At 50.1% G+C, this 139,560-nt stretch overlaps 5 protein-coding genes across 10 annotated transcripts; 3 read left to right on the top strand and 2 right to left on the bottom strand.

Annotated features, from left to right (window-relative positions):
* Positions 1-44,593: 44,593 nt before the first annotated feature.
* On the top strand, positions 44,594-77,969 carry LOC309597710 (discoidin domain-containing receptor 2-like; the record flags this gene model as incomplete). The annotated part of the gene is made up of 16 exons (XM_082327361.1): positions 44,594-44,657; positions 49,467-49,569; positions 51,848-52,076; positions 55,845-55,992; positions 56,202-56,307; positions 59,042-59,228; positions 62,563-62,809; positions 63,837-63,929; positions 64,444-64,601; positions 64,823-65,018; positions 66,228-66,472; positions 69,071-69,192; positions 69,569-69,766; positions 72,515-72,749; positions 74,164-74,313; positions 75,552-77,969. 16 exons carry the CDS (start codon positions 44,594-44,596, stop codon positions 75,690-75,692), a joined length of 2,622 nt encoding a protein of 873 aa, XP_082183487.1. The 3' UTR covers positions 75,693-77,969.
* A 2,314-nt stretch (positions 77,970-80,283) lies between these two features.
* CIMIP2A (ciliary microtubule inner protein 2A) lies at positions 80,284-94,549 on the top strand (the record flags this gene model as incomplete). Its single annotated transcript, XM_082327876.1, has 7 exons — positions 80,284-80,336; positions 83,421-83,614; positions 87,237-87,541; positions 88,524-88,641; positions 89,828-89,922; positions 92,021-92,138; positions 94,461-94,549. The coding sequence occupies 7 exons, from the start codon at positions 80,284-80,286 to the stop codon at positions 94,547-94,549; spliced, it is 972 nt and encodes a 323-aa protein (XP_082184002.1).
* On the bottom strand, positions 94,537-96,735 carry LOC309597808 (tubulin beta-4B chain). Its single transcript, XM_082327664.1, has 4 exons — positions 96,623-96,735; positions 96,418-96,526; positions 96,230-96,340; positions 94,537-95,749 (listed from the first exon to the last, which is right to left on the bottom strand). The coding sequence occupies exons 1-4, from the start codon at positions 96,677-96,679 to the stop codon at positions 94,689-94,691; spliced, it is 1,338 nt and encodes a 445-aa protein (XP_082183790.1). The 5' UTR covers positions 96,680-96,735; the 3' UTR covers positions 94,537-94,688.
* An 8,634-nt stretch (positions 96,736-105,369) lies between these two features.
* On the bottom strand, positions 105,370-118,455 carry LOC309597690 (ectonucleoside triphosphate diphosphohydrolase 2-like). 2 transcript variants are annotated; one of them, XM_082327338.1, is made up of 9 exons: positions 118,309-118,455; positions 115,944-116,061; positions 114,101-114,251; positions 113,176-113,335; positions 111,629-111,856; positions 110,244-110,516; positions 109,272-109,355; positions 108,032-108,163; positions 105,370-106,979 (listed from the first exon to the last, which is right to left on the bottom strand). In XM_082327338.1, the coding sequence occupies exons 1-9, from the start codon at positions 118,420-118,422 to the stop codon at positions 106,749-106,751; spliced, it is 1,491 nt and encodes a 496-aa protein (XP_082183464.1). In that variant the 5' UTR covers positions 118,423-118,455; the 3' UTR covers positions 105,370-106,748. The 2 variants fall into 2 exon arrangements, with proteins under 2 accessions (XP_082183464.1, XP_082183465.1); XM_082327339.1 differs by lacking the exon at positions 110,244-110,516.
* Positions 118,456-122,168: 3,713 nt separating this feature from the next.
* NELFB (negative elongation factor complex member B) lies at positions 122,169-135,017 on the top strand. 5 transcript variants are annotated; one of them, XM_082327504.1, is made up of 13 exons: positions 122,169-122,369; positions 122,585-122,748; positions 122,941-123,040; positions 123,817-124,047; positions 126,132-126,317; positions 127,708-127,820; positions 128,474-128,576; positions 129,554-129,649; positions 131,008-131,150; positions 132,123-132,229; positions 133,189-133,330; positions 134,135-134,243; positions 134,499-135,017. In XM_082327504.1, exons 1-13 carry the CDS (start codon positions 122,268-122,270, stop codon positions 134,634-134,636), a joined length of 1,734 nt encoding a protein of 577 aa, XP_082183630.1. In that variant the 5' UTR covers positions 122,169-122,267; the 3' UTR covers positions 134,637-135,017. The 5 variants fall into 5 exon arrangements, 4 of the variants coding, with proteins under 4 accessions (XP_082183630.1, XP_082183628.1, XP_082183627.1 ...); XM_082327502.1 differs by lacking the exons at positions 134,135-134,243; positions 134,499-135,017 and adding an exon at positions 133,602-134,124; XM_082327501.1 differs by lacking the exons at positions 134,135-134,243; positions 134,499-135,017 and adding an exon at positions 133,599-134,124.
* Positions 135,018-139,560: the final 4,543 nt, after the last annotated feature.

The following is a 139,560-nucleotide window of genomic DNA, read 5'->3' as shown; positions in this document are numbered from 1 at the left end:
GTGCCCAGCTTTCCTGGGGGCCAGGCTCAGGTCAGAGGAGCCATGAGCTGCATTCCCAGCACATGTGGTGCTGTCAGGCCTTGACAGAGCAGCTGTGCCACCTCCAGGAGCACCTCCCCATACAGAAGATGCACCAATTAGCGCCAGCTCTGAAGGCATTAATTAGTCTTCCCCATATCAGCCTCACCTGACAGCTCCCCACACCCAGCAGCCTTCCCTGCATGGGAAGAATTTCCTAAGCATGCTCAGGAACCCTATTTAAGCTCAGCTGGAGCCATCAGTCTCTGTGGGAGCTGTGTTGGAGGGGTGTTGGTATCCAGCTCAGCTCCATATATGCCTGGCTATGGGCTCTGCTGATCCAAGACCTCAGCCTGTGGCCTGATGTTGCATCTTGTCCCCTCACTGTGGACCTGCTTGGCCGTTGCTGGACCTGGCCCTGATCTGTGGCTTGTCTTCCTGGCTTCACACCGGACCCATCTCATCACCATGGTGTTGCTGGATCTGGACTTTTGGGTTGCTCTGGACTCTTGGTTGAGCCTGGCCACCATCTCAGACCTGCCCCAGTCTTCCATGCAGGTACTGTGGGATGGACCCTGCTGGACCTGGGGCCCCACTTGCTCCCTCCTTCCTGAGGGAGCAGCCCTGTTCCTGCTGCCCCCTGATATGGGGGCACCTTGGTGTGGGGGGCCAGGAAAGGCCAGCAGGCCAAGTGTGCAGCTGGTGGGGAACACCGAAGGAGACCTTGTGGCCAAGGCACCAATGGCCTTCCCCCCTTGGGTGCCTAAAGCTGGAGTGGAAGGTCACATCCCTCCCTTTGGTGCCAGTTGTGTCCAGGGCATGACCCATGTTGGCAGAACCCCCCGATGGCACCAGGAGAGCCCGCTGAGCTGGGGGACATGTGCTTCCCAACCCCTGCACGCCCTTCCCTGCCAAAGCAGCTTTGCTTTGGGTTGCAGGACAAATTACTGGGGCTGCCCAGGGAAGGGAGCAGCCTGGGGTGACGCAGCATGTGAGCAATCTAGCCGGCGAAGGTGTCACCCGTGGTGTACCCCGGGGTGGGTGTGTGCCCCAGCATGCTGCTGCAGACCTGCCCCTGGCTGCCTGGCCCGTACTCCATCCCAATGTCGGCTCTTTTGCATGCTGGTGTTGGAGATGCCCCTGCCGAGCTGTGTGTGGCTCCTGACAGATAACCCCCCGCTGCGCTTTGTGCCCAAGCATGGGCTGAAGCCGCTCCCTCCCACCCAGCCCCAGGGGCCATCGGACACCTGCGTGTCCCTGCCACATCAGCTGGCACTGGGGGGGTCATGCCTGTGGGTGCTCAGGTCGGATGCCACGTGCGGGAACCCTGACGCCTGGACAAAGCGCGGGCTGGTGAGATATGGAAACAGCAAACTCCTCCCTGCTGGGATCGGCAGTGACGCACACGATGCCTTTGCTGGTGTCTGTCCCGGTGCCCGTGGGTGTTGCCCAAGTCCCTGCTCAGCTGCTGGGCTCCATCGCTTTGCAGCCAGCCTTTGGGGCTGGGGCAGTGTCGCTGCTCCACTTGGTGCCTGCAGCCCCAGTTGCCTGTAGGAGCATCATCAGGGACAACCTCCCAGCCAGGGTCTCCCATTTTCCAGTTGCAGGAAGATCCTTAGTGGTTCCTGTGAAAGGGCCAAAAAGTGGAGACCAGTTGATGCTCAAATTGCTCCTACACGTGAGTTGGGAGGTTTTTCTTTTATACAGCCAGTGATAATGAACTGCTTTCACCAGGCTTGTGGGCTTGGAGCACTCCAGGCAGGAGCGCCGGGGCTGCGGTTCTTGGGGCACCCCTGTACCAGGGACATGGCTGCCTCCTCCGGGAGCTCCGGGGCTGTGGGAGCGTGAACAGGATTTGCCCTGTGTTTCTCCATGGACGTGACCCAGCTCCAGCCAGAGGAAGGTGGGCGCACGCACGCGTTCTGCATGAGCTCTGGCGAACTTTAGCTGCCTCCAGGAAAAGAGGTTTTGCCGTGGTTTAACTCCAGCCAGCAACCAAGCACCACGCAGCCGCTCGCTCACCCTCTGCCCCCCAGTGGGACTGGGGAGAGAATCAGAAGAGCAAAAGCAAGACAACTTATGGGTTGAGATAAGAATAGTTTAATAATTAAAATATAATAATAAAATTGTAATGAAAAGGAAAACAATGGGAGAGAGAAACAAAACCCAGGAAAAACAAGCGATGCAACAGCTCACCACCTACTGACCGATGCCCATCCCATCCCTGAGCAGTGATTGCTGTCCCCCGGCCAGCTCCCCCCAGTTTATATACTGGGCATGAGGCCATACGGTATGGAATAGCCTTTAGGCCAGTCTGGGTCAGCCCCCCTGGTTGTGCCCCCTCCCAGCTTCTTGTGCACCGGGCAGAGCATGGGAAGCTGAAAAGTCCTTGACCAGTGCGAGCACTGCTTAGCAACAACTACAACATCAGTGTGTTATCACATTATTCTCATGGTAAACCCAAAACACAGCCCTAAGCCAGCTACTAGGAAGAAAATTAACTCTATCCCAGCTGAAACCAAGACAGGTTTGTATTTAACTGTTCCTAAAAAGGAGCTAACCCAAGCTGCCTCCATTAATCAAAGCGAGCCTGTCTAAAGCCGCCTGCGGAGGCGGGTGCTGGCGGATGGGGTCAGCCTGGCTGCCAGGCCGAGTCCTCCCTGGGATTTCTTTCCGCTGTGGGAAGATGCTGCAGCGATGGCACAGTGCTGGACCAGCGCTGCTCTGCTACGCACCGCAGCATCGTGCCAGCCTTGCTGGGCTTGCCCGGTCCCCGAGTGCTGCTGGGGCTGCTCCTGCTGCAGTGTGCCAACCCAGCGGGACCTTGTCCTCGCTGGCCGGTGCCTCTGGCCACGATGGCTCTACCAAGAACTGCAGAGGGTGTGTGACATTGGCCTGGGGCACCTGAACAGTGTTTGCAGAGAGATGCAAATCGGGGTACCGCTTACAGGGGGTGCGAGAGCGACAGTAAGCCCATCTTCACATACACTGATAATGTGCCCTTACACACAGGAGGAGGAAAAGCTACTGATGATCCCTAGAAGGTTAAGTGCGTTGTTGTGCTTTTTCCCCAAGTCCTGCAGTCTTCGCTAAAGAGATGAGCTGCAAGCAGGAAAGCCAATTTTAACATCAGTGACGGCAGGGGAAGATCATGGGCTGCGGTAGGGGAGAAAAGAGCAAGGACGGCTCAGGTAAGTTAGAGATTTCCCAATAGCTGTGAATGATGCAATTCATCCGAGGGTGCAGCGGGAACTGTCTGCAACGGCTTTTCAGACCACGCGGAGATGGGGTGAGCCCCTGAAAGGTGGAGGGAGGACAAGCACGCCAGCATTTTCCGAGTTAAGTTGTGACTATAGGGTCTAATTTCCTCCTCTGACAGGATATTCAAAGAATAGTTGTTAATAGTGACTGGGATGAACTGGAAGGAGTCTTCCAGAGCTGGGGAAATTCAATATTCCCCAACCGGTGAGGAGGAGAGAGGCGGGAGCTTGCCTGCCCGTTGAATTTGGAGGGGTTGGGGAGCTGGGAGGTGTGCAAGCATTGCAGAAGACAGGCTTGGGATGAAAAGCATGAATTGGAGGAAAGGTCTGAGAGAAGGTGCTGCAGAGGAGGGTGGGAGTGAGCAAACGCACGTTCCGGCATGGGGAGGGCGAAGGGCTGGAAGGAAAACAAGCCTGGGGGGGATCGCAGCGCTCACGCTCCGCACAAGGAATAATACCACAGGGTTGCGAGAAAGGCAAACATCCCATTAAAATGTATAAATAGGTGTGTTGCATATACGAGGGATGAAGTAATGCGGGGCCACGCGCAGTGCCTCGCCGGAGCGCTGTGGCCATATTTGGGCACCCTCCTGGGGAGGGAGCCCTCGGCGCTGTGCCGCACCAGCCATCTCGCCCCCAAAAGGGAGCCCCGGGAGGGGAGCGAGCGAGGGGGGTTTGTGCAGCCTGGAGAAAGTTTCAGGTGAAGCACGATAAGAGGTTTCAAATATGCAAAAGGCTGGCAGAAAGGAGACAGCAGTGCTTGGTTCACCCCGTCCTCCCTGGGCAGGGCACGGAGGTGGCTCCAGAGAGCGGGATTTAGGCTCAACTTCAGGAAAATTGCTGTAGCTGCAGCGGCGAAGCACCAAAATGGGTTGATTAGAGTCACTGCCACTGAACCTGGGGACGAAGGAGGAAGGTTTAGCCGGAGCCGCAGGACTCTGCCTCAGTGGTCTCCCAAGTTTGCTTGTCTTCTGTCCCCCCTCGGGCCTGTCAAGGGTTCCGCTGTAACTTTCTCCTGCCCGGCACACAGCTGGTCTTACTTGCAGCGCTTAGTCTTCACAGAGATCACACCAATTTAACATTAGTCCTCTGTAATGGGTTTGTTTCAGTTACTAAAATACCTGGATTTAGGTGCAAAGTTTCAGGCACCTGCATCTGAAAACTGTCAGCCTGGGGAAGCACGGTGAGATCAGCAAGATCCAACTGGATTGATTTCCCAAGTGGGATGAGTTAGAAGGACAACAGAATCAGCCAGCATTGAAACTAGGGTATGCAGAAGAGTTAATCGTATAACGAAACTAATCTAGGATCCCATTTACTTCCCCTTGACACTTTTCCCTTATGGATTCAGTTTATTAATAGTTATTAGATATGATTTTAGGCTCTACATCTAGAGCTACCTCAAAGGACTTGTAGCCTTCTCCAGGAAGGACCTGCAGAAGGGGCAGACCTCCGCAGCGTGGTTCGATGCTCTCTGGTTACAGAGGCAGAGCAGGTCGGTGGCTCCCTGTGTCACTGTGCAGGAGTGGGACTCAGCATCGGCTCCTGCTCCTCCTCCGGCCGTGGGGATCACTGCAAAGAGCCACTCATGGCTCCGTGCAGGATACACATGCTCCGGGATCTTCTGTGGATGCTATTTTGAGTTTACCGACACGGCGCTTCCTGTGCTGTTTTATCAATCGATCCCTCGGGCTGGGATTCAGCTGCTCTAATTTCAGCACCCTGAGAAAGGCTGAGTAAGTCTGCCTGGGATTTCCCCATCCCTGCCTCCTGGGAAGAGCCTGCCCAGGAACCCAGGCCTGGGAAAAGGCCACTTGGAAAACCTTCCCTGAGCCACAGCTCGTGCTGCAGGCTCCCTGGGCAGGGCTGGACCCCTGGGGCCATGCGGTGCCCACGCAGCCCCCAGGTTATTCCAGCCCGTTGCAGCTCTGTACTCCTTGAGGCAACAGCTTCAGCTCTCAGCGTGCTGCTGATGGAAGCCACCACCACCGCATCCCACCCCCGCCTACCCTGCCACGATACCCAGCCATCCTCGCCTGACGTCTTCTGCCTAGGACACCGTGAGTTCCTCCAGGTCAAACTCATGCTAAGCAGCAGTTGTGGGCCAAGCCCTGCTTCGTCTGCTGCTGCAGCCATGGAAGCAATCGCTCTGCTGCCCTGAGCTATCTGGGTGCATCTTGACCTGCATTTGGCTATTATTGCTGATGGTACATGTCCCTGCTGGGGCTTTACCCTGGGGATGTGCCTGCAGGGACCACCGTGTTGTCCCCAGCTCCCAGCCTCGCTGCTCCCAGCCTCGCTGCTCCAGCCCGGGGCACCTCACCAGATCCCCACGGCTTTTCTTTTTGTTGACTTTAGGCATCAGCTCCAGCTTCCCCAGAGGGGCTTAAATCATCCAGTCCTAAGGAGCCCATCCTTCACCAGATCCTGGCACATGACCCCCGTGAAATGTGTGTACAATTTTGGTGGCCAGCAAGTGATATGTGAAAGAAAAGGTAAAGCATTAACTGCAGCCAAAACCTCCATTTTCACTTGTACCTTTGCCCCTCTCCTGCTCCTATAATGTGCTGTGCTATCCAAATGCTCTCACTCAAACTAGACCCATGTGGTACCTCGCCTGTTCTTCCAAGGAAAAAAAAAAAAAAGAAGTCTTCAAAATGCTGGAGAAAGATGTTCTCTGAACTTATGGTTTCCTCCTAAACTCTCTGAGCCACCCAACACAAAAGCTGTGTGCAGTTACAAAAGGTGTTGCAGGCATGACTCTCCAAAATCGGGCAATCTGGTGCTGTGCTCCCACCCAGCCCTCCCAAGCTTCCACGTTTTCACAACATGGCTCTCAGTTCCCCGGTAGCTTTTCCAAGGCCGCAACCGAAGAGGTATGTACCCCTGTTAGCTAGCACAGCTTGGCATTACTATCGCATGCTCTTGCTGATATATCACAGCAAACCGCCAAGTTCTTCCTGAGATGACTTCATATATTCCCCTGTGGGATCAAGGTTTCTGAGTCACAGGCTTGCTTCGCCTTCGATGAGGTCCTGCCATCTCTCTGGGTGCTGCGGGGGCCTTGGAAAGTCAGTTCTGAGATTCTGCTTTGAGCATAAGCTGGTCTTTGGCTTCAAGGTTGTTGCTTCTCTCTCCAACGTGAAAAAGGGCTTGTGTGCCTTGGGTTTGCTCCAACTATTTCAGATGATGTAATAAGCATTTCTGCCCCTCCCTGCAGACTTCTTTAGCACAAACGGCACTGCAATTCTTGGATGGCTTGAGGTCAGAACACGGTACTGAATGCTGCAGAGCACCTTGGCCTGACGCGACCCAGTGTCCTCAGCTCCATCGGTGCTACGGCCTCTGTCATCTTCAGCTGCAAAGCCACTCCGTGCTGGTTCTGTTACTCCCATGACCCATGCCAAGGCCTTTCAGGTTGCACCTTTATGCTAAAGATCCAGCACCTCCACCTCTGAATGCTGCTCCTGATGCATCCAAGGCTCAGTTTTTGGCTTTGGGGATCCATTGGTATAACACACCGAAGTCTCTGGGTTAGAGGGGGATGATGAAATTCAATTCTTTGGATCCAGCTCAACAGAAATTGTCTTTCTTCTCCTTGCACCTGGTGGGCAGAAGATCTGCTTCTTGCAGTGCTGATTCATCTTAGTTCTTCTCACTTGAGGAGGATCCAGTGACCTGCTTGGACAAGCTCACCTGGGAGTTATAAATATATCCCTGTGTAATACTCACATGACAATAAGCTAATGGGAAATGATGATTGCCAATAAGAACAGGATTTGTCCCTACAGGTAGAGCCCCCTCTTCCTGGGGCTCGTTTTGAGGCTGGGTTATTACTTGCCGCCCTGCAGCTGGGTGCTGGACAATGCTAGTGAGGTGGATTAGGTGCATGAGAGGTGCAAGATGTGGAACTTCACTGAGAAACCTCTACGTGATTAACACAAGGTGATGCCGTTGGCGCCAGAGCTGGAGTCAACTCCTGGACAGGCTGCGTTCCTGTCCATCGGGAGCTGCCCGTTAACTGCACCGAGGTAAACACAGCTCATATGATGGGACAGCTGGAAGAAACTAAATTGATCTGTCTCTCTCCTTGGATATGATCCTGGCTGAAATAAATGGGACAGTTGAATGTAATACTGAATATTGGATTTTTGGCCTTTAACGTTGAGTGTTCACTCAATAACCAGGTGTATTTGGTGTCCAGTTTGGGCAGCTGCCTGTGGCACTTTCCACTCCGAACTGAGCTGAGCCGGGCTGAAATCCACAGCCTGGGAGTGGGAGGATTTGTTACTGGTCCCAGCCTGACTCATTCGCGTGCTGGGACCGGGGCGGGTCCGAGGGCTCAGACACCACAGAGCAAAGCAGCAGCAATCCACATGAATTATTTTCTTATCGCGTGCTTCTTCTAAGCCACTTATGTGATTTAGGTGCTGTCTGATGATATATTGCACCAGTGGTGGGAGGCAGATGCCCGGCAGGGAGTGCAGCCAGGACGCTGCCACTGAGCACCGCTATAGCCATCGGAGTTAAGGACAAGCCGTTTTACCCCTCTCTGACCAGCTTCCATGAGAGATGGTGACTAAAGACGCTGCTTGAGCCGGTTCCTTACATCTTAGGAGTTGCCTTGCCATGAGTTGCCAATGATTAGGTGTTTTTGGAAATGGCAATTTGTCTCCTAGCCCTCTGGACTTTGCCTTGTAGGGGGGGAAAAAGATGACCAAAGATCACCAAAGTTCCGTCTTTATGCCTCATCTGAGTCTCAGGTTTAAGTACTCATCTGGGCAGCGTAGGAGGCTGCCCCGAGGCAGGTGTTTTTCAGCAGCGAGTGTCTTGAGGTGAGCCACTGGCTCCAGCACTTGGTTTAAATGGGGATTAGGGATGATTGCAAAACCGACAAGCAGTGTTGGCACGTAGAATTAATGACCCATCACCTTGGAGGTGCTGGGTGGCACAGACCTAGAAATGGGACTCCATGTATTGTAGCCACTCTGTTAGCAGCTACGTTTTGCTGCTGCCCAAGACTTAGTTTCTGGAGGAATAAGCCTGATGCCCGGGAGCGTTCGCATCAGGACAGCGGTGACGTGATGGTGATTTCCAGTGCACAAAGCACAGAAGTTTGATGCCTTGTGACTTAAAGCCAACACCATTTTGTTCTTCCAAGAAGCAGAAAGCAAGCAATGTTAGGCAGCCCAAAGGGCAAGAGATGTCAAAGAATATTTTTAATATTTGATTTTTTGCCCTTTGCTGCTGCTTTGTGGTGGCTAAAGGCTGCCTGAGAAGTCTTTGGACTTATATTTGATTTTATATTAGCCATCCAGAGCTGGTTGTCAAAGACATTTTGCAGGAATTCATCTCTCATTCCCACCTGCTCATTGCAAGTGTCAGGTGCCCCACGGCGACGAACATACATGAAGTTTGCAGCTAACCCTTCTAACTTCATGACAAAGATCCCAGGGAGAGCTGGAGACCTCTCCAGCAGGTTTGTGGGCACTCAGCCCTTTCAGGCTCTGTTTAGTCATCATAAGGCACAAAGAATTTGAATGTGAGTGTTGGTTTTTTCCTTTTCTGGGCATATCTGAGATTGAGCTTGCCAGTGCAAGTGCTGAGGTTGCTCGTTTTCTGGGGCATAGTGCTGTGATTGCACAGGGTCGTAACAGAAACCGGGGTCTCCCACCTCCATCCCTCCAGCTCAAGGCCAGAGATACCGGTAGATGGGTTGGGAAGGCAGGGGAGGACGGTGAGAGCATGGCTGTCCTCAGACCCCGTTTCTGTTCTTTATAGCAGATGATAGGTGAATTTTGGTGAAGGATACACTCTCAAAAACACCGAAATGTCTTGAGGCAAAGTCTTGTGATAGACAGCTGTAATAAAGGAGAAGAGACCCGGGGAGGAGAAAATTTGGAGCGTGCTCTTACACTCCTCTTAGCAGTGAGTGGGCAGATCCGTGGTGCTGGGGGTAGAGACATTCCAGAGCGGCTGTGAGTCAGCCGCGCTCCTCCCATCACAACTTCACTCATCAAAGCAAGTATTTATAGCACAGGTAGGAGTAGGGAGAGAAATCAAAGAAGAGCTTCCCAGAAAGACGCATAAATCACTCCAAGAGTTCAGCTCTGGGGTTCTGCATTTTTTGCTTTAATGAGAATGAATAAAAGTGCTGTTGTTATTAGTAATATTTCTTAATATTATTTCATCAGTCTGCTTTTTGAATTAAAACCATCTTTGAGCAAAGAGATATTTCCATAGAGTTCTCCCAGCTTTCAGAGCTACCCCAGCAGGCTGCTAAGGACATGCTGTCTTATACCAGAGAAAATATTTTCTCCAGCACAGATCTGCTGAAAAACAATTCAGAAAGTCTGCCCAGGCCGATGTTTGCTGTCCGAACTGTCGGGAGACCTCCAGGCCTTCCAACAAAGCGAAGCAGGAAAGCCAGGAAGGTGCTGTACCCAGCCCAGGTGAGAAAATATTTGCCACGTCAGGAGAAAGACCTAGTCAAGCGGTGGCTGCTCTTCTTTGCTGGCATCATCCTCATGCAGGTCTTAACTGAGGATCCTGAGCAAGAGAGACTGGCTCGGGGAAAAAGCCTTAGAGAGCAGCCGCTCTGTGCACCAGCATCACTGACGGCTGCACGGCTCGGGGCTGCAGGGAACGGCTCCAGAGAAGACGGAGCTATTTCAGAGGCCCCGGCAATTATTTTCTCATCAGCTTACGGGCACCAGCCTCTCAGGCAAACCACAGCAGATGTGCCACGACAAGCAAGGAGACATCCGCACGCCTTCTGCAGGCAATGCTTGACCAGTTTCTCCCGTGCAGAGCAGTAAACTGTGTGTGAGAAGCTGTTTTCCCATTCCTGCTCTTGGACATCAGCTGCTGGAGCACCGTCGGCAGCAGAGGTGGCCTGTGAACTCCTGCACCCCTTCGAGGGGACACGAGGACTCTGGATGGTGACACGGGGCCAGTGGTGGCCAGAAGAAGCACCGAAGAAAGGCCAGGGCTGCAGCAAGAGCTGTGCAGTTTTTACTGCTGATTCGTTTGTGACTGTGATTAGGGATCGGGGTTTCCAAGAGCTGTAACAAAAGGCTGCAGGAATTAGATTTACACTCCTGGGTCGGGTTTGTACTGTGCTAACCTATCTGTCACTGTTGCATAACTTTTTTCAGTGCCTCCGTTTGCATGTTGTTATTTACTGCCAGTTCTCACAAATTACTGGAAGGTTGCTCAGCTCTCGAAGCGATGAGAGTGCAAAGACCCTGTGTGCTTTTCTCCCTCTGTAACACTGTAGGAATAAAACTGCTAAGATCAGACTTTCACAACGTATTTCATCCGAGATTTTAAAATTAAGGTTTGCTGCTCTGCTGCATGCTGAAAAGTGCTGACCATCCTGGGGAAATAAAACTGTCCAACCAGCAAGAATAGCGGGGTCAGAGCCGCAGCAGGACCCAGGCACCGACACGCTGGTGCCCAGCATGGGGAGAGGGTTCACAGACCTGGGTCAGCCGCTACGGCTCCGGCTGGGGAGATGGGGCACAACGTGAACCACAGGACCAGGATAAGGTATCTTCTTGGGAAAACGCTGGGAATTCCCTAAAGGAAACCACGGGACATGCTGGGAAAGAGAGTTGGTCGGGGGGAGGTTGAACTAGACATCACCAGTGACCCCTTCTAACCAACACTTCTACCATTTCTGTGTTTATCGGGGGGTTACTGGGAGTTTAGCAGTGCTTTCTGGTTCTGTGCATGAAATATGGGATTGGCCACTGGTCCAGAGCAGTATGCTTGTAGGTTTTTTGAACAGAGTGAGTGTGATGGTGTCTGGGGGCTACACAGCAAGGTGCAGCTCGGCGCGGGGCTGCTGCCTCCCAGACACGAGCAGGCTGCATGAGTTAGGAGTAAAAAAATCTGGCTCAGGACCTGCTTCTGCTCCTTGTCCAGCCATGGGGCTTATTGCAAAGAGCCGCTCATGGCTCCTTGCTGGAAACGCAGAGTCCGGGATGTGCAGTGGACGATCTTTTGAGCTTATTGAATTTCCTGGGCTGATTTATCAGCCAGCCCCTGAGGCTGGGATTCAGCTGCCCTAATTTCGGCATCCTGAGGAAAGTCTGAGTAAGTCTGCCCGGGATTTCCCCAGCCCAGCACCCTGGGAAGAGCTTGCCTGGGGAAAGGCCACCTGGAAAACCTTCTCCAAGCCATGCCCATGCTCTGGACTCAGGTATCTCATGTATCAGGGCTCCTGCCCGTGAAGGTCAGTCCCAAAAGGCCACGCTATGCCTTTGCAGCCCCCAGCTTTGCCCTTCAGGTCTCCAGTCCCACCTTCCATTCTGCAGAACAACTTCAAACTTTTGCCGGGTTGCTCAGGGCTGCATTCAGCCCAACTTTTAAAATCTCCAAGCATGGAGATTTCACCAGCTCCTTGGCCAGCCTCTTACGCTTGCCTGGGACTTAATTCAGATCTTTTCCATGCCACATGATGACAGACGGCTGGTGTGTCTCACATAGCTGTTCACTGAGCAACGCGTCTCAGAAAGCAGGTCTTTTCATGGCAACAGCAATTAGTTCCTCAGGCCGTGATAAGAGCAGAACTCAAATGTTTCGTAATGACCTAAAGCAGCCGCACGTGACCCAGGGATGGAAGGAAGCTGGATCGCACATGCGGTGATTGCAGAAGAGGTGTGGAAAAGCCAAGCGCAGCACTGCAGGCCAAAACAGAGAAGAGCAGGGAGCTGCAGCCTACGGCAATTACAAAGAGACCTGCTTATCTCAAAAAAAATGTAGCTGAAAAAGCTGAATCACTAACAGAATTTAGCCGCTTAATTTCTACTGAAAAAAAAAGAGCAACCTGTCTGCATGCAGCCAGGGAACTGTCTGGAGTAAGGAGCAGCTGGGACATGACTTCTGTGAGGGGTGGCCCAGGACGAGCCCTTCAGAGGGGCTCCACATCCCTTGTGTAGGCAGGGGAAGGCATGAAATCACAAGGAATAACCGAACGGGGAGTTTTGTAACATTTGGAATTGTAAAGATTGTTGAAAATAAAAAGATCTTTCAACAGTGGTGTCGGTGTTGAAATCTTTCAGAGTTGATGGTAAACTCGGTGAGCAAGGACATCCCCAAAGCCCAGCATACCCAAAGCATCACGAGAGGGCAGCAGAGACAGGAGCGGAGCAGGACCCAGAAGGCAGGGCCCTGCAGGGGCTCGGACACCCAGACACGACACCGCAATGGCGCGTACACAAGAAATCGCTGAGGATGCTGTCAGTACCTTGCAGAGAGCCGATGGGGTGGGAAAACAGAATCTATCAAAACCAACCAGCGTGCTGGGGCACAACCCAGCAAGATGTATACAGAGATATCTTCAATATAAAAAAAACATCACCGAGTCTTACAGGTGAGAAGTTTTATTGTTCTATACGGCGTGGGACAGCGAGCTGAGGTATGTGGTAATGCAGATGTAACAGAGGCCACCATGAGCCAACATCTGAGCCAGACATTGACAGCCTAAACCAATGCAACCACTGAAAATTCATGTCAGACCTGGTGGCTCGAATGAGCTAACTACAAAAAGGGCCATTACAATCAGTCTGTTGCATGAAGTCTAGCGTTTCACATTATGGTCAGCCCCTACTCCTATCTATCTGTTACGTTCCTGTTTGCTGCAACACGTGCTTCTGGCACGATGTGAGATGGACAGGACCAGCTCCGGCCGAGGACAGGGGTGAAGGACAGTGCTAGGAGCGCACGTCCCAGCTCTGCAGCATGGTGCTGCGAGCGCTATTGCACGGCTGCCCCTCGCCCAGCCCTGTTGCAGCTACTCCCAGGCCTGTGCATCACCAGGGCAGTGTAGAGGTACGTGCACCAGCTCCAGCTGAGCTCACAGGGGACGAGGCAGCCTGGCAGGACGGCTTTGGGAGCCCGGTGGTGCCCCAGAGGGATAACGCGTCTGCACTACACCGCAGTCGGCAGAGCAGCATATCCAGACAGGCTCTGTAGCTGGGACATGCCAGGACCCAGTCCTGCACTTGCATTTCCAGCCCCGCACAGGGCTTGTGGCTCCTGCTAGTAGCTGCCTTGTCTGCGGGGGGAGCCCCTCGCACCCCAGCTCTATTGCCCCAGAGGCCTCCATCCTCACCTGAAGTCCCTGGGCCAGAGCCTGTGTCTCACTCCTTCCTCTCCCAGAGCTCCCAGTTCCCTGCTCTGCCCGCTCCAGAGCCTTCCAGGTCCATGCTACAGCCCCAGCCCCTTCTTTCCTCATACCACTCCTCCCTCCAGCCTCTTTCCTTATCCAAGTCTCCTTGGGCTGTCTGAGCCCACCCTTCCTGCTGCCCCAGGGTCCCCCAGCCCTGCTGCTGGGCACAGAGTCCTTTTCTCCGGGACACATCCATGTGGTAAAATCTCTTGGCAAACAGCATCCAGATGTGTACTGGGAGCAGCCCCTGGGACATTCCCACTGTGTTGCCGGTCTGGGACCGGTCCCTGGGGAGCGTGACAGATGCGCTGCCCCGAACCCAGGCCAGGGACTGTTCTGGCAGTTTGTTGTCACACATGATCACGTTCCTGTACCCAGCAGTGTCCCCAGGTGCTATAGATGTGTCCTACGGGACCAGGCGCACTGTGAGGTGCAGCACTCCAAAGATGCTCCTAAAGGGGAACCTCTTGCCCTATTTCCCTGATCCTACAAGGTGAACACCTGACCCCCATCCCCATGCCCACCCAGAGCGGACACAGAACTGCTCAATATTTTTTCCAAGGGAGCTGTGAGAAGGCTGTTCATAACCTCACTAGCAGAGAAAGCTAGCTTTCGACTAGCTTTCTCCGAAAAGAAAAGCTAGCTTTTCGACTTTTTTGTTCTGCGGCAGCTTTTCGACTCTCCACCAAATGTAGGAGCCAGCACCACTTCCCCTCGCTGTGACACAAGAGGCACCGATGCTGCTCCCTGCGGAGGCCTGCCATGGGAATTATAAACACAGCTGCTTTCATTAGGCGCATTATTCACCCCCTGGCTCACTCTAACTTGGACTGATGGTGGCTCAGAAGCGTAATGGAGAAAATATTAAAATAGTTTTTCATTGCTCTGCCTCACCTAGATATTACGTGCTGCACTACTCCATTGCACAACTTGGATGTCTCAAAAAGGAGAGCCTGAAAAGACTACTGTAAATAAGACTTAGACAAAAGAAGACAAAAGTTGGGGGAAATTATAAGAAATCAATAAATCAATGAGCAATCTAGTGAAGACATACTCGGGTCTGTACCTCTCCTTGCCTCGCAGCATTAGAGAGCCACTCAACAGAGCTCAAAGCCATGAAATTGAAAACTGGTTTGTGTTCACTCACACAGAAAAAAGGAGTGAAAATTCTTTATGGGAGACAGAAGATTTGATTATAAGGACCACAGGATTACCCTAACACCCAGCATTTCTGCTTCCTGGGGCAAAGCAATGTTCTTCGCTGTTATTTCCTTTTAAACAATATCTTCAAAAAGTCCATCTACTTTACACCCAGAGCTCCGTCCAGCCGGTCGCTAGTCTAATGTTGTTGGCTATGTTTTCACCTGGTGTATTGAAAATCTCCTCTGAGCACACCCTTTCCCTCTTAACCAGTGTTTTCCTTCCTTTCCTTTCTCCTGCTCGGAAGAGTTTCCCGCTCGCCTTTGCTTTCTTTGGCTTGTTCGTGGCCATGTGTCCGGACGGCCCCAGGGAAGGGCCCATCTTCATTGACATAGTCGTAAAAAGGAGCTGAAACGACGTCAAGTTTGTTAAAGAGAGGCACGTGTGGGAGAGGCCGGTGTAACTGAGCCTCCCTGCGTCCTCAGAGGCCACACACCAGCCGGTGGCCCAACAATGCCGAGTGCCATCGTGGCCACACAGCATGGGCACCGGCTCTGGGAGGGTGCCAGGGGTGGCGGGGAGGGACCCGCTGGCACCACGGCGGTGATGGGACCCTAGGGGACATGGTGGGGACCTGGGGTAGGCGGCAGTGACTGGGGAGCATGGGATGCACAGTGGTGGCCCAGGAACATGGAGGTACATGGGGGAACAGGGGGACATGGCAGGGCCCTGAGGTACATGAGGTAACCTGGGAACGTGGCAGGGCCATGAGGTACAACAGGGGACATGGCGCGGCCCTGAGGCACGTGGGGTCGCCTGGGAACATGGTGGGGCCCTGAGGCACACGGGGACATGACTCAAGCCCAGGGCACACAGGGACACGGCCCGGCCCTGAGGCACACGGGGACATGGGGGGCACGGCCCTGAGGCACACGGGGGACACGGGGACACGGTGGGGCCCCGAGGCACACAGGGACACGGTAGGAGGGTGAGGCACACAGGGACACGGCTCAGCCTGGAGGTACCTGTGGGACACTGGGACATGACTCAGCCCCGGGCACACAGGGACACGGTGGGGCCCCGAGGCACACGGGGACGCGGCAGGGCCCCAGGCACACGGACGGCACGGCCGGCCCCCGCCCGGCGCCGGCAGAGTCGCGGCTCCTGCCCTCGGCGCCGCGTTGCCATAGCGACGCCGCCCGGCGGGCCCGCGGCGGCGGCGGCGGCGGCCTCCCCGCAGCGCGGCCGGGCGCGCCGCGCCCCGCCATCCCCGGCCCCGCCGCCCCGGCGAGCTGTCGCTTTAAGAGCGGCGAAGCCGCGGCCGCCCCCGCCCTCGCCCGCCCGGCGGCCGGAAGGGGGCCGTGATGCAGCGCGCCCGCCCGCCCGCGCCCGCTGCCGCCGCTCGGTCTCTCAGGTAAGCGCGGCCGCTCGCTCGGCCCCACCCCGCCCGCTGCCGCCGCCGCCACCGGGGGAGGCGCTGCCCGGGGCGGCGGCCCCGCCCCGCCGGGTGCCCGCGGGCCCGGCCGGCGGCGCGGCGGAGCCGGGGGCGGCGGGGCCGCCGCGGTTGTGCCCTGTGCTGGGGCCGCCGCGGGCGGGCGCAGGTGCGGGAGGGGCTGCGGGCCGCTCCCGGGCGCCTTTCGGTGAAACCCCGCGGGGCTTGCGGCCTCCGGCGACCGGCGCCCCCGGGCTCAGCGGGGTCCGCGGGGCCCAGGCGTCGCTCGCCCCTGGGGCCGGGCCGGCCCCCGGCTCCTGCAGCCCGCGGGGGGCGGGGGCCGCTCGGTGAAGGCGGGACAGGGTTGAGGAGTCCCCACCAAAGCGGGGCTCCCGTTCGGCGCTTGGCTGCGCTTATCGCCGCGAGTTTCAGCACCTGGGGCTGCTCACTCGTGTGTGTGACAGCCCGTGGCTTGGTGAAATGCTGCTCTGGGCAGTTGGGCGTTATAAGGCGGTAACATGCAGCGAGAGACCTTTGTAATTAATGCTGCCAGCAGCGCTTATGGGGTTTACTTTCTTTGTTAGGCCTTTTTGCCTGCCATCGCCAGGAGCCGGCTCCAGCACCGTTCCCGCTCCAGCTTCTCCGCAGGCAGAAGGTGAGGCTGGGTTTTGCCTCTCCGCGCCGTGCGGGTCATCCCTGCCCGCTGCCCGGCTCCTCTGGCCTGCTGGCACCACCGTCCCTGCGGCCAAGCACCGACCCAGCGCGGGGGCCGTGGCCGCTGCGAATGTACCGGGCCTTTTTGTTGGTCTTTTTTCTTTCCTGCAGCTGGATCAGCTATCGGGCAGGCTCTTTGTGGCCCTACCAGCAGCTGTTGGGGCTGGTGAGGCAGGAATAAGCGGGCAGGAGGGAGTAAAGTGTGCTGCTGTGGTGTGGAACGACGGTGTTAGTTGTGCTCAGGTCCTGAGATCCGGTTTTTTCTCGCAAGCTTGGGAGTCAGGCACTCGTGCTGGCTGCTGGTTTCATTCACTTGGGGTTTTTTCCCTTTATGAAAGGAAGAGCTTCCCGTTTTTTTCTTTCGCAGAGAAACTTTTTTCTGAAGTTTTCCCTCTGTGGGAAAACTTTGCTTTTAAACTTTTATTTTGGCTTTTTCTGGTTGATATTCAGTATTTTGGGGTTTTTTTGTTTGCTGGTGCTTTTCCTGTTCTTCCTCTTTGCACTGGGTGCGCTGGGTGTTTCTTCGGCTGGTCTGGCTTCAAAATGTTCTTTAATTGGCGGGGGGGGGAGGGGGGGGGAGATAAAATATGAGAATCTGTGACTATTTCATGTCCAGTTCTCTAGTGGGATCTTTTAAGCCAAAGGGGAAGAGGAAAAAAAAGAAAAAGGTGATAAAGTGGAGCTCAGGGTGCTTTGCTTTGTTGGAGGCAGAAAGGGAAAAATGTTACAAGGGAGTGACTGAGATTTTTTCACTTACATTTCTCTTCTTTTGAGGTTGAAAAATAAACCAACATTTTGAAACACTTCAGTTTCAAATGCCAAGCTCTTCTTTTTTTCTTCAACTGACTCCATTTAAAAAAAAAAAAAAAAGTTCTTTTAAAAAAACGTAGCAGCGATTCTCTAGTTGTGGAGCCAGAAGTAGTGGTGTGTGTGGGCAGGGAGGCCTTGCTGCTCTTCCATCGGCCTTTCCTGCCTTCTCTCTGTGGACCGTAAAATTAGAAAGGCTCCGATGTGCGTTTAGTCTGATTGTCTGGGTAATGTGGGCTGTCAAAATCAAGAGTAGCTCTTTGTGAATTAGCCGCCATGCCGCTCGTGGCTTGCTCAGCCTGTGGGTTCTGGCCTCTGGTGTATAATTCAGGAAAGTAATTGTATTTTAAGAAGACTGAAATCTATTACCCCGGTGTGTGCTTGTCTCCTGGGCAGATGTCAGGGTGTGTGAGCTTTCTTTTGCTGCTAGCAAATGATCTGTGCCCTTCTGATGGTTGTAGGCTGCAGTTTGAAAGTTGCAGCATCTTAAATTTTCAGGAGCCGGCGGTGCGAGACCCTGAGGCTCTCTGTCCTGTTCCTCCCCTGGGAATTGCCCAGGTGAGCTGCCTCCTCCCCCAGAGCCGGCTCCTTACCTGTCCCAGGAGCCTTCAGCTTTTTCATTCAATTCACTGTCTGGGAAGAGTTTATTTGTTGCATCTTTCCTGAATTTGGTTTTTGTGCACAGTGACAAGCCTGGCCGTGGGGAGCACAGGTCTGTGGTGAGGGAGGGAGAGCCAAGAACAACTAGAACTGGGTATAATTGAAAACTGTCAACTTTGCAGCGAAGGAGGATGTTCAAGCATGTGGCTGTCTACTGAGGCTTGAGGTGGCTCCTTGGCTAACACTGAGTGGAGATTTGGATCTTCCAGTTCTAAATAGTCATTGAGGAGAAAGTGTCAGAAAGTCTCCTGAGCGTCCAAATGCTGGGGAGTTCTCTTGGCTGGAGTCCGAAGGTGAAATGGCAGCAGGACTGGGTGATTTTTCTTTAGAGATGCTACTTGCTGCTGCAGTTCTGCACCATCTGATGTGGTTGCTGTTGTACTGAAGATGTCCTAGAGGGACTTCAAAATAAATGAAACGTTCAAGAACCGGTGTCTTGGAGTGCTCTGCTTGTTCCAGGTTTCCTGCCCTTCCCTTTGAGGTGGCTCTTTCCTGGGGAGTTTGGCTGCAGTGAGGGTCCGTGCCCTGGAGGGACCAGCAGTGTCCCAGGAGAAGGCTTTTGGGTAACAGTAGTAGCCTAGAGCCCCTGCTGATGGGAGACGGGTGCGGAGGGCAGCGTGCCCACCCAGGTGATGCGCTCGGGAAGCAGCGAAGCTGCGCTCTGAAACTCCCCCTGTGGCAAGCCAGGCCCACCGGGGTGCTGTCGGCTGGGCTGAGACAGCATGGCGCAGTTAGGGGCATGGGAGAGGCCTGGGCACCTGGGAGGAGAGAGTAATTTGGGAAAGAGGCAGGTCTAACAGGGAGCAAATGCCCACCGCAGTGGTAAACAGCACAGACAGAATAGCTGCTTCTGCCTGGCACACCCTGGCTGGATCAACTTTAGGCAATTTCTCTGCGAGCCCATGGGTCTTGACATCGACTTGGGCTGTTTTATCTGCTGGTGTTTGCCAGGCATTGCCTGAGCTGCTCTTAAGCTGCAGCTGTTTTTGCAGGTTCCCAGTTACTGCACAGTTGTTCTTACTGTGTTTATTTTAGTGGTTATAAACTGATTTTTCAAAAGGAGCTGGAACTTGAGCCGGAAAGTCTCCTTTTTCTTCTTCCCCTTCATGATTTGGTTGAGAAGCTGCACCATAGGAGGCAGCAGTTGAGCCCTTCAGTATTGCACCCCCCCTTTATGCTTTGCATTTTCTGAGATGTGGTTTCCCAGGGGTTCGGGGGTGGTTGTCCTGTACCTTGGTTTTAGTAGCTGACATATGTTTGGGGGGGTGTCTGCTCTTAATCTTGTAAAATTAGGAACTTGGCTAGGGAGTAGAAAGCTTGAAGGAGACTTTTTTTCTCATAACATTTTGTTTAGCCTGAATGTTTGGAGTCAGAGCTATGTGTTTCTGTTTCTTAAAGACACAGAGAGCAAAAAGCTTCTTTAGGGCAGGATTTCAAATTGCTGTGAGGTTCAGAGTCACATTTGGAGCTAGAAGGTGCCACTGTTGACCAAAAGAATTTCACCATGGCTCTATCATCCTGCATTGTACAGGGCAAAGTCCTTCACGGCGATTCGCATAATGGTTTCAAGAACTAGGGGTTGAGGTGTAGGTAATTTTAAAAAGTAACAAGTAGCTTTAGTAAAGAGACAAATTGAGGGAGAACCCAGTGCGGCTAACTTGATCCTCTGCTCTCATGGTAATAAATGTGTGTTGCTTTTCCACTCTGATCTCTGCTTCCTTCTGTTTGTTTTGTAACAGTTACTTTTGCAAGTTGAACTGAAAATAGGTGCTGGAAGTGGTGAATAATCACTTCACTGGGAATAATCCATGGCTGGGAAGAGCCAAGGGTTCAGTCCTCCTGATCTCTTTTGTTAGAGACAGGCTAGCTTTTTTTTTCTTTTTTTTCCTCCCTTCTGTATGCTGCGTTGAACACTGAACAGCAATTTCTATGCAAGGATTTTAAGGAGAGTCTTTCAAATTACTTGAATGACCAACTAGCGGCAGCTAAGAAAGGGTTGCCTGGGAGATGCTGTTGAAAGCAGCTAATGCATGAGGTGACAGCTTTCATGGCAGAAAAGGAAGAAAGGCAGGATTGTGATCCGATCTTCCCTGGCTCCCCTTTGGGCTGCAAGAGCGGTCGTCCTTCTGAAAGCTCAGGGGATGCAGATGCGACTGAGTTTGTGGGCACAAGAGTCGTGCTGCTTGTTCTACTCACCGCAGTGCTCCTTCTAAAGAAACAAGGTGCAGCTGGCGCTGCAAAGACGAACTGATTGTGTAACCTGGGAATCAAACGCTGCACTTCGTTTCCTACGCTCTTTGCAGCGCTCGTGCTTCCCCAAGGTTTTCACCGGGAAGGAGGAGATGTTGCCTTGTGGGGATGTAGCATGGGGAGGAGGGTAGGGCTTCTGGATGCTCCTGCAGCATTACCAGGAATTTAGGTAAAATTCTGTTACATCACTTTAAGCAATCTCAGGGTAAAGCTGGCTTTTTGTTTGTTCCCTTACTCCTTTTCAGAGCTCCCACTGTCCCGGTTATTCCTCTCTTTGGGTGCGTGTCTAGGGTCCACGTGATAATTGTGGGGAAATGCTGAAATACTTATCCAGAAATGAAGAAAATATTCTGTCTTGCACGTTCAGGTCACCACCGTTGCATGTTTAATGGACTGCTTTTCTGGATGCTACTCAACTTGCAGCTCTGAGTTTGTTCTTGCACTCTTCCAGCGCCTGCTTAAAATGAGTTTGCATGAAAATGTGAGTGCTTTCGGGCTGTGGAGAATGAAAACGTGATGCTCCAGTTAGGTGTTGGCAAACTGTCCTGCTGTCTGGAGTTGTGTGGGAGGAGAAGTGGTTTCTTGGTTGTGTGACCCCAATGGGGAGAAGAGCAGCTGGGGTTTAACAAACTGGTTAAAATTATATGGGCCCCCAAATTCTCCAGAGACATCTCTCCTTTCCTAGAAGCTTCCTTTAACAAGCTGATTTCTCAGACTGATTACTTGCAGATGAGATCATGCAGTGTGTTTTGCAGGGAAAGAATCTGAACTTCGACTGGTGAGCCAGAAACTTTTAACACACAAGTCACATGCCCGGTGTCCTCATGGCACATACAAAACACCAGAGACTGCGAAAGCATCCGCCTTCGGGGTGGCTTTGTGCTCCAATAAGAGCTTTCTGAAGATAAAGAATACCAAGGGATGCTCTCAAGTGCTGGGTCCTGTTGCTTGGACAGCAACAGGAGATAGCGAGGAAGTATTTAATCTTTCCTTAGCTCTGTTTCTCTCTTTAGTGTGTGTGGTGTTGGGATAAGCCCAAGCGAGGGAAGGCTCTCATCTGCCTTAATTCCACAGACGTTTTTCTGCTGGCTTCAGCAAAGGAATTTGTGTAGAATTGATGATATTTTTTTCTGTTAATGCATGAGAACATACTGAGCAGGGAAGACTTGATGCTAATGTTCTGCTGCAGAAGAAAGGTCCCACCAATCTCTGGTCCCTCTCAGAAGGGATGCTCTTCTCCATTTCTCTTGATGGTTAAGGTGTCCTTAATAGAAAGGCCCCTTCTTCCAAAATAATCGCAGCCATAGTTTAAGAAAGTTGAAAATTAAGCAAAGCTGTTCTGAGGTGCTGTTGGGTGGTGTTCCCAGCGTAGGGGAGCAAGCTGAAAAGTTTTGTTGCCAGTAGCTTTAAAGTACAACCCGTTCTCACAGGCAACGTGGAAAGGCACCTTACTGATGCCAGGGCCTCTGTGCCTAAAATGATTTCTTCTTCCAAATCAAGGCGGTTTTAGTTATGCAAAAATAGACTGGGGGGGGGGGGGGGGAGAGTTTTACTAATATTGTTTATGGAAATAGGAGCCACTTGTTCCCAAATGAAAAACTGGAGTCAGACTGGGCAGGGAAAATTTCAAATCCCAAACCTGAAATCTGCCAACATTTTATGCAACTTGAAGACAGGAACGTATAAAGCAAGAAGCGTTAAAACCTCCTGCCGCTCCACATCGATGTTCTTCTGCCTGTAGGGGAGTCTCCTTCTGCGGGTCACTCCGGTGAGCTTTCTGAAACAAAGAGTTGAAAGTAAATCTTACAAGTGAGCACAGACCTGGTGGTATTTTTTTTTTTCCTGTCACTATGCTGCCTGTCATTTATGCATTTCTGCTCCATGGGAGTTTATCAGAAGCTCTTTCCAATGCATAATTTCACACAGGTATTTTATAGAGGTGGAAAGTCAAGGACGCAAAAGTGGAAAACACCTATATGCAGCCTCGTCGAACTTTGTTTGGCACCCTTGTGAGCGTGTAGTACAATGCAAGTTAAAATACCTACTTTCTATGTCATATTATTTTATTCCCTAGATAAAATAGTTGTGAACATAAGTTGCTTTGGTTGCATGCCCTTACTCACTGGCTAATAATCCCAGGATCCTTCTTTTTATGAAAAGGACTGGTAAAACACTTGTTGCTCTGGTGGATTGCTGTGAGGTTGTATGTTCTTTGTAGCAGCTCAACCATTTCATTCTTCACTCTGCTACTGGATGGGATCCTGCTGGGTCCAGGCTGTCCGTCCACCTGGAGACTGGCTGATGATGGCCCCGGGGCCACCGGCTGGGTCGAGCAGTGCATACACATGGGAGGTGGTGATCTGTACCCTGAAGAGTTCTGCTTAAACCTTGTTTTGTCCATGAGGCTTCAAGTACGGAGCTGTTGAAACACCAGCCCACTCAGAACTAATGCTTGCAGAATGCATGAGCAAGGAATTAAACTGGGTGGAGTTGTTCCAAAATTTGGATTTGGGGCCTGTCTGCTCCTAATGCAGCAGCTCTCTGGGTGTTTGCTTGGAAGGGCTCCCAGCATGGATGATGCTCTCCTGACCTGATTTGACTTTCCTTTCTTGATGCTTGGGTACTGTGCCCAAATCTGTCTGCAGAGCTCTGCAGTGCAGAGCTCTGGTGCCTGGTGAACCTGCAACAAGTCAGCTCCTGTCGGGAGATGGTAGGGAGATCAGCTCACATGTGCCGTGGGGGATGGAGAAGAGGACGAGGGGACAAGAGGAGGGACAGACAAACAAAGTAAACAGTTGTGTTTCTTCCCCAGGACTGCTGTATGTCCCGAGTCTGCCAGCTGCAATTTGGAGGCCAGAAGAATAGGGCGGGGTATTTTCTTCCAACCAGATGAATTTATGCAGTGAAAATGAGAAGTCAGTTCAGTTTCTCTGGGAATAGCATTTAAGGTGTAAAAAAAAGTCCCACCCATCAATAACGAAGAGCTGCTGAAGAACGAGCAAATACAGAGACAGAGCCTGCAGAGCACGCTGCGTTTGCAGCCCTTTTTCCTTGAAGGATGAGAATCTGGGCATGGTTTTGTTGCCTGTATCATTTGGTAGTGGTATCAGTCATTCGTGTTGCCTTTATGGAGAGCTAAGCTAGCCAAGCATCAGGTTTTGTTGTCCATCTGTATTACTGCTGTGTTATTTCACTTGTGCTCGTTTGGTTTTGCCTGTCAAAAAGAAAAAAAATAAAAACAAAAAAAACCCCCACCACCAAAAAACCAAACCTGTAGCAGGAATAGCCGGAGTACTAGTATTCTCCAATATGAAAATGTCAGCCTAAATGAGTGCTTTTCACTAAGCTCAGGGCTGTTTCTGCTGTTCCTGACGAGCTGTCATGTCTTCATGCGGGGTAATGTGATCTTCCAGGAATGTTTATCTTCCATTTCTGCATTTATAGCGGAGCTGAGCTGGGGGTGCTTGTGAGAACATGTGCAGCGTGAGCCTCCGATGCCATGTTATTGTTTGGGATGAGGTGTTGGCCATGTGTGCTATGATTCAGCTGCTGAAGAGAACAGATCAGACTAGCAGAGCTAGCCATGCAGTGAGCTCCCTCGCTGTTTCCCTGGACGAGGGTCCCAATGCTGTAAATTAATCTCATGGACTTTGTTTTTAAGTGCATGTGTTTTGCATTTGTCTGGATTGCGATGGATATTATTCAAATAACCCAACTTCCCAAAGTGTCCTTCCTCTTTCTGTCAGTTTGATGCCATCCATCTACATACTTAGCTAGCAGCAATCTTATATTTTCTCTCATGCTTTGGGACAACCTGGATGGGGCTTTATCCTGAGAAAACGAGCTTTGCTGGCCAGTGCCCTGTGCAGATACCAATCCTGGCAGCACCACGGGCAGGCAGCCGGGAGGAACGGCACTCATGGCAGTTTCTCTGGTGGCCAGTGACCCCCTCTCATCTCGGTGCCTGCTGCTGCTTCCCTGTCAGCCTCCAGACAGAGCACCTCGTGTAGACACGCTGCCTTCTTCCCGAGGACTGAACCCACCAGGGATTAGATGTGGCTCAGTCTCTGCTATGGCATTTTTTGGCCTCATCCCAGCACTGGAAGGACACCAAATAGCAGCAGTGCTTCTGAGACCTCCCTAGAGTAAAGACTTACAGTGAGAAATGATGTTTCTAGTTGCTTCTAACGTCTTGAGAGCTATTGGCTGTCTTGCTTTTAACCTGTGTTCTCGGAATTACTGCAAGCTTTTGTACTTGAATGCATAGCCAAAGTTAAATGCCAAAAAGAAATCTCTTATGGTGGGTGTTAATTTGTGCAAGGACAGGCTGACGCAGTGTGCTGACCCTGTTTGAGACCCGTGCAATACATCAAGGCATGGATACTGGTACTCCAGTATCTCTGCCAGTACAGAATTAGCCCTGATCGTGCCAGTGCCAACATCTTTGTTAACCAAGCTTTTAATATAATCTAGACAGAGAAACGTGATGCAGGTCTGTCATAGAACTGTTGGCAGTAATTATGCTGGCTGTTGTCATTCGCCATCGCAGAGTGATGGAAATACTGGTTGGAAAGGACATCTGGAGGTCTTCAGCCTGACCTCCTGCTCGAAGTGGGACTGTCTCCAGCATGTGATTGACTCAGCCATGGCTTTGTCTAGCCAAGTCTTGAAAACGTCCAGGGATGGAGCAGTGTACCATGCCGGATCAGCTTTTGTTTGCTTTTGCTTGAGAGTTGTACCTAGTGAACCACCTTATAGCGGGGGTTATGCGTTTAGGTTTGAATTACCTCATCCTGCAGGTTTAAAAACATTTAAGTGAGCTGTTAGGAAATGTCCCAGTAGGGCTAGTAGTGTAATGTGTAATGTATCTGAATCCTTCTGTCTTTTCCGTGCTAGTATGGGAAATATGAGCAGACCCTAGTGCTGTCTCTGCAGGAAAAGGCAGGGATCCTGTTAGGTGGTTTTCTCATGTTTGCACGGGGTATTACAAGTGAAACAGCGCTTGCAGGATGTGTCCCATTGTTGGAATGAGCACAGGGGTATTTTCCCCTCGGTGTTAGCCGCGGTGTTTGCCCAAATATGAGCTAGGCTTGTCAGGAGGCACAGGGTGAGCCCTGCGAGCATCCCTCACCCTGAGGCTGAGCGTGGGATCGGTGCCGGCCAGCTGCGCGCCCGGGCTGAGGCCACACATACACAAGGCATGCAGTTGTCTTTTATCTACTCCCCTCAGCCCCTCGCAAAGGGAGGAGAGGGTTTTCCCCAGAGTCTGCTGCATTTATTTCAGAAAAAATACCAGGTCATGAGATGAGTGTGCCTGTTGGAGTGTGCATCTAAGTTGCCCATCGCGGTCCTGAGTATTAATGGGAGCAGAACAGCTCTCTACATCTGAGAAGTAAACTTGCCTTCAGAAATGCCACAAGCGTCTGGACGCAGTGGGTGTCCGTGAATGGCACGTAGTCAGGGCAGACCAGAGGCCTGCTGCTGCGTCTGGGCTGGGCTGGATTTCTTCAGACAAAACTGCAGATTGCAACACCCTTACGCTTACTTAGGCCGGGAGGCCTTGCTTGGAAGGGAAATGGCTGAGATGCAAGGAGCTGCTGAGGAGGTGGAAGCTTCCCTAGCCCAGACCTCGTTGCTAGACTCAAATCTGGCTGCATCCCCGGACTCTGCATCCCCTCGTGTAACGGGGAGATTCAGAAATGATGTGCATGGTTCACTGGCACTGAAAATGAGCACTCCTGTGGGCTGGTTGTGATCTTGTTTGGCACTGCCTTCTGCTCTGGAGATTGATGTTGTATTTCTGCTCGAGTGCAAACCAACCGTTGTGTCAGGTGAGCTGGTGGCGTGGAGCGAGCAGCGGTGTCCTCGGGTGGGTTCCGAGTTCTCGCGCGCGCCGTGCGGGGGCCCTTTGGTGTCCTGCCCGTCAGCACTGCGCACCCGAGAGCACGCTCCTGCCTTTTGCTTCTGTAACAAGGCCAGCGGAAAGGGCTGGGAGCGTGGGCTTCTGCAGTCTCCTGGTTGTTTGAAGATGATAGTCCTTGCTGAGGAATCGCAGAAATGTGGTGACTACTGTTGTCAGCTGCTCTCTGCATGCCAGCTTCGGACGAAAGTGCAGAGGTCAGGTTTGGGGTCGTATGGCCGGAGCGTCCTGGAGCAACAGCTGTACGGGACTTCAGGGATGTCAGCTGGAGCCTGGCTTGGGCTGACAGCTCTTGTTTTCCCACCAGTTCTTTCATGCACCGCTTATTTTTGCAGGCATCTGTGCATCGCAGGTGGAGGAGCTGTAACGGCATCACTGCCACAAGCTGAGCTCTGCCCGCTCGGTGGTTCAGCTGGTTCCTGTCCCTTGCTGGGAAAAGCAAATGGCTGGTGCTGAGTCTCACCCTTCCCATGCGCTGTTCCTCCTCACTGAAGCTTATAGCCAGTGCTTATGGTTTGCTTTGGCTTTCTGCTCGTATTCTCCATGTCTTTGGAATAAAATCTCTAGTGAAGGAAGCTTTTCTCTGAGCTGGATTTGGAATTAATGCTCAGACATTGGTCTTCTCAGGTCCCCACAGCCTGTAGTTTTTGAGGTGAGATATGCCAACACAGATTCACCTGGGAAACTTCTGGGAGAGCAGAACAGACTTGGGGAAGTATCACTGCAGGTGAGATAGCAGGGCTTTGTCCCCAGCAGTCCTGGGACCTGTGCAGCTCTGCTTGTCAGAACTCTCCTTACGCTGCCTTCCTTGCCCCAAAATCCTTACAGGGATGGAGGGCAGAAAGAGCTGGCCTGCTGCGGTGGGGGGGAGGAATGTGTGAAGGACAGTGCTCAGGACATTAGATACTATCTAGTGCTTCAAGAAGACAGGTCGCTTGCTCTTGCAGGACACCAGAGGGTACTTGGCTCATCATGCAGCCGAGAGCAAGGCAGAGAGGCTGGAGGCATCCTGCTTGGGCTGGTCCCAGTGTCCAGGGATAGGGAGGGATGTCTGTTTGCAGATAATGGCTTTCTCTGCCCCTTTCTCACAGTTGCGTCAGCAAAGATGGCCAGGGAGAGTGTTTACAAGTGTGTCCTTGCTGAGCACTGCTCTGTGCCAGGAGTTGACTTGTCTGGATGACGTGTTCACTGGGGCTTTGTCATTATGACTGAAGCTAAATTGATCTCGCTCCACTTGTTCTGACCTGGGGGTGTAAGTACTACTTTCCTTCTCTCTACTCTCATCCCCACCTTTGAGGCAGCCCATGATGTAGCAGCTGGGCACTGTGTTGTTTAAAAGACAGGGCAAATGGGAGGCTGCGGCTGTTTGGATCTTTCCTGGTATTAATAAAGCTCTGAGTGAGATTCTGGGGGCTCCATTGCCGCCTCCCCAGCCGTTCGTCATCCCTGGGTGAGGGACCCATGGTGGCAAAGCGGTGCTGAGGCCTCCTCTGCTCCCATGTCCCAGTAGGACAGGGCTTCACCGAGCAGCTGCCTGTGCACCCAGAACCAGGCAGCTTGGCTCAGCTGCAGCACTTTGTTGGGGGCACGAGGATAGATCTGTCCCATGGATGGACCAGAGGCTGCGCTTGTTTTAGTGCTTTAGGAAGTCACTGGGGGGCAAAGGAGACCCCGTACTGCTGTGATGTTTGCCCTCCTGAGGGCTCTTGTCATCTCTCTTCAGGGCAGGAAAGGCTTCCTCGGCATGGGGTGGGGGGTGAGCGCTCCCCTTGTGCCCCGTTGTCTCTGATGCTGCTTGGGAAGGGTCTGTCCCACATCAGGTGTCCGCATATGTCACCGCATGCGCTATCGTGTCATCCCTGAGCCGCCTCCTGTTATCCTGCAGCGCAGCTCTAGTCAGCACCTCGTGCGTAAGGGTGGTTTGTCAGTATTCCTCGGAGGATGTCACACACGCGTCCCAAACTGGCCCTCTCCGCCACGCCAAGCTCTGCCCTGCTTCCCTCTTTTCCCAGGTTTATGGCTGGCAGTGGATTTCTTTGCAGTGGAAGGCCAACAGTAACAGAGCTAGGCTGAGCAGATGTTGGCGCTGGGCTAGGGTGGGAGTGAACGCGCTCTCACTACGGGTGAGGACCGACGTGGGCTGCGGGGTGTGAACAAAGCACTTGTACAGCAGGCTTCTGTGCTGCATCAAAAGTCCCTGGGAAGGTGAAGGCAGGAGCTGGCTTTCACAGCCTCTCACTGAAAGAATAAAAAAGCTTGAACGTGTACAGGTCCAGCCTCCTTAGCGGGGCTGTCCCTGCTCTCCAGCCCCTTTGTCCCTGCTTAGCTGGAGGCTGCTCAGGTGAGGTCCTGCTCCTGTCTGAGGCATTGGTGCTTACTGGGGTCACTGGGCCCTGCTCAGATAAAGGCACACAGAGGCCTAGCCGGGCTAGGCGAGCGATGGAAAGGCAGGGGGTATAAGGACCGTGGAGCAGAGCCGCTGTAGAAGGATGGGTGGTCTGGCAGTATCGCTGGAGCAGCCTGTTGTGCTGCTGCTACAGGAGAGGCCTGCAGAAAAAGCTTTTAGGTGGTATTCTAATTAGCGTTTTCTTTATTCTTACTCGGATATATATTCCTGTATCACTACTGGTAACTGTGGCAGCTTTCTGGCCGCAAGTTGCAGGTCTGGTGCATGTCTCTCTTGACGTTACTTTCTACAATGTGATTATGTAGCTTTTCTTCTGCAGGAGCTTTGTGCTCGGGACAGAGGAGGGATCCGCTCAGATGTCCAAGGCCGTCAGTCTGTCTTTAGCTGTTTGTCTGGTTGTCTTCACCTTAGCACCAACATGCTCATCAGTGTTTGTTCATTTATTTCTCCCAGTGGCACCTGATCATGCAGATGCTCTGGGTCAGCAAAAGGCAACTTCCCAATTTCAGTGCAAACAGCTCACCAGTTCATCACCCATGAATTTCAAGTTTCTGCTGTGCTGCGCAGCATAGCAGGGTATTTTTAAGCACTGGAAGAAAAGAAAACTGGTTTTAAGCCCATTGAAACGCTTTCAAGGCATTATTTTCTATTTTGTGAGACCACCTCTTATCTCTTCTTAGAATGCTTTTGAAATACTTCTGGGATTCACAATACTATATAGACGCCTTAAAACCAGCCAAATTGTCCTGCATTAGGATAAACAAGCTTTTGTGTCTAAATTTGCATATAAATATGTCATATTTAGTATCTGGTAATGGGTCTTCATCTATTAATTGGTCTGATCTTTTCCGAAGCCAAACACAATCTGTTGGAGAAACTATAAAAATTCCAGCCCTGGCCTGAGCTGGTTCTGCTCCCTCGCCGTTTGGAAACCTGCTCGTGCTGCAGAAAGCTGTTCTGTGCAAAACCAAAACAGGGTCTGTTGATGTTATTTCTAGTCCTTTGAGAAGATGACTTACTGGTCACATGTGCTGCTATGAGGTCATTAGGAAGTCTCTCAAATACACAATTTGAGAACCGATGATGCTATCGCAGAAGTATGCTCCCTCTGCGATGTGAGATGCAAAACGCTCTGAAGTACTTTAGTTTGTAATAGCTCTGAGTGGGATCTGTTATTGTGCATATTTGGGCTCATTCCAGTGAAAAAAGGACTGTTTTCTGCTTTGCTTTATCCCTAGATTGATTAGTGAATGTATACCGCAGGATCAAGTTACATCAGCGGGCATCCAGCAGAGCGCCTATTTCTGTGTTGAAGTGCTGAAGGCAACAGTGAGTCTAACTGCAAGATCAGCAGTTTTCTAGCAGTGCTTTGTGCCTCCACGGCACCATCCTTCCCCAGGGAAAGGAGCTCTTCAAATCTGTTTGCAAGTTGGGCCATTGCTCATCCTGGTGCTGTGGGGGAATGGGAAGCTTTCTCTAAACCCTTGATGTTGCTTCTGTGACGTGCATCTGCTTTGATGCTTTTATTGATGTCCCTCCTGGACTCCCTGTTCCTGGATGTCCAGAGGTACCTTCTGCCACCAACTGCCCTGTGTCCTCCAAAGGGCATCCTTTTGATCCCAGCTTACCCCAGAGGCCTGTGATCCAGCTTGGTCCCCGTGCATCATTATGTTGACAGGGCAGGCATCCTTACTTTGGCAGGAGAGTACCTTGTAAGTGTGTTATCTGAATCAGTAACACCCTCTTGGATAGGGCTTCCCAAGCAGGGAGAGGTCTCACGTCTTTCTGCCTCCACCCTACTGCTGGTCGTGTTTTTCTGTCCCAAACCTTAGGGAGCCTTAGGGATTGCCCCATCCCTCTGAGCTGATTAACACACTCAAACATGGAAAAATTACCCAAAGAGGGGGGGAAAAAAGTAAATAGTTTTCTCTTCTCGCTACAGAGGTGGATTGTGTGGCTGAGATGGAGGCAGAGAGGAAGATGGGAGCAAAGTGGCATCTGACTGCACATATGACCCTGTCTACAGCTCACAGCTGTATTTTCCAGTTGGGGCTTCATGTGGGCACAGTGCAGTTCATATCTGCTTCCTTCTTTTCTTTTGAATACCCAAAATACCTGCTGCTTCTGTTGATGCTTTGTTGCGATTCCTGCTTGGGGCCTGGTGTATATGGGAGTCTTTGAAGAATGGGCTGAATTGTTGCCGTCTCCGCTTCTCAGCCTCCTGCTGTGAGCGTCGCTCCTGTACACCACCAGCATCCTCTTCCCACCCCAGCGCTGCTGTCGCAGCCCTGCACTGCTGACCCCAGGAGGACGCTTACCCCTGCCAGGGTGTCCGAATGGGACATCACAGCTCTTCCCTTGTCGAGCAGCTTCCTTGCAGGAGGCAGGCCAGCACCTGCGTTTCCCCAGTGGGCAACTCAGCAAAGTACTTCTGCTCTTCAGTCTCCCTCTGCTGTCGTGGTCCCTGCTAACCGGGGCCCTATACCAGTGACCAGAGGTGACGTTCCTCTCAAACCCCGGTGGCCTTGTCACCCAGGCGAGCATAGCCTCAGCCCGCTGCAGGCTGCCACACTCCAGGGCTCTCCAGAGGCCGCAGCAGTAACTTTGCAGCAGGGCCTGGCCGTGGGCAGGGGTGGCAGCCAGTGCTGGAGGTGGAAGGGCTGTGCAGGGCTGTGCAGCCGAAGAGCGGTTTTGCAGCCCCGTGGCTGTGCCTTACCGGCATGTGTGGGTGGTCTCCCCAGGGTGCCCACAGCCTGCTGGCCCCCGTGGCCATGTTGGTGGCTCCTGTGGCTCCATCTGCTGTGGTCCTGCTTGTCCTGCCACATGGAGCCTTAGCAATGTCACCTGCCTGTGAGGCTCCCTCTGTCACCCTTGGTAATTACCTCCCCCCAAGTGCCACATTCTGGTATTGAGTTTTGTATTTTCCCTCTATTTCTATATTTTTAAGTGAAAAGCAAATGAATGTGATGTCGCACAGCTGTCTGACAGCCGCAATAGTGAACTTCACTCCCGTGGGACCCCAACCTGAGGAAAGCAAACGGGTGAGCTGTTGCGATGAACATGCGTTGAGCCCCAGTGTCACTGCTGGTCTCTCCCTCATCCAGGGAAGACTTTGGAAGTCTAAAGGGCTGAGAAGTGCCCCGCTTTGCTCTTTGGTTGCAATAATCCTGTCGGCTGGAATTGCTGAATAAATGACTAGTTCTGCCTTTGCTTTTTTACCTTTCCCCCATGGACGACACAGGCTGCTGAAGAACGAACGGAGGAGCATGGCGTGGCGATGCCCTTGCCAGGTTTTTTCCTGCGAGCGCAGGCAGCCGTGTTAAACAAGAAGGTGCAAGCTGGCTCTGCGGTGCCGTGCCGGGGCCTGGCTTGCCCCTGGGACTACACGGGCCCTGCTTCCTGAGCAGGAGAGCTGCTTTATGTTGTGGTTTTACTAAATGAATTCAAAGCTTGGCCTTCCTCCAGGCAAAGTCTGGGCCAAGTGCCAGTGGAGCAGCCCCTGGGGAGAGCACTGGAGCAAGGAGGGGCCAACAGCAGGGAAGAGCAGAGGAATCCAAGAAGGCAGATTTGCCTAGAAAACAGCTCTGTTTCCATCTGCTCGGTCAGGAGTTGCTATAGGAACTGGGATGATAGAGGCAGGGCCATCTCCTGGGCCTGTCTGTGTGTGCGGAGGGAGGGAGGAGGGAGGAGTTACTCAAGTTTGAACATATCATGTGTGCTGGTGGAAAGTTGCAAGGAATGTCGAAACTACAGCCTGGCTCAACCTGTGGAGTTCAAAAGAGACATGGCAGTTGTTCCCCAGGCTCAGCAGGCCCTGGGCAAGGCAGGTAGGGTCCCTCCAGCTTAACTCGTCTCTCAGCTTGCGATCAGCTCTCCCCCCCGCGCGTTTCTGGTCTTGGCTAAAGCACAAATGCCTTTGGAGACTTGCGGGAAATGGAGGGGGGTCTGGAGAGGTGGCAGCGCTGGGAGGTGAAGGCTTTCCTTCCTGGGCTGGTAGGGAGATGGTGGCTCTTTGCGTCCTGGTTTTCCTCCCGCAGCTGCCGGAGCGTTCACAGATCGCGGGTATTCCCGCAGCGTTGCATGCCCGGGGCCCTCTGGGACCCGCGGGATCTTTTGTTGGGTGGAAATGTGAAGCCGAATGGTGTCGTTCTCCCAGACAGAAGTGGTTTCTGGGGCTGTGGCTCTCCGGGAAAGCCCATGGTGTTTGAGCTCTCAGGCAGACATGCTTGCCTGAAATGTTTCAAGGCTAAGGCTGAGTCAGATATGCAAAAACCGGGGCTGGCAGCGAGTTGCTTGTGGACGGTGGGAAAGTGGGGGGGGACACGCTCCCAGCCTCCGAGCCCCGGCGGCTCCTGCGCAGCATGAGTTTTGTGTCTGCGTGTCGCCTGCGTTCACTCACCTCTTCTCCTGAGGAGATGCAGACCTCCCTGTCTCCTCCTGATGCACCTACTGTAATTTTTGTCGCTGTGAAACTTTCTCAGACTCACATTTAGCCTAAAACACAGGAGTATGAACATGCAGGAAGCCGCTCCTGAGAATCCTTGTTGTTAGGGTTAACCATGGGGCTCTACAGAAACAGCCCTTCCAGATAAAATCTGATTATTTCCCCAGTAAACCCATTTTTTCAGGTCCTGAGAACTTTCCAAAATAGCCGTGTTTCCACCGGAGCGTTCCAGGGTCGCTCAGTGCTCCGCAGGTATTTATTTAATAGGTTTGGCTGAAATTTCATCTGCGCTTTTTGTGTCACAGAGGATAATCTCTGCTAAAAAAAAAAAAAAAAAAGGTGGGTAGTGTTGTTTTTCTTTTTGAGAAGCAGCACAATAAGCCGCCAAAAACTGAAATGTGATCTCTATACACAGATGCGAAGCTTGCCAAACTGGATTAGATCACAGCCCACCTACTCAGGCACCCATCTTATCTCAGGCAGCGGCTGCTTGGCACATTGCACGAGAAAGCCCAAAAGCTTGAATGCAGACGAATGTGGAATAACCTGCCTGTGTAGGAGATAAGTCTCTGGTCACATTAATTACTGGTTTGCTTATGCCTGGCTGGATGAAAATTTATATCCAGTGTACTCTTTCTTTTATTCTGCTAATGGAATCGCAGATGTTCTTATTATGTAGATCCACTTCCAATATTTTATTGAATTACTCCCACATTGCTCTGTGGCAATATGTCCCAGAAGCTTAATGCGCATGGTATGCCGTGGAATTTCATTTCCTCAGTTTTAATTTGTTGTTTTTTAATTTCAGTTCATTTTCAATATGGAAAAGAGGTAAATGGGATCCTTTTTTTGGTCTAGGCATCGCTATTTTACATATTTCTTTTTTTCCCCTCATGTCTCCTGTTTCTCTTTGCCTCAAACAATCCCAGGGTTTTCCTCCAGCTACCTGCCTTCTGTGTAATTGCTAAATCTTATTACTTCTCTGTGGGCTCCTGTTTTCTGGTCCCCCTTGAGAAAATTTTATCAGAATCAGCCATTCTGGCTTTCCATAGCTGTGAAATGCTGCTAGAGCTTTCTCAGTGTTCTTGTCTTTTCCTTTGTTTGTAAGCAAAACATTTGGTTTGATTGCTTGAAATACATTGTGGTAAGCAAAGATCTTCTCTGAACTATAGTTATGCTAGGTATTTTGCTGGAACATTTAGTTAATTGAAATTTCATCTCTGTACATGAGAAGTTAAATTTTATCTTGTAGAGTTGTACTAGTAAATAGTAAACCCAGCAGAACACGGTTAGACCTGCCTGGAAATCCTCACTGGAGTCTCCAGGCTGTGATGCAGCAATTTCAGCTGATCCGTAAGCGTTGCCACTCACTCATCTTTGCCAGGCACTTCATAAATTAAACTTTAAACCCACTTTGTCTAGTAAACAAAGTTCGCTCAAGAAGAGCGTAACAGTCGCGCGTACCCAGATGTCGCTTTCTCAGTTGTGTGCGCTGGGGCACGTTCTGCTCGGCCTCTGAAGAAATGGTACCCACAACCGGCCTTGACCCCTCCGCTTCGGGCCAGCGTGCCGTGGGGGACAGTAACACCTTCCGCTTGCTGCGTTTTGGTATTTGGAGTTATTTCGTTTTGTGGAATGCAGTACGTGATAATAATTTCTGCTTCTTTCTGATATCGGAAAAGCTTCCTTCAGTTTGGTATCTTTTTGTGGATGCCTGGCATGGCTTTTCACACTTACAAACATTTTTTTTTGTAAGGTCACAGCAGAGCCAGTAGTGCTCCTTGAGCTCCTGGAGCCCATGTTCCAGAGACAGGTGCACTGAATTTTTGTTTTATGAATACGAAGAGACATTTTACAAAACTCATAAAACGTAGCTTTTGGTAGTATCAGCATTTCTGCGGTGGTTTTAAGGAAACTAGTTTGCCAGCTAAATTAGTAGATGTTCCAAAATAGTGTTTCTGGTTTGATTTTCACTGAACCATCTCTTAGAGTTTGGCTTCCACCCTTGTAAAAATCAGCAGCTTCTCAGCTTGGTGCTGGGTGCTACGTGCTGCTGTAGGCGACTTTGCTTCCCCTCTGGTTTTGCAAAGAGTCTGTCCCAGTAATGGTGTTTTATCTTTTAGAAAGAATCCCCTAGGAACTTTTAGCAAAAAAAAGTTGTGGATAAGTAGCTGTTACTGTAAACTAGGTATTCTGGAAGGCAGGCAATTAGTAAGGAAGCTAAAGATGACTGAAAAAGCATAGCAAATATATCTGAGGGCAGTGAGAAATATTTTAATATCTGTATAACACAATAAATTTCATCCGTGGTGTTTATATTGTTGGGAAAGGTGAAAAAACCCAACTGATCGCTAATAACAATACCGAGAAGTAAAACATTTTGTGTGCTTGGGGAGAAGCTGGGTGATGTACTCTCCTTTCTGAGGATATCGAATGCCTTCTGTTGCGCTGGTAAGGAGGGAGGGTGTTAAATGCGAGATAACATTTTAAAGTCTTTGAAACTTGAGCAAGATTGGAACCTGTTTGTTTAAAACAAATTGGCAAAGCAGCTTTCTGAATCCTGGCTGCTGATGTTTAATAAATCTGGGAAGACCGAAGGAGTTCCAGAGGTTTGGGAAAACATAAATGTTGTGGCATAGAGTGGGAGCAGGTAACCAACAGGCAGCTGAGACGAGCCTCCATGCAGAGCGAGATCTGGGGAAGCTGATGCATTAGAAAAATCAATGTCAAATTAAAGAAAGAATATACTCAGTGATCCATGTGCTCTGATGGAAAGCAGATCACGTCCGAAAAGTCTTCAGATTGCGGTTTTTAATGAGATTCCTGTACCGGTTGCCAAAAGTAACTGTGTTGACATCATATACCTGGATCCCGACTAAGTTCCCTGCCGTTGACCTAACGCTGCTGCTCCCGGGAGGCAGAAGGGGCTCTGCTGTGGGAGCAGGAGCGGGTCGGGCTCCCGGGGCAGCTCCTGGGCAGAGCGGTGAAGGCAGGTCCCCCTTGCCCTGGGCAGGCTCTGATCTCCGGCATATCCTTCATGCTCTGCTAGGGTGCCTCACCACTGCTGGTAGCCGGTGGGCTCTGAGCTGAGAAACACCCTCCGGAGCAGTTTTGGTGGTATCTGGTCTTTATTTGCTGTTAATGTAACCAGTCCCTGCCCTCCCGCTGTGCTAAGGTGGCAGTATCTCAGTTTCCATGTCGCCGATCAGTACTATGGTGAATAAGTTGTTTTAGAAAGTGCCACCTGATACCTCTCAAAAATAGTTAGCGGTGGGAATGTGATCCACGCAGTCCCTAAACAGAGGGCCATGGAGTAGTGCTCCAGCCGTGCTCCGGTGTCAGTATGGGCCAAACTCAGTCCTTAGTTTGCCCGTGAAGAAGCTGGTGGGAGTCATAGCAAAATCCGACCGGAGCTGTCCCGCTGCCTGGATGGAGCCTTGGTCTCACGAGTGGTGACCTGGGAGAAGATATTAAGTAACTTAATACTGAAATTTGGCTTCACTGGGGAGGTTGATGGAGCCAGCGTGGTTTAGTCGGGACAAGAGAAGGATTTGGGATACCTAAGAACAGATTATCAAGAAGCCAGAAATAGGCTCTTTACTGAGGTGTGTGGCGGGAGGGTTGACAGTGATCATCGACTGAAATAACAGGAGGCTCTGCCTTGGCATAAGGAAGGGTGAAGCTTTCGCTCTGTGGACAGCCAAGCCGTGGAAGAGGTTGTCCAGAGAGGTGGGGGAGCCTCCATCCTTGGAGGTTTTTAAGACCCAGCTGGACAAAGTCCTGTGCAGGCTGCTCTGAAATTGGTGCTAACCCTGCTTTGAGCAGGAGGTGGGATTAGATGCTCTCCTGAGGATCTCCTCCAGCCCGAATAATTCTGCGACTCAGTAACCTGATCTTCTTCTGAATGCAAGTTTGAGTACAGTTAAGTAAAAGGTTATGGTGGAGCCCCTTGAGAACGGGGAAGGAGGAAGGTGGTTTAGATTGAGTGCTCTTAATACTCCATCTGTCATCTGTGTGGTTAACATGTCATATATATGGTTGCTATGTGAGACTCTCACAGTGGAAGATTGTAGGTCTTGAGAGGACTATTGCTAACTTGTAGTTGATATGTTTTAAGGATAGCTTAAAAAAAAAGTAAGCAACCTCCTCCGGAAACAAAAAAAAAAAAGAGCTGGAGAGAGATGCCGGTGTAAGGAATAGAGTGAAAATGCCGATGTGCCAGGTGCTCTCTGGTGCCCGTTCTGTGCGGGGAGGAAGCTCCGGTAAGGGACAGTGATCACTGCTGCTTGGGCAAGGAGAAAGGAGGTAATTGGAGCTTTTCATTTGCGCACGTCTTCTGTTCTCCTGCCACTTCTGCCCTCCCGGCATCATCTGTCATACAGGAACAGCGGGACTGGAGCCTGGCGGCTGCTCCTCAGTTGAGGACCTGTGTTTTGGAGGGCTTGCTGGAGTGCAGCGAGGCTCCCCCTGCCCCTGGGTTTAGGTTTAGGGTTCCTGGAGGATGGTGTGCGTTCATGTCCCGAGTCGCGACGTGCCTGGCAGGTCTGCCTGGGTCGTGGGAAATACCTCCGGGTTCCTCAGTTGAGATAAGCGCAGAGTACCCTGGCCCTAGGGTTGGTGGGGAAGGGTAGCTGTGTTTTTGGATTAGCTGAGCTAAGAAGCACCCGTTGTTACTACAATGAATTGCATTTCCTTATCTTCGGCTTTGCCTTTCTAATGGTTTCTAATTTTGGTCTGGTTACTTTGATGGATTAAATTACATTTGTTCATTTATCCCGAAGTCTGGTTTTGAGACAAAAGTGCTCTGTGCAGTTTCACAAACCGAGGACACCCCACTCCTGTGGGACTGGCCAACAGGCAATGGGAAAATGCTGGAGGATCTGTGGGTCTCCCAACTCCTTTGCAAAAACACCCGCATGTCTCTGGGCTGTAGGTAAGGCATTCCTTCATGCTTGGTCCATGGGCTGAACCTTCTCCAGTGTTAAATGGCTATGTCATGGGTGACTGGAATGCTGCTGTTCACCTAAAATCTGGTGAGGTGTCACTGTTTTCCTAATAGCCCCATTAGATGTTTGGTTACAACATGGAAAATGAGGTTCAAGCCCTCCTCAGCCTCAGGGCAGTCCTATCACCCACCCCTCAAGAGGGCAACCACAAGGTACACCCAGACCTCAATATTCCCATTCTTCTGCCGCTGCCTCAGACCCAGCTCTGTGGTGTCCCTGTCCCCACCCCATGTGCCACTCCCACATGTTGTGGTCTCCTTCTTGGCCCCATGTGCTCTTTTTGTGTCTCTTGTGGTGTCGGGTCTCCTAATGCCACCTCAAAGATCACACCGGAGCCTATTCCTGTCTCACTTTTCCTATTGCTGTGTCTTAGCTCTCTCATGCATCTTGACTGACCCAACCCTTTCACCTAAAATCTGGTTGCCTTTGTCCAGACATGTTGCTGCTTTGGACATCACTTTGTGGTGTCACTGTTCCTGCCCTACGTCCCCCACCACATTCCTAACGTTGCCATCGGTTTGTGCTCTTTCTGGCCATCTCTGTTGGTGCCCATATCGAAGAACTTCTGTTGCAGCCTCGTGCTTCATGCCAGGATCTTGCTGGGCCTGCCCAGTTACTATCTAATGTGTTGATTTTTGGTGTCACTGTTTGTGCTTGGTTTGTCCCGGTGCCACCCACGTGTCATGCAGAGACCTCTCCCCATGCCAGCTGGTTGGCTGAATCTAGGGATGGCCATAGCGACCACGCTCCATGTTCACCTAAGGGAAAACTTGCTGCCTCCTCGCAGGGCACCCGCACGTGCGGCATGGCTGTCCTGTTACTGGTCCCATCCATTCACCCTCCAGTGGCTCTGCTGGAGCGGCTGGCCGTCTTCTCGGGCCAGCAACCCTGCTCTGCTTTTCCCAATCTTATGGCAGTTGGTTTCATTAGAAGGTATTGCCTTTCCTTAGGATTGTTGTCCTCGTGCACTCTTAGCACGATGCTAGCCGAGTTGCAAAGGTGGAATCTTTGTTAATGGTAAATAGGAATGTATAGGGAGGAGACGACTGGGGCTTAAAAGCCCTCTTAAAAAACCAAAATTGATACCAGCAGCAAGAAGTATTTGAATTGTAAACTAAGCAAAACGTTTTAAGAAGTGATCAGAATCCTTTCTGCTAAGCATTTTCATCAGCGAATTCTGTTTGGTCCAAGCTGGAGCTGCATGGGCTGTGAGTGTGTGCTCCAGGGGAAGACTGCTGGGTTTGGGGTATCTCAGATTAATTCTGAGGCAAAGAGAAATGTTCCACCGTCATTCTGGAGCCAGAAAAATGGAAATCACACTTTCCAGCCTATATTTCTTCAGGCTTCAGATATTGTCCCAATTAGCAGCTTTGCTGTTTCCTCCTTGAATTCCTCTAGGAATGCTAGGAGATACCATCCAGTCCTCCTGACTGTTCCTGAACCTCTTCTGAGGATACTTTGATTTAGGATAGATCCTGTTGTAATACATACAGAGTGCATCATACACACAGCTATGAGCCTTCACCATGACCGTGGAGTGTCTTGGCACGGTGCTGGGCGTCTGTAATGGGATTCCTGCAGCAAACCCTAAGGTCCCACTCCGAGGTAATGATCTGCGAAGGAACCAGTTAAAACAAATGCCTGTTTCAGTTGGGATCTAGAGAGGCTTGCAAACATGCCAGACCTCCGTAATGGATCTCTGGAGGGAGAACAGTACCTGGAGGAGCTCCAAGTCCCACCTTCTTCATGCACGTCACTAAAGAATAGCTCCCTCCTGCGCCCACTGTGCCCAGCGCTTTTGCTTGCAGGCCCCGTGCTGCGCTGGGGACAGCGCTGGGTCACCGCGAGCTGTTTCTCTGCAGAGGGATGGATTGGCTTTTTAGACGTGGTATCTGCTGGGTATGTTGGGAAAAACTGCCCTCTTTTGCATTTCTTAGTGAGTTTTTCAGCAAGTAGATTTTTTTTTTTTCCACTCTCACAATGATTGTAACAGGATTTTATTCTCCTGCAGCCAGCTGTTAGCAATTAGCAACTTGATCCATTCAGTCCTGAGAACAGAGTTTAACACTTTCTTGCCTCTGTGAGGATGTTGCTAATCCTGTTTTTGCTGGTTTCGGGCTTGTGCTGTAGTTTTGGCACTTGCTGTGTATGTGTGGGCAGGTCAGGAAGAAAGTCATGAGTACAGCAAGGGACTGTAATGCAGCTGAAAGAGCTACAAAAAAAAAGTATCAAGTCGTCTACCCAGAAAAAAAATCATTACGAAGATGATTTCCAAGCAGTTTGTACAGAGGCTTGTATTTAGTAGTATATTCCAGTGTGTTCTAGCACTTGGAAGCGTGCAATTTGGGAATCCAGTCTACTACTAGCTGAGATTTCAACTCAGCAGAAATCAGCATCCGTAGTTCTTCAAACAGCGCTTTCTGGCAGTACGAGCTCCTGAGTGGAGCTGAGGCTCCTCTGAATTACGAGACGGGAGTGAAAACCACTCTTGGTGTCCTTGCTCGGGAGGAGAGCAGCTGCTGTGGAGCCCTAGAAGAGAAGTGACAGTTTGCTCCCTGTGTGCAGCACCTCTCCCGGGACTCCCAAACGTGCCCTTCGGTGGTCCAGGACTGGGAACCAAGTGTGGTGGGAAGCGCAAACCCAGCACAGCCTGAACGCGGCTGCGGGGGTCCCTGCGTGGGGCTGAACTGCTGGGAATGGTTCATCGCTGCCACAGACAAAGGTGAGGCTTTGTCTCACCAAGCTGTGGCCGCCTGGGAATGACGAGGCTGGTCCAGGCCAGCCGTTTAGGTTCCCTTTGTCACCAGTGGAGATAGACACGTCCCGAGAGGATTCATCCTCCTCATCTTGGACACTCTTTAGCCAAGGGCCAAATTCAAAGCCAGCTTTCGTAGGCACGGGGCTGTAGACAGGCGAGCTCTAGAGCCAGCTCTGAAGGTTTCCTTTTCTCTCCTGGAGGCCACGCTGGCCTCTATGGCCACATCTTCCAGTTTTGCCTTGCAGTTCCCTTAAGCCACGCTATTTTCGTGTGCCCTGCTGAGCTCCACGTACCCATCAAGTCCTGGGAAGCCCCCGGTTCACAGGGTGCAGCTGCAGGATAGGGTGGGACAGGCAGCCGCCCTCGCCACCCCCGCCCTCGCCTTTCCTCCCGCGCTGGTTGCTGGCTCCGTGGCAGGAGCTGACATGGTGCTCGGGCGTTTGTGTGACTCCTTGTCCACCCTCCACCCCATTCCTTCTTCCCTCCGATTATCTTTTACGTTGATTGCCCCATTCAAGCGGTTAAATGATGTGACTGGCTATGTGGCACTACAATAGGTGTGATTTAGAACATGGCGTGAGCTTTGCATGGAGCAAATGGACACTTAAATAATGGTGTTTGGTCAAATGAGATAGTGTTGCTGTTTGTGTTACATTGTGTGTTGTAACATTGCTATGATACTGGCGGCTGTTGTCATGACTTGCTCGCCCATTATTTTGAGAGGATGAGAGAAACTTAGCACAACTGCTGTGTTGTCAAAAGCCAAAATCCTTACGTGAAGTTTCAGCTTAGTACCTTTGACTTGGGGTGGCAGCCGATCCCAGCTGGGCTGGGGGGGATCTGTGCCGATGGCAGGGGATGGGTGCTCCTTCGTCCCTGGGCTCCTGCCTGCGCATCTGCCTGCCTGCTGTTGATGCTTCTTTGCTGGGCTTTTGCATCAAATGGGAAGCCGAGGCATCTGAACACTTACAGTGATGTCTGGGGTTGCTCTCCTTTCTCTTTTGCTTCAACAGCAGGCTCTGGTCCTCACCTAGTCATGTACGACCGCTATTTCAGTGCGCTCTGGCCACCCTTTCCCTTAATCCTGGCCGCGTTGCAGAGGGAAGCCCCAGGGTGTTTTGGTGGGTGCTAGGCTGTGTCTTTACAGCCTGTCGGTTTGCCAGGCTCTGTTTCTAGGCTCCGAAGGGGGTGATGAGGGCATGGAACGTATGTGGGCTCGTCCTCTGCCATCTGAGGGCTCCGGTACAGCTGGCAGCTTTTAAACTGCCAGCTCAGAAGTCACCTGGGAGGTATCTCCAAGCTGCTGTTCTCCTGCCAGGGTCTCCTCAGCAACGTGCCGCTCTGTTCAGTGGCTGGTCCAGCACGGGGACCCAGCGGAAGGATCTTCGCTAGCCCAGGCTACACCCACATAGTGCAGCTGACCTGGGCAGACACCCGGGCCATGGTCAGGGCACCCCAAGTACCACCAAACAGCTCCCTGCTGTGTTTCCCATCACCTCCTCAAGGAACATGGTTAAAGTTAAAGCCTTAACGTTCACAGCACTTTCCTTTCTCGCGTCCTGTGGGAGCACAGTCTCTTCTAGTGCTGAACTCTCCGCAGTTCCTGCTGCGAGCCCTGCTGTGGGAGCCTTTGGGGCACCCTAGCAAATCACCTGCGCAGAGTAACGTCCACCAGGTCTGTCTTCAAACTCTGCTGCAAAAATGCCTTTACAAAATCTTCCTCCGCATGGCTACAAGAAGTCTCTGCTCCATGGTGCTTGCAGTCTGTCCTGGGATGGTGGGAATTGGTGTGTTTGCATCAGAGATCACCCCCCTCCATTTCAGGGGGGAAAGATGACCTTGGATTCACACACAGCTTGACAGTGCTTGGTCAAAACCTCTCTTCTGATTGCCAGACCCTCCTGCAGAGATATGGGCTGCTTTTTCTCTCCAGCGCTTTCCTTTTGCACGCTCACCACCCAAGATGCCACAAAATCATAGAACCTTGTGGTCACCCTCCTCCCAGCCTTGGCCAGGGTGCTCATGCGGAACACAAGAGGTGGCTGAAGCAGGAATTTTAAGGCTGAAGCCTGGCAATTTTAAGGTTGTTTTGGGGTTTGCTTGCGTTGTCGCATGGCCGGGCACAGCACCGCCAGGCAGCATCCACCGATCATTCATTTCCCCTCCTGCAAGAGCATTTGGCTCTTTTCCCAAGAAGGCCCTTAGTTGTTTTTCAGGCTCAGAGCCATCTTTTCTGATGGAATCCAGCAGGGACAATGGCCAGTAGCAAATCCTTAGGAAAGAGAATAAAAACAGGGCAAGCCTCAGTGATTCTAACCCTGATTTAGCTTCTGGGCGTCTAGCAATCTGCGGCTGGGGGATTTCCTGAGCCAAAGGTTTTACCTTTGGATTTAAGAAGCCATGGTGTGTCTCTCTGTTGTGAATATATCCAACTGTTTTGGTATCCACGGCAACTCACGGCTGAGACTTGTACGGTTTAATTATGTTGGGTGCAAGAAAATACAGCCTTTTGTTACAAATCTCTGAGCTAATGGCATCTGATTCTCTGTCGTTCTTATGTGTGTGTATGCACCAGCATAGTGATGGTCCCTTTTTTATCCTCTCTTCTTTACTAACAAATCCTAACATTCAATTTTGCCTTTTTACTACCACTCTGAGGATTCTTGGGCAAACACCCTCTGGTCCTGTAAACATTTCATTTATTGATTTGTTCTGTTTTCTTTTCGCCTGACATTTCAATATGAGACAGAGCCTCCAACCTGCCTTCTGTAAAGCTGTCTTCCAGGATGGGAACCTCCCGAGGCTCCTTGTAGTGAATGTGGACAGAAAGAATTCACATAACTTCGCTGATTTGACCTCATGTTCCTTTAGGTGTTATCATGGCTTTCCACTGAAATTGCCAGCGTTTAAGCCCTTTGCTATTTTCCTTGTTTCCAAGCAGGAAATTAAGTGTGCTCGCATGTGTGAGTGCACATGCTCTTTTGGCAGCAATGTGGACATGTAGGGAGAGATTATTTTCGCCCTGTTTTAGACATTTATCTTAAGGTTGTGTGACAAGTTCCAGAGTGCCCGCTTGGCTACTTGGAGAAGACAGCTGGAGCAGGTAGCGGTGTGCATTGGGTGGATAAGCCCCACTTGGGGAGCCTGGTTGGACCATCCAGGTTCATTGTACTTGTTAATATAATAAGGAAAGTGAAGAATCGATAGGGGAGAGATTTACTTTGCATTGGACTTGTTTAAGAGCAGTTAAGAGGGTATGTCCACACAGTAGTCATGGCAGCTGAGCTCCTAAAAGCTGAATTACATTAATAGCTTTAGAGATGGTATAGGTAGTCAGGCGATCATTAGTTCTTCACTAAGCCTCTGATCAGGTGATGGGTCAGAGTAGGGCTGAGGTCAAGACCCTCTTGAAGGCATGGAAGATTGCCCAACCCATCACGAGGCAATGACAATATAGCAAGTCTGCAGCACAGAGGAGTCCTGTCTTCGGAGGACTCTCATCTTCTCTCTTTGCTTTGTCTTTCAGAAATGTAGATGGCAGCTGCTGTCTTTGAAGGACTCGCGCCCATCTGACCCTGCACAGCGCCTGCGATTGCTACCATGATCTTCTGCATGCTGCTGTTGGCCTCACTGCCTGAGCCATCTGGCACCGAAGTCAACCCTGGTAGGGAGCTGCCAGGCTGGGAGAGGACTCTAATCTCCCACCTTTCATACGTTCATTCCCAGCCTGTCTTTGCCCTCTCATGGTGAATGCATATAAACATAACGAATGCACGGAAACGTAATCACTAACATAGACCCTGAATGTCCTCGTCTGGACTGAGTTGGCCAGTCTTACTTGACAGCTGTACTGGAGTGAAGCACCTCTCCTGACAGTCGCAGGAGGGCTCAGGCCCATGGATATACTCCTTTCTCTGCCCACCCAGGGCAGAGGGTCTGTGCTCTCAGCAGGCCTGTTTTGAGCTCTGATTATCTCTTCGTCAATTTGACCATGTGGCCTGCAGAACAAACCTGGCTCTAGCCTGGCTCAGAGATACTGTTCTCACTGTGGAAAGTAAATTACCAGTTAGCAAAAAGCATAAGCTACAGCTCTCCAGCCAGCAAAAGAGGTTCTGGAGAGAGCAGTGTGGAAGGAAAGGTAGAAAACCCTACCTGGCACAAAGCTAGGGTGGAGGCAGGGATACGAGCCTATGAGTCCCTGTGGAGGGCATGACCTCTTATCCTACAGCATTTGGCAAGTTATAATCATGATGGAGATGAGTAAGATAATGGTCTGCAATACGTCGCAAAAGTCCCTATAATGAGGTGATTTGAGCTGTAGACAGTCTGTGAAATAAATGAGTCTAATCCTTTTTCAGCTTGGCCGAAGGTGTGGTGAGGCAGCAGTGCTACCCTGAGGGCCTTCGTTTGCTCTGCTGGCTCTGGCTCTGTTTGTTGGAGCCCTTTGACTGTGTCTGGCTCTGGCCCTGCTCTGGCCTGTAGACCTCTGCAGAGGTTTAAGGTTGTGCTGCAACCAGCCAGAAGTGAAGCGAAGCCTGTGGGGGAGCTCAGCAGGCACTCCTCTGCTCCCCGTTACAGTGCCCGCCACTGTACGCCCCCCGACGTGTCCAGCTTTGAACTGCCGTCTGGTTCTGTTGGTTAAAACTAGTGGAAGAAGAGGGAAGATGGCAGCTAGAGGGTCAGTCACACGCAGATCTCTTTTGGTGGTGGTAAGTGCAGAAGTTAGCACACCCCAAGGTGCAGGAATAGCTTCCCCCGCCACAGGATCCCGGGAGGTGGGGTGGGCTCTGAGCACAGGGCTGTGGTCCCACCCTCCTGCAGTCATCTTTTCCAGCAAGAAATAATCATGTAGCTTTGCTCGCACTTCTCGATTCTGCCTTTGAGTTCTTCAAGCAGCTTTGCGTTCTCAGCTCCCACAGCTGCTCAGCTGCCTCTCTGTCCCAAGGGGCCGTGCCCTGTGGTTCCCACCCAGACTCTAGCGCACCCGTAGGTGCTGGTGCTCCTCAGCTGTGATGCCCACAGGCTCCACTGATTATCTTGACTTCCCGATCTGCTCCAGGAGTGGTCTGGAGCGCCTCCTGCATTGCCTTCTAAACCAAAGGGGCTGCTTTGTGGATGATTTCAGACCTGTGTAGGAAGGATCCTGTGCAGTCCCTTGGCCCAGCATCAGTTGTTTGGCCTCATTAACAGAGGTGAGCTGTGATGTTTTTCTGAGCCTCCATGTATCCTGCCTGCATGGCAGGTGAGTGTGTCCCTGGGTGCGTAGTAAAGAGTCAGGGATGTCTGAGCAGGAGTCCTGGTGGCACCTAAACAGAACCCAGGGATGGTTTTGCTCAAGAGGATGTGCATTTTGGTGAGAGCCTCATGCTGCTTGTTTTGGTGAGAGGCACAGCCACCCACAGAGCGCATCTCTCAATGCCAGGGCTACTCTGACTTCCATCTGCCAGCCCTGGGTTTGTGAACGAATGAGTTTTGTTCAGGATTGCAGTAAGTCCCGGTCCCCCAGTCCTTCACAACTAGCTAGCGCTCGGTCTGGCATTGCTGTAGAGTGTGCACTTGACCTTTAAATAAATAAGGTGTGACCAGACAGGACTCCCACTGCAGAAACACAAAAACGCTTTCTGTTTTCAGATGACGACTCAACCCTTCTGGAAAATCTTCAGATATTTACCCATAGTTCAGCAACATACTAGCTTTCCAGCGGTAGATCAGATTGTACTGGTCTGTGGTGGAACAGGCAAGAGTGAAGACAGGCGAGGCTAGTTTGGTTTACTAAACTTACTTTTCGGTATCAGAGCAGGGTTAGAGCCCTCGGTTGGCTTTCAGCACCCACAACCATCACGCCTGATCCCCGGCAGACACCAGCTGCCTCCTGGTGAGTTCTTCTGTAAACAGGCCTCTTAAGAAACCTCGGACACGTGAGTGAATGCTCTGGGTGAGACCAGAGGCCCATCCGGCTGGGTGTCCTGCCTCCAGCAGGGCCCCATCCCTGCTGGTTCTGGAAGAGCTGGGCAAGCACACAGCAGTGCTTTACCCCAGGTATGCTCTCGGCTCACTGCAGTCTGCTGCTGCGGAGCTTTCTGAGCTTGTGTATTTGCCTGTGGTAGCTGTGAGTTTGTCCAGCTGATTTTTGAACGCATGGGAACCTTTGGCATTCGGAGTGTTTAATAGATTACGGATGCATATGTTGTTTTTGAACTCAGCCACCTGATCTTTTGATGCCTCCTGGTTCTGGTATTTTGAGAGACAATGAGTAATTGTTCAAGATATAAATGATCTTTGTCATGCTTTACTGCAGCAATCTCTTTTGTAATGATGGGGCTGCTGATCTTTCCTTTTGCATCACCTGTGTTGCCTTCTCTGCCTTTTGATGGGAGAAGGATGGAGGAAGAACTCTATTCCATATCTGACTGGCATCTGACCATGAATACAGACAGTGGCGTAATGGTGTTTTCTGGTTTGTTTTGTATGCGTTCCCGTAATTTGCTCTTTTCTATATTAAATAGTCTGGTATCATCAGCAAACATTGTCACCTCGCCACCCATCTCCTTTACAAGATTATTTAGGAATATATAGAACATTACCCATTCATTGATGCTGTGTCTGACAACAGCTGAAGCCAAACCCTATTGAAACAACCTCTGTTTGCAAACATTTCTGCACTGAAATCTGTCAGGTCGTTATTCGGCCTGCGGTTGTTTATTCTGTATGGTGGTAACAGCAAGGTGGGTTTTGTGCCTCTGTCTCTTCTTGTAGCTTCTGAACCTGGTTTACAGCTTTACCCAGGTTTGGTACAAGGGTGGCAGTCCTGAGGTACAGAAAGAGGGGGACGCCCGAGGCAGTGCCCGTGCTGAGGGAAGGGCAGGCAGAACCGCTGACGGGGCAGCAGGCAGCGCAGCGGGGGGTGCCAGCCGCCGTGCATGCCGCTCTGGAGCGACGGAGCGTGTGCTGGCCCTCGCCTGCGTCGCTGCGGACGGGGGGAGCTGGGGCTGTTGTGATGGGGCTGCTCAGAGGACAAAGACCAAAGAGCTCTAGGAACGTCCGTTTCCTTTTTTTCTGGGACTTGCCATTGAGGTGCTGGAGCGTGGCCAGAGACGGGCAGCGAGGCTGGGGCAGGGGCTGGAGCACAAGGCTGGGGAGGAGCGGCTGGGGGAGCTGGGGGGGCTCAGCCTGGAGAAGAGGAGGCTGAGGGGAGCCCTCATCGCTCTCTGCAACGGCCTGAAAGGAGGCTGGAGCCGGGGGGGTCGGTCTCTGCTCCCCAGGAACAAGCGATGGGACGAGAGGGAACGGCCTCAAGCTGCGCCAGGGCAGGTTTGGGTTGGGTATTAGGAACAATTTCTTCCCCCCAAGGGCTGTCAGGGCCTGGCCCAGGCTGCCCAGGGCAGGGGCTGAGTCCCCATCCCTGGGGGGATTTAAAAGCCGGGGAGATGTGGTGCTGAGGGACATGGTTTAGTGGTGGCCTTGGCAGTGCTGGGTTAACGGTTGGACTCGATGATCTTAAGGGTCTTTTCCAACCTTAACGATTCCGTGATTCTATGACTGTTTTTGTCCTTTAGTTGGGTCATGATTTAATCCCATGTAACTTTAATCTGCTGTTGATGTCAGTCTGACAAAAATATCTTGCTTGCCTGTTTTGAATACTGAGCCTTAATGAATACATTAAGACTCTGAGTTTTCTGAAACATCTCTAATATTCCAAGACATGTTTAAAAACTTGTGTCAGGGGAGAGAGCTTTGCCAGCTTGAATTTGTAAGCTACATCTGCACTGTCTTGGGTGTATCGAGCTGTATTGAGCTTGTAGAGCTCCATGGCTTGAGCCAGTTGTGTCTGTACTCCCTGGAGGCACCAAGTTTGAGAGTCTTCTCATGCCTGGAGAGAAGTGCTTGCTCCGCTTGAGGCTAGAGGCAGGGAACAGACCGGGATGGGGCAGCGCGGATGGTCAGGGGCTTGGGCTCAGACGTAAGCTCTAACCTGCAGTGACACGACGGAGCAGATGTTTCCATAAGCTAGTCTAGTCATCTGTAATAGAAGCTGTTTAACTTCTCGTTACTGGACTGGTGAAAATAATAATTGTTCTTATTTGAATGTAAATCAAGCATCCAGTTTATTCCAGAATTAGAAGAAAAATCTTTAACAAATTCTTCCTTTTTATGTCACATCATTATTGATAAATAATTTTTCATTGCAAAATAGGTCCCTGCAGCCACTAACGCTAGTATGGTTTTGGCTTTCATGTTCTTAAAATGTTTCTTTGTAAAGTTTTTTGCCTTGCCAGGACTCTGCTGAATAATACTAACTCTGAGTGTATTTCATTACATAGTTTATGGTAATTATTTCATCCTCTTTATTTGCATTCTCTATTTTATCATTACCATGTTTATTCCCTAGGCATTGATAGCCTTTTAATTAAACTTGTCTGGTGATTTAGAAGGAATCGGTACTGATTTTTTGCTTGTTTTTTCCCATTTTCAGCTATATGCCGTTACCCTTTGGGTATGCACGAAGGGACAATACGGGATGAAGACATCACTGCTTCCAGCCAGTGGTATGATTCCACAGGACCCCAGTATGCACGGTAGGTTAATCTCTGGCAAAAAAAAAATGTAATCCTTTTTTTCTCCTAGATATCTAGTATGTGACTGAGGAAGAAGTTCCCTCACCCTTAAAGCAACCTTAAGTTTTCTTAGCTTGTTCCCTGCTTCCATATTAAATCTAATTAGTGCATTGTGAAAGACCAAGAGGCAGTGGTCATGGTCACAAGCTGTAACACAGCGAATTCTGAATCAATATTAAGAAAAAAAAAAAATCCTCCCCCATGAGAATGAAGTGTAGAGGTCTCAGACAGGTACCCAGAGACATAGTGATGTCTCAGTGTTTGGAGATTTTCAGGACGTGGCTGTACGAGTCCTTGAACAACACGCTGTAACCTTGGAGTTAGCCCTGCTGTGAGCAGGAGTTTGGACGAGAGACTTCCAGAGATTGCTTCTGACCTTGGTCTTCCTATAGTTGTGTGAATAAATCTCTAATGGGCTTATGACTTACAGGTCAGCTAGGGACAGTGCTCCCGGGATTCTTGTAGAGTGCTTTAAACTAAATCATAGGAAATCATTTACAAGGATGAACTTTTCAACAGCATCATATTGAGGAAATGGGCTGTGTCCACTTTGACTCAAAAACCTGGAAACTACAAAGTTAAGGAACTGTTAAAAAGCAGCTAAAGGATTTTTTTTCGATGTCAAGCAGTACTACAGTCTTTCTCATAAGCTTGACTTTTCATTTCTTTTGTCATTTCATTTCTCTTGAAGCTATTAACTGATGATTTGCAAAATACTTACAAATGTAAGTTTTCTTAGAATTTTTTCTACATTTCTACAGTTTTGGTGCAAGTCAGATATGAATCTCAGGTTAACTATCATACTTATATTTTTATGATGAATTTGGGGAGTCCAAAATCATAAAATTCTCCTAGTGCTTGATTATTTATTTTTCTTAGTCTGTGGTAGAGCAAAGATGCTAAGGGTCGTGTGTTTTTAATGGAATTTGAACAAGCCTGTGGGTCTGAAAGCTGGGAGACTTATTTTGTTCTCTGAGGTATGGCTTATCTCCAGTTCTGCACATACTTCAGGCATCACTTACCATCTGTTACCGTCATCTCTTTGCCAGGGCAGCTGGATGTCCACAGGGTGAAGACATGAAGGCACCCTCTAGCTGACCTCATTTTGTTAGAGGTCATAGTTGTCCCATGCAGATGTCCGTCCCTGTCATTTCACAGTCACCCTTCCTGCCTTTCTTATAACTTCTTTTACTTGCCACTTCACTGTAAGAAAGTCTTGCACAAACAGCTGACCAACTTGAGACAAAAATTTTCTCTAGCCTGTGCCTTGACCTTCAGCGTCTCCTTCTGGGTTCTGCCTTCCTTGAGGCACGGGGGTTGGCACTCGCCGATCCCATCAATTAGAGATGGGATAGCTGTCCGAAAGACAAGGGCACTTCAGGGGCTTGCTGTTTGCTAAGAAATCCCTGTTGCTAAAAAGCCCATGTGGTCTCTTTGCGTCTGGATGCATTTTTCACATTTAAAACTCTCACCACCTTGTGGCTTGCACAGCTGAGCCTACAGAAGCCTAGGTAAGGCTGCGTTCCCTTCAGTGGCTCCACCTGCTGATTGCTACAGCACTCTGCTTGGCCCGAGATCTCCGAGGATAAAAGCTTTAATCTTTGCAGCTGGTTCCACAACGCTCAACTTTGAAGCAGAGATCTTCACATCATACACCTAGCAGTGTCCTGCACAAGCAACTCTGCTGAATGAAGGAAAGGTGAACGATGTGTTGAGATGACCCAGAATAATTTGTAGATGGGCTGAGCTTTTCTTTCTAAAATGTATTTTTAAGATAGCTCCTCTTTGTGCTTGTTAGAGCTGTAGGAGGTGGTCAAGCAGAGGTTTGGGCCTTACTGTATGGGGTTTAGGAGAAGTGAGTATGTACTTTACCAGCAAGGTGCTAAAAAGCATGCAGTATGCAATTACATACCGAGTAGCAGCATAGTTGTTTCTGATCAACATGAAGGTATGTGTCTGGGAAAGAAATTACTTCTAACAGTTAATGAAACTGTTAAAAGTAACTCCCTGAAACTGAGGGAGTTGTTCTGAACAGGGCAAACTGGCTACAGGACTCTGGTAAGTCTCAATTGACCATCACCCCAAAGGGGAGAGGTATTTCGTAGCCAGCTCTCAGGTCTCACTTGCTGATTTGGTTTCTTTCTCTGAATCCTCAAAGTTTCAAGGTGTTTCCTCAGTTACTGGGAAGGCCAGATCCTTGGAAGTGACATATTTTTAATGCGTGTGGTTTTCCCCTCAGGTTACAAAGGGAAGAGGGGGATGGAGCCTGGTGCCCGGCTGGCTTGTTGCAACCAGAAGATGTACAGTTCCTTCAAATTGACCTGCACAAGCTCTTTTTCATCACCTTGATTGGGACTCAGGGACGGCATGCCCGTGCCACAGGCAAAGAATTTGCCCGTGCTTACCGAATTGACTATAGCCGCAACGGGGAGCGCTGGATCTCCTGGAAAGATCGTCAGGGCAGGAAGGTGAGTGTAGCAGGAACTGAATTGTGGAGCACGTGGAAGTCAAGTCGTAGAGAACTAGACTGCAGAAGGCACGTCCTCTACATACTGCCTAGTGTATCATACTTTATCCTGACTCTTCTCTGTCAGGCATTCGGTGTCCTCTGCCTTAGTCCTGTGTTTGCTGTGATGCTGGACTGTTATTCCCCGGACCTGATCCCCCAAGTCCCAGCCATTGCCATGACTGAAAACTGTGGCTCTTCATTACCTTTCTGTCCATGTTCAAAACATGGTGTGAATGTCCCTCTACCAGCCAGGTGCTTGCTTCTAAATTGGAAGCTGCAAAGCAGATGCCTGCTTTGTGATTTAAAAAAAAAAAAAAAAAAAAAAAAAAGGGAGGGGGTGGCAGGGAATGGAGATGAGTTTCTGGATGTCTGATAGCAGTGTTTCATGTAGGTAGCAATGAGGAGGAAGGAGTTTAGAGGGTAGGAAATCTGCTGAGCACACACACTTAGAGAGGCTTCCCTGCTCACCACAGTTGTCTCCTGCTGTCTCCAGACTTGAGCACACAGCTCAGCACTGGCTGTGCTCTGGTCGTGTTCATAAGACTTCATTAAACTTCCCCTGGGAAGGAATCCCCTTCTCTCATCTGCAGCTCGTCTGACCTGATCACCCTGCCTCAGGCTGGCTTGTGGAGTCTGAAGACCTAAGCCAGACTAGAAAAGGTACTGGGTGTGGTGATGTTTTCTAGCACTGGGGGTGCTTTGGAAGTCACAGTGGGGTCTGTACTGCAGTGTTAGGTAATAGCTTCTAGCTTGTTGACGAGTTATTTGCTCACTCAGTCCTTTGATCTCCTGTTTGGCTGTTACCATTATCTTGGCCATCCCTCACGTTTTGGTGTGTGCTACAAACACTGTGTTTGCAGGATGGGAGGGGAATTTTAAACTCCACGGGGCTAGCTGTTCTTCGTTGGTACTTTCTTAGGTGAAGTCTGTCCGCATCTTGAGTTATATCAGAATTCAATTGGTTACACGCCCACAAGCAGCTAAATCCTTTTTTGTCTCCCACTCCAGTCCTGTGCAGAGCAGTGTTCTCGGGCACTCAGGACTGTGTTAGTGTCAGGTGTTATGATATAGTATGGGTTAATTTTTGCAAGATCTCCCTCTTAGGCCATAATAAGGTAATGAGCATGTATTCAGCTGTGTACGATGCTATAATTTGAGCCATCCTCTATTCTATTCTGTATATGTGGAAGTCCACATATATTCTGTCAGTGTGTGTACCTGTTCCCCATCACATGAGACCAAAAAGTTTTTCCTTCCTGGTATCCTTAGAGAAGATGCTTCTGCTCCTCTGCTCCTGCTGTTCTGGACATGACATACACAACGGGGTGCAATTCCTGCTCTTTCAGCTCTTCTGTAAAATGACCTTCCCTAAAACGTATTTTTTCAAAATGTGTCACCAGTATCCATTAGTGAATCCATATTTCAAAAGCACTGCTGTCTGGTCAAATAATTTGGTAAAAATGTAAAATCATTCAAGCCTTGGCATAAGGTGCAGATAGAGATGCAAGATCCTAATCTACTTATTTGTATGCATTAGGAAGGCCTCTTCCAGTCCTGCAGTTGATAGATTCCCAGTCGCTGAAATTTCAGTGTGTGACTGTGTGAGCCCATCTTGGCATGTCTCTGTCCAAGGAGATCACATGAATGGTTTCAGGAGAGGCGAAAACAAACAAACAAACCCAATAAAACCCACCAAACCCAAAACCAATCCTTCATGGTGCTGTTAAGTTTCAGATCTCACGGGGTGTTGCATCATCAGATATGTAGCACATGTTGCTCTTCACCAGGGAAGTCATCTCCAGGTCTGATTTGCTCGGTGAAGGCAAAGGGTCAGGTTGCTGTCCCCTTGTCTCTGACACCAGTTGCGGGTGGTGCTCTCCGTTGGCACTAATGTTGCAGGGTGCGGCACTGCTGAGTCCTGGTCTCTCATCAGCTTCTGGGATCAGCCATCTACAGTTGTTTTCCAGCAGCACCACTTCATTTCTGATGTTGTTGGGAACATTGATTGGCATCAGTAGCGGCCAGGACTGGAAACTGGTGCTGAGTTTGTTCCACACACAGTTGAGCGCTTTGGCTTTTTTGGCCCTGAGAAACCGAGTGTGCGCAGTAGCAGCAACCCCACCTTGTGGAGGTGCTATGCAAAGTGCATCTTCTCTTCTGCTTCTCAGAAGATGTCCATACAGGACAGGCAAAAATCTTCCAATACAGAGCTGGTGCAAAGGTACCTTTTTCTGAAGGGGATGGCTGAAGGTTTTTTTCTTCTTACTCTGTCCATGTAGGACTTTCTGGCTTGACATATCTGCCACCCCCAAGATTCCCCAACAAATGGTCAACTCCAGAGGATCTGTTCAACTCCTGTAAGAAGATGTGGGGTATTCTGCCATATGTTGTCTTCTCTTAGGTTTTATCTCCTGTCGACAAGGTCTTGTGGAGCCAGCTTAGATGGCTTCCAGGTCTCCTGTCTTAATCCATCTGACAGCTGAAAGGGTTAATCGCTGTCACTTGGTTCCTGAAGTCAAGGTTTGTTTATGTGTCCCTACTTCATTGGATGAAGTCATGGGTGTTTCTCCTAGGAAGCGGGATCTTAGGAGGCTGCAAGTTAAAAGCCTGTCGAGGAGCTGAAGAGGATGAGGAAGCAAGCTTACTTTTTGGCTTTCCTTCTGTTTTCTTTGGTCAGCTCCTGGGACTGTGCACCTTTGTAGAGCTGTCCAACCAGGTGCAGGAAACTTTCTCAGCTATCCTGGTGCAGTCCAGAAGACCACCAGATGTGACTGGCTCTTCTTCCAGGAGATACGGTCTTCTGAGTGGCTTCCTTTTGTGGTACAATAGGGTCTTTCACTTCTCAGTGGACTCTCCAGCCACTTTTACTCCCTGGAGATCTTCCCTGCTGCCATGGAGAGGAAGCCACCTTTCTGCTCCCTCATTGGCATCCCTTACCTTTTAAATTGCTTGTACATCAACAGTTGCAATCCATGTGGTCTTTTGAGTAACCTCAGTCTCTGATTCATCCTTCTCACCAATAACATCTTTGAACAGGAGCCCTCACAGTTATAATTTGGACTTCTGATATCAAAAATGTTCTTATTCTGTTTCCATAGCTCCATATCCTTTCAAAAAAATCTCTTAGGCACTTTTGTCCACTGTTCCCAGAACCGTATTGAAACTGAGGGGAAGGGGAGGGCGAAAGTCCGTGCCGTATCAGACTGCGCTTCAGCAGGATGGGGTGGCTGTGGCAATGCTGAACGCTTCAGTTCAAGGCATCTGCTATGCAGCTGCTTGCACCTTCATCCCCCAAACACTGCAGCACCTCTGGAATTTTGTTGGCTTAGAAAAAGGATATCAGCACCCTCCACCAGGTAACTAGTGATGAGGGCAAGTGCTCAGTTACCTGCTGATAGAGTGTACATGGAGACTCACTTGAAGAGAGGTTACGTACTAGTAACTGGAGCTCTCTGCAACATATAGTCCACGTGTACATTCATCTCCCGCTTGCCTTTCTCCTCTCCCTCAGAGTACTGCCTGCTGTGGGTCTGCAGTGGACAGGAGGTGAAATGGCAGCACCCTGTAAGCCATGTACCAGGTAGGAGGGGGGAGCAGCAGCAGCTAATCCTCTGCAGACACTGCATGGGAAAGCTCCCCAGTCTCAAACGCTAGGGTACAAGTACACCACTGTTCATATTAACTGCACAACAGGGAGAAGTTACTGATAAGGAACTCTCTTCTCCAGGTGATCCAAGGCAACATCGATACTTACGACGTGGTCTTGAAAGATCTTCGGCCTCCTATCATTGCACGTTTTATCCGGGTGATTCCTGTGACGGAGATGCCAATGACTGTCTGTATGAGGGTGGAGCTCTATGGCTGTGTCTGGTATGGTAAGTAGCAATTTCCATGCCTGTCACGGGAAAGTAGTCCTTACACAACGCTCTCTGGGACTCACCTGCGTCCCAACGTATGCAGAGGGAATCCCAGGCCCACGGAACTGCTTCTGTTGGTCCACATCATAAATAAAAGGATCATATGGACAGAGATGATGGAAGGCTGCTGCTGCTGTATTTCTGAGGTATATGGCCTTCTTTTTTAGATGGTTTGGCATCCTATAGCATCCCTGAAGGAGGGACAATAGCGGCTCCTGGCTTCCCCATCGTTTATCTGAATGACTCGACCTATGATGGCTACCAGGAGCGCAGGTGGGAGAAGTCGTCCTGTTCTCTCTCGGTCACTGTGCAAATTATCTCTTCTTTCCTACTTACCCTGTCACTAGTACCTTGTATCCCAAACACTTCTTTGAGACTTCCAGAGCTGCAAGCTAGCCTGCTAGTTGTCCAAAGCATCGTGTCTTCATTGTTCCAGGTCCTTTGATGGCATGTTGTTAGTTGCTCCTTTTAAAGGAGGGCATGGGCTCAGGATGCATCAGATTCATTTCCTCAAGCTGACAAAGGCTGGCAGGAAAGAAATAATTTTTTTGTTATTGGAAGTTGTTCCTTCTCTTTAAAGAGAAGAGTGTGTCCTTCTACAGCTAAGTGCTGTCTTTGTTCATAGCTTCCATCTTTACATGATGTGATGACACAGTCCTGATGTGTCCGACTGCCTTACAGCCCTCGTTGCTCGTGGTCTCTAATTGGGACCGTATTCATTGCACTGATTCCTTTGTTGGTTCAGGTATAGCCCTAAGCTGCTGTTGCTACTGCAGATCATAAGGTGCTACTACTCTTCTGTTGCCCCAGATTGGAGTGGGAGAGTTGGCTGGACCTTCTACCTGCGCAGTCCCAGTGTCCCTGGAGCAGCAGATGAAGGTCCTTCCCCTCTTCATTGCCTTTGTTGCTTCTGGAGTTTGATATCTGAAATGCATTCTCTAGCAGACTGCATCTTAAACTGTTGCAGGAGGTCTCCAGGGTAAACTGGGCATCCGAGAAAGTGCGCAACACCTGAACGCTAGGCCTGCGCTTGATACCTGTGAGCTTCTGGACAGATTGGAGATATTGTTTTTGAAAACAAAGCTCTGATGGACTTGAAACAACTTGGAAAACTGCATCACTCCCTGTGAGAAGCTCCAGGTCAGCAGAGGCACCACTGCCAATGTGGTATGAGAGGAAGGTGGCTGATTACTCACTGTAAAGATTTCTTGGGTATGATGCTTTTCCAATTTGGAGTCAAAAAGCCTAAAGTAACTGGATTTTGACAGCTCATTACAAGGTCTGTTAATTTTTCACATCAGTGAGATTAGTTAGCTAGGTGGCATGTTAGCGACATTTTGAGGTGTCTCTGGTTTACCAGAGATTGACGCTCGTGGAAGGAGAGCTCATTACGAGTCTGTATCTGAAATGTTAAATAACTGCCTGAACTTTCAGACATTTAGTGCGACCACTTTCTTTGCTATAAATGCAGATTTGAGTGTGTTTCAATGGCTTGAAACCTCAGAAAAATTCGAGCATGGGCATCCTCTTGAGGTGGCACATCCCCGCCTGTGCAGGAACGTGCCTAATAAGTGATCTGACAGTGTCTTTTCAGTGACCTGGTGTCATCCATTGACTTAAAGTGCTTTTATTATGTGTCCTGTTTCAGTTGTCATTAACTTCCTGAAAATTTTTACTGTTGCCTATAATTTTTTTATGTTTAGAGGTGATTTTTATAAATGTATTTGTGTATCCCACTGGAGGTTAAAGTAAGGGGTTGGAAAGTGCATTCTTCATGCTTGTAGGCTGTTGCAAGATGTCGAGTAACAATGTCTTCATATGTTGATATCTGATGCTTTCAAGCTGCATTGATATAGTAGGGATTGGATATTAAAAAAAAAAAAAGGGGGGGGTTATGTGCACTGCAGATGTAGGTGTTGCACTTGGCTGTCCCGCACTAACGTGGGAAGCTGGGTTTGCTGGGGAGGGTCAGGGAGCTACAGCTGCAGGCACGGGACCCAGCGTGCTCAGCAAGGAGGCTTTCGAACTGCGTGACCTCTAGGTCCCGTGCTGACTGGCCTGGGAGCAGGGCTCTGCCTCTTCCAGCCGCTGGTCCTGTTTTGGAGTGCAAAGGCGTGCATACCTGTGCAAATCCTACCGACAGGAGGGCTCAGCTGGAATGGACGTGGGGACCTTCGGTGTATGCAGCAGCAGCCCAGCCCGGGTTACGGAGACTGCCTAGAGGCAGCTGAATGAAACGGGTCCAGGGAGCAAGTTCGGGCACTAATAGAGCTGAACTGTTGCACTTTCCCTGCTGTAGGACAAGGGACACGGCAGGGATGGCTCCCAGAAGGCAGGTGGGTCAGGAATGTACCACATCGGGCGTCTTCTACTCTGGGACAGTGTTGGAAAACTGTATAGTGGGCTCTGCGCTCTTGGATAGGAAGTGGAATGAGGCAGGGTCCTGGGTGAAGAGTCTGATCAGCCTTGGAAACAGAGCTGATAACGCGCTCTTGCACAAGGAGCGATGCCAGGAATAATCCCAGTTAGAACTGGCTGTGGCTGGGTGAGCTGCCCGTGCTCTCACTGCTTTCTTTCCTGCTTTTCTGTGCCTCCCTGCAAAACTTTCCCCACTGGTTCCCCCAGGGCAGGATGGAGCAGTGTGCCTCCCGTGCAGCTCCATGGTGAAACGCTGCAATTAAAGCTCTGTTTGGAGAGCATACAGTGTCATTTTCTGCAGTCTCTGTTTTCGTTCTCAAGAGACTCTGCTTGTAGCTTGGCTTTGCTGTCAGTGCTTGATACAAATGCAAAAACTTGTATGCTTGCCCAAGCAGGAAAAGGTTTTAAAAGCCCAGCCTGAACTAAATAAAGGTGATGTTGCATAAGAATGGGGAATGAGTTCTTGTCCAGGATGGGTTAAGAATAAACAAACTAATGTTTTCCTGGAACCAGTTGAAGGACCCATGTGCTTTCACATCTGAGCTCTCCCAGCTGGTATTCTGCCTAACTGTTGGTTCTTTCTTGCTAGGCACTTGTACGGCGGTCTGGGCCAGCTGACGGACGGTGTGCTAGGACTGGATGATTTCACGCAGAGCCACCAGTACCGTGTGTGGCCAGGCTATGACTATGTTGGCTGGAAGAATGAGAGCTTCAGCACAGGCTCTGTTGAAATGGAATTCCAGTTTGACCGACCACGGAACTTCACCTCCATGAAGGTAATCAGCGTTGTGCCTCTCCAGCAGCCTGGGGCAGGCTTTGGGTCTGGGTGCTTCCACGTTACCCCTTTGGGTCCTCTTCCCAAAGCAGGAGGATATAAGGTGCCCAACAGCAGAGCCCACCAGAGGCAGAATTTTAGCAGGAGATGTCCCAAGTTTGCCAAGGTAGAAAGGTGGAGCAGGGGAGCACTTGTCTTCCCAGACCTCAGACACACTCCTTTCAGTATTTGGCTTAAAGGAATAAAAAGCAGACACATCAAGCAGTGGTTAGGCAGCCCCTGTTGGCAACCGAGATGGATTTAGGATGTAGGCTGCTTACTGTCTAGGGCCCACCTGACCCCTGAGGTAAAGGAATGTGGTTGTGCTTCCATTTTGACCAAAAATTTCTTTGGATGCCTCAGTCTGTGCTTGTGCTGTGGGAAATTACTTAAACACACAGGAAAAGGATGAGCTGAACTTTTGGAGTCTGTAGTAAACAGCAGAATTTTTTAAAAAGGATTCGTGGCTTTTCTTGTAGAGATTTCAAATGAAGGAGAACCTACCACATCCTTAAGTAAATTGTTTTGGTGGTTACTTACCCTAGTTTTATTTTGTCTATTTTTAACTTGCAACCATTGGCTCTTAGCCTGCTTTCGCTGGCAAAAATAAGAGTCCTGCCTTCTCAGAAATTTTCCTGCTTCTACACTGTGATTAAACCACTCTCTTAATCTTTGTTTTAGTAAACTGAGTTGGCTGAACTTCTCAATGCCTTCCCTGTGAGATCCAGGGTCATTTTTGTAGCTATCTTCCAATCCTTCCTTTCTTTGACAGTACTCTTCTGGAGGTAAAGACACTGGCACTTGGAGGTACAGAAACTGGCACTGGATGCAGGCTTTCCATCAAACTGCCTAAAAGAATGGTACCAATTTCCTGCTTGTGGACAATTCTTTGTTTATGAATCTTATGATCGTATTAGTTGTCGTAGCCAATGGATAGGAAGTCAGCGTTCATTAAGACTTTGGTATCATGCTAAAAGTCAGCTCAAAGTTATTAGTGTCCAGGATAAAAGTCCAGTATAGAAAGCATTGCTGACACTTTGTTTTTGAGTTTACTACCCTGAATTGAGTCAGTCCTGAAAACCTGTTCAGTGCAGATTATTTGAGGAAACTCTGACTCCGCTCCCCCCCCCGCATTTAATTTATTTTATTGCTAGTGATTCTGCTGTCTTTTTCAGATCACTGAAAAAGGTAGCAAATAACCTTGAGCTAGGAATACATTCCTGCTACAAAAACACCTACAGAAGAATGATTTGTGCCTTAAAATTTGTAAGACTTGCTAGTAGAAAGTTTTTAGTCAAGTTAATATCATGAGTTCATACTATGCTAATTGGAGTCAGATGTTATAATGAGTAAATCAAATGCCTTATAAAAATCTGTCAGGTAAACACAGCCATCCTGATCAACCAAACACATAAGCTTGTACAAATAGATACTTCATTTAGTATTTCATTATAAAGCTGTATTGATTAGCATAAATTATTCTTCATTCTTTAGTGAATGTTGCCTGTTTCAGCTTTGCATTTATTTTGTACAGGCAAGGTGATCTGTAAATACTTTTATGTATCTTCATACCTGTTAGCTTTATTCCAGTTTTCTGAGCTTCCCCAGTATCCAAGAAAGTATTAAAAATAAATGTTAGCAAATACTGCAACTGCATTGCAAATTACTTAGGCTTGCATATTATAAAATTGGGCATTAGTAGGTGGTGTTTGGAATAGAAAGCGTCTCTGTATCAGTCCAAGATGCGAACATATCCAACTCCTGTCCAAATATGGCACAAATCGTATATTGTGGGCATCAGGCTTTCCTGCCTTGGTATGGATGACCATATCTCCTTATTGAATAACGTTGTCTAAGCTTCATCTGTTCCTAATTATATGCAAATACACTGCTTTTGTCTTTTTACTGCTCATCAGGCCTGTCGTCCTCATTAGTGCTTCACTGCTATTCACTGCAAGACCTCGCAGAGGCCAAGCAATTAATAGGGTTCAAAGCTGCACTTAGTTTGGAAACTGTTGTTGTTGTCACAGTTGCTACTACTCCACAGTCGTTAGGAAGTAATTTCTAGAGTTGCTAGGGAAGGTCGGACCACCATGGCTGTGAAAATGGAGGAGACTGAGGGATGCTGAAGACTTTAAGGGTCACCTTATTCCTTCTGGTTCCTGGTCACGGGCCACAGTGCCGAGATACCGTGGTCCAGATCTTCAGGACTGCATGGCAGAACTTAGTGTCATGTTTGTTCGATTAAAAAGGCGCAGGGTGAGATTTGCATTGAAGACAGACAGTAGAACAGTGTAAAGGATCCTTACAAGCCTCGTCCCTCTTTGCGAAGCCTGCTTCCTTGGAAGTGCTGGAGGCCTGGGAGGGTGCCAGGTGTGTGGTGTTGCTGGGTCTGCAGTGCCGCAACCCAGGGAGATGGAGATGTCCCTTTTATGCTGGAGCCTCCTGGTTTGGGTGCAGCCCAGGAGCAGGAAGGGAGAAAGTTGCTACCAGCTGTTGGGAGCGTAAATCAAACCTCCCAAATACGGAGGTGTGAAGTCAGCCTGGAAGCCGTTTGTGAACGGCTTAGTCTGAAAGCGGACTCTGTGGAGCCATAACTCAGAGATGAGAGAGGATGCCTTTGTTTTAGTGAGGTGTTAGCTGGGCAGCATAGTGATTGCAGTTTAAATTCTGGCGTCATCAGCCTAACCAGTGGTGCCACTGCAGCGGGGACAACCTGATGATGAGCCACCAGGAGAGGTTGATGGATGCAGGCTTACGTGATGGTTTTCTTAAAACTTAGACCCCTGGTTGTCTTCAAGGTGCAACCACAGCAGAAGAGCTGCTGTGTCAGGGAAATACCTTCTTGAGCTTGTACCTTTTTTTTTTAATTAAGGAATTAGTTTAAACTGCAGCTGCTGAAGGCTATCTAAAAGAGGGTAGAGCCCAGGTGTGGTTTTTCTTTCCCCTCAGGATATATGTTCAAGGAGGATTGGTCCATGAGGCTTTAGATTAGTACAGGGTTTGATTGATTTTTATATGGGCCTTTTGAAGACCCTGCCAAAATTTGACCATTAATGTAGCTTTTGTATGTAAAGTTAGGAGCTATTTCAGAATTGCTTTTTGCACAAATGTTCTCATTGCACGCTACGAGTGGATGAAGCTATACTGGAGCAAGTCACTCATTCTGGGTTAGGAGTATTCATACAGGGAGGTATTAGAAATAGAAAATCTTCATGAATAGAAAATCCCTGAGGCTTGATTTAGGTTTCAGTAAATCTTCCGCTTGTCTGATTGATCTGTTCTCTTCTTCCTAGGTGCATTGTAACAACATGTTTTCCAAGGGGGTGAAGATCTTCCAGAAGGTGGAGTGTCTGTTCAAACCACGCCTGATTGCAGACTGGGAGTCTGAACCTGTTGGAGTGGCAACTGTCTTAGATGACAAAAACCCCAGCGCTAGGTTTGTGACTGTCCCCCTCAATCAGCGCGTAGGTAAAGCCATACTTTGCCGCTTCTACTTTGCTGACACCTGGATGATGATGAGCGAGATTTCCTTCCAGTCAGGTGAGTATTCCTGCAGTCAAGCAGACCTGGCGAAGCAGAGAGCAAAAGAGATGGTGTGAAGGTGCAGGACGTGGGGTTAACAGGAGTGTAGGGTACTGTGGGGCTACATGATAGGAAGGAGGAGGTAGTAGAAGCACCGAGAGGGTTGGAAGGGCAATGCAGGGCCAGAAAGGTCCAGTCTACAGTGGATTCTTTTCAGGCTGATACTGATGCACATGTGCAGAAGCACAACCAGGGCAACCAAAAACTGGACTAAAAAAAGATCATTTCTTCTTTTTGAGAGAGTTGCCTGCTGCTTATGGGGTTTATTTTTACTTCTCTTTACTAAGTATTTTGTTATGAATAATTTAAGTGTATCTACAGATGATGATCAAGTTAGCAGATTATGAAAAATAAGAGGCTGACATTTTTTTTCTCAAATCTTAACTATGATGCAGAAGTCAGTGCCATGAGGTGCTTTAAAAGGCTCTAGAAGGGAATGGACAAGAGTCCTGGAGAAAACCACCAGCACTGACAGTGAAATGATCTGGCTATAGCTTCCTACTCAAAGGTCCCTAATTCGCTATAGTGAGAGGACGTTCCTGGGGAAGGAGCACTCTGATTGCAGCTTGCTGCTTATCTTGCTGATAGCAGCCCCTCCTGGCTGCCCTCTGTCACACGTGGCACTAGGCAGACTCTTGGTCTAGCCTGGGATGGCAATTCTTATGAACATGCTAAAATGGAGGGGAAAAAAAAAAAAAAAAGCTCTTGCTCCAGTCCCCCGTGTCTGGCCAAGCTCAGGGGAGCATCCTGCACACGCTCACGGTTTGCTGTGGTCAGGACGTACGTGCTGCTCAATGCAGCCGCTCATTTCTGTAGGTGTGCTGGGAAGTGCTGAGTGAGCAGGTATCTCTGCTCATGTTGTTCATGCCCTGCTGCGTGGGGCTCGGCCCGGTCCTGCTTGGGAAGGCAGGAGTGGTGGTTGGGATTGCACTCACCCTGACCGCAGGGCGGTTGTTGGACTGACACCTTTCCTTCCCTTCCACAGACATGGAGAGCGTGAATCCTAATTTTGTTACGGCAGCCACAAGCACAACGGATCTCCTGGAAACGGAGTGCAACGTTACTGAGGGGACCTGGGGTAAGGGCTTCTGTCACTTAGCCATGCCAAGGGCTCAAGTGTCGGGGGATTTCACAGTAGCATCCTAGTTAACGTGGTCTCTCCCTCCGTTCCTGGAGATCCAGGTATGGCCTGCTTATTGCCCTCATGCACAGGGCTGCATCTTACCATCCTCCGAGCCTCAGCTATTTCTTCTTCCCTCAGCTGGCTGAGGCTGCCTCAGAGCGAGTGGGCTGAAGGCATACGTGCAGCCAGTGAAACTCTGAAAACTGTCTGCTGTGACGTGGATCCATCGCAGGAATCTGTTCCTATGCTAAGAACAGTCTTTGATTGCAGAAGTCCTCTGCACAATTCTTAGCTGCGAGCCTCCAAAATGAGAATTTCTGATAAGAGCAAAATGTGAACACAGCTAATGTTAATGCTCAGGAGGCTGCCTAAGATCTTTTCTGTACCAGACTGTAGGAAGTGAGCCAGCACAGATAACAACCTGTGCTTTGTTAACTCCAGCTTCTTCTTCATTCCTCTATAATTGCAGAAACCACGTCTTCTGTAACCAGCACCTGGATAGGAGAGAAAGCGGATGACTCCAATACCTCCATTCTCGTGGGCTGCCTTGTGGCTATTATTCTGCTGCTCCTGATGATTATAATCATAATCCTTTGGAAGCAATATGTTCAAAAAAGGTTGGAAAAGGTAATACAATGGGGCTATCCTGCAGACACAAGCTCAATACTAAGCACTAACCCTAATGAGCTCAGAATAATGTGGAATAATTCTCCCCTCCTCACAGCAGGGGAGGGTGCCAGCCCTGTCCAAGATCTTACTGGGAACTGCTGCGGTTGCAGCCAATGCATTACTTAACAACTGAGCATCACCTCAGCAGTGGTTTTTTTTTTCCTCTCTCTCTTTTGCAGGCCCCACGTCGGATCCTGGAGGAGGATGCCACAGTTCGCCTCTCCTTCTACAGCTACACCATTGCCAACAACCAAACCCAGATCCACCAGTCAAATCCCACCTATGAACGTGCTTTCCCACTGGATTTGGAATATCACCAGCCAGCTACGCTGCTCCAAAAGCTTCCAGAACTCTCCCAAAGTGCAGAGGATTCAGGTAATGTAATCATCAGTCTCCAGAAATTATGCATTTATTCTTTTATTATTTCTCTGATTTTACAATGTGCCACTTCTCAGTGTCTTAAGTAATCTCCTCTGACTCCTATGCAATTCCATACTAACTCAGGGACCTACAACAATATTCTGGAGCTCCGAAACTTTTTAGCGTGTAACTTTGGCAGACTGAGCACCAGCCCCACTAGAGGGTGATGGCCTTTTATTGTTCTCTTTGAAGACTGTGTTCATACATTAGCCAGGTCATCTTGCAGGAGCTGCTTTTGGCAATCACAGTAATCGCACATCGTTTGTCTCATCAGCCCCTTCGCAGGGGAGTCGCTACCTGCAGCACTCCTGGGCTGTCCAGACTGGCTGGTGGAGAAGACCTTTGGCACCTTTTCCTGCAGCAATGTTGAAATTCCCTTAGAAAAAGCAGAGGGAAATGCAGCAGTGAATTGTCAGTGGTGCCCTGGCTTCCAGCCCCTGGGGAGCTTTTGGATGCACGCAGAAGGGAACGTTTCCAACGGTATTTTGTACTCGGCGATGACAGTGCTGATTAGTGAATGGAAGGGCAGCGCTGCGTTCCACAAGCACCAACAAGTTGCTAAGATCCAGCACTATACTACACAGGGAGACTGATTTAGATTGAGTCAGGATGTGAATTTGAAGCAGAACAAAAGTTCTGTGTAACACTGACCATACAGGGAGTTAATTATAAAGAGTTATGCCATGATATTTGTGTGAATAAACTGTAAGAGGTAGCATAGCATGCTAACAGACCACGTCGAAAATGGAGACCCTGATCAGTTCTTGTTGCAGAAGTGAATCCAGAGCAATTTTGATGTTGCAAAGGGGGGAACACATCATATTTAGGATGACTCAGAAACAGGAAACCACTTCAGACTCATGCCTCCATGTCTGAGCAAGAATTTTAGCTCTCATGACTGGATAGAGAGGCAGCTGCTTAACACGAGTTCACTGGCACCTCACAGGTATTCTGGTGTCTGCAGAAATGTGTCTTGCTCTGGTTTAAGCCCTGGTTAAAATAAAGGAGAGTCTTCCATCTGGGTGTACCTTGGTACAAGGTGGTAGGCGTGCAGCTAGGCTGAATTCCCAGAGGTCTGCAGGATCCAGAGGAGTGGAAGCCAGGCCATACTGGTTTTAAGGGAGTGAGTGTGTCTGACTCCACCTCTCTTTGGTTTCCTCTTAGTGTGCAGTGGGGACTATGCTGAGCCTGACCTGACCAAGTCCACGCCTCACCAAGGCTTTCAGAACAATGTTCCTCACTATGCAGAAACAGATATCGTCCACCTGCAAGGTGTGACTGGCAACAACATGTATGCAGTCCCAGCCCTCACTGTGGATTCACTTACCAAGAAGGACATCTCAGTGGGTGAATTCCCACGGCAGCAGCTGCGACTCAAGGAAAAGCTGGGAGAAGGACAGTTTGGAGAGGTACAGCCATTCTCTTCCACACTTCCAACAGAAAGGAGATGCTTGGCACAGTGAAACTTCTGAGCTGCCTCTCTGGCACTGCTTCATATTTGGGGGCTGAGGGACCCGGATACCAGGATTTTATTTAATACATGTTTTTGCTGTTGGGGAAAGCTGCTGATAGGCTTCAGAGAGCCCCATTCTGAACCTGTGAGGCTGCTGCTTGGTACCACATGAGTCTTGTCTCAACAGATGAGCTTTGTGAATTTTTTTGTTCACTGTCTGCATCCCCTTCTATGACTCTATACAAAAGGCCGGGGAATGTGAGTTCAGACTGTTTCACAATCTTCCATGGATATCTCAAACGTGCGATGGCTGTCACCCACTTTAGGCACATGAGTTTGAAAAGTCTAGCAGTGACTCCAGCCAAGACAGATTGATCCTAGCTGTGAAAAGAGCTTTCACATTAACAGGTGGAGTTTCTGGTGGAGCTCTGCACGCTGGCCCGAGCAAAGCAGGCATTTCCCAAGCCCTGTGGTGCCCTCACATATTCGCTAGCATTGCTGCTTGCTCAAGTCCCAGTTTGTGTCGGAAGCCTCCGGCAGCATGATACATGCATCTGTCATCTGCCACGCTTTCTCTTTGCCCCTTGAGCTCCTTTCAAGCTATGAATGGTTTCACCTCGCCTTGCCTGTTCTCCCTGCTTCATTTCCACACTGTCCTTAGTTCCATACTGAGCAGGTCTTCCCCTCTCCTGCTCCCGCTCTTCCACTGTCTCTTTTTAATTCCCAGCTTTTGCTCACTCACAGCCTTAAATTCTACCTGTCTACTACATTTTGGCAAAGCACAGCCCTTTACTGGCTGCTTCCTCCTCTGTGCTGTGCCGGTCTTTATAGTTCCTCCCGTCGGACAGCACGCCTTCCCTACCCCAGCCCCTTCCCTGTCCCCCTCACTCCTTTTGGATCACTCCGTGTATTGGGAAGGTGCTGGCATCCTCAGCCTCTGCACCTGGCTGTCGGTGTAGCCCCTTCTGCTGTCACCTGGATCCTGCCCTGCCTTGGGCTGTGCTCCAAAAGTGAAAGAGAGAGGCTTTTTTTCCTCATTGTTTGCTTCTGGTTTCTCCTTTCCTCTCCTTCTAAAAACCGTCAAAGCTTTCTCCTCCTCCTCCTTTGTGTTGTCAAACAGCAACAGCCAGGCTCTTCCATCTCCATTTTCCTTGGAGACTGATTCAGAGCCTGTTCCTCACATCACCGGCTCTTTCCCTCACTTTTGCAAAGGTGCTGCATCGCCTTCTCCCGTCTCTCCTTCTCACCTCCTTAGTCTTTACCAAACTGGTCATCATCATACGCTCTGCTCCACTGCTCTGGCTTAGTGTGCAGTCTTGCCTCTAGCAACATGGCTCATTGCTTTTTTCACCTCTCCACTCAAGAGCTTCCTTCCCTTTCAATCTTTTTTCTTCCTTGCTCCAAATCATCCACTCCCTGGACTCAGTGACACATTACCTGTGCTTGTAATACATGTGCTTAGTACCGTGCCCCTCTCTCCTATTCCTAGTCTCGTGACTACTTTCACCACAGCAGATTTCATCCTCCATGTAACTGCAGCAGCATCTTTGTACTCTTGTTTCTGTTCTGTGGGTTTGTCCCATTTTCTATGCAGTCTCCTTTTTCTTCTCACCATGCTTGTCACATAAGTTCTTGGTGCTTTCTTAATATAAAATTCATTAAGCTCCCGTTGCATTCCCCTCACTGCTGCAAGTCTTTGACGCATCCCGTCTGCTCCCCTCCTCCAGTCCTTTTTCCTATCCCACACACTTGGGTCTGTCTGCTTTCCCCACCCCAGCATCTCTTGCCCAGTTCTCCATTTCAATATGCATTCTGATAACTTCTTAAGCAAGTGTCTTGTTACCCCTTCTTATAGAACCCTAGCAGTAATTTTATGTCTCTATTCATTTTTTTATCTGAAGAAACTTGGAATTCTCTGTACTCATCAGAGTATTCATCTCTGGGTATATTCACACATGAGGTGTTTACATCATGCACACACACACACACACACACACACGCTTTTTTTTTACCTGGAATTGGAGGACTTTGAATAGCTGTCTGTTATTCCTGGATGCTCCTCAGTTAAGTTTGAGCGGTGACTCAAGCCGGGCTGCAGGACAGTTCTGGACTTGCATGGCTCGTGTGATGTGCTGTACATGCCAAACCTGCTGCAGCCCTGCTGTTTGCATGCGCATGCAGAGTAAAGCAGACAACTCCAGGCACAGTGGCCTTCCTGAGCATCTCCAGTACTTGCTGGGCGACTTGGACTGCCCCAGTAATCTACTGCACCAGTCTGTACGCATACAGTAAATTCAGTGCACTGGGAACGCGTCAGGCTGCAATCCATGTGCATTCCAATGTCACGGGCTATATAGCGTATGTACACATTTTGTCCAGGATCTAGGGCCAACCTATGGGCTATTTCTGACCAGAACAGTGTCACCTTCATTAGATCATTCACTTGGTCATTCTGCCAGCGGTGACCAAACTGGTGGCCTCAATGTGACGTTATTTTCCTCTGGTTTTCTGCCTGTGCATGCTCTCATAGTTGCCTCTGCCTTCTGCCCCGCAGGTGCACCTTTGTGAGGCCGACGGCCTGCTGGAATTCCTGGGAGTCTCGCCTACAGAATTCACTCACCAGCCGGTTCTCGTAGCAGTGAAAATGCTGAGATCAGATGTCAACAAAACAGCCAGGTAAGCGCATCCGCAACGCCGGCCATCTGAGAAGGAAAGCAAATACTCTCCCGGCAACAGTTTCACATAGGTTAACCCCGGTGACTTCTGTAAGAGCGCCATGTGTCTCTGGTGTATGGTCTGTGTGTTCATGTAAGGAGCAGGACACGAGCAGGGAGTGGGGGATAGGAACAGACATAATGTCAAACTGAAATGCTGTATTAATCCTCTTTGCTGGGGAAGGCGTCAATGTTGAACACAAGCACAGAACCAGCTTTCAAACGTACTGTGTGCAGAAGTGTAAATGTCTGAACTGAGACTTTCTTACATGCCACTTCTGCTTTCCTTAAACAAAGGAATAGTTTACGATTCGAACCTGTGTTTTCTCTTTTACAAGAAATGATTTCCTGAAGGAGATCAAGATCATGTCACGGCTGAAGAACCCAAATATCATCCGGCTTCTGGGGGTGTGTGTGCGTGATGACCCACTGTGCATGATAACAGAGTACATGGAAAATGGAGACCTCAATCAGTTCCTGTCGCAGAGGGAGATCTACAGCAAATTTGCCATTTCAAACAATATTCCCTGCGTCAGGTAAGAGGAGCTGCCCATCTTTGGGACAAATCAGTAATACAGAGGTACCGCTTTCGCCTGCTGTGCCTTCCAGGCAGTGACCTTCCTCCAGCCCGGCCATTGCCATGGCACATACTGTGGACACTGGTCCCGCTTTGCATGGGAGGTTGTTCTCGAGGCCTCTGGAGGTCTGTGTTCCCATGAAGTGTCCCTGACTGTGGGCTGCTCTGGTCTTGGTGACCATCTTAGATGTATTGTTTACTGATATGACCGTCTGTTTATGTTAGTGGGCTTGCATCAAATATTTCATTAATATGGAAAGCCAGTTGCATTACAGCAAAAATTTTGGGATGAAAATCAAGAATGTCTCTTAGGCTTTTAAGAAGGTTCATATGTTCTCTGGATGTCTAAAAAATATCACATGGGGGGAGTTGAATGTGGAGCTTCACTGAGGAAAGATTTCATCAGTCAACAGAAGAATATTTGGCAAAGAAAACCATTTTCTGTCAGCGCTGGCACTTAGCTCCCTCCTCTATGGAAGGATTAAATCTAACATGAAAGCATCTCTACTAGTGCAGAAATCCTTTCCTCAGCAGAGAGTTGGGTGTAGGACTAACTGCACTGATCAGAAGTTGCTGCATTGCTTAGCCTTTGGCGTGTACCTCCCCAAAGGATTAGATTTATTTGCAGTTCAAGAGCTAGGCAGTTAGGCAGAGCCAGTTCTGTTGATGGACTGGACAGGAGATGGCTGGGTCTTACCATGTCAAGACACCACCAGTGTTTCTGCCCGTAGCTGGCAGCGGTCAGTAGTCCCGTCGGGGAGTGTTAAACTGCATCCTGCAGCCGTGACGCACCACGAACGGTAGCACGGGAGAGGGTTTGCATCTGAGTAGAAACCTATTCCAGCTCTCTCCAGTCTTCTGCCCTTTCTGCACATCTGAAACAGCTTTCACCTTTAGACTTGTGGATTGGCAAAAGCCTCAAAGTGTCCTTTCTTCTTTATTTCTTCCTCGCCTCTCATCGGACTTCAGCACTGTCACTCGCATTCTTCCTTAGTTTCTGCTACTTGGCTCTGCCTCTAGTTTTTCTTTCCCTCCAGCTGATCCTTCAGCCTCTCCTTTTGTCCCTTCCAGCCAGACACAGTTTCACGTTAAAGGAGGCCGGTATGACGAGCTCAGATATCTGTCTGTATAGGAGTTGTTTACTGAGAGTGAAACGGATTCCAATGCCAGAGAGTGCAGCTTGTCTCTGCCGGCGGCTGCGGGTGTCTGATTGACAGGGCAAGGCCAACCATCTCACCAGTCTCTCAAGCTCAATTCTTGGTGCGCCAAATGTGGTGACCAGCCCTTTCCTGCAGAGAGGTCACACATTTTTAAGTCCTTATGGCTCTTTGGTATTTGAAATGCATCTCCCTGCTGTCTCTCTGACAAACCACGAAGGTGAGTCTGCGGAGAGGTGTCTCCGTCTGCCCGTCTATGCAGCGTGCATCAAGCCCCGCAGAGCTTGTGGAGCAGAGGGGCAGGGAGCCAACAGGTAGCTGCTGATGGGACCCTGCCAGGGTGCGGATGGGACAGGGGAGACGGGACTTCTTGAACGGGAAAGAGCCACAGCCCCAGGCAGGGAGACAACTGGAGCTGAGCGGGAAGAAGGGAGAAGGTAGGGTCTGGAGGCTGTGCCCGCTCCTATGCGAAAAGCCAACAACCAGGTTAACAAGGTGCAAGTGGGTGGCCCGGTTCCTTCTCTGGGGGCACAGCAGGTCCACTCGGATCAGGAGAAACGCTGAGCTGGCCGTGGGACTGGGCTAAGTGCCTCCTAGCTGAGCTGCGGTGCTCGGCGTGCTGAAAGGCTGGGAGGGAAGCGGTGCCCAGACCCTCCTGCCAGCGCTCTGCCGGGGCGAGGGGCTGCCTCCGCATCTCTGCAGCGATAGCTGAGCTATTGGTGAGAGCAGGTAGGTTGGCTCCGTTAGCATTAGATGCATTAGATGATTGTAATTTAGGTAACATGGTAGTGCTTTTCTCATTGCCACCAGACACAAAGAGGAGGAGACTAAGGCTTCCTTTTTCGGAGCTTTATCGGAGAACACTAACTGTGAACAGTTTATTAGATTTGTTATGATTGATTGTGTGAAGCATTTGAGCGCGCACAGTGAGAAACAAGCCGAGCATCACAGAATAACAGTGTGTGAAGAATGCTTAAAGTCAGGTGGTCCAAACTTTGTGTATCACGCAACTTTATTATCTTCATTTTGCTAATGGGGGAATTAAAATTATATTAGATGGAAAATGCATCTGTTTATATTGTCAGTAATATTAAACATATTTTTAAAAATAAGCTCTCTTTAATGTTAAATGACGTACTTATATTAATGTAAGCATGCAATAGTGGCAGTGTTTGAAATAACCAAGCTAAGCAGTTTTTTAGATATGAGATTCTGAGATTGTACAGCTTAGTTTCTCATGTGTCTCTGCAAAAAGTTGGTGCTTTGATGCATAAACTCTTTGGAAAATCTTGAGATTAATGCTTGATATTGAAAAAAAGCTAAGAGATGTCAAATTTTAAGGGCCCTGAATTGTCCGTTCTTGCTTAGTCAGCTCAGGAGCTTGGCTTAGCCTGGCAGGTAGAAGTGTTAGTGCCCTGAAACTAGACAGTTTAGTTTCACTGTTATGGCAAAAAATGACCTGACAGGTCACTGTAATACATCAAATGCAAGGAAGAGTTGAATGTGGGGAACTTGATTGATTTTTTTCTTTTTGTTTTCTTTTAATGCAGCTACTCTAACCTGCTGTACATGGCCACCCAGATTGCCTCTGGAATGAAGTATTTAGCCTCTCTGAATTTCGTGCACAGAGATCTGGCAACTCGCAACTGCCTGGTGGGGAACAACTACACCATCAAGATTGCGGACTTTGGCATGAGCAGGAATCTTTACAGTGGGGATTACTACCGTATCCAGGGAAGAGCTGTACTGCCCATACGTTGGATGGCCTGGGAAAGCATCCTCCTGGTAGGGACTGCACAAAACTATTCTCTCTCCCTTCCTCTGATTTTTCACTGTGCCCCTGAAATAGTAACATGTGTTTGTGTAATGGTCCTCATAGCATCAAAACATATGCTGCAGATGGCCCCAGGTGAGGTGTCCATTGGGTCGCGTTGGACATAACTCATCCTGGAAAAGGAGCTTGTCCTTGCAAATACAGCGTAGATCATCTGGGGCATAATTTCTGTTCTGTGCCTGGCATTCAGGATTCCTGCTGGAATCATAAGGAAATTGCCTTCCTGGGCTTATTTCCCCAGCTGTGAAGCTGAGAGGGACAGGGACAGAACTTCATGAGTTTCAAGTGCCAAGTCTGGTTTTGAGGTTGGGATTTTGTTTCGTGTTTAAGGGTCCTGCTGTCTCCCCGTAGAAGATTGTTCAACAGCCCAAACACGCCCAGTCTGGAGGCAGTTCCTTAATATTCAGCCCCATATTTCTTTCTCAGACTAGTCGGTGAGATCACCTAGCTATACTTTCTTACAACACCCCCCCTCTGAGTACTCAGAAAAATTGTAATTACCTTTGCTATAAAGGCTGGTAGGCCTAAGCTTTTCTAAATTCACCCTATTTTCCTGGTTAGAGCTGCATCTAAACCGTAAGTCACTCCCATCTTCCTTGTGTGAACATCTTCCAAACACTGACAGACTGCTAGGGTTGCCAGATAACCTGGGCAATGTGGGTCTTGGATGTTTTCTGCCCAAACAGGTCCTCCAGCCCCTGACTGTTGTCTGTTATTTTCTGAGCAATCTTTAGCTTCTTTTTACTTCTTCAGAAACATTGTTCCAAACACGGCCAGTTTGGGCACATTTTTCGACGACAGAAAACAGAGACAGCAAGCAGACTGTATCCGACTTCTTACATGTGCAAAGATCAAATTATCTTGGCCTTTCTTTAAGAGTCTGGAGTCTGCTTTGCCTCTGCTTTCCCCCCAAGGGCTTTGCTTCCTGTTCAAAGGCGTTTCTGTGCTGCGCTGCTGGGTTTTGGGTGGAGGTAGGCAGCAGCTCTCCACCCCCTGCCACAGTCCATTTTCCTACTGCTGCAGACAAATACAGACTTTCTCAGGAGGGACAGCCGGCTCTGGCTTTCTCTGAGACTTGCTCCCTGTTTCAAGAGGTTTGCCCCAGTGAAAGCTGCCCCTTCTTAGAGCTGCCCCGGGGTCCCACAGACATGCTGCTCCTGCCCCACAAAGCAGCAATGTCATACCTCGGTCCCTTCATGCATTGCTGAGAGCAGGTTACCTGCTCTGCTGGCTCTTTTTGAGAGCATTTTACCAGGTACGAATTCTGCATCCTCGTGTTTAGCTGCATGGAGTGTCGACTGAAATGGTTTTTGCTGAATGTGCGCTGTGAGCAACCTGGGCTTACAACATCCTTTGCGTTCGCAGGGCAAGTTCACAACAGCCAGTGATGTCTGGGCATTTGGGGTCACGCTCTGGGAGATGTTCATACTGTGTAAGGAGCAACCGTACAGCCTCCTCTCAGATGAGCAAGTCATCGAGAACACGGGAGAATTCTTCCGGAGCCAGGGCAGGCAGGTAAGAAAGCAAATGTGACCTCTCCTTCCTTCCCTTGACCTGGCCACATCCAAGTGGATCTCCCCAGGGCCTTTCTGCTGTCCTTACGTCATCTGCAGAAGTCTCTGCTTCTATTACTCATCTCTTCAAGCGTGTTCCTCCTCTCTTCCTCCAGGCTCATTGCACTGGCTTTCCTCTCTTGGAGTCCCACTGGAGGAATCTCTTGGCCCTGTCCAGGGCTTCTTCCTTTATAAGCCACTTCTGTTTCAATCTGCCCGTGATGCACTGTCCTCCTTAGCTTTTCTGGGCTCTCCTACACCATTCTTTTGCTCTTTTCCTTTATCAGATCTCTCTCCCATTAGTGTTTTCTCTGAAAGACAAGGAAGCGCTTGCTGAGGTGGGGAAGGAGGAGTCGTTAGTGCCCAGGGATTAGATACTCCCCGTATCTCCAGACACGCCGAGAAGCCTTTGGCGATCTCTAGTTGCTGAAGGGCTTTTCTGTGTCGTTGTCCTCTCTTACCAACTGCCAGGCAGGACTGTCCCCTCCACCGCTGCTACCTTCAGTAGATACCAGTGATGATGCTAAATAGAGCAGGACAATCCAGCACCTCAGTACTGAGGATCGCTGTACCCTAAAAAGTGGAGTGCCAGTTGTTTGCTGTTCTCCCAAAATTCACCTTTAGCACCAAACAAGTCAAGGGATCAAGGGGAATAAAATCATGGGAGGTTTTATTCACTGTCTCCTGCATACTAATGATTTAGTGAAGAGCCTAAAAGATGTGTATTGAAATGAGAGAGGAAGAAGAAAATTCTGCCAAGCCGTGCTTTAGATAAGCTCTAAAAGGTGTTTTTTCTGTCTCTGCTAACAAGCTGTCACGATGCTTAGAAAGCCTCATGGGTTGCCTACGGTGAGTGAAAGTATTTGGATTTTATTGTGGTAAATTTGGTTTTGGTCTGTGTTTTGCTGTCACTTGGAAGACCAGTCTCTCTGAAGCATTCGTGTTTCCTGGGGGACAAAGGACTGTTTTGTGACCAGCTCATCAGACAAGTTGGCAAAGTGTCCGCGATGCCATCTGAGATGGCGTCCGAGCTCCATCCAGACTTCACTGCCAGATTCACGCATAATGGATTTCAAACATTGCATGATGGCCGTGTCTTGTAAACCTAGAATGAAACTGTCCTTTTGGTTTTAATTTAGTACAGGTTCAATTGCTTTATGAAAAGCCTGCTGAAATAGCTGTGTTTTTTCTTCCTTTCAGATCTATCTCTCCCAGACTCCTCTGTGTCCCAACCCTGTGTTTGACCTGATGCTGAAATGTTGGAGCAGGGATATAAAAGATCGTCCCACTTTTGACATGATTCACCACTTCCTGCTAGAACAAATGGAATCAAACATTTGACTCCAGAAAAAGAGACAAACTGTTGAGAACAGAGTGACTTTGGTGTCTCCTTGCCTGTACCTCACGGGAAGATGGTCAGGCCACCTTGCTCTCCTCCCTTGACTGTTCCGTATTTAAGTTGAGATGTCCATGGCAGCTGCTCATTCTATTGGCCATGGTCGGACACACAGGACCAGAGGATCTCATTTGGTTGAAAAATCATCTCCTCTTCTGAATCATTTCCTGGGAATACTGTGAGAGGGGTTTATTTGACACCCGTACACCTTTGGGCAAAACGAATGAGTAAAACTTTACGAGGGACTTGGAGCTCTCTCCTGGGTGGAATAGAAAGCTACCGGTCGGTGAGAGCGCTACCACTCAAGAACAGATTTCTAGAAGTAGAGACTTCAGTTTTTGAAAACTATTCCATTAAATCCAATGGAAGTCTTGTGCACATTAGCAAGTGTTTCTGTATGCTCTTGCTACAGACAATATGTATAGCGAGGGACTAGAAATGTCTAGAGCTAGGGAACGGTTTAACGGACTTGAGAACTGACGGAGCTGGATTTAGCAACCCTTTGGAAGTAATGCTACCAGGGTCTACGGAGGATGCTGATACAAGAGTCCAAGATCATGTTCTTTTTTTCCTGTGGTTGTTAAGCACTGCTTTTGTTATATATGTGCATTTTCCCCACACTGGATTTTTTTTCTAGAAAAAAAAAATTTTGAAAATGAATGTTAAAGGTCATAGGAAGGTCACTACGGTAGAAGATCTTCTTTTGACCTACAAATTAAGGCTAGGGTAGGGAGTTTGTATTGAAAAGTAGCTGATACTGTACTACTGTCACTATGTAGATTTATTAGCCTAATGAACTTGTAGCCACAATGGACTGATGTGCAATTAATCCTGTATAATTACCCATTAATATGAGATCTCTAAGTCAATGCTGTTACATGTGCAGAGGGAACTTAGATTTGGTGAAACCGAATGGCTGAGAGCAGAACCCGCTATGTCACTTGTCACGGCTCGCGCGAGAGGAGAAGGAGCAGAGTACGGGTCGGCCCCTGGCGCGGGCGTGCGCACCCGCGCTCAGATAAGTATTCCTAGCATCAGCGGTTCCTCTTCAGGTCTGCAGCAGGGTTAGTGCTGTCGGCCAGGCAGATGCACTTTGGCCCAGGCTCCTTTATTGCCGTGATTAAATCTGGCATCGGGAGATGGGACAGACATATCCCCTTAGTCTGGGCTTGCGTTTTATTTTGGGTGCTCCCTGCATGATGTAAGACAAATTACTCATTGAACTTGGGGTTGGTTTTTGTTTGTCGTGTCACAAACGGCTCATTCTCTGGAGGGTTTTAGAGGGCTCTGAAATCCATTTGGAGTGAGTTAGAGAATTCAGCTCGTTTCTACAATAAATCCATTGTGGATTTACCAGGTGCCTGGGGAATAGCCTGTTATTCCCTCTCTAATCGTTTAGCAAGATACTTAGGACCAAACCAAATATTTCATAAGCTGGGAGAAGATGAAAGCTCAGCACCTGGCTTTTTTTAAACAGCATCCAGCATAGTATGTGTTTCCAGTAAAGATTATAATTTTTATCTTAGCCACAAGCATAGTGTGAACGGCTGTCTGTGCTATGAGCTCTGTAAGAGGGCACTGCTGAGAGAGGGAATGTCAAAGCAGTTCTAATCCGAGGATAAGTACGACTGTTACGTTGAAAGAAAAAAAAAAAACCTGCTTCTGACTTGGCAGACGCCAGGACGGAGCGTGGCGTGGCCGTGTCTGCTCCCCGGGCAGAGCAAACTCCGTCGTGAAGTTTCCCAGTTGCAGCTCGCTCGATAGGACCGTGCCCAGGTTGTCCTGCTGCAGACCCGGCCTGGGCCTCCCCTGGCTGCGTGTAGGCGTCTCCGTCCGAGCTGGTCCTCTGAGCCCCTTTACGTGACAAGGAGCCAGAGGGTACAAGTCATCTCATCTCCCTGCGAGGGCTACACGGGCTCAGGGGAATCTCACCCCCAAATAGGTATTTTCTTTTTTTTTTTTTTTCCCCCTTTGACTAGAGGGGCCCGGGGTGAGCTGCCGTTACACACGTGCACCGTCTGGAGCTGGGCGATGGGAGCCAAAGCCAGCGCGGTCCCTGCTGCAGCCCCTCGGGCACTGGTGGCTGGCAAACCACGCGTCGATTGTATTTCTGGAGCATTTCTATCCTGTCCCAGAAAATGCACCCAAGTGATACACAGCTGTGTGCGTGACCTCCTGTACCTGAGAGTTCAGAGATACCAGAGCGCTGTAACGTCACCCGGATGGGCTTTGTACTTCTGTTTCGTCAGGACGTGCTGTTCTTCCGTTGACATGTTGACATACGAAGTTTCTCTCATATCAATAAATTCTAATGATAACCTTGACAAAAGTGAATTTCTACTTCTTTACCCAGGTGTCTGCACTGAGGACCGATATTTTGGTCCGACTATTCAGTAGCTCTTTGGTAAGCCTGTGACCCGCAGGTTTGGAAGGAGCAGCCCCTGGCCATTTAAAGGAGTGAGCTTTGAAGGGAGTTTCTGGAAATGCTGGGAAGCTGCTGGCCTGAGCCTCCTCAGGAGCCGAGGAGGATGATGGGACCTGGGACAGCCTGGGATCGTTGTTCGGTGCCATGAATACGGTGCTGCATTTTAGTAAGCCATTTTTTTTCCATGTTCATATTAAACTCAGAGGAAGACCTAGGCTGGGAGGGACCTTTGGAGGTCTCTAATCCAATTGTCCACTAAAAGCTGAGCTAACTTCAGAGCTGCTTTGGGGTGCTCTCGGTGTTCCCCAGCTGAGCTTTGAAGATCTCCAAGAATGGAGATGCCACCGTGGGCCAGGGCTGCGCCTCTCCCGTGGGGGAGGATTTTCTCCTTGCGTCCAGTGGGCCTTCCCCGTGTTGCATCTTGTGCCTGCTACCCCTTGGTCTCCCACTGCGCACCTCTGAGAGGAGCCGTCGTAGACCTCTCGGCCCCGTCCGCCCTGCAGGCCTGGGGCTGCTGGAGAGGTCTGGCCCTGGTTAGAGCTCAGGTATTTGGGCAAACTCAAATATATTTATAAAGGCTGGGACTTCCAGATCTCCCAAAGTGTTCAGGCACCAAGGGCAAGAGTCAAAGCAGTGTTTTTCTCTCCTCAGATACAATTTTGGGTGGAGTATGCGCACCTAAACAGATGAGGACAACCCTCAAATACTCTCTGATTTCTGGTTAGTAGCTTTGAAACCTTAAAATGATTCTGCCAGCCGTGTGGCTGAGCTCTTCAAGGCCATAGAGGGACTTTGGCAGCAAAGCAGGCTTGCTGCTGGTATTGTACTTGGTGGAAATGATGCTGGTGCTAACAGGCGTAGTGGTCTTTGACTTGAGGACATACTGGCCAGAGCGGCTGCTCAATAAATCTGTGTCCTGGGCCTGCCTTCAGCTGGAGGGGGGTGAAACCCACCGCCCACAAGACGTGACCGTGCGATGTTGGGAACGGGATCAACCTTTATCCTGCATGAAGCAAGGCAGCCAAGGATTGCGTCCTCCAACAGCCGGACCGGGAGGGCAATGAGGAGCAGGGAGAGGAGGGCTGAGCCTTCCACCACGGCGTGGTGGACCCCCGAACCGCTGCCCTGGGGTTTCCGCGGCAGAAGGGCGCGCGCATGGCCGTGGGAGCGCAGGCAGCGCCGGCCCAGCCACGCATGTGCTGTACCAGTCACTGCGGCACGCACGGCCAGGCTCCCCGAGTTGTGTGTTGGGACGGGAACCGTGCCGTGAACACGTATTTGTGCTGGGGCTGCTTATGGGAAACATCTGGCGCTGCTGTCCCAGGGGCTACGAGCCTTCAGGAAATCTGACAAATGCTATAAAATCTCCGTGCTCATCCAAAATTTCCAGGTGGGGGGGGGAAAAAGACGGGTCCAGGAAAACCTGACAAGCTGTGTGCTGCAGCTGGAAGCGCTGTCGGGTACCAACATTGCTCCCGGCAGCATCATAGAGGTTTCCCGGGCGACCGCATCGTGCCGCATCTCCTTCCTCCCACGCCCGCCACCGAGAGCAGCCGCATTGCCATGGCAGCCCCGAAGGAAAATAGCCTCTTCCCTCCCAGTCCCTACTATCTCCCTGGGTGAGTTCTGAAGTTCATCCAAAAATGTCTGTTCATTTCCAATGCAAATAGCTCTGCTTGGGATCACGTAGTATTTATGATTCATGATATTTTGGGTTTTTTTTCAAAACACTATTAAATATTCCATGATCCGAAGGAGACAGGGCTCCAGGATAAGAAGCACCACCTTATAACAGGGTATAATTAAAGACCATGCCATAGCACATTGAGGGTAAAGTCAAAATTGTTCTTCTTTTTCCCCTTTTTTCCATTTATTTTAAGCTGCCAGGGCTGCTGTGCAGGGTTTGGCTTCCAAACTGCCATAACTTTTGCATCAAGGATGTTTGAAGATCTCCTTTGAATAAAAGAGTTGCATAGACATGATACGCTCTTGCCAAATTGGCTGGAGCGCAGTCCTGCTGCCGGATCCGAGCCCTCTGAAGAAGCGGGTGGCTCTGTGGATGCTGGTGATCTAGTTGATACGTACTTAGAGTTTCTTCAAAGCTTTTTGCGATGTCGTCCTCTAAAGGCTTGGAGAAAAGAAACCAAGCTGTCATGGGTAAGAGGTAATGAGTTCTTGGTTAAAAGGTGAGACACGAATGGCAGAAGTAAGTGGATAGGCTTCATGGTGAAGCGGAGAAGTTGTGCGTGGGGTCCCCTGGTGACCCGTGCTGGGAGATGTGGTCCGTGACACGCGTCAATGGGCTGGGGAGGGCTGGACGGCCACCGAGGGGGAGCAAGCTCCTGTTGGTACAAAACGACTGGGGTTAGTGCAGCCGGAGGGTGTCGGAAGGGCGGCAGGCCGACCTCCCGGGGCGGGGGGGCTGGGGACAGCCCAGGCCGCAGAGCTCAGCGCAGAGAAAACCGCGCACGGCGGCGGGTGCAGCACGGGTCCGGGCAGGAGGAGGCAGATCCCAAGCTGCAGATAAAGGGGGGGGCACGTTTCCTTCCTTAACGATGCTCCCGCGGTGTCGATCGCATCCGTCCTTCCCATTACGGCAACGGGCAGGATTTTTCCATTGCTGATCTCCGTATCTTCCAAACTTACATAAGCTCTGGGGCTGGGGGTTTGTAACGTGTTTTTGCGTTGCTGCAGTTGTCTGAACGATGTGATGTGTTACTCCGTGCGTGCTGTCACCCTGTCAAAGCTGCGCGCTGACAGCGGCTTGGGAAAGACGAGTAATAGCAAGGAGGGAGCTGTGGCTGGGCTTGCACCACCAAAAGCCTCAAAACCTTCCCGTGCTCACTCCTGCCTGCAGACAGCTGCCCCAGAAGCAGCTTCCAGCCCTAATACCGAGATAGCAGCTGGGGCTGCTCCTCTCCGGGCTGCTGCTGCAGCCACTGAAGGCAGGAGGAGGAACCAAATTCTGCCGCCGCTTTCGGCAGCGCGGTGCAGGCTTGCAGCGTCACACCAAGCCCCAGAGGAAGCCCCCGGGGGTGGCTGCGGGTGCTGCTTTGCATCTGTTTTGGATGGCTGAGCGTGGGGAGGAGCTGCCTTAAGGGCATCGCCGGAGCCCGGGCTCTGCTGCTGGCAGACGGTGCGCCCTGTGCCACCCCGGCAGGAGGAGGAGGAGGAGGAAGATGATGGTGCGTCACAGCATCTCGCCCGTTGTCCCACGCGCCATACCTGGCCGTGCTGGTGAATCCACAAACACGAGGGCATCGAAATAGGTTGCTGTCACTCAGGTTGGGCAATGGTCACAGCCAGGGCTTTGAAAATGCCACTGCGGTGCTCAAGGGTGCTGGGAAGCCAAAGCCAACACGTGGGATGGTTTGGGAAGGACTTGGTGTGCAGAGAAGGGGTAAATCCATGAATCCCGGGCACCGGGCGCAGCCCTGCCCACCCCTTGGCTTGGTAGAGCTGGGAAGGGCACGGAGCCGAGCGAGGACGGGCCCAGGGCCAAGGCTTTTCCCTGGTAATGGGGAAGGCTGAGCGGGTTTAGGTGACGCAGCCTGGGGAGTGGCGATCGAAGAGATAGGGCTGAGTAAGAGAAAAGTGAAATGGGGCTCAGCCTCGGGAAAGCAGGTTACTCGCTGCTCGCCGACGGGGTTTGAGATCAGGGGCTGCAGTGGCTCGGCTTGAACTACAGAAAAGGGGGCTCGCTCTGGTTTCTTAATCAAAATACCAAGCAGGAGAAGGTCAAACAGCCTTGCTGAGACTGGTATCTTCCCCAGGAGCCACGGCTTTTATCAGCAGCACTTGTAATTCACTCTGCAGCAGATCCCTTTGCCATAAACCCAGACTGACTCGCCCGAGCTCCTCAGATTACCTTGCTTTTAATTGCTTATGAATTGAATCCTTTCTCAGCCCTACCATTATTTTGTTCGTGATCAACATCCCTCTGGCCATCCTGTAATTATTCAGGCTATGTCATTTGTGCTCTTGCTCGGCTTTATCGTCCCAGCATAGCTTCCCCGTGTTGCAAGACTCATTGAAAATCAATGGGGACGAGCCACCGAGCTCCTCCGGCAGCTGCTGGTGAGAGATCCTGCATGCAAAGTGGGAAAACTTGCCAAGTGTAAATGCACGGCTCTGCTCGCTGCTGTTTAAAGTATTTGGAAGGGAAAGTACTTACTCATCATCTTATGATCCTCGTGCACCATCCAGCTTTATCCCCAGACACGCAGTGGGCTCATCGATTGAATATTTCTGTCTGTACATTGTAACTGGCAGCTCTACCTTTCTTCTGCCGTGGTGGAATAACATTACCATTAGGAAATTCGATACTGGGAGTAGCTGAAGTTTCTGATCCCTACTGGTGGACTTGGGAGCGGAGCCAGAGCTCCAGCACCTGCCCTACCCTGAGCCACCAAAAAGCCAAGCTGCGCGTCCCAGGCCCCGGGGAGCGGAGAAGCGGCGTGTCGCCGCGCACCCCGCACGAAGGTCCCCCAAAATCGAGTGGTTCGGTTCTGGGGCTGAGCAGCTGCCCGCCCGCCCGCGCCTCTCCCAGGCCGCGCAGTGCCCGGGTGCGTTTGGGCGCCCGGTCCCGCTCCTCGCCACGAGGGTACGGAGCGGAGAGGGTTGGAGGGTACAGGCAATTTTTCTGATTTTTGAGTTTCAATATTGAACATGGGACACTGGGAAGTTCCCAGTAACTTGCTGTGTTTTAGAACAGAGAGAGAGATTGCAAATTTTAAAACTGAGGCGTGTTTAACTGGAAATAATATTTTAAGGGGGGGGGGGGAGGCTGTCGATGTCGGCGCTGTCAGAGCGAGTGCAGCCCACGCTGCGCTCCTGCTGTAAATTTTCCCATCCACTGGTGCTGCTTCGGCCACGCTCCCTGACCTCGTCCTCCATGAACCAGAGCGCAGGCCTGTGCCTATACACGCCTGTAAGCCTATGAGCCGGTTTTCATGCTGACATGTGAAAACACGCATGTGCAAACACCCCCAGACAGACCCCCCCGGCTCCCTGCGTAACCGCACGCGTCTCCTCGGTGCTCCCCTCGTGCCGCTGCTCCAGCGGCGTAAACGCAGTCACGCTCGCGGCCACATCCCTGTGCAATCACCTTCCCTGGGCTCGCGTACTCCCAGCCGCGTGTCCTCCTGGCCGTGGCCTTTCCCGCGTACAAAAGCTCTAACGCAGGTTGTCCCACCTGTGGGCGCCTTCCAATGCCATCTGTGACTGCTCTTTTTTGTTTCCTCCTCAGCTATGAGGGCTTCATCCCTCAGTACAACTATCAGTGCGGAGAAACCTTTGGCAAAACCACTCACCGCCTGCTGACGGATCCGGGAGTCGCGAAGAGCCCTCGCCCCTTGCTGGCACCGCTGCGCAGGCCGAAGTTTGTCGAGGACTTCAGCGGGACGAAGCACGGTGTCCAGGGTTATCTCCCTGGGCGTCCAGGTGAGCAGACCCTGGGGCTCGTCCCTCCGCCAGAACGGGCTCTGCTAACGAACACGGGGTCAATCACGAGCAGCGGGGGCTGTCCCCATCCTCAATAGGTTCCGGGGGTGACATGGGATATTTTCCATGGAGCAGTCGTAGCTCTGGGGTAGGAGCACGGACACCCGGAGAGCATCCCCGCTGCGGAGCTGGAGCACAGCCTCGGCTGATGCGCACGGGGCTTCTCACACCGGCGTCTGGCGGAGTGGAGAGGAGAATTTTAGTTCCCAGGTTATCTTCAGTTAGATGAAGATAAATGATTTTACGGCGTATTATGAACTCACTCCCTGATTCTTCCATATTCCTGTTGTGGTTTAACTCCAGCCAGCAGCGAAGCACCACGCAGCCGCTCGCTCACTCCCCCGCAGTAGGATGGGGGAGAGAATCGGGAGGGGAAAAGTGAGAAAACTCGTGGGTTGAGATAAAAACAGTTTAATAATTGAAATAAAATAAATTAATAATAATCAATTGTAATGAAAAGGAAAATAACAGGAAGAGAGAAATAAAACCCAAGAAAACCAAGCAATGCAAAGGAAAACAATTGCTCACCACCATCTGACCCAGGCCCAGCCCGCCCCCGAGCAGCAGCCCCCCGCCAACCCCTCCCGGTTTTATTGCTGAGCGTGATGCCATACGGTGTGGGACATCCCTGTGGTCGGCTGGGCTCAGCTGTCCCGGCCGTGTCCCTTCCCAGCTCCTTGTGCCCCCCAGCCTGCTCGCTGCTGGGGTGGGCTGAGAGGCAGAAAAGGCCTTGACCTTGTGTAAGCACTGCTCAGCAGTGACAAAAACATCCCTGTGTTATCAACACTGTTTCCAGCACAAATCCAAACCACAGCCCCATACTGGCTCCTATGGAGAAAATGAACTCTCCCCCAGCCAAACGCAGCACAATTCCACGGGCTGAATTCTGTCTCTCTGGGGAAGGCTGGCTCTGCAGCGCCCGTCCTGCTCAGAGCTCCTCCTCGCAGCCTGTGGTTCACTTTGCGTCTTGCTGCTCCCACCTCAGCTCAGCAGAAGGGCTCGTGTGCCCTTCCCTTCCCACCTTCCCCACTTCTGCTACCAGGCCCCATCTCCTCCGTCAGACACTGACACATGCTCACATAGATTCCCAACGCTGGGAATTTGCAGGAATCTCCTACCAAGTCCCAGCCCTTCTGGGCAAAGCGCCCAGTCCCAGTTGAGCAGACCCGAATCGGGCCACAGCAGCAGCCGCACCGTGATCCCGATCAGCCCCTCTCGCGGACGTGCCATCCTTTGGTGACGCGTTTGCCATGTACCACATCGTGCATCTAAGCCGTAGCTGTTGCGGGCACCCTGTTCAGCGGGAGCGAGTCCTCTCCCAGCTGAACGCGGGGGTAACGTGCCCGGGCGGGATCTGGGCCTTCATTTCCCTGGGGATGGCCACACCAAACTGATGCTTTCCCATTTCTCACTGGGAATTCGTGCTGTGTAGCTTCTTGCAAACTTGGCATTTCTGTTCTTCCTAGCCGTGTTTTCCAGGATCCAGGTCTCCACTACGCAGCTGGTATTTACAGCCTTCATTCCTGGACATTTAAATTTGCATTTCCTTGGACTAAAACGTAGTTTGGATGGACCCAACCAACCAGTTGACCTAGTTGCTCTCTCTCTCATTACCCTGTCCTCATTCTTGTTCTCTCCTCGCCAACCTTTCCGTCCCCTGCCAACGTGTGCCGCTGGGAGCTCACGTTCGCTGCTCCTTGGTGAAATGCTGTGGAACGTGGCCACAGGGAGCACCTTGCCGTGCTGGTAACTCTTCATCAACGGCTCCTGCTGTCGAGCTGTCGGTGAGCGACCCCTAAAACCCTTCACTTTAGGAGTGCTGCCTGGCATCCTCCTGGGTATTTTACGTGATGGAGATCAAAGAGCTCACGGCAGCGTTGGATCTGTGTGGTTGCCTTTAGCAAAATCAGTCTGAAGACTTTTTCTCAAGGTTTAGTTTTGATAAGGCCTTGTGACAGGCACCAAGTAGGTTGCTGGTTTCTATCCCTTGAATCCCATGTTGTTTTCTTGCTGGAAGTGAGGTCAGGCTCAGGTTGGGGATATCAGCCAGGGTTATGCTGGATCTCCGGGGTGGCCGCATTGGGATTGAGGGGTTGTGGTGCAGGCCAAGCGTGCGGGCACCCGCTCCCCAGGAGCCTGGGCTGAAAACATACGGCTGTCTACTCAAATCAAACGCACGGTGCTCTCCTGGCTTTTAATGTAGTGACTTACCGTGCAACCTTTCTCAATCAATAAGTTTGGAAAACCCAGGGTCATAAAAAAGAGCTAATATCGATTTCTCAAGTACAAAACAACTCATTTTTCCTTTTCCTTTGGTTTGTGGGATAAGAAGAAAAGAGTAGATGCAATATTTTCATTAATAATGAAGGAAATAGTGATGAACCTGCTTTCAAATTTGCACACTGGATTGAAAAATCACTTTTATCAAGGATTTGTCTTTATTTTGTTGCTAGCCTGGACCATACTTGATAAATCAGTTATATCAGGTATATATGCTTTACAACGTTATATACAGTATATGTACTTTATAGTACAATGATAAGCAGGTTGTAAACGTAAATGCCCATCAGAAGTTTTATACTCTTGCAGAAAGGGGCAGATTTTGCTCTGCGCTGGTTGAGCCGGGACAGGTTAGTGTTCCCCGGGACTCTCTGCAGACGAAGCCTTCGCTGGAAGACGCCGTCTCCTCCTTGGGGCTTTGCACTGCCCTGCAGATGTCCACCAAACATGAGGAGGTCAGGGGAAGGCAGCGATGACCAGAGGGCTGAAAAAAAAATGACCTATGAGAACAAAAATGGAAGGAATTTGGTTTGTTTAAAAAAAGACAAGACTGACACAGTAACTGTTTTCCAATAAGGAAAAAGTTGTTGCGGGGCGTAAGAGCAATCATCCACCCTAACCACCGAGGAGGGAGAAATCAGCTTCGCTCCTGGCCCGGAGCAGGAGGGAGCAGCCGGGCCGGAGGCGTCGTACGGGGCCGGGGCGGCCTGGGGAGCCGCATCACGGGACAGTTTTAAGGGAAAGGCAGACAAAAGTTGCCAAGCTCGGCTGTCCCTGCAGAGCCTCAAGCTGCCGGGCTCTGTCCCGAGCTCACAGTGCAGATATTCAGCATATGCTGGATGTAAGATAATTTTTTTTCCGGCCAGCGTCACAGCAGACCCCTTCCTCCACGAGCAGCAGTGATGCCAGTGCACGAATTCCTCGGGGGGTCTGTGTTTGGGGTGTGCTGACGCAGCCACGTGGAGAAAAGAATATGGTTTGGGTTTTTTTTTCCCCCTGACTTCTTTATAGCTTGGCTGATGGTATTTTAGAGTTTAGGCATCACTTAGAATGAATTTTAAGTCACTGAACTTCTATTTGTGCAGTTTTTCCATGCAGGCCGGTTTATTGGATGGGGCTGATGGCACTCGCAGGGTACGTTCGCAGCCCGTGGGATGCTGGTGACCTCCGGGCTCCTTCCCTTCGCTACAGAGGGGCGCGTGGGGGCTGAGATCCGCTGCGATGGGAATCCCTCGTCCTCGTTCGGCCACTCCTTTCCCTTAACTCCGTGTCTGTCCCACAGGGTACTTCCCCTATGAGAAAGCTGGGGCTGCAACAAGCTTTCCTGAACCAGTCCTTGGGCCAAAACCTCCCCCGCCGGCGCCAGGGCCAGCAGAGGAAGAGCTGATGATGACGCACATGGACCCCGTGCCCCAGCACCACCCCGGCGAGTACGTCCCGAGGACACGACTGCCTCGGGGGTACCCACGGAGGATTTCATGCTATCCTGCCTCTGAGGGACGAGAGTGGCGATTGCCCAAGCTAACCCCGGCTTGTGGACAAGGAAAAACATGCGGACCCGGCGGTGCCTCGGCGGGAAGCAAACGGGTGAGTGGGTTTGGGTGGAAGAGATGCGTGGTAAGGGATGCTGCCGCGCAGGGATGGGGTTTGGGACTGCATGGAAGGGCTCTCCTCAGTCCCCGAGTGTGAAGAGGGGATTTGATATGGGCGTGGGTGGCAAGGACGGGAAGTTGAGAGCGTTGTCTCGAGAAATATCAAATACACGAATGCTTCTAGCGGTAGCAAATCCACCACGTCTTCAGGAAATTGTTGTAATCATTAATTATTCTCCCTAATCAAAAAGGTTTAACTTCTCATTTGGTTGAGTTTTAGCTTCAAATCCCCGTCGTTAGATCCTGCGTTACACTGCGCTACGCAGCCAGGCTTGTGTTTCCGTCGGGTGAACTGGGAGCCCTGCCGCTGCCGCCCTTCCTCCTCCTCCTCCTCCCCAAAAGAGCGCGCTCCTGGCACCTTTGGTTACATTTCTGGGGTTTCTGACCCCTTAACTGCTCCCACCTGAATTTCCCACCATCGTTATCCCTCCTTTAAACACAAGCACCGGGATTTGCCTGCGGAGCTGGGTGCCAGTATCGCTCAGGACCAATGTGTTTGAGCCTCTTATTTCTTTGGAGCCAGAGCCAGCACGTGTCACGTCACAGCCGGCCGGGGCCCTGCAAATCCCCTGAAGGCAGAGATTAGAGATTTGACGTATCGAGTCAAAAGCTGGCCTGGATATAAATCCCAAGAAGGGGCATTCCTGCTTCTTGCTCTAAGAAACAGATTTGCAAATGAGCTCAGCACCCAAAGCTCCCCTTGCTCTCCCTGGGGATTTTGCAAAACCTCTGCGTACAGAGAGCTCATCTAGTAATTTGACTTTACCAGAAATTCTTGGAGTAGTTCTTGGTGTAAAGCTGGGAAGAAATGGAAATGGCAGTTGCCATTCACAGGTTCTGGCAGTGATTTAAGCAATGGAGCCAAAGGAGAAAGCGGGTTTTACTGGTATTTATTTTATTTCTGCTTTTATTTTGAGCCCGTAAAAATTGAAGATGTGACTCTGCCAGGAGTGGCTGAAACAACAGATGTGGAGCAAGGTGGTCGGTTACCAGAACTGGACGTACCAAATGTGATCCAACAGAAAGTCATCTCAGGTAAAAAAGAGGGAGGCCGTGCGCAGCGTGAGCCCACCTCGGAGGAAATCGTGTCACCCTTCTGCCCCTGGGGAACCTCGGAGAGGTTGGCCAGTCGCTCCGGCTCGCTGCAACACTTTGGGATGGAAAATGCCCCTGCTCCTCGCCAGGGAAGGGCGTTTCTTTGGGATGCTGTCACCCCGTGGATCTCGCGCTGAGGGACACGTGCCCGTGGGCAGTGGAAGGGATGCAGGAGCCACCTCAGTTCCCTGCAGCTGCGGGGCCAGGCTAGGAAATGCTCCAGAAAGCGAGGAGCTGATGGGTCATGGGCTCTGCTCCAGCTCCAGCAGCTCGATGAGTATCTCTCACCACTGAGGTAGTTATTTCTCTCCTAGAAATAAGATGCTTTTCTGAAGCATCAAATCAACACACAGTGGTGTATTGCACCACCATAAATGTATAAAACTCTGTCTTACAAGGAGTTATACTCTGTGACTTCTCCACTTGCACTGGAAGCACGTTCCTCTGCAAGTAGGAGAATTATGAAGGGCGATGCCCTGGGCTCCCCGCTAAAGGGTACGGCACCGGCGGGAGGGACGCTTCGCTCTGCGGCGGCCCAGGAGAGTACAGGGGCTGCATCTCAAAACGTCTCAGACTCGGTGAAAGAGCATCGGTGTTTTAGGATGCAGAAGACAAATTTCGCTCTCTCCAAAGCAAGATTTGGGAAGAGGGAGTTCTGGCTGCTTTTAGGTTGTAGCCCTCTCTCTGTTTTATATAGTTTTAGACTTTATATAATTTTTGTCTTATAATTAGTGAAAATTTATTGGATGGGCAGGGCAAACGAGGAAGAAAGGTTGGACACGCAGTTGTTTTAGCCCCTGAATATGTATTAAAATGGGTGAGAACATGACAGAGCTGTTGGTGTGAAGAGAGGACTACAAGAAATGTTTCTTCCATACCTCATGGAGACCAACAAAGATCAGTTCAGCCCATTGAGCTTTCCTTGGGAATCATAAAAAAGACTTTTTCAGAAAAGATACTTCACATGTAAGAGTTAGCGGTACAATTTAAATGGATGAATTTTGCCTTCCTATACCCTGCCAAGGTTTTGTATTTATCCCAGCCTCTTCCACTTCCAGACTGGTTGATCCTTACACGATACCTATGTTCTCAAGCAGAAAATGTTCTCTCTTGTCTTCACCCGAAGGGTACGCTGGCTTCATCCCCCGCCTCACCTGGATTAATGGCGTGAACTACATCCGGGCCGTGAAGGAAGCAATGGATGAATTTGACCGACTTCAGGTAGGTTATAGGCACAAATCTTATTTCAACAGTGTGATCTTGGTGTTGATTCATCCGCAGCTCCAAAAGTGATGTTGTTTACAGTATTAGTATTAGAACTGGGGTTATAAGTACAGGCAAAATAAAATGCTGCTAGGTAACATCATTGAAAAAATCATGAGCAATTAAATTCTGTAACTTGTTTCCTTGGGACATTAAGGGAGGATAAATGAGTTCATAAAAGGATTAAGCAAATCTGTTGAGGGCTGGGTCAAGGGTGGCTGTTAAAAATGTTGCTCTGAGTGCAGAAACAGAGACGCAGCTCTCTGCCCTTCCCTCGCGCAATCTGCCTTCTCTACCTGGGCGGCTTCCTGGGCTGCGTGGATGGGGATTCCTCCCTTTTCGTTGGTTGCAAGGCTTTTTCCTTTACTAACATAATTTGTCCTAAAGGGATCTGGATCTTCTTTCTCCTCCTTTTGGGAAGGATGCAGAAATATCCCTACTGAAAAACTATTTTGTCCCCTTGCTGTAAGATCTCCCATATAATCCTCCTACACGGGAACATGAGATCCCTCCCGCAGGAGTTAATCGTCTGCATTCAAAGCCACACGTTTGTCCCTGCTCCGCGGATGGACTGGGCTCCCTGGGCTGCGGCCGTCTGCGGGTCGGTGCCGGCGAGGGCTGATCAGCGCAGTGACACCGCTCGCTAACAGCAGGTTACAACATTTCCAGCCCTTTCTGTTCACCGGGACTCACTGCAGTGCCTTTGTCCCAGAGCGTAAGGGTCTGATGTAGGAAAAAGTCCAAGACTGAGGATCCCCAGCTCAGAGAAACTCAGCTGGGAAAAAATGACTCAGCAGGAGAGCGGCAGGGCTGAGAGTGCTCATGGCAGCCTCATCCTCTGCCTGAAACGTGTTTCCCTGCGCTGGCTTCCTCACCCTTTCCTTCTGCCGTGAACAGGAATTGAAATGAAGCAAACAAACAAAACCCAGGCATTATCACAACTCAACGTGCTGTTTGCAAAGCCGTTCTGCCCCTGGTTTCTTAAGAAACGTCTGCCGTGTAGTAAATCAGGGAGGGAGGTGTTTCTCCATTGCGGGATTCAGCAGAAGCCAGGCTCGCAGGGGTTAGCCGCAGCACATCAGGTGCTGGAGGAATAGAAGCACGCTAAAAAAAAAAAAAAATCATACCACATTTCTAAGATGGCTTCTGCCTTCAAGCCACTAATCTTCTGCCCTAAATCTCTGTTGCCCTAGGTTACATACTGGGATGTGCCATGGATCATTGCTTACTCTCTGCATCAGGCAAAATAATGCAATCCTCTCGCTTCAGTGCTGCGCTTGAGGAATTGCAGCCATCGCTCCCTCGTCAGTCACAAACCGGTTCAATGGCCCCTCGGTTTGCTCGGCTCCGTGACCCCGGTCCCCTCGCCACCGAGGAGGGCGGCGCAGCTGCAGTGACACCTTTGGGGGTTTTGCCGCTGCAGAGACGTGCAGAGCTGCAATAGCCCTCCTCCGGCGCAGCCCCTTACCTGCGTCTGTCCTCGGGGGCAGGGACGGAGCCAGATGATTTACGCTCTCCCTGCGGTTAACGCTCCCTAAGCCTTCCCCTCCCTCCTAGCTTGGGAATTACGGGCTAAGCAGGGTCACTGGGACTCATGGAAAAACCAAACCAGTTGAAGGGGTCGAGCCAAAACACAGATGTGCAGAGTCATAGCGCGGGAGCAGACGAGGCACGGAGCCAGCTCCAGCAGATACTGCTGGCTCCCGGCGTGGCAAGCGTACGAGCACGAGGTGTTTGGGACTGGCGGATGACGCCCAGCGGTGATGAACGCAGCCCGGTCTGTAGCGACCCTGAGGACTATGCCCAGGCCAGGAGCTGCTGTGGGCAGCTGGGGTGCGAGCTCGCACCTGGCGGGAGAAAAACTCATAAAATGGAAAAAGGGGCAGATGCAATGGAGCTCCTAATTAGAAGGAAATAGAACTGGAAAGAGGATTGCTGTACACTGGCTTAAATACTTTCTCGAATACGGAGTCAAAGCACACGACTTGGTTAACAACAATATAGCTTAAAACGAACCGCACTGTATTGTTGGCTTTCTTTTTTGTTTGTTTTCCAGTTTTTGCAGAGAAATGCAGCTTGCAGCTTTGGCAGGAGATTTCCCCAAACATACTGGCCTAACAGCAGGATTTACACCAGCGCTGGACTGATACCTTCCTACTCGGGCTTCGTACCAGGTAGGTTGTCATCAGCTGAGTGAAAATGGAAGTCACTAATACTGATTACTGCCATTAAGTAGCGCTGTTATTAGCTGTAGTGTCGTAGTAGGGAACGATTACTGAGATGTTCCACGGGGGTAGTAGATGTTTGTTCCAGTCTGTGCCAAGGCGCTGGAGCCGTGCCATCCCCGCCTTTCCGCAGGTGAGCCCGTCGGCCTCGCTGCCAGCCTGGGCTTGCCCAGAACCTTCCTCTGGTCTCCAGCCACCAACCCCCTGCTAAGGCGGAGGAGGCTCAGGAGCACCCTGCCTGGTACAGTGGCTGCGGCAGGAAAAGTGATTCTGTTCTCAAAAGCTTAAAGTCTGATAAAAAGCAAAAGGCAGATGATACCAAGGGGTTGAGACAGCACGAAAAAAGCAGCAAAATGGTATTAGCCATCAAGACAGGCGGTGGCTACCCCATACCGTCTGCCTGGTCCTTCTGTTGTTGGTGCTGCCTAGAAGGAGAGAGCTGAAGAAGGCAATTTTGGGTGTGTTAAGGGGAAGGTGCCCACGCACCTGGAAAGCATTAAGGTACCAGGCTAAAATGTCAATAAATCAGCAACTGATACTGCTATCTTTGGCCACAGCAAAGAGCCCACGGCTCAGTAATGTGGGATGGGACATCATGGAGCTCAGGTAGAAAGAACCAAACTCATAGCTTGTACTTAACGCAACGCAGAGGAGGAAAGTGGTAGAAGACACAAAATGTGGGAGAAATGAAAGGAAAGGGGGGGAAAACAACTGCCCTGGCAGGGCTGGGCTGTAGCCGATAGCCCAGCGGGGAGAACGTTGGGGCAGTGAATGCGGCTCCAGCAAGACCGGTACCGGGGGCGTGGGGAAGCCATGCAGAAAGAGCAGAGTTTAACAGCGGGCCCGTCGGCAGGAGCTCGGGGACGGGCTGAGGGGGAGGACGGAAGCATCTTGGACACTGATGGCGAAAGGTGAGGCCGGGCTGAGCAAAGGGGGAGAGGTCCGTTGGGTCTGGCCTCTGTCACCACACCGCGGCCCCGGGGCAGAGGGCAGGCGCCGCAGCTGCCGGCCCCGGTGCCGACGCGCGCCTGTCGCCCTCCTTCGCGCGGCAGCGGTTCTGGGCCGTCTCACGGCAAAGCCCGGGCCGCTCTGGGTGCCCGTTTCCTCGGGGAGGGTTGGGGCCACGCTCCCCACGGCTGCGGGCCAAAGCCCCCTGGAGAAGGGCTGTTAGGAACCCGAGGGTGAAGTGGCCTCCAGCGTTAGCGCTGCGGCAGCTGGCAGGCCAGGGAACACCCAGCTTCGGTGCGATGGGAAGGAGAAAACCCACCCCAAAATCAAGGACAGACGTCAACTGCTTCAAGCGTTACTCCATGCTTCACAAACCTGTTGCCATCTTTTCACCTGCGGAAGCACTCTCCCGTGTCGGTTTGAAACCGGCCGCCTGTTTCTGTGGACAGACTGATTTCCAGTCGGTGCAATTCTAACCGCTCCAACCAGTTCAACTCCGGAAGGAGAAACTTATTTTTAAGACAGAAAAACACAAAATCAGTTACAATTAACAACACTGAACAGAATTGCTTCAGCAGGAGAGCAGCCTGCTCTCTCCTGCCCAGCTGTTCGGAGTGACAGCTTTGTCACTTGAGGGAACACTGAACATTTTTAACTGTTTCCACAGTAAAAATCTGCTTTGCTTTTTTTTAATAGAGGGTTTTCACGAAACAAAACTGTAATTTGGTATCAGGTGTTCAGCTCGCTTCACAAGCAGAGGCTGCAGGAACACCCGACGCAGTTTTCAAACTGGCCCCAGCGAGGCTGCGTACACAGGAGCCCTTCGGTGCCCCTCGTCCTCAGCAGCACGGGGCGTCAGCGCTGTCCCCAAGGCTCCGCTGACAGCCCACAGCCACCTCCCGAGTAGCTGCAGTGGCTCAGCCGCCGCCAGGAACACCCACCTGTAGCCCAAAGGCAACTTGCCCGCACCCGTTTGTTGCCCAGGCAGGCGGGGAAGCTACAGCTTAGACCCTGCACTGGAACCTAGGCTCCCACCGCGGCGAGGAGAGCGGCCCCGCTCCCGCCGGGAGGGAGGCTGTAACAGGAGCCCACACGCAGGTACCTAAATTTAGACCCAGCTTGGAGCTGAATTCCACCCTCCCTGTGGAGCCTATCCCCCAACCAGCACGCTCCGTTATAAAGGGATATAGAGGAATAGCAGAGGATTTCTGCGATTCCCGCACCGCCGGGAGCAAGGACGGCCACCACCTGGGCAGGAGGCAGGAGCGCAGGGCGGTTGCCGAGCGCAGGGCTCACGCCCAGTCCGTTATTTTTCTTTTCCAGACCTCCGAAACACCTACGCGCTTACGTTTGGGAACAGCACCCGAAAAGCTTACCAAAATGAAGAAAGGAGACGAGCTTGTGCGCTGTGAAAAATGCTTTAATGGTGCCTGTACAGCATTTGAACTGACTTTGAGACAGGAAGAGGAACACAACACAGACAGAGAAGTTTTGAATGAAAGAGTTCATACAGCTTTAAACAAAATTTACAGGTGTTCATCTGCATAGCTTTTACTCTGCCTCTTCCTCAGCCTCCTCCTCAAACTCCCCCTCCTCCTCAGCGGTAGCATCCTGGTACTGCTGATACTCAGAGACCAGGTCGTTCATGTTGCTCTCGGCCTCTGTGAACTCCATCTCGTCCATGCCCTCGCCTGTGTACCAGTGCAGGAAAGCCTTTCGGCGGAACATGGCCGTGAACTGCTCAGAAATGCGTTTGAACAGCTCCTGGATGGCTGTGCTGTTACCAATGAAGGTGGCAGACATTTTCAGGCCACGAGGTGGAATGTCACAGACCGCCGTTTTAACGTTATTAGGAATCCATTCGACAAAATAGCTGCTATTTTTGTTCTGAACGTTCAGCATTTGCTCATCGACCTCTTTCATTGACATACGGCCTCTAAAAACAGCAGCTACGGTCAGATAGCGGCCGTGACGCGGGTCACACGCAGCCATCATGTTCTTTGCATCGAACATCTGCTGTGTTAGCTCTGGCACGGTTAAAGCACGGTACTGCTGGCTCCCACGGCTCGTGAGCGGGGCAAAACCAGGCATGAAAAAGTGCAAACGGGGGAAGGGAACCATGTTCACTGCCAGCTTCCGCAGGTCAGCGTTAAGCTGGCCGGGGAACCGCAGGCAGGTGGTAACACCGCTCATGGTTGCCGACACTAAATGGTTCAGATCACCGTATGTTGGAGTAGTTAACTTCAGTGTTCTGAAGCATATGTCGTAGAGGGCTTCGTTATCAATACAGTATGTTTCGTCTGTGTTCTCCACGAGCTGGTGCACCGAGAGCGTGGCATTGTAGGGCTCTACTACAGTATCTGACACTTTAGGGGAGGGCACAACACTGAAAGTATTCATAATCCGGTCTGGGTACTCTTCACGAATTTTGCTGATGAGGAGGGTACCCATGCCAGAGCCTGTACCACCACCGAGGGAGTGAGTAAGCTGAAAGCCCTGGAGACAATCACAGCTTTCAGCCTCCTTTCTTACAACATCTAACACGGAATCAACTAATTCAGCACCTTCCGTATAATGGCCCTTTGCCCAGTTGTTTCCTGCTCCGCTCTGACCTGGAAGAGAGCCATTTTCGTATTAGATTACGGTCACTGCTTCCTGCTTATTGCTTGCGAGCAAAGCTTAGGAGCATCAGGCTCCAGAGAAAGCCCACAAAAGCTTTCATTTTATCGAGGGTAGAGCTGCGGTTTCACACAAGCACCTCTGAAATGGCTCGGCAGGTACACGGCAAACATTCGGTATCAATGATACAGCAGCCATTTAATTTCCCCTGACATTATGGAGGAGGCAACGAGAATCAGAAGAGCAACGACCCCCTGCGCCTTCCCGGAGCTGCTCTCCCGGCAGCTGCCGTCCCGCACCATCCGCAGATGCCCGGTGTTTCCTGAAGCGCCAGGATTAACCCCCCTCCCGGGGCCGCGCTCGCCTCGGGAGCGTGTGCGGCGGGGCAGCCCGCAGTGCAGCGTCCCTGCCCTGCCCACCCCACCCCGAGCCGGTTCCACGGCAGGTCCCTCCCCCGCTCCCGGCGCACTCACCGAACACGAAGTTGTCTGGCCTGAATATCTGGCCGAAGGGCCCGGAGCGCACCGAGTCCATGGTGCCGGGCTCCAGGTCCACCAGCACGGCCCGGGGCACGTATTTGCCACCTGTAAAACAGGGAGAAGCCGTGACTGCGGCGGCGGGGGCGGCCCGGGGAGGGGGCGGGCGCGGCGCCGGGCCCTACCTGTGGCCTCGTTGTAGTAGACGTTAATGCGCTCCAGCTGCAGGTCGCTGTCTCCATGGTAGGTGCCGGTTGGGTCGATGCCATGTTCGTCGCTGATCACCTCCCAGAACTGCCGGAGAAAACCGCGTCAGGGGTGGCCGGGCCGGGCCGTGCCCCCACCCCTCCCATCGCCCCGACCCCACCGCCCCCTGCCCGCCGCCCGCACCTTGGCCCCGATCTGGTTTCCGCACTGCCCGGCCTGCAGGTGCACGATCTCCCTCATGATGGCGGCGGCACTGCTCACTCTCAGCCAACGCCACTCTTCCCCCAACCGACTCTGACTGCGTGAGGCAACGGCCAAGCCTTATATAGCAGCGGAATGCGCGCGCAGCCTTCTTTTCCCCGCCCAGGCGGCCATTCGCAGCAGCTACTGGCTACTCATAACGAGGCTCTACAAATGAGGAAGTCTGGTTGGCCGGAGCGCTGTCATTCAAATCAGCAGCTCCCGTTTGCTCCGCCCGCCTGTCTGTTGATTTTACTGTTAGGCAACCGGGGCCCACGAATGCCCGCCCTACTCGCTCCCGATTGGCTTAATTGAATGATTGATGTCGAGCGTGATTGGCTGCCGGCCTCAGGGATGAGCTCACGTCATTTGATTGGAGGAAAGCGAAGTGTCCTAGTAACCGTCGCAATGGCTCCGCAGCGGGCCCTGGGCGGTGGCCGGCGCAGCCGCCTATTCCCGACGCCGTCTGCGCGCTTTGCGCAGCGTAGGCGGCGGCTCCTCCTTACTGCGGGAGAAGGGGGAGGGCGGGGTCCGGGGAGCCGCTTCCCCCGCGGGTCCCGAGCGCCCCTCCCGCCCCCGCTCCTCAGGGAGGGACCCCCGCGCCCGTCCCCGCCGCCGCCGCCCCCCGTCCCCCGCGGCCCCGGGGCGCTGCGGCGGCGGGGGTGGGTGGGGGGGGCAGGGAGCCCGTCTGCGCAGGCGCGGGGCTGCGGCGCCTTTCTAGCACTTTCTGGCGCGCAGCCGCCTGAGGCGGCGGGGCCGGGCGGCCGTTGTTATGGCAACCGCGGCGGGAAGGGGCGAGGCCGGGGCGCGGCCCGCGGCGGGCTCTGCCGCGGGGGTGGCGAAGCTCGGCTTCGGGGGCCCTGCGGGGGCTCGGGGGGGCCTGGCGGCCGGGAGGCGCGGGGGGCGGCGGGCCGCGGGCGGGAAGGGGCTGTGCTGCGAGGGGAGCGCTGGCGTGCGGTGGAGCCGCCGGGGGGGAGCCGTCCGAGCCGGCGGTGGGCGGCTGGCTGACCGAGGCGTCGTGTTCAGGGTGCAGCCCCGTCCCGAGCAGCCAAGCGTCCCAAACTAGATACGTCTCCCTCGCTTACCTTTCCTCTGACTCCGCCGAACTGTTCGCCTTCTACCATCCAACTTTGTTAGCACATTCTTGCGTAGACAGTTCATCTATTGGTCACAGCTTCCACTGAGCGTACTTTGATTGTTGTTTTAGCAGAGCCTTTTTATGATTATGCGTATTCATGAGGATGCCAGCGAGGTTTACAAGTCCTAGCATCTCTTCTTGTTTCATAATGCAGCTAAAACTTGAAAGAGGCTCCTAATTGGGTTCTCCAAACCTAGCTGGTCTCCAGCTGTTGCCTTGATGTGGGAGTGGACTGAGGCAAAAGCAGCAGGTGACCGCGATTCTTTCTACACAAGCAGCACATCGGGCCGGCGCTCTGTGTCACGCAGGCATTCATATAAGGCAGGGGTACGTTATGGCTTGCATACATACCATGATTTGTGCTTGGATAACAACAACCTGCTGTTCCATGACTGAGTCGGGTGAGGAGGTGGGCAGGAGAAGAATAGCACTGTGAAGACTTCGGCTGGAGATAGACTTGCCCCTGGTAGTTGGCATAATGCAAAGGTTATGGTGATTGATATTTCTGGCATGTAAACAACATATTCCCCCAGAGATGCTGGAAGGAGCCCAGGAGCACTGGGAGCAGCCCTGGAGACCCTGGGAAGAGCCCCAGAGCATCTCGAGTGACCGGAGAGGATCCTGGGCAGCTCCAGGAGGCCCTGGGAAAGACCTTCGTCCGCCCCAGAGGTGCCCAGGCAGGACTAGGAAGACACACACACAGCTCATCCTCCACATTTGAAGCAAGAATGCAGGAGGCTTATGCAGTTTCCTTCAAGATAGCTGAGTAATGCAAAGGCATTAGGGTCTGGATTTATCCCAACTAATTATAGACATGGATTTGAATAGCTAACTCTGGGCTGCGTTCACACCAGAGCCAGTGGAAGGGGACAGCTCGGCCCACTCCAGCTCTGAACAGCCCTCTGACGACACCTTTCTGTTCTCTGTAAAGGTGTTTGAGGTGACCAAATCAAAATCTCAGTATCATTTAAATACCAAAGGCAGCCAGGATGAATCCGGATCAGACTTGCTCAGGATTTCATACAAGGCTGTAATAATCAGTAAAGGCACCTTTTCCTCCAGGATGTGGTGCCACCTCTTTAGAGTAACATAAAAAATGAATGCTGTCTTCCTTCTGATTAAAAAGAGAGAATGTAGAACATCTTGCCTGTGTTCTGCTGTCTAGGAAAGTACAGTCAGCATAAATTCTCATCGAGGCGTACTCAGAACAGCGTTAGCAAGCTTCTGCGCTCATGAAGCCCTAGAAAACCATCCCTGAAATGGAGCAGGGGGAGCCACTGCAGGGCTAGCGGGAGGTTTGCTGGTACAAGTGCTGCTGTATTTAATGCAGATACAGGGTTTTTTTACAGCCAGGGCTGGGAAGCGAAGGACTGCGCATCAGTGACAAAGATCTATTTCCTTACTTTGTTAGAAATCATGAGCCTTTGTAGCCGGTGCTTCTCACAGCTTGTGCTTCAGCCCGCACTGCCTTTAATGTTTGGGAAGCTGTTCTGTAATGTGTAGAGAAATGGTTGCCACCCCCAGCGTTCCCAGTGGCAGCAAAAAAGTGGAAATACTCCGCTCAGTTAAGATTTCCGATATCTAGCTCCAAAACGCGAGCTGGATCGCACCCAGCGGAGCAGCGGGTAGTACCCTGTGGGGCAGCTAAAACTTTGCTCCTGTGATTGAACCTCCAGAGGTTTCCCCGGGAGATTCAGCCACCTGAAGACCTATGGGTTAGGAGGCATTTCAAATTATTCATGCAACATTTATTTTTGCTAATTCTATGCCAGTCAGCCAGTACTTCTGTTCTTAGCTACATGCAGATCCACAAGAAATGACAATTCTATTTTAAATATTTTTGCATTTTTAAAAGTAAATTGCCAGTGTTTCTAAGCTCTCTGTGAGGAGGAACACAGCCAAGCTGCCAGGAATCTCTATGGAGAGCTGCCGACCATCTTAGCCCTGCAACTTCTAATGCTGTGGCAGCCCAGCAACCTAATTAGCGCCTACCAGAAGGTGAGCTGGCAAGTAACGAGGCAGGTTTCTGCCAGAACCCTGTCCCACACGAAGCATTCCTTCAAAGGCAAACCTTCTGTACAAAACACTGACAATTGGGCAAATTCTGGGTGAAAAAAAATTGCACGTTCCGTGGTCCTGCCTGAGCAAAATGCTTAAGTGTGTTTTTAAATGTCGTTGGTTTAGCGGACAGCCTGCACAGAGCCGCTGCTGCGGATTCCTGGGGCAGGGGAGGCAGCTGGAAAGCAATTGGGATAGCAGAGAAGAGAACAGCTCGACCAAGGTGGGGAGGTGCGTGGCTCCCACATCACGTTTTCACTGAAGACATCTGTTTTATCTGGTATTTGGTTTCTTTGAAAGTCTCCTCAAACCCTGCTGCAAGTGACAAGCGAGGAGGTTTCACCTCGTTTAGGTGCTTCTAAATTTCCCATCTGTAAGTTTGCTGTAGCAATGAACGGCTGTAACAGGGATACTAGGGAACATGAGGGACTGCTGTTAGCAGACCCTGGGTATAATCCAAAGACAGACATGGTAGTAAAGTTAAAACTGAGTTGGAAATTGCATTTCTGTTTTGTTGAACTATATATTAGGGTTTTTTTTTTAACATTTCATTGTAATTGTTTTGGTTTTTTTTAACTATCTGTACTGCTTTCAGCACAGAAACAGATTTACTGTGAATACAATTGGTTTCAGCAGAGTGGGGAGATACTTTCTTTAACTTTTGAGTATTGCATTCCCCTTTTACTGAAGCAGGGTTCTGTGCATGCTGTGGGGTATACAGAGATGATCCCTCCACTTAGTAGGCAGGCAATAATTTCTTCTCTTGATACTTAACCAGCAAAATAGCAGCTTGTGTCTCTGAAATAGCATCCTAGTCTAAACTGAGCCTAGTACCTGGGGCTGGGAAGGTGTTGGAGCTGGCAGGAGCCCAAAGAGCAATCGCAGAACTAATTCTCTTTATAGAGGTAAAAATGTGAAGCCCTGGGTTCAAGAGAGGGACGCTGCAGAACGAAGGTGGGTGAAGCCTGCCTCCAGAACTGCGAAGCTTTTGGTGTTGGGGTCGTTCCAGGTTTATGGTAACGCTGAAGTATGACGTGGGTATGTGCAGACCTTTTGTCATTCTCGTCTTTCTGATTATTACTTCCAAGGATAAACAATACTTTGTTTTCTAAAAATTATTCCTCCTGAGAGATGGAAGTTATTGAAGGTGAGGGGCTGCTTCCAGAGACTGGTGGGTGAGAGGTGGAGTTGTGGGATTCCTGCTTGAGGGAAATAGGAACAGCTGGATGGGATCAAGCCATGGGTCCATCCAGGCCGGTGTCTGGTCTGTAATGATCAGCAGCAGTTGCCAAAGAAGAACAGGGCAAACATACATGGATGTGGCAGGTGGTGCAGGCAATGCTTTAGCTGCAAGCAAGTAACTTTAATAGCCCCAATGGATTATTATGAATTTATCTAATCACCTTTTGCAGCCATGTAAACTTTTGGCATAAAAAAAACTCCTGTCATGAGGAGTCCCATGGTTTAACCACAAGCTGTGTGGGAGAAGAGCGCCTTCCATTTGGTTTGATGATTGCCACTAAGCTCCTCAGTTCAGAAGAAGGCCGTGAGCCTGTCACTTCAAAGCTTGTACTCAGGAGAGTCTTAAACGTTGTCGGTGATTACTATGAAACAGAAGGTAATGCTAAACCAGCTTTTACTTGACGTAAGGTTCAGCATTAATTGGCAGTTTACATCTCCTTCGTGTTTAAAACCAGTGAACTTTGGACACTGTTCCCATAAACTTTCCCTCATTCGGTTCCACAGCTCCACTGCTGTACGTTGTCCAGCGATAAGCCCTGTAGGTATCGCCTTCTTTGGGAGATCTGTTTCTCTGGAGAATTTCCACCAAGAAGTGGTGACTAATTCGATCATGAGGTGCACATATGGTGACACCCCCTGCTGCGAACAAAAATAAGCCTTCCTTCACACAAAGGTTGATTTTATCATTCCTCTGTCTCTCTCAAACCTCCTCTTCTTCATTCCCAGTGCAGTCCTCTTCCTATTAGGGATTATTCTTTCTCCTTTTTGTTTCCAAAACCACCTTCATCCATACTCCCAAGCTAGTGCCCATCTCCCTGCATAGAGGCCTTGTTCCACTAATGCCACGGCTTCTTAAATCGCTGATCAGAGCTGCTCTCACATCCCCCACCCAGAGAGCTTCCCTACTGCAGCGTGTCTTTCATCTGTGTCCACATTAGGAGTCTCCTTGACAAGTTTCCAGACAAGCCTGCTTGCTAATTTCTTTGATTTGTGGTGGGACCAGCTACTAGCTGTGTTGGAGGTTTCCTAAGGCTTAAGGCGCTGTTCTGCCAGCCTCCCTCTTGTGACTAATCCCCGTCATTACACACTCAGGGGAGCAACAGCTTACGTTCTGTGTTGATCGGACTTGAACATGGGATCTAAAAGCACGCTACTGCGAGAAGGCTCTGAATATCTCGTATCGAGGGCATGGTGGAAACCAGGTCAAAGACACCTCTTCTGCCTGGCCTCCACCGTGTACGAGTACACAGTGATGTTTGCACTTGCAAAACATCAGAACGCTTTCACTTGCCTGGGTTTGGTGGTGCTGCGAAAGGACTTTTGTATTAAGAGACCTGTGGCAAAAATTGGGGTTTTACTGATCCCAGTATTCATTCGGGCTTGTTCTTCTGATAGCATTTCCATCTACTTCAGTGTGTTCTGAATTAGCTCTTGAAGTAGGAGTGACAGTCCATGAGGTAGGATATAAACATCATATGGCTTCCTACTTCGCTGGGAGATATTCAGGTACGTGCTTGTAGGCATGGTATAAGAACAAAATAAAAAGGTACTGAACGGTCTCTAAACCCAGCCATCCTAAAAGGCCCTCCTCTCATGTTCTGCTGGATTTGCTCCACCAGTGGCTGTGGATTTCAGGTTACTTCACTATTGTTTATTATAACAGCCCCAAACAACTGACATGAGTGCAAGTACTGCAGTGCCTGGTGCTGTACGCTTTCTCCCCCTGCTATTCTGGAGGCCTTCCCTTAACCCCTGAATGGAGATCTTCACAGGCAGGACAGTATCTTAAGGAGAGGAGGAGTTACAGTCACTGCATTACTAACGGGAAGCTGGAGCTCAGCCATTACGACAAGTTTTGCAAAGTCCTTGAAGGATGCGTGACCTTCTCACGACTTGCCAAGATAAGCTAGGAAGTCTGTGACGGCACCTGGTAGAGAGTCCAGCTCTGTGAAATCCTGGTGAATTAATTCATCCACAAGCATCCTGTGAAACACCTGCATCTCAAAAAGCAGCACTTATCTGCAGCCCTGCCTCGGGTACAGCCAGCTGCTGAGAGCGAGGCTGGGACTCAGCTTAGGTCTCTCTCCGACAACCGCAGGGAGCCTGGGTGCGTCAGAACGGGAAGAAGGAAACAACTCCGGTCCTGCGGTGGTGAACTTCGTGCTGCAGAACTGGACTGCAGGCAATAAACCGTTACTTCTCTCAGTTTTCATGGGAATTCATTGGGATGACCCAGGTGGGATGTACTGGTTGGGAATCCATGATGCTTTGGAAATGGTATAAACTGGAAGAAAGACAGGAGCTAATATACTCCTACAAACATGCTGAAATGAAATTTAGGCTACTCTAGCCAGCAGCAGGTCAGCTAACTTTTTGTGTTTCTGGGGCTAAAATAGAGAAAGTGCTTTCTGCTGTCAATTTTTATGTCTAATACTTCTGATTTCCTTCTTATTGATACTTGCTGACAGCAGCAGAACTGCAATTACATGTGAGCAGCCCTTATCTGCCGGAAGAGCTCTCCCATGGTTCAGCCTGAGCGAGAAGCGAGGGAGCTATACAGACACATAAAGAATTTATGGACAGTTAGAAAATCCTCATGATTAATCATTTCCACAATTGCATTGTAACCAAAGGGCTGCAAGCATCTTCGTTTCAAAGCGAGCGAGTTAGCCTAGAATCTCCTTTTAAGTAGATATCTGCTGTCCGGGTAATCCGGGGATTAATTCTTCAAATTTACGTAGTGCTGTCATGAAGGAACTGTTTCTATAGAGAGCTGGGAGAAAGGAATATATTACTTTTATTAGTTTCCATTCTTCTCATAGATTCCCAATTTTGTTATTTTTTGCCTTTTTTCTGACTAAGAACACACTTCAGGGCTTTTAAAATACCAATCTAGTTCATCGTCTAGTAAATACATCTATAAGTGTTTTTTTTCTGCCAGATAGAAAGAGAATGGAGTCAATACTGCCCGTTCCAGGCCCAGTTCACCAGGTAGTCCTGGCTGCTGGGGGCTGTGGCTTGGGATGGGCAGCACGGCCATTATACAAGAACACATCTGCCTGCCCTTGCCTGCAGGAGACGACAGCAGCGGCAGGATTTGGAAGGAGTGATGGGAAAGGAGGGAGCGGAGCTGCCGCCTGCAGTGTGTGGACCACCGGGGGAAGAACTTCAGCCACTGAAATGTCTCACTGTGCCTTTGATGAGAGCAGCAGCTTTTAGCTCCAGAGGTTAGGATCTGCTCTAAATCAAGTGGCGGTGGGTTGTCTTCGCATCGCAGAGCGGTGGTTCAATGTCAAATGGTGGCTCGAGTGTCACGGATTTAATGGGGCGAGTTAGGCCATCGGTACGTGCCATCACTTAGTTCAGCTCCGTGGCATGTGCGAGGCAAAAGTACAGCGTCAGGAGGACAGGCTGAGCTTCTTGCCTGATTGCTCACTTATTATCCGCATGGAAGTCCCAAAACTTCTAAAGGAGAGCTTGGGGAAGTTCCAGCCAACGTCCTTTTCTCTTGGACCCTGTGATCTAGTATTCAAAATCCAGAAGGTGTAATGACTGAGCAGGCCAGAACACCTGAGGTTCCTGGCACCTCACTGGCTTATTTCCATTTCTGACAGCGGTAGGATTCTTCTTGGGCAGGGTGCAAATCTCAGCCAGGAATCCCACAGTTCTCCTCGTGCTGACAGGTCACAGAGCTCTGCTTAACGATTGCCTTTCCAGATGCGGGAGGAATGAAGTCTCAGGAATTTCCCCGATGCCGCTGACTCCCTGATAACCTCACTTTTTTTTTTTTTTTTTCCTATGCAAGCGTGCCTGAATCCTTCCTACCTTCTTCAGATGGTTTGAGCAATGATCACATCAAAGATGCAGACACGTCTCTCATCAACTAAATACCAGCAGCCAGATTATCTGAAGTCATTTTCTGCCTGCCTGCCACTGGGAAGAAAGTGCCTTCGGGGGTTCTCGTTGTGTACCCCGAAAGTACACAGCATAACAGCCCTCGAGTAAACAGAGGCAAAATCAGCATCCCCCATCCTCCTCACTGAAACGCTCTGTATTCACAATAAAACCCCCGCTTTGATCTCTTGCCAAGAATAACACAGACAGTCTATTAAAACGTCTTTAATAACATGATATAATTAAAAATATCTAACGTGCAACTCAAAGAAATGAATATGAAGCTTGTTTGAATCTGTTTCCACACCCTTCCAAACTTGACTGACAGGTTCCAAACCTTCATTAATTGGCCTGAAAATTTATGAATACCCCAATATTATGGGGGAGGGGGGGCATCCTATAATATGAGTTGGGAGCACGAGGGATTAATCAGATTTGAAAGGATTTGGGCGCCACGGTAGCTTTAAAAATCCTGCAAGGCACATCACTGCATCTGTGAGCATTTAAATTTCTGTTTAAAGTGGTCTGAAATGAGTAGGAGACTCTGGTCCCTTAGGCTTTTACCAGCCTTTGTGTTTCAGTCGCTAAAGCAACCCGAGCAGTGACCTCTAAATGCTTTAGTCAAAGGACAGCGTTAGTCGGAATCCATCCCTGCACAATAACGCAGGGAATTTGGGCAGCACCTCATCTTTTAGACGAGCAGAACAGACCAGACCAGAGGAGCTGGAACAACTGCCAAGTCCCAGAGGAATTCTGAGTATCGGATTATGAAGTAACTCTGGTCACAGTCTAATACGAAAGCCCTTGGACTGACGGTCAGGAAAGCTGCTGCTCCCGGGTCGGCTCGCCTCTGAAGGCCAATATCAGATGAGCTACTCCATTTTCAGAGTCAGCGAGATGAGCAGTTCCCTGCAAATGAACGAACTGGTGAACTTCAGCACAGCGTGCACCCGATTTTAGTAGATGTGAAATGAAATGTGTTAATTTAAATCCTGGTTAAAGAGTTTAAATTGGCAATTTTAACCCTGCGTTGCCATGACTCAGCCGAGAGACAGGAACTCAGCTGCGTGTCTGTGCCCTTTGTTTCTCCTTTGATGCTCTGCCCATTTTGTAGAGACCAAGATTAAAACGCGTCGCTTTTGAAGGATCCTCGGTCAGCAGGAGCATTCGCTGGGAGGGATGCGTGGATACTGTCGCTGAGGTGGAAGAGCAGACAGATCGGAAGTAGCAGGCAGAAAATACCTGCTTTTCCCTAGAACATGGAAGCAAGTTGGCTGTTATATTCTGATTCTATTTTAGTGCTCTTCCAGTCTTCGCTAGTGGCGGTACTGCAGGTATCGTCTCCCTTGTGGGCACAGAAGAGGACAGCGCACCTTTTCAGACACCACTTCTCCTGATTAGACAGGATTATTCAATATTAATTTTACAAGAGCTCGGGGCCTGCCTGCTCAGAGGCATCGTTTCATTAGGTTCACTCTCGTCATCTCAGCTGCAGCCCAAGCAAGAGCTGTGCAGGCTGCTCTCCTGTGGAGAACGAATAGCTTGCCATCCGCCGGGAATCACAGGCAGAACAGGATCCGTTGTGTCAAAGTACAGTAGTGCAAGTGCTGGCAAGTTGGCATAAGGCACTGAGGCTCTGGGAGTCCTGCAGGAAAATCACTTGCATCCTCCAGTGACTTACACCTGCGTGATTTCTGTACGTACCCTGTTCACTGCCCTCTGGCAAGATTATCGGGGTCAGTTGTCATCAAAAACACTGCTGTTCCTGTTACTGAAGCTGTTTTCCTTGACCATCACTCGGTACGAGATGCGCATGAAGGAGCCAGTGAGCAGCACGACAAAGAGGATAAGGAGCAAAGACCAGACCTCTGGTTCGATCCCCTTGAGGAAGGCAGGGCTGTCCTGGGGGATGGCGTTGGTCAGGCTCAGCAGGTACCCGAGCGGCCAGCCAGACGATGTGTCACCCATCTATTGAAATAAAAAGGAGGAGCGGTCAGAAGAGGAGACAGTCTGGACCCCAGCTGTGTTTCTGTGCACAGGCCCAAGGCCTCGTATACTTTATTTGAGACTGATCCAAGGATTAGGCTTGAAGCAAGGAGCTCTCCCACTCGCTGTGCCCTGAGTGCACTCATAGGCCTTAATTGCCCTGACCAGCCTCACCTGGGGCTTCCACCCACCCCTCTGCCCATGGGCCTGGCAGCTCCATTTAAGCCCTGGCCTGGGCAGCTGCCTCTTTCCTGAGCTAGGCTGTAGGTGTGTGCTGTTCCTTCTGCTTCCCGACTGGTTTGCCCAGGTGGACCTCAGGTCTACATTGTGGGGACTTCTGTCTCTGGCCCTGCTGCCTGGCTGAACCTCAGACCGAGGCAGGTAGCTCGTCTCTGGCTTTCCAGGCTGGGCTCCCTGGACGGACCCTGGACGGACCCTGGACCTACCTCATGACCTTGCCTAGTCTGATGATCGCCACACGGCTGACTGAACCGCCGTCACTGACGTGGCCCTGCTCAGCGGGACCGTGCCTTCGCTGGTGAGTTGAGAAGGGGTCTGGGAATAGGCTTGCTTTGATTTTGTGAAGGGGAGGACTTGAATCAAATCCCCCTTTCCTTAGGGGCTCCAGATCCTGAAGCAATTTCAGACTTTATAAGCCAGCTGTAAACCCTCACTAGTATAAAGGTGACTGCAAAGAGGTAGGGCAGCATCTTTTGGCTCAGGAACTATTACCAGCAGTTTGTCCTTAGCATGAAGTGGTGATGAAGCCATACTTCCTTCCCTATGGGCATAGGCTCTTAAAGGCGGTATTGCTCCAGATGAGGTTTTCAGCTGTGTGTTTTTCGCTGGGGATAAGTGTAATCTCTAGCTCTCTGACACTGGTTTTCTTGCTTATCACAATGGTGAATTTATTTTGCAAAAATGTCTTGCTGGAGAAACCTAGCCGGTTAGGGCTTGTAGGAGTGGGGACAGGCTGGCTTTACCGAAACCAACTCTCCCTTGTAACTGGGAGCACCACACCGTAAGTAACTGACCTTCTGGAATGCAGTCCAGACAGACCCATCAAAGTCAAACGTGTATCCCTTTGTGCTGAGATGAAAGATGAAGGCAGACACAAGGCAGTAATCGGCAAGTGTATCCAGGCTTCTTTGGGACTCCTTGACCAGCTGGTGTCATTTCCAAAAGAAGACAGGGAAAAAATAAAGGAAGTAAATATGCAGTAGCTGAATTTCAGGCCTACTAGAACCTCTCCTTTCTGGCTCTGGGACTGACTGCGGGACCAGAGGAGGGGTTTGTGTCCTGTGCAGACTGAAACCATGTTTCCTGCGCCCACTGGGCTGTGGTCTGGGAACCAGTGTCGTCTCTTAGTGCCTTTGTTCCCATCTTATTAAAGACCAGGCAGTTCCAAGAGCAGCAGGACTGGCAGCCAGGGCTTCTACAGTTGCCTTGCAGGCGAACTGCTTGGTATGAGTCTCTGCTCTCTAATTAGGTTGAGCTAATGCTGCAGCCTTTCTCTCAATAGGAGCGCTAAGATCTTTCACTTTTGTCCAGAAGAGAAAGCTTTAGGGAACTGCTTATGGGCTTTGCTGCCCCATTAGCAAACCCTGTAGAAATTGTCCAATTTGAATGTTCCTGTGGATGCTCGGTCAGTGTCGGTGCAAATGAGGGTGACCTCGTAAGCCACCCGCTGAGGGAGAGGATGCACAAATTCCCCACGGCTTGGTCTCCCCGGGCCCCGGTGAAATGGGGACGTCCCTGGAGTCTGAGCGGTTGTGCGCCTTGCGCTTAGGAGAGGAGGAGAACAGGAGGACCAAGGTGACGTACGGAGCGAGCAGACAGCCTTCCTGTTTACTCCTTAATATGCAGTAAAAGGTACTTGTGGCTTTTCATTTAATTATGTCCAGGTGTTACCAGCAGCAGCTGGGATTTGAGAGGAAGGAAAATAAGTGGAGCTTGTTTCCTCAAAGTAAAAAACAAACAAACAAAACCAAAAAAAAAACCCCAAAAAAACCAAAACCAATTGAACCCAAACCCCACCAAACAACAACAAAAAAACCCCAACAAAACAACAAACAAACAACAACAACAAAAAAAAAACAAAAAAACCCAAAAAAACCCAAAAAACACCCAAACAACAAAAAACCCAGGCAAATCCAAGTTTTTCCCTGAGGGAACACTAACTTATGGCTCTGTCAGTCTGAGCCACATGGGCTTTTACAACAGACTGTTCCTTACTTCCCACTCTCCCTGTACGCTAAGTTATTCCACAGTTACCTCCTTGGCGGACATCCCACAAAGCCTGTTGACTGCCTGAGCCAAGTCAGGTTCTCTCATGAAGTCCATGGCCTCGGAAATCACCTACAACAACAGCAGCAGAAATAACCGTCAGGTTGGACTGCGCTCTGCATCCTTGCTCGCAGTCCCTGTAGGAAAGTAAGCGGTGGTGGCCGTGGGGCGCGTTGCCAGGGTGCCCTTTCTGTGTGCTCGTGTTGGTGGTTACAGGGCCTCCGATGGGGGCAAGGAACAAGCAGATCTGTGACGGTCTGGAGATGGAAACGGGACTGTCTCTAGCTTGCATGCAGCAGCCTTTCTGGCCCTGCCTGCCTAAGTAGGCAGGGCCTTATGCGCCTTGGCAGCATGTCCATGGGAGGCTGTCAGGAGCAGGGCTCCGGGGACATTTCTGTAATTCCTCCCTCTGAAATGCACTCGGTTTGTCCTAGGATCTTAAGCTGGTCCTGGATTAACAACCCAATGACTTTGGACGCTAGATTCAGGGTCTCGGATATAAGCACGCCTGTGGTGGAGCATGCCCAGATGTTTGCTGAGGGAGCAGTAGAGGATCCTCAGTTTCACCACGTACTCGGTGTGGGAAGACCTGCTCAGCACGCAACTCCTGACTGCCCTGTCCTTGCTGGCTCGTGTGAGCTCCTTCATGGCTCTGTGGAGCTCCCAAGTTTGTCTCACAAGCTGACATTGCTGAGACACGGATGAAGAAAGCCCTGCCCCAGTCGACGGTGGGAAGCTGTGGTCTGTGTTCGAACAGCTTTGTGCCAGCGAGGGGGAGAGGGCAGGAGTGCATGTGGACGCTATTAGCACTGTGTATGCAGCGTTAGCCGGAGCACTGGCCCACTTGGCTAGCAGAGGGCACAGCGTGGCTGCTCCCACTGTATTTATTTATGACCAAACTGGTCCCATTTCATGGGCTCTCGTTAGCAGTTGCCTACCCCAGTGTAAATGAGAACCCACCAGAAACCTGGTCTGGGGGGGCTTGGAAGCGCTGCTGAGCGGATGCTTGAAGAAGCTGCAGGAAGTGGAAGAGCTGAGCAGGCTTTGCACAAGTCTCATGCAGGCGGTGGGTTTGCTGGAGCCGGTGATGTTGAAGACCTCCTCGGGGCCAGGGGTGTCCCATGTGCCATCACTGACAGCACAAGGCCCAGCGTGCACTGATTTCCACTGCACTTCCTGGGAGTAGGCGAGGGGCCAGCAGGGATTAGACACAGTTTTAGCACTTCTGTGATCCTAGAGGCAGAATAAAACAAGGACAGAGGCAGCAAGAGAGGAGGTTGGCATCCCAGGGCTTCACAAAGGAAACCAAAATGTAACACGGTGAAGAACAGTTTTCCTCTGGCACCGCAATGTTGCGATCACACAGGCAGGCTGCCAAAGGCTTGCCAAACCTTATCTCGGCTAGGCACCTGCAAGGCCCAGACTGATGCAGCAGGCTCCCAGCTCCTGCAGAGTTCAGGGCAAGCTGCAATGACTGGACCTGCTGCGGAGTCCCAGCCCTACCTGCTCTCCTTTAGGCCAGAAATAAAATGTCAATGAATCCTGTACTCTTTTCTGGTTGCAAGAAAGAGGCTGTTCTGGTCTGCCTTCCAAATGGCTCAGCCCCTCAAGAATCAGTGTTTCTCATCTCTAGGAATTCCCCAGTATAACTGGGGTGAAGTGGGTCTCCATGTGGGATATTGAGGTCTCAAATAAGGGGAGCTGTGGTTTATAGGGAGGCAAGTGGATGGGCACTGAATAATTTATTTCCAAGAAATTTAGTTTTGGTGGAGACTGGTTCCTGACTTTGCATCAGATCCTGCCACCTTCCCCCTCAAGTGAAATAAAGTTTGGAAGGACCAAACCACCTGTATGCTTTCAAAATGAAATATTGCTCTTTTAAAGACTGCTTCAGGGTTAAAGTCAGCAAAAGACAGAAATATCCCAAATGAAAGGCCCCAGTTGGTTCCCAGGTGCTGCTGTTTAGGCTCCCCTTCTAGGATGGAGGAGCAGTTCAGAGGAGCCACGGGAAGTCTTTGCCTTGCTCTGCCCTGAAGGTGATCTTAGCACCTCTGGAGAGCACCTTTGTGCTCATGTGTATTAAGTAAGGAGCCAAATAGAGCCTGCAAATAGGAAACTCTGGAATGGGTGCCTGTGTGTCTGCTTGGAGGGCACTGATTTGGGCATGGAGAGTGTGTCTGACAAACACTCTAGACTTTTTTTAGATATATGCAAATACTTTCTATTAAAGACAGCGATTGACATTTTGCCCATTAGCAGCTATGCCTTATGCATGTGTCGTTCAGTGCAGAGGGTTGATAATTGTATCCAGGAACTTTGCAAATGCCCTTCTGGCAGATACTCACTTGAATGAGCATAGAGAGCAGCCTGCTGCGGAGCTGCTCCCTGCCGTGGCAGGGGCAGTGATGAGTGTACACGTTGTGCGTCTGTCCGTACAGCTGCAGCCTCACTCCCTCTTTTGGTGCCTGGTTCCCTTCTTCCACCTTGGAAGTGAGCTGTGCTGAGGTTCTTCCCACGGACAGGACTCCTGCCATCCCCTTCCCGGAGGGGACCAACTGTCCTTGCCAGTCGTACTGACCCAAAGAGAACCAGAGAGGTCAGTTCTTAAGAGTTCTACATCTGGGTCGTGGTCAGATGCAAGCGTTATTGCAGAGAGAGAGAAAGCAGCTTTCTGCTACCATACAGCCCAACTTTTTTTTTTTTTGCCCACAGGACATAAGGATGCTGAACTGGTGGCTTTGGAGGGAACAGAGGAGCCGTTGTACAAGCACTGCCATCTGCGCAGGGAGCTCCCCACGGCCAGCGAGAGCAAACAGGGCTCGCCGCCCTGGACGGCTGTTCAAGGCACTGGCCTTGGCAGGTAGGAGCAGGGGAGAGAGGAGGGGGGGGTGGTGGGAAATGGGAGGGAGGTTTCCAGGTGGGCAGATACGGGCTTCAAGTGCTGCCTTGATGCTAAAGTGATCCTCCTGTCAGAAGAACCCTGTGGTTTCATCGCCTGCAGTCTTGCAGAACTGATTTTGGCAGTGCCGAAGTTAGCAGTACAGGCAGGAAAGTTTACGTGGGTGTAAGCACGTTGTCCCTGGCCGGGGAGGCTGTGTTGCTGCCAGCAGGGCTAGCAACTCCCTAACCAGTGCGTGCTTGCTGCTGGTTATCAGAACTGTGTTTCACTTCTGTGATGTGGAATAACTCAGTCTAACCCACCTCTCTTTTGCCCTTTGAGTTCTTCTTGAGACCCTTTAGCTTGAGCAGCCATGGGTAGAGCAAGGAAACATCAATGTATTCTTTTTGTTTAGCAAGTGCCTTCTGAATACAGACCCGGCCCCTGTGCTGGGGACACCCACCTGTGCTCTCGCTAGCATCTCAAGGCGAGGAAATTTGATGGGCTTTTGCTTTGGCAGCAAAAGACTCTGCTTCTCTGTCCCCCATCCATAGGGTGTCCCGTGGGACGGCTGGACTCCCGTGGCAATCCCACAGCACCCCACGGACACAGCAGCAATGCCTGTTTGACAGTGGTGCCGAGCTAGAGCTGCAGGGACTCAGGGCAGTGGAGTTTTTGTTGACACCCCAGGGCCAGGCTATGTAAGGTTATCTATGTGAGCATCCTGGATGTGTCCAGAAAGCCTCACATCTGCTAGGCCAACTGCATGAATGTGGCCATGAAAGGCTCTATTAGAGGTTTGGTCCTTCAGCCTAGTTTTAACCATCTCACATTATGTCCCCCAGGCAGCTGGTGTTGGATAGAACCTGCCTTCTCTAAAAGACAGTGGAAGTCATGCTTAAGCATCGTTTAACATACAGAGCTTTAACAATCCCTCCACGTGTCTCTGTGGCTGTTTGCTAATGGGAGTTGCTCAGCTCAGTTCCGTACTCCCCAGGCAGGATTGTCCTTTACCTTGAAGAAGTTCTGCAGGACATAATTAACAGCAACCCAATTGAATGCTTCCTCGTCTGAACTGGACAGGATTTGTGCCCCCTGAAAGTCAAAGGGGGATGACTTCAGGGCCACAGTCAGGGCTGCAAGGAGACCATCAGAGAGGGTGGGATGGGTGAGGCTAAACGGAAAAGAAAAAGAAGGCACATTTGTTGTTAGAGGACCCTGCCAGGAGCAGCCTGCAGTGGGGGCACAGCTACAGGGCTTCTGCTGCGTTCCCACTTCGGGTAGGAGCACGGAGACACAATGCCCGTCCCACTCCTGCTGCTACTTCCCTCTCCCCTCACACAGCACCGGGGACAAGAACAGCAGAGGGGTGATTTGAGCAGTTGTGCCACCATTCAAGAATTTAGGAGTCCAGTACCCTCTGCCACTGAGGCATCCTGTGGCCTTGCCCCACTGACCTGGCCCCCTCCAGACCTTACTTTTCCCCAGTGTCTAAAAGGAGATAAAGGTCCCAGTAATGAGGTGACTGCGAACAGGGTCCACAAAAGTGTGTATGACCAGGGGGATCTTCCCACCGCCGCTCCCAACCTGCTGACAAAAGCACCCCTGCTAGCCCATGTGGGTTATCACATAAACTGAAAACACTTCAGCTTCCAGATTGACAGATGTTTTTCCAAGCCCTAATTGTGAATCCCTAATTGTGAAGGAGACTTTACACAGACTGGTAGCAGTAGCAAGACTGTCATCCTCTGGCTTGCGGGGCCAGTATGGGGACACAGCCATGCCATACTCCCCTTGAGTGCGTGGGACCTGAAGAAGGTTTATCTGACTGGCAGGTTAGGGATGAAACACTGCAGAGCAGACAAGGGGAGACGCGTTTACAGAATGATCCGCGTGACGTGTGCTGATCTCTGGGTGTGGGTTTGCAACGTTCACTCACTTCAGCTCCCTCATGCTGGCGGTTGCTCCCAAGTAGAGGGGAGTTTGGCTGTGCTGCTCTGCTGGGATCTCTCTCTGGGCTCTGTTCAAACATTGCTCCAAGCTCTTCCCTGCTTTCTGAGGAGAATTTGAGTAGTTGGAGACTCCCGGACCTGAGGACCAGGGGAAAGAATGAAATTTTCTAAGGAAAGATGTGGGAGAAGTGTGAGAGCTGTTACCCAAGAGGTTGCTGTCCTGGGGCATGGTTAAAGACAGAACCTGTCACAGGCGGAATGAAAGAGTTCCTCCAGGTCGCCATCCTGCTAAAATATGGTACGGGGAGCAAAACAGCACATGCATGTAAATCCCAAATTGCACAAAGAGAACCCTAGCTCTGCTGCCGAGACATCCCATAAATGACTGTCTATCAGCCAGACTGCTACAACAGCTGAGGCTGTCTCAGCCCACAGAGGAAGAAATGTGGCTTTAGCCGCTATAAAGATAAGCAAAAGGACGTATTGCCATGCAGATAGAGCCGAGGTTGATGCGTCAGCTCTCTCCTCCAGCCACTTCCTCTTGTGTTGGTGGAGGTGGCTTCTGAGCCCCATGCCTGCAAGCAAGACATTTCTGCTCTAGAGGAAGCTGGTGCTGTGCAGAGAGAAGCTGTGTGCAAGCCTTGACTCATCTTTCCAGCAAGATTAAACGGGGTCTTAAATGCTGGTTTTGAACTACTACCCAGAAAGAGCCTCACTTTCCCGTCCTCTGGCCCACTCGTCTTCCTGGCTGCGCGACTCCCTCGCTGTGTGCTTTGGGCCCTGCATGGGGCTGAGCTGCAGCTTGCCCACGGCCTCTCAAAGGCTGTGACCGCAGTGCCATGCAGAGAGGACTGCTGCTCACCGCTGGGCGAGAGACCTCCCTGGGCCTTTTGCTGCTGCTGACACGCTGTTGCAGCAGCAGGTTCAAATAAGCCTTCAAGCACCGAGCTACAGTCGCTGTTTGTAACCCAGCCAGTGAACATGGCAGCAGTCAAGGGACGCGTACAAGGTTTCAGGGAGCCCTTATTGCATCTTCTGTATGTGGTTTGTATTGCTTACAGTCTGTAAGGGCACAAGCCCCTTTCCCTGCTTGTTGTGCTGCTGCCCTCCCACAGAACAGTGCTACTGAGAGTTCAGCGTTCCCCAGCATCCTGCGATAATCAGGCTTCAACATCAAAGCAAGATTGAGAGATAGGGAAGGAAAACACCAAGCATTAATGCATGAAACCCTTTCAGCTGGCTGTGGCAGGGCTAAACTGATTGAAACTAGTGAGGAAGACCCCAATATTCTCCAAAACATGACACCTAAAACCAAACTGAACCCATGCTTATGCTGTCAAATGTCGCATAGGGGGTTGTAGTCTTTGCACCTCTCTTGTCCTGGAGCTACGCCACTTACTACCCAGACTACCGTCAGGAGAAGGCAGAAGATACCAGGAGTCACGCTGCAGCCAGACTTGTCTCTGTTGCTGTTCGCTGTCTCGCCTGGGTGAGAAGCTCAGCAACCTTGGTTCTGCCACTGGTCCATGTGGGCATCAGGACCAGCCCTAACCCCTCCGTGTGCTTCCCTGCCTGCAGCAGGCCAAAAAATCTGTCACCTGCTACTGCTGAGTGCTGGTGTCCAGCTGTGTATGGCTAAATCTGCCCATGTTTGAGAAGACCCATGCTGAAAATAAGCAGCCTGTGCTTCCCTGTCACCACTGGTTCAGCGTACAGCTAGATGATACAGGAGCCGAGGAAAGTGCAGCAATGGTCCATGCACAGATCTCTAGGTTTCCATCCATCCCACGCCAGTCCCGCAGACCACCGAGCGTGAATCGGGCACCTTACCTTGTACGGAACAGGAACTACATTCCGTGATCACCCCAGTCTTGTTTGCCTTGGCGGTGGTCCACTGGTAAATGAACAGGATGGTGCGGGATGGGCCAGCATCCAGAACAATGCCGTACTGGAAAACCCCAAAAACATTCTAGGTAAATGCCACCGAAGGCATGCTGCTTTGTTATTGTGGGGTTTCTCAGCATTATGTAGGTATTCTTGGTAACCCATGCACTGCAGTCTTTGAGTTAGCTTTTTACAGTCAAAGGAAGGGTGAAGCCAGAAGATGATGTGGATTTGCAGTGAACCACCTGCATTTCTGAATATACATAAGGAGCAGCAGGAGTGGAGAAACACCCGGCAATATGTCAGACCTACAGTGGCATGCTCTCTAGCTGTTCCTGAAATCAGGTAGAGGGCTTCCACTGAGAGCTGAAGCATCTGGAGCTCAGGAGAAACAGGTCCTAAAGCAGTAGGAGATGGCACTACGCAGGCTCTTGGCTGATTCTGGGACTCAAACTGCTGCTGGATTGGTTTGCTAAAGAGATAAGGGCTTTGTGCAGGAACCGGAGGGCTGTGGCTTCTTCCTGCTTCTGAGGAACCCGAGACTTCCACATTTGTTGCCCTGCTGCAGAGGTGGTGCCACACGGGCTGGGTTTGCCCTGATGCGTGCCAGACCTGTGGGAGCTGCAGCGCGCTGGGACCAGCCAGCACATACACTGTCCGACGCAGCAGCCCTGAGGAGACCGAGAGAACGTCTTGGCAGAAACAGCAGCAGCGAACATGAGATTTCTCGACACCTTGTCCGCTGACAGTTCTCCTGTTGCCCAGCCAAGGAGGCCAAGGGCTTTCTTAGTCTCTTTGCAGCCCAGCATCTGGTCTATTTGCTGCTGACCGAGCCTTGCTGAGCTGCACCTCATATGCGAGGTTAGGAAATGAGAGGCTGCTGGGGTACCTGCAGCACAGCTCTGTGGCTGTTTTGGGTGTCCGCACGCCCAAAATAGCCCCGGTGCTAGCCTAGGGTCCCCTCCTCTCCTCCCTGTTACATGACCCCAAACTGGGACATCTCCTACACAGACGGGAAAGAAACTTGTGAGATCTGAGAGGTACGTGGTAGTGCATGGTCTAAGCTGTATCTTGCACAGAAATAGTTGTAGCTGTGGCTGAGTGGGAGGAGAAACCTGAAAGGTTGATGTTAACACCCTCAGAAGGGTTATAGCACAAGACAGAGCCTGACTGCAGCCTCCGAGCGAAGCTGGCTGCCTGCTGCCTTCCTGGGAGCTCCCAGCTGCACCAGACACAGCGCCCAGGCCGGGAGCTGCGGGGACTGGAGCTGAAACAGAAATGCGGAAGGAGGATGGAGCTCCCTCTCCCAGCCTGCTGGCATCCTCCCACACGAGTGACAGCTCGTATTTCTCGTAGGGACATGTCGGCTGCCGCAGAAGAGGAAGAAATAAATGGTATTGGTGGAAAAAGCTGGATTTTTTTTCCTCCTTTACAAAATGAGAGGCTGCTTCTGGGAGTGCAAGGGAGAAGGGATCACCACGTTTCTGCCCCAGCTCAACGGCAGGGAAGGGCAGAGTGCTCACTGGGCAGAGCATGGAGCAATAAGGCTTTTTTTTTTTTTTTTTAAATCCAATTTTGTTTGAGAAGTGTGGAGGAGGGGTAGTATCACTAACCATGCAGGTTAACCTACTTCTGTTCGAGTAAACCATAGTGTGCCACTGATCTCACCTCAGCAGCGGTGCGTCAGGAGGCAGAGCGGATGGGCAGCAACAGCCCCGCCACCGGGCAGATCTGACCCTGCTGCACAGAGCAGGTTGGCTCTTCAGTTAAAAAACAAGAAAGGACAGGAGAGGAAAAGGCATGGAAGATAATTTTTTTTTTTTAAACATAGCAGGAGCAATTCAGAGCCAAATTCCTACTGACTTTCAAGAGGGACCTAGGTCTTTCCCTCCCCTGATACCACCGGTCCCTTGCTGCTCTGGGGTAGCTCCTGACATGGGCTGCCTCTCCTCAGCCTGCGGTGAGCATCTCTGTTGGATGATATCCAGCCTGTATTTCCCTGACCAGCCAAAGGGGTTGGCTTGTTTTCGGTTTGAAATGCTACAGCATGCTGAAGGATGCAAACCCATCCTCCCAGTCTTGTTCTAGTCCCCTCCTCAGTTTGTTGTTTTGGGCTAGTAACTAAGTCAGTAGTGCAATGAATGTAAAAAGCAACAAAACACACCAGGTTTTAGTTTAAACGCCTGGCTTGCACAAGGAAACAGGCAGGTTCTCCTTAAAAAGCAGCCCCACAGACAAGGAGAAGGTCTTCTGCTTACTGCCCTGCTTGACCCCTGGCTTGGCCGCCCCTCGGGCGGGCGGACGCCCTTACCTTGGTCCTGAGAGGGGTGATGGGCACATCTTTAGTGGAGATGCAAAGGAGCACGATGCCCGTCAGTCCCGCTATGATCACCAGCCAGGGGGGAAGGAGCTCACGCCAAGACATGAAGCGCCTTCTCCTTTCGCAAAGAGTCAAAAGAGGAAGCTGCGGAGCAGCAAACTGACAACGGCTGCTTTTTACAGCCTTTAAAAAGAGGAGAAAGGCGGGGCTGGGGCCAGCCTCTGACTTCAGCCCAGCCCCAAGCCACAGGGACCACAAGGAGCGCGTGGGCCAAGTTGTGATGCGTCAGGCAGTCCTCCCTTCCATTGATCCACACAATAAATAAAATGACGGCTTCATGCCTGTTCCAGTGCTAGCTTTGCAAAGGCATCAGTGCAACCTCGAAACTGCCCCAGGCGTCGAGGTTGAGGTAAACAGAAATGTGAGATTAACTCAGCTGTGTAATAAGCAGAAAGCAAGCAAAACTCATCCGTTTGGTATTCTGCACCTGGCAGTGCTAGCTGCCAAAATTAGAAGCGGGGAAACTCCTTGTCGCTGGGTTTATTTTATATTTGAGGGCTCCAGGGTGGACCTGGGCCACTTCCCCACAAACACGTGTCCATCGGGCTGGGGCAGAGCACGAGCACTCTGCCCAGTTCCTTCAGACTGCTCCTGCCTCCTCGTTCGCTCGCAGGTGGCACCTGGGAAAGGAAAATGTCTGCACGTTTGGGTTTCCACCCGCAGGAGGCTCTGGCTGGTTTGGTCTTTGCTGGCGGGGGGAGATGGCAGGAGCTCCTCGGGTCTTTTGCCCCCAGAAGTCCAGAGTCAGTGTGGGTGACTGTGCGCCCCTTCCTGACAGCCTCCCCATGAAAGATAACCAACCCCCAGTCTTTACAAAACACGTGCCCACTTTCTCCTTTCCGGTGCCACAAAGGCACATCCCTGGAACCAGAATTTCTGAGGAAAATCTGTTAGTCAGACCCAGGAGAGGTGCTTATTTCAGTCTGTCCCCATCTGTTTCCCGGTGATTTGGTCTAGGAATAAAAGTGCAACTCCTTTAAAGAAATGTTTTGGTTTGTGCGAGCTGGACCATTTAGTGGCAAGGCCACCTTGTCCCCACCAGAGGACTTCACCAGCCAGGCCTCTGTCTGCAGCACTAAAGGAATGACACCTTCTTGGTCTTGCAGGGGTATTTGGAGATACATCTCTCCATCTTAGAGTTGTTTTAAGCAAAGTGCCAGAATTCCCTCATGTTCCTGGAGACATTAGACTCCAGATTTTGCTGGTCAGCAACTAGAATGCATCTGCAGATGTTCTGTAGTGACAGGACAAGGGGCAATGGTTTAAAACTGAAAGAGGGTAGGTTTAGGTTGCACATAAGGAAGAAATGTTTTATGACGAGGGAGGTGAGACCCTGGACCAGGTTGCCCAGAGAAGCTGTGGATGCCTCATCATTGGACGTGTTCAAGGTCAGGTTGGACAGGGCTTGGAGCAACCTGATCCAGTGAAAGAAGTCCCTGCCCATGGCAGGGGGATTGGACTAGGTGATCTTCAAAGGTTCCTTCCAACCCAAACCATTCTGTGATTCTTTGTTTTGCTTACACTTGGGCTGACAATGCTCTACTTTGCAACAGGGACACGGATTAAATTGCCAGAGTGCTGACAGTCCTCCTGCCTCTGCACTATCGTCTGCCCGGGAGGACAAGCAGGTTCTCATGCACTTTGCTGGTGAGGATTCGTGCAGCAGTCCATATTGCTGCAGTGCCGCAAACAAAACAGGAGCCCCAGGCATCCTCCTGTCTCCAAGAAATGCTGCATGTGGGATGCGTGGAGCGGCTGCTTGCACTGTGGTGGCTGGCTGATTGCTCATGCCCATAGGCTGGTCACGGTAGTTTATACCAATATTGCGATATATCATCAGCATTTAAGGATATTGAGGAGCTGCTGCATCCTGCCGTGGTCAGGCCAGTCCTGCTTCGCTCCCGTGGAAACCACCCGCTGGCAGAGCAGCATGCACCTCAAACTGCGCAGGGGTTGCTTTTGCAGCTGGGACACGGAGAGGGGAAATGAGGGACCTAAGGACATTGCAGCAGCTCATGGCTGGGAATAACGGGGCACATCCATTCTCTCATCTGGATGTCAGGGTGTGACGGATGCACTCGACCCCTTGACCAGACTGGTGGTGGTTTGGTGCAGGCTCTGGAAGAGGTAAAGGCCTGAGCCATAGCCAGGCTGTGAACTCCTCTAGTTTCAATCTGTTCTCTGCAAACCCACAAAGGAGCAGAGTGACACAGTGAGCATGGATGCGTAGGAGCTTGGAACACCGATCCTGCGATTGACACGTGAATAGCGGGTGGCTTTTCCAAGACTCGTCTATCAAGGAACAAAGAAAGTTGTGGGTATGAGGACTCTCCTGCAGACCTTTTCTATGGCATGTAATTTGACTACAAGCCAACCGCTTTATTCCGCAAATACGACAGCCTAAGTGAGCCTTCTTCGAGCTCTCCCTGCTAGGCAGCGTGGCTGCGTGGCGGTGATCTCCCCTTGAGCTGGGACACTTCCAAGGTCACTCTGCGAGGCAGAGAGACCTTCTACCAATGGCAGATCTTCGGTAAGCAACCGATATCACGCATAACCTTGTAGTGTGGTAACTTTGATTTTTGTCTTGGTAACTTTGTATACTGAACTGATGCTAATGAAACATTATATAAACTTTGCATGTACAATCTCTTAGACATAAACTGTTCACCAAGTCTGAGACTAAGATTGGACCTAGCCGCACCTAAGCCCCATCAGGAGTTTAGAAACCAAGGGGCTCTACTCTGAACCTCATGACTCAGCAGGAGGGTCTTCCTTACTCTTTGTATCTCTTCCATTAGACATAAACCATTGTCCAAGTCTGAGAATTAGATTAAGCCTAGCCACACCTAAGCTCCATCAGGAGCTTAGAAAGCAAGGGGCTCTACTCTGAACCTCGTGACTCAACGGGGGGCTCTTCCTTACTCTTTGCATCCCTGGTCTCTCTGTGAATCATTCTAACTTGAGTGCAACTCAGTTTTCCTTTGTATGATTCTCCTTTGTATGATTTTTTCTCTTTTTGTATGATTTTCCTTTGTATGATTCTTCCATGCAGTAATTAATAGAGTGAACCTTGCCATCGAATTTTGGTAAGTCGCACTTTTACAACATCATATTAAAACCACTTTTGCTGATACCTTTGGTGGTGGTTCCTTAAGCGTTCTACGTCACCCATTAGTGACGAATTGGCATGGTCAGCAGGATCCTAAATCAGGATTCGTGACATGGGGTTCAGGGGGGTCTGTCCTACAGACCCAAGTGGTTTGGGGGGCTCTAAATCACACAGGTTTTGCCTCGATAGTTATACTGACTGGTGGGAAGATGACAACGGGGTTTCTGCGATGGGTTGGACTGACGCAGCTTTATACAATCTTGGTAGATCTCATGAAGGACAAAGTTGGATTTTTTTCCCCGCTCTGTAGCAGCTCTCCTGAAAGTATGGGCCTGCAAAGGTCAGACCATGGCGGGGAAAGGCCGCTTCTCCTTTGTGAGGCTGTTTTCGGTTGTGTTTCATGTTTTCATCGCTGTCTGCCAGGGACCAGCCAAGACGCCGCGGCCGCCCCGCCAGGAGGGACGCCTCACGCGCCCGTGTTGGTGTTGATTGGAGCAGCGTGCCTCGGGGCCCTGGGGCCCGGCCGCCTTCCCCAGCGCTCAGCCGGCAGCCGCAGCGAGCTCCGCGGCACGGCGGTGCTGGGGCCCCGGTGCCGGTGCCGGCGGGGGGCGCGGGGAGGCGGGGTGGCGGGCGGAACCTTTGTACGGAGGAGCGGGTTCCGCGGGGCGGGGAAGAGCGCCGGACCGCGCTGCGCTGGGGGACCCGAGAGCGGGGCGGCCCGCGGAGCCGGGACGGTGAAGCTGTGGCGGGAGCGGGCCCGGCGGGGCCCGGCCAGGCCGCCATGTACGCGGGGCTGCAGGAGCTGGGGGTGGCCAACGGCGAGGACCTGAAGGAGACGCTGACCAACTGCACGGAGCCGCTGAAGGCCATCGAGCAGTTCCAGGTGGGGCGGGTCGCCATGGAGATGCCCGGGCGGCGGGGGCCGCCCGTGAGGGGCCGGGAGCACGAGAAGGCCCGAAGTGGGGTCTGTGTTTTGTGGGTTTTTTCCTCTCTTTGTTTCTTAACCAGCACGTCTTTAGCAGTCCCTGCTGCCGTTTGGCGGCTAGCGGAGCCGGCTAACCCCCCACCTCCCTCCCTGTCCGGTGCTTGTGTTGGCAGACAGAAAATGGAGTGCTCCTGCCCTCGCTGCAGTCGGCCCTGCCCTTCCTGGACCTGCACGGCACCCCGCGGCTGGAGTTCCACCAGTCGGTTTTCGATGAGCTGAGGGAGAAGCTGCTGGAGAGGGTCTCTGCCATCGCTTTGGAAGGGAAAGTTGAGGAGAGGTTTGTCGGCAGTCTTGTCGGTTATTCGGAGTGAGCTGGGAATTTTGTGTGAAAATTAGTTACAGTGGATGAGTGACTTCTGCAAAGGAGAGTTAGGTTCCTGGGGGATCAAGTTCCAGTGGCTTTGAGATGAGCCGCTTTGGTCCTTTACTGTAACGTGGTACTTAGTCTCTTGCTCTTACCTGTTTTCAGATACAAGAAGCTGGAAGATCTCCTAGAGAAGAGCTTTTCCCTGGTCAAGATGCCTTCCATACAGCCTGTGGTAATGTGTGTCATGAAGCACTTGCCCAAGGTAAAACCGCTCCGCCGGTTAGGCTGTTCCATTACATCTCCGTTGTATAGCTTACCTTAGCTGTGCTGCATACTCCATCTGCAGACCTTCTGCAAGTTTGTCGTTCAGTGTTAGGAACTGACTGAAGATTTACTGCATTCTTGTATCTGGTAACAGCTTAGCAGACTAATTCCAAAAGCATTTTACATTTTCATAATCGGATGAGACTATTTCCCTATTCAATATATGCAGCTTCCTAAAAGTAGTCAAGTTCACTGATAAGTGAATTTTTGCACAGCTGAGTTAAAAATCTATGATAAGTGGAAAGTAAGATTTGAGGAATGCAACTGGAAGTAGACAGGAGTGAGATTCGAATCTGTGAAACAAAAATCTCTAGGAGTAGCCTTATTAAAAGCATCGTCTTGTACTTAAGGTAATAGATTCAAAACTGCGACTAGAGCTTTTTGAAGTTACTGAGTTTTGAAACATCTCCCCAAATCTCAGCATCATAGGTTTAAAGGAAGTCTTTGTTCCGCTTTGGAAGAAATAAGGAAAAGCTTGGTGCGTAACTGGGTTGTTGAAAAAGTTAAGTGTCTTAGGATTGGCTTACTGTTACAGGAGTAGGGAAGGGAAAAGATGTGTCTGTGATATTTGCTTTTGTTTAGTTGCATTGTTGTGTAAATTACCAGACTGCCTGAGATTATGGTTTAGATGTCTTCTGTAGTCAGTTCCTTATGGCTGGGACAGTCAGGGGGGTGAGCTGCTCTACACTTTGGTATCCGCTCTGTTGATCACAGGTCCCTGAGAAGAAGCTGAAGTTAGTAATGGCCGATAAGGATTTGTATAAAGCATGTGCAGTGGAGGTGAAGCGCCAGATTTGGCAGGATAACCAGGCTCTGTTTGGTGATGAGGTATCTCCACTGCTGAAGCAATATATCCTGGAGAAAGAAAATATTCTTTTCAGCAATGATATTTCTGTCTTGCACAATTTCTTCAGTCCATCTCCCAAAACAAGACGTCAAGGAGAGGTAAGGACAAGGAAACCTCTTACAACATGCTTGCGAATGGAGTTCGTCGGCTTTCAGTCAACCTCATCAAATAACAGAGTGTCCGTTTCACCCGCCCAACTTTGCTACTGAAGTTGTTGGGCTAGACAAAGTATTTGCAAGAAATACCAGGTCATTTTCTCCTACATATCTTGATGAAAGCAGCAGGAATTATTTTAATAGTTACTCAATGCTGCAATTAATTGATTAACGTTGTAAGCCGTTTATGAGCTTTTAAAAAAATAGCAAGGCAAAAAATTTTTTCCTTTATTGCTCAGTCTGGCTTTAATACCCCTCAGCTGTTCTGAAGGCCGAGCATCTCTATCAAATCAGTTTGAATATCTTACATTTCTTGGTATTTTTTTTTTTTTAGCAGGACATAGTCCAACAAAAGCTTTTTTTTTTCCTTTTTTCCTTTTTTTTTTGTTTGTTTGGAAAAATGGAAAGGGACATTGAAAGTTGTGGCTAAGCTGGCATTCAGAAAAGCCGCTCTTTGAATGGAATTACGTGAAGTGGCTGAGCTGATCCAACACTCAGCCACAGGAGGGGCAGGTGCTGCTCCTCCCCTCCCTCCCTGTAGCTCTGGCAATTACCAGACCCTTCCGTGAGCTGATTCAGCTCAGTAATTGCTACAGAAACTCTAGCAAATAAAACGAGTAAGTAGTTTTCCAAGACAGTGGGTTGGATCTGCTCAAAGAAGAGCTCAGCTGGCACCAAAGCCATTGCAAGGAGGTGGGCTGGATCACACAGGTGGGACTGACCTGGGAGGAACAGTGGCATAGGCATTAGGAGGAGCGGGTCTCTCCTCTTCTTGGCGACAGCAAGCCATTACAGTGGTTCAGCTATAATGTGTTGCTTTACCTCAGGGGGCTTTTGCTCCAAAAGGGAAATAAAAGAGTTTCTGTGAGGACCTTGCTATTGAGAATGCTAAGGAATTGCAGTGATAAGGCAGTATAAAGCTTTAATTTCAGAGAGGATAGCATATCTGTTACATGGGGTGTTGGGTTTGGGTCTGGTTTGCTTTCAAAAGCTCATTTAGTGTAAGTGCTCTGGTAAGTGCAACTTACTTCAGGTTTACACTGCAGAGTTGTGGTTTAACCCTGACTAGCAACTAGGCACCACACATCTGCTTGCTCACTTCCCCCCAGTGGGATAGGGGGGAGAATCAGAAGGGTTAAAGAAAGAAACTTGTGGCTTGAGATAAAAACAGTTTAATAATTAAAAAGAAATTTAAAAAAATGCAAGGAAAAACCCGACAAACCCAAAAAAACCAAGCAATGCAAATGAAAACAATTGCTCTCCACCAACCAGCTGATGCCCAGCCAGTCCCTGAGCAGCGGCTCCCCCGCCAACCTCCACCCCCAGTTTTATTGCTGAGCGTGACATCATACGGTGTGGGACATCCCTTTGGTCACTTGGGGTCAGCTGTCCCGGCCGTGTCCCCTCCCAGCTCCTTGTGCCCCCCAGCCTGCTCGCCGCAGGGCGGTGTGAGGAGCAGAAAAGGCCTTGACTCTGTGTAAGCACTGCTCAGCAGTAATGAAACCATCCCTGTGTTATCAACCCTGTTTCCAGCACAAATCCAAAACATAGCCCCATACTGGCTCCTGTGGAGAAAATTAACTCTACCCCAGCCAAAACCAGTAGAAGCCTTCACCTTCATTCTCGTGCCCGTAGCCTGAAGGTAGATACAAAAGACTTCTAATGAAAAGTGAGTTTTGTTCATGTCACAATAATTGTAAATTATATTCGTCAATAACAGGCACTGCTTCTTACCTGTTTCACATAGCTGAGCACCTTATTTTACAAAGGCTTTGATTTCCTTTTGCAAGAGGGCCTTTTCTTAACATTCTTTATTCTTTCATTATGGCTATGAAAGATTTGGTGAACATCTCTTGAACAAACGCTCTTGGAAATCTTGGTGTAAAATAGTTCCTTTCCAGGAACCCATGTGAATGCAGCTCTTTCAATCTTGGGAAACCATGTAGAAGAATTAATTGACGTTTTGTGTGTGTGAAATAACAGTATCTCTTGGGACTGAGTGCACATTTTTTCTACTTTGAGTTTAGGTGGTTCAGAAGCTGACCCAGATGATTGGGAAGAACGTGAAGCTGTACGATATGGTGTTGCAGTTTCTGAGAACCTTGTTCCTTCGGACAAGGAACGTTCATTACTGCACGCTACGGGCAGAGCTCCTGATGTCGCTGCATGACCTGGAAATCAGTGAAATCTGCACCGTTGACCCCTGTCATAAGGTATTAATCATGTGGGACAGATGGGAGTATTACTGGAGATTTTTCTGTTTCGCCCACTCCTGTGCATACCTGCTGCCCTGCAGGACTTCAGCCCAGAGAAGATGACTCCTCTCTGTGAAGAGAGTTCAGGCCTTGAATCCAAAAGTCATCTTATATTCCTTGGAACTTCAGGTGAAAAATTTCATCTTGGTTAACCAGCAGCTTGCTTTCATTTCGTAACCCATAAATCATTCAAATTGGTGGTACTTTTTCAGTGTTAAAAACAATGTCTAATCTGACCTGTGTAGATGCTGCAAAAAATAATCAAAACCATTAGCTAGCCCCAGGTTCTTAATCAAATCTTGCTTCCCTCCCTGTTGTGCCTGGTGTGATATACTCCATCTGTCAGTAAACTGTGTGTGGAACATTAAATACTTTGGATCTTGAATTATAAGAGAACATTAAACTATTAAAATATTGGGGGGTGACAGATGTGGTGTTAATGTCACACCAGGGTCTTGTTACTGGTCCTTTGTCTGCGGTCACCCTCGCTCTGACCTAGAGCAAAGCTTTTTCTCCTAAGTAATATTGCTAAATTTTATGTGTATTCTGCTTATAGAGATGATGTCCTTGAGTGATGATGTTACTGCATGGTTTTTAATGTCTTCTGATCAAGTGTCCCAAAATCAGTGCACAGACAGTGACTGAATAAAAAAGGCCAATTCTTGTTCAAGTTGCAGAGCGTTTTCAGGGACCCCATTTTGCCGCTGCAAAAGGCAGTGACTGCTGCAAGGAAAGGAAGCCACGGTGAAAGCATTTCAGAAAATTCAGCAAGTTGTTCTTTTTTGACAACTGAAATGTTGAGGGAAATTATGTGTTGTTTTCTGAAAGGGGAAAAAAGCCCTTAATTTTAGGTCAGATAAAAAATTTCACTTAACTGTTTTCTTCCGTTTTGATAATACGGCTCTAAAGCCAAAGCACCCCCACTGTTAATATCCCCTACTTAGAGGGTGGGACTGGTATTGCAACGGCTAAAATATCCCATGTTGTTATTGCTAAGTGATGCTGCTTCTGTGCAGCTTGTGTGAATCCGCATTGATCAGGTGTGCTGGGCAGCGGTACATTTTATACCTGCCTCTTCCTTAACTGCCAGGGAATGCCTTTCTTGGGAGGGGAGAAAGTGACACCAGGTTAACTTACATTGGTACCTCTGACCTCCTTTGGAATCTTTATAGTTCTGATCTCCTCTGTATTTGTGACCACCTTGCTACCGTACCTAAGTATATTAATAAAATGTATTAATTCCAGATATTTGGAGGTCATTCTAGCCTGTTTTCTCTGACATTGTGTATTTTATTGCTGGTTTACTGAGTTGCTGTGGTTCATAAAGGTTTCTCCTTTTTCATAACAGTTCACCTGGTGCCTTGATGCTTGCATTCGGGAAAAGTTTGTGGACAACAAGAGAGCTCGGGAATTGCAAGGGTTTCTGGATGGAGTGAAGAAGGGACAAGAACAAGTGTTGGGGTAAGGCGCTTGGGCTGTTTATTGAGAAACTGCAAAGGGGTTCCTGGCAGTCACAACATCTGACAGGTGTTGTAGGTGTTAATTCTTCCCTAGAGCCAGCTAACAGCCAGTGGCTCTTCTGTGCGGTCAAATCCGGTACGTTCGTGAGCATTGGTGCACTAGGGCCTAGCCCCGCATGTTCTGGTGACATAGCTGTTACCACCCCTGAGTCTCCCCTGTGGCCTGGTAACTCCCTGTGGGAGATCTCCTGCTTGATTTCAGTGCAGAAGACCTTTAGTAATTGTTTCGGATAACAAGCTCTTTCAAGTCGAAGAAATCATTCATGGTGTTTTTACAAGGCAGGAGAAGGTTCATCAGCTGGACACCTTTAGGTAACAGAAGACAGAAATTCAGGTTTTACGTTATCATAGTAAGGGTATCGTTACAGTACTTGCCCTGTGTCTACCTCTCTTCTTAAACACAGCAGTATGTGTGTGCTTATAAAAATAGAGCACACACTGCTTTGATGTTCCGTCTGATAGCGGACAGGATTACAACAAATAGGCTCAAACATGTTACTCTGGTGAAACGCACTGCTGTCCTACAGCTGGATATGCAGCTGTACGGTAGGGTTGCTTGTTATGGATGACATGTATTTGATTTTTGCTTCTCAGGGACTTGTCAATGATCTTGTGTGATCCCTTTGCCATTAACACCTTAGCCTTGAGTACCATAAGGCACCTGCAAGACCTGGTTGGGCAGGACACCTTACCCAGGGTGAGTGTCATAGCTTGTGCACCTAATCTGAACCATGGTCTTGATTGAATAGCATTCATCAGCAAGGGACTGGCACCGTAGAAGAAGTACGATTAAGTTCTCAAATGCATGTGTAAATTGAAATAAGGGAAATGTGATACTCCTGTCCACTTGTAGCACGTACCTTAGAGCTCTGCAGGAGCACTGTTTGGAGACGGGCATTTTGGAGCTCTCCAAATTGACAACGAATTCTTTGTATGGCTCATTCTGTCCTAACAGCTACGCATATATAGAATTGTCTATAGAATATGTGCCTCCCTGCTTTGTCCTTCCATCGGTTTGCTTAACAGCAGCAGCCTTTTTTTCCCTGCCACGGTAAATGCGTTGGATTAGTTTACCCTGTTCTGGTCCGTTGGCTGCGATATAATACAGTTCCTGCAAGTAGTGTCTGCAGGAGGTGTTTGATTGTTAAAAGAGGGTAGCCTTACAGGTGTCTGAACGGTGTGAGGCATTTGCTGGTTTTGTCCCCGAGTTGTTAAATTTTATTGTTGGATCGAATAACTTCCTCGTGAGAGTTTAAGACTGAAAATTGTTTTGGTTTCAGGACACACTATAAATGAAAAAACATTGTTATTCTTACACATGCTTTCTCTTTCTGACTCCTGCTGAGATGACTTGATTTTTCCTGTCACAAGTTATATTTCAGTATAGTAATTTGGCTGGATACATTTAAAAACAATGTTGTTGATCAGATTGGCTGCATGCTCCTTGGTGTGTTATAAAATGTTACAAAACCCCACAAACCCTCAAGTGTGTCTGTTACTTGATTCCCGTTTGAGGAATCCGTTGTCAGTTAAACTGGAGAACTGAATGCCTCTAGCAGTCTTTCATAAAGCCGCTAATCCAGGAGGGCTTTGAATGTAAACCACATCAATATCTGTATGTGCAACTTGTGGAAGATCAAAATAGCTGGTTTTCTCCTCCCCTTAAAATTCGAGGAAAGCCCGGACCTGCTGCTGCTCCTTAGGATGCTGTCTTTGGGACAGGGGGCCTGGGACATGATTGACAGTCAAGTCTTCAAGGAACCAAAAATGGTGAGCCATTTTGATGTTTAGAATTTAACACATTTAATTAAACAAATTTAGACTTGTTTATTATTTTATTGCATCCCGGATTTAACATTCATTCTGCACACCTCTCATCATAGCTTCCTTAGGAAAAACATGTAAGCGGTCACAGAGCAGCAGCTCAAGTGGACATGCTGTAAGCTTCAGTTACCTGCTTTTTTATTTACGTGAATGCCTGGCCCTTACTGTTTTAAAATCAGACTGTACCTCTCTTAAATTCTGCACTGGTTGCTCATTGTTCCTGGGAACTTCTACATGGCTGACGAATTTGTAAAACACATCTTGTATGAGGAAGGCAGGATTTCAGAGGCTGGTCTGAAACCCTGGTAGCAGTGTAGCAGCTTTTCATTGACATGAAAAAATGTTTTTCCCTTCCAGCTATCAGCTGTAGCAATTTTGTGTAGTGCCACGTTCAGCTACAATCCTTCTGTGCTTTGGAAACCCTTTGCTCAGTATTCTCGGCAGCCCTAGCATAGTTTGGGAGCACATACATGCAGCTGACGGCGGGAAGGCTAACCGCGGTGTCGCACAGCAGGACTGCTTCTCGAGACAAATTTGCTGTTTCTGTTCTGAACTACAACGCAGCAAATGTCTACCTAGGGCGACATTTGAAGTCTTCAAGATATATATTACTGGCTGATGTGCACATTTAAATTTACCACAGGAAGGGTGCACAGTAATGCTCGGATTGTAACAGTGAGGGTGACCGAAACTCCAAGAGTAGCACTGTGATTTGACTTGCCGAGGTGCTTTCGTGAATCTCTTAGGAAGAAACTGAACGTTTTTCCTAAATGGAATCTCCAAATCTGTATTTAAAATCTGTTTTATTTATGATTGCCACAAGCTGTAACCTCCCACTCTGAATCTGATACAACATAGGCTGATCTGCCTTGTGCGAGGAGATGCTCTTTATTGTTGCTATTCTAGCTATTCATCGATTCCTGTCAGTTTAGGGAATGAACAAAATGATTTGTAATTGCTGATAAAAGCAATTTGGCACCATCCTTAACATGCAGTGCTTGCAGCAGTATTGGAAAAAGTCTCGCGGAAGAAATGCTACGTAATTGTCAAAAGAAGAATTTGAGCAGGAGTATTTCTGTAGATGAGGTGAAGTACAGTTTTCCTAATTGCCAGCGGAACATGTGGAAGGGAATTATTTAAGAATTCTGACTGGAACTGGGCGTCTGAAAGCTTGTTTTCCTAAGTGTAGGATGGGGCTCATAATATTGCCTCGGTATTTGTTACGGCACTCTAGGACCATTAGGTGGCATGAACTGATTGATGAAAGCATTCTTCTTTTCCCTCTCTTCTTCCATCCCTCTAAGGAAGCTGAGTTGATCACAAAGTTCTTGCCTATGCTGATGTCCTTTGTGGTGGATGACCACACCTTCAATGTAGATCAGAAACTGCCCTCGGAGGAGAAGGGACCAATTCCCTACCCCAGCACCATTCCTGAAGCTTTCACCAAGTACGTAATCTGCCTTACCGGCTTTGTACATGTAGTCGTGTTACCAATGCAAAACATCAAGGAGCCAGCCAACGCTGACAGGAAAAAATACTGTATGTGGTAACGTAAAGACTTTCTTGGGGTAAGATTTAGTCCCAGTTAATCAAGCCTGAACTTTTCCTTTAGCCAAACAAGTTTCCACTGTGGTTCCTCAAATAAAATTTATCGATATAAAATAATATTTCTTGTAATGACCATTCTCTTGGCAGATTGAATATGAAAATATTTGGTATTACTGCTTTCAAATACGCTGCTTGTGTAGCTTCCCAAGCGGTGAATGATGAGTGTTTGAGTGATACTCGGGTGCAGCGGGACGAGTGTCCGTGCCTGGTTCTGAAGAGTGCTATTGTAAATCGTAAAGTTGGCATTTTTGTGACAGAGACACTCGTTCTCTGTTGATAACCTATCACTCCAGGGATGTCAAAAAGATAAATAAAACCTCTGTGCGCTCTGTTGTATTCAGATCTTGCACTAATTTCCAGCACAATTCTTACCTGTACGCCAGAATCTGGAGTACTGTATCCCGGTAGTTGTACTCTCCTCTATTATAGTGTTGATATTTGAGCTTTGGGAAACTAAAACAAAACAGTATTGGACTTTGTATCATTTTTGAATATTTGGGCTTCTTCTAAAACCCATTTTGAATAGCACTTTCATCATTAGTACTATTATAAATGTTCACAATCAAATCCAACTGCTTGATTGTGAGACAGCGCAATGTTTGCTGAATGGTAAATTTTTCTGGATCGTGGTAGTGAACATAATGATGGCGATCTCAGTCACTGAGGAGCTGTTCTTCAGTGGGTTTGAGGTTACCCACTGCTGTAACTGCTTGATTGCTGTCCAACAGTATTTTAAACCCTCTTTTAAGAAAAAAAAAAAATACTCTGTTTTACCTTTATTGATTAAGAAACTTTGCTTCTGCCATAACAGATTCTTGCAGGAGAACAGAATAGCTTGTGAGATTGGGCTGTACTACGTCCTTCACATCACTAAACAGAGGAACAAGAATGCTTTCCTTAGGCTCCTGCCGGCACTGGGTGAGTTTTTGTCTTGTCTTCTATTCTATAGCTGTTTGCTGTGTACTGGACACCCAGGATGCGAGTAAACCTGGAGTAAAAGTGATTTCAGAGTCAAAGACGTAACGTTCTGCCTTTGGCTCTTCTGGTGACTTCGTTGTAAGGCCCTGCAGAAGTGTGTGGTTTTGTCTGCAATTCGGATACTTTTCTGCTGATCCAGGAATTTAGAGATAGTGGCTGAAGGTCAGTACTTCCTTAGCTCAAAGGCTGTATTCACAATGGGATCAGCCGAGAACTGTTTGGAATGAATCCGAAAGATAAAAGAGCAGGTGGCTTAATTCTGCCACTGCTCATAGGAATTGCACGTGGCCAGAAATTCTTGGGGCTTGGCTTTGTGTGGTGAAAAAACCTGTGACAAAACAGGATGGAACTCAGCCCTAAATTCTTCCTTGGGGTTACCTTCTTCACTGACTTCTCTGGGGTAAGTTGCGTGAGAGCTCTGAAGCAACCTTAGGAATTGCAGCTCCCAGGAATGGCGGGGGGTTCACTTCGCACTCTCTCACCCCAGCTCTGGTGTTCTCTGAACCCTGTGCTGAACTCTCAGCTCACTTACGTGGGTGAGTTTTCCATGTGTAAGTGATTTGTATCTGCTCACTACGGGGTCTGGGAAGTGCACGGAGGTGATGTGGCCATGAACAGAGAGGATGGTGGAGAAGGGTAGTAGGGGACTTTGTGGTTTTGGCAGGAGCAAGCTACTCTGTGACTTTAGCCTTGGCGGAGACATCGGCTTTCTACATATTCTTGCCCCTCTGCTCCTACGCTTTTATGTCTGGAAGATCAAAGCCACCTGCCTGGGCTACCTGTTTTAAAAGTCACTAAGGAAATCTCGCTGCAAAGTTTTCAGCAGGAACATCTGCTGTGTCGCCAGGTTTTGGCACACCTGTGTCAGTCTCAGTCTCTCTCCTTTTCATGTTGTATAGTTGAGACATTCAGTGACTTGGCCTTCAGTGATATTTTTCTGCATCTGCTTACTGGTAACCTCACGCTGCTGGGTGATGAATTTGCACTCGAGGAGTTCTGCACCAGTCTCTTTGATGGCTTCTTTCTCACTGCCTGCTCAAGGTAAATCTGATTTTCCTCAGGAGAAGTGAGTTTACAGGATAGCTGAGGGAGGTTATATTACTTTGAACTATCATTTAATAGTTCAGCAAACCCTTCGCATATAGTGGAAATATTAGCCTGATGCTGTTTTCCTTTAAGGAAAGGCTTATATTTTGTGATCAAGGTTTTAAGCAAAATTGTTAAGTGTTGATTATAAATTATTACCTAAACTGTAATTCATTATTCATAAGTTGGAGTTGCAAAAGATAATATCCTTCATGCTTTGCAGCAGCAGTGAATATGAAGAGTTAACTTCGGCTCTTCGCAGTACCAGCTGCGCACAGAAAATCTGTTTGTATCTGCTAATTCTGTTAAGTCAGCGTGGTTCAACTGGTGGCCTGCAGACCGCATCTGACCTCCAGGAGGCTGCCCCAAAAGTGATTAGAACTGCTGTTCGGGCACGGCAGCATGCGCTGCTGCTGCTGCTACCGCTCCCTCCACACATACGGAGGGACAAACATCCTCCTGCCTGCGCATGTGGCCTGTCCGACAGAGAGACCAGCTGTTGCCACGTGCTACAGCCTGTGCTTAAAATCTCCCCCTCCTTCCTCATGGTTGCTACAGCTGGTCCGCTCCTGTTGAATAATTACATGAATTGCTTGAAAGTCTAAGGCAGGGTTCGCGCTTCTCAGGTGTTTTGGAAATTGTAACAAAGCTGCCAGTCTGTGGCTGTGTGAATTATTCTGGTACTGTTGCTGTAGCTTTCTAGTTCTCAAGATGGTGTTTGTTTATATCTGTTACTGCTTTAAAATCGCTTTTTTGCAGAAAGGAGAACGTACATAGACATGTGCTAAGACTGCTGCTTCATCTGCATCACAAAGTGGCGCCTGCCAAATTAGAGTCTCTCCAGAAGGCTTTGGAACCCACCAAGCAGGTAAGGAGGAAAGCAGGAGAAAGGGAAAATTGATTGCAAATGAAAACAGCTGCCTTTCCAGACATTGCTTAATGGAACATGAGCTCTGCTTTCCAAGTGTACCAAGTTGTGTCTTAATTATCTTGTAACTTCCTCTTTCTGTGTTGGTTTGTGTTAAAACACACGGGGTAATTGCATACTTAATGTTCTAGCTAGTAGCAGCTAGAATGAAGTATGACTCTTCTCTTTTTCCCCTCCCTAATTCTCATTCTGCAGAGCGGGGAAGCTGTGAAGGAGCTTTACAGCCAGCTCACTGAGAAACTGGAGCTTCGCAAGCCAAGTCCAGCCGAGGTGACCGAGACGCCCTCCATGGAACTGCCCTTGCCCACTGTGCCCACACCAGCCTCACGCTGAGCTACATCTGCAGTGCAAGAGTGAGCCAGAAGAACTAACCTAGCGCTCTGCAGCGTGACGGCACCTTTCGAGTGTCTGGGCCTTCAGGGTGGAAACAAAAAAAAAAGCCGCTGAAGCTCTTTCAGGAAACACTGCAGTTTACCCAACTCACTGGCTCTTGCTGGTTAGAAAACTGTATGCAGTGCATTGCAAAGGTTTACTTTTCTTAAAGATGACTGAGTGTCTTGTAGATCCACTTAAAATCTGACTGTACATTTTTTTTTCAAAAAGAAAATGCATATTTTTAAGCTTGGCATCTTGTATTTTTAAACTGTACTTTAAGAACTGATAAATGCGTGTTTAACTCCATTGTGGTTGAGCAGGTAGTGTGAACTCCTGAAGGCTAACCATAGCTTCCTTCGGCCGAGTTTGCTCCTCGGGGTCTTGGGAGAAGATGCTCAAGAAGGAAATGTCAGAGGAGATAAGCTCCGCTGATAGAATTTCCTGTTTGAGGTTCTAGCGCTCTTGGTACGTGGTAAGCCATGCTGCGTTAGTCAGGGATGCCCACCACTGTCATTAGACCAAGAAACAGCGAACAGCCATCTTCTCGGCTAGGCTCTTACAAAGGCAGCCAGAAGTGGAATCGTTCTCTCTCCTCTCCACTTTGCTCCAGAGGAGTAGCTTGAAATGAGTCCTGGAGCCAGTGAAGAAAACCATGACTAGCGTGTTCCCAAACGACAGCAGGGTTTGAGTGTAGGTGAAGTGCAATTCTGTCTTCGTAGAAACAGCCTGTTCTTCATGGCTCATTTGTGTCGCTGTCTGTACTCTTACAGCTAATTCCCGTTCTGCTTTTATTGCTGCCTCGGTGTAAGCCTCAGGTAGAGCGTGCAGGACGATGGGCATGGGAGAAGAATGAGTTGTGTGCGTTTACCACGGACTTCACACAGCAGGTACAATGTGCCTGAAAAGAATCTTGCCAGTCCTCTGTAAGCAGGAAGCTGCCTACGTGAATTATTCTGAATCGCAAAATAACTCGGGCAGGACGGCACCTCTGAGGGTGCGTGGTCCACCCCCTGACGCGGAGCAGGGCCAGCCTAGGTGAGGTCGCTCCAGAGCAGGAATTTGTGTTTTCCTTTCTTGAGTTTCATGGGGTTTGTGTCAGGCCACGTCCCCAGCCTGCGGAGGGCGGGAGGTCCGTTGGAGAGCAGCCCTGCCCAGTGCAGCAGCCGTGCCTGCAACTCGGCATCATTTGCAAACTTGCGGAGGGCACGTTCCGTCTTCAGGTGGTAACTAGAGGCGTTAAACCATAGTAGCCCCACTAACGACCCCCGAGGAATGCCGTGAGTAACGGGCGGCCAGTTGGACTTTGTGCTGCTGATCGCAACCCTCTGAGCCCGGCGTCCTGCCAGTTTTCCGTGCAGCTATCTGAGCGGTATCAAACCATTTGGCTATATGGATTCTTCGGTCCGTTGTGCCAAAAGCCGTTTCAGTCAAGGTAAGCGACCCGCTGCGCTCCCCCCATCCGCCGAGCCAGGCGTCTCTTCGTAGAAGGTGACGGGGTTTGTTGGGCACAATGAACCCTTGGAATTTACCCGGCCGTGCCCTGTCCCTTTCTTGTCCGTCATGTTTCTGGACATGTTGGGTATTTTTTTTTCCCCATCACCCCTTGTTTCCTGGGACTTGAGCGCTCCCAGTGCCAAGTCACGCTGATGAGACTTTTCCATTTCCTGAAGCCGTGCCCAAAACAGAAGGGAACGCACACGAGTTAAGTGGAGGTGGCAATCCCTCCCCAAAGCTGCTGACTCCCTCTTGGCGTGGTTTGCTTCCTCCCGCGTTCTCGAGTGCTGCGTGAGGGAAGTGAGCGTCACCTCTCTTCATCGCCTCGGTGCTTTATTTCTCCTTTTACGCAGGGACTTGTCTGTATCTTGTGGGAAACCCGGGGCGGCGGGCGAGGGCTGCGTCCGAGACGGGCGCTGTCCCCTAGCCCACACTGCCTTTGTGCCCCTTATCTCCGGGGGACTATTGCCTTTGGCAGGCTCTCGGCCCTTCTGGCACCACACTTGTTGGAAACAGGAACTGGGTGTAACAATCGGGTCTTTCTTGCAAAGTTTTGTTTTTTAAACCGTTTAAACTGTCATGGTAACTTACACAAAATAACATCCCACGCTGCTGGAGAACCTTTCGCAATGAACCTCTGCAGGCCCCTGCTCTGCTCAGACTCGAAGGTTATTTCAGCTTTGCGTCGGGGATTCTCGCTGTCCCTAAAGGTTTCTGTACACCCCGTGCGGACTTGGTATTCCCCCGCAGCACAGACTTCTTTTAATCCCGGCTGACTCTGTGATTTACTGCTTGGTAGAAAGGCCTCTTGTGTTTCAGCCTGTACCCGCAGTACTGAGATCCACGCTGGTGAGCTTTTTCCAGGTTTTTAGATCCACAAAGAAATTGAATCCCAGAGCAGAAACTGGCCGTTACCTGTGCTGGTGGCTGCTTCGGCTGAGGGGAAATCGGTGGGCAGCGGGGAGTGGGACTGGCTGCCAGTCCGTGCTCTCCTGCCCTCCGCACAAAGATGCGGTAAGAGGAGAGACGCTTTTCGGAAAACACTGGTTTAGCAGTGAACATCTGGGTCTGTTTCCATTCTTTGAGATGAGAATGGTTTCACTCCAGTGCCAGAAACGACACAGGCTCCTGTTGTATGCATAAACCTCCGCAGCTGCGTGCAGGACGCGCGCTGTCCGCCTGGTCCAGGGCCCGGACATCTCCGGGCTCTGCTCCGGCCTTCCCGCTCGGAGGAGCTCGCTCTCTTCTGCGCCTCCAGACGCTGTTGTAGCGGATGGTACTGTCCTGCGGCACAACTACCGGGTGAAGTACAGCTGGGCTGTGTGAGACAATTCTTTTTTTTTTTTTTAATCATCTTTTTTTCTAGTGCCTCTGTAAATGATAGCGGCTGAGATGCTGTGCGGCGTGGACCGGGCGTGCGCTGCTGTGGGTGCGCACTAGAGGGTACTGCGCCCCGGCTGCCCTGCCCGTCCCGCTCCTTGAAATCCATCCCTCCCGGTTTGGCAGGGCACAGGGAGCTGGAATCGCTCCCTGTTTGCATTTATGTCATGGTTTGTCTTTACAACAGGGATGCGATACCTGTGATTCTCTCTAAACCTCCCCTGCCTGACCGCCGAGTGAATTTTTACAACGAATTCTAATTAGCCTGAGCGATCTGGTCCTCTCTGTGTGCTTTTCCTGAGAGGTCAGAGCAACTAATAGCCCAGAGAGGTTCTTCAGGCTTTTTGGGTGGTTAACATTTAACTGAAACTTTATGTTGAGCTGTGAAACAAATCATGTGGATTGAGCTACGTTAGAAGATGGAGAGAGCACTGTAACTGCGATAGTCGATAGAAGCAGCCAGGTACTGAGGCCTGTGCTAGCAGAGGAACCAGGGCTTATATAAAATTAGTGGAAAAAACGATTACTATAGTGAAATATTATTTACTGCCAAACTACCTGACACCCAAAGCATGCCTAGCATTTCAAAACAGCCAGATTCCACCTGACATATTGATTTGATGTAGGACAGCTCTTTGTGGACCGAGATGAAAGGAGACCAAACAAATCTGCTTGGCCAGAAAGAATACGAAGACCCCCTGGCTCCCCATCAGCTGTTGCGAGTCCTCTCTGTTTTGCCGGGAATGGTTTGGTTTGCAGGTGATTCCTGGCCTTGGTTGCAATTCACCGCGCTGGTCTGGAGGGTCTGCGCTCTGCTCGGTTGGGAGCGCGATACTGGGAACTTTCTTGGTGTGGGAGAACGTCAGTTCCCAAAGCAAGGCGATGGGTTGGGCTGAAATTCCAGCTCTGGGATGTTGGGCATTTATTATCTTGACTCTCTTGCGAGCACTTTAAGAAAGGACATGGCTGAAATCCAGATGAAATATTTTTTTCCCCAATTTCTGTGCATTTAACTGCCATCTAGAGCAGTGAAATTGCTCCAACAGGGCAAAGAAAGGTGTTAGTCCAACCTCAGAAATGGCTGTGGCTTAGGCATTGAATCGAAAGAGAGACCAGGTCTGAGGGAGACCTTAGAGGTTTCTCCCCCAGACCAGAAGAGGATTCCCACAGCGAGGGGAGGAAGAGGTGGAACACATCCTGCACAAGATCTGTTTGATTCCTTTGCTGAGCTAAAGTGGCCGGGTTTGCGAGCATGCATCACCTCCACGGCTGGTCTGTCTTCCCGCAGAGGTGAACACAAAGCTCGGGTTGTCCTGAATTTCACCCTGTGGTCCCTGTGCGTCCAGCTCCGGAGCCCAGGTCCCAACTGGAGTCTGCTCTGCCGGGATGGGTGAACCGGTCGCTGCTGCCAGCTCCCTCACCGCTCCTTAGGCGACGAGGCTCTGCCTTGCCGGTGGAGCAGCAGATGGAGAGTTGTCAGCAATCGCCAGGGACCAGCTTTCACCTTTCGAGGCTGAGCAGGCCTTGGCGTAGCCCTGCGTAAGGGAAATGATGCTTTACGGTCATCTCCCCTGTCTTAAACTCCGCTCTAAGGCTCGGGCCCATCATGTTTTACCTGTAATGCTAGAAGCAAATATCAATCCCCTCTTGTTTTTATCATGGAATCGCAGAATGGGTTGGGTTGGAAGGGACCTTAAAGATCATCTAAGTTCCAACCCCCCTGCAGGGACGCCTTCCACCAGACCAGGTTGCTCCAAGCCCCATCCAACCTGGCCTTGAACGCTCCCAGGGAGGGGCACCCACAGCTTCTCTGGGCAGCCTGTGCCAGGGCCTCACCGCCCTCCTGGTGGTCCTGTCTCAGCCCCCCGTGCTGCCTCAAGTAAAGCTCGTTTTTTGACCAAAGCAAGGGGCAGGGCGTCAGGCTCCCAACGGACCGGCCCTCCTCTCCTCCCCGAAAGCACTCTGGAGTGGCAGAGGTGGGTGCCTGCAGGGAGACTCTGTGCTGCAC

The sequence above is a fragment of the Platalea leucorodia genome (genome assembly GCF_965183815.1).
Source record: "Platalea leucorodia genome assembly, chromosome: 15".
Taxonomy (NCBI): domain Eukaryota; kingdom Metazoa; phylum Chordata; class Aves; order Pelecaniformes; family Threskiornithidae; genus Platalea; species Platalea leucorodia.
Note: the sequence above shows the minus strand (reverse complement) of the source record. Positions and strands in the feature narration are given on the sequence as shown.

Coding starts and splice junctions, on each gene's coding strand:
- LOC309597808 (XM_082327664.1), bottom strand. CDS start 96,679: ATGAGGGAGATCGTGCACCTGCAGGCCGGGCAGTGCGGAAACCAGATC. Junction 96,527..96,622: donor GAAACCAGATCGGGGCCAAG/GTGCGGGCGGCG, acceptor TTTCTCCGGCAG/TTCTGGGAGGTGATCAGCGA. Junction 96,341..96,417: donor CTACTACAACGAGGCCACAG/GTAGGGCCCGGC, acceptor CCTGTTTTACAG/GTGGCAAATACGTGCCCCGG.
- LOC309597690 (XM_082327338.1), bottom strand. CDS start 118,422: ATGTCTTGGCGTGAGCTCCTTCCCCCCTGGCTGGTGATCATAGCGGGA. Junction 111,857..113,175: donor TCCTGCAGAACTTCTTCAAG/GTAAAGGACAAT, acceptor TCTTTGGGTCAG/TACGACTGGCAAGGACAGTT. Junction 110,517..111,628: donor TGCTCTCTATGCTCATTCAA/GTGAGTATCTGC, acceptor TTCTGCCTCTAG/GATCACAGAAGTGCTAAAAC.
- NELFB (XM_082327501.1), top strand. CDS start 122,268: ATGTACGCGGGGCTGCAGGAGCTGGGGGTGGCCAACGGCGAGGACCTG. Junction 124,048..126,131: donor AAACAAGACGTCAAGGAGAG/GTAAGGACAAGG, acceptor CTTTGAGTTTAG/GTGGTTCAGAAGCTGACCCA. Junction 129,650..131,007: donor TCTTCAAGGAACCAAAAATG/GTGAGCCATTTT, acceptor CATCCCTCTAAG/GAAGCTGAGTTGATCACAAA.